Source organism: Pristiophorus japonicus, unplaced genomic scaffold (assembly GCF_044704955.1).
Source record: "Pristiophorus japonicus isolate sPriJap1 unplaced genomic scaffold, sPriJap1.hap1 HAP1_SCAFFOLD_496, whole genome shotgun sequence".
NCBI lineage: Eukaryota > Metazoa > Chordata > Chondrichthyes > Pristiophoridae > Pristiophorus > Pristiophorus japonicus.
In genome coordinates this window covers 1-140,825 of record NW_027254402.1, presented here as the reverse complement: position 1 = coordinate 140,825, position 140,825 = coordinate 1, and the positions used below count along the sequence as shown (strand labels likewise).

The following is a 140,825-nucleotide window of genomic DNA, read 5'->3' as shown; positions in this document are numbered from 1 at the left end:
CGACCCCTCGACCCCCCTCCCCCCCTCTCGACCCCCCTCCCCCTCTCGACCCCCTCTCGACCCCCCTCTCGACCCCCCCTCCCCCCTCTCGACCCCCCCTCCCCCCGTCTCGACCCCCCCTCCCCCCTCTCGACCCCCCCTCCCCCCTCTCGACCCCCCCTCCCCCCTCTCGACCCCCCTCCCCCCCTCTCGACCCCCCCTCCCCCTCCCCCTCTCGACCCCCCCTCCCCCCTCTCGACCCCCCCTCCCCCCCTCTCGACCCCCCTCCCCCCTCTCGACCCCCCTCCCCCCTCTCGACCCCCCCTCCCCCCTCTCGACCCCCCCTCCCCCCTCTCGACCCCCCCTCCCCCCTCTCGACCCCCCCTCCCCCCCTCTCGACCCCCCCTCCCCCCCTCTCGACGCCCCCTCCCCCCTCTCGACGCCCCCTCCCCCCCTCTCGACCCCCCCTCCCCCCCTCTCGACCCCCCCTCCCCCCTCTCGACCCCCCCTCCCCCCCTCTCGACCCCCCTCCCCCCCTCTCGACCCCCCCTCCCCCCCTCTCGACCCCCCTCCCCCCCTCTCGACCCCCCTCCCCCCCTCTCGACCCCCTCCCCTCCCCCCCCTCTCGACCCCCCTCCCCCCCCTCTCGACCCCCCCTCCCCCCCTCTCGACCCCCCTCCCCCCCTCTCGACCCCCCCTCCCCCCCCTCTCGACCCCCCTCCCCCCCTCTCGACCCCCCTCCCCCCCTCTCGACCCCCCCTCCCCCCCTCTCGACCCCCCCTCCCCCCCTCCCCCCTCTCGACCCCCCCTCCCCCCCTCTCGACCCCCCCTCCCCCCCTCTCGACCCCCCCTCCCCCCTCTCGACCCCCCCTCCCCCCTCTCGACCCCCCTCCCCCCCTCTCGACCCCCCCTCCCCCCTCTCGACCCCCCTCCCCCCCTCTCGACCCCCCCTCCCCCCCTCTCGACCCCCCCCTCCCCCCCTCTCGACCCCCCCTCCCCCCCTCTCGACCTCCCCTCCCCCCTCTCGACGCCCCCTCCCCCCTCTCGACGCCCCCTCCCCCCCTCTCGACGCCCCCTCCCCCCTCTCGACCCCCCTCCCCCCCTCTCGACCCCCCTCCCCCCCTCTCGACCCCCCTCCCCCCCTCTCGACCCCCCACCCCCCCTCTCGACCCCCCACCCCCCCTCTCGACCCCCCTCCCCCCCTCTCGACCCCCCTCCCCCCCTCTCGACCCCCCCTCCCCCCCTCTCGACCCCCCCTCCCCCCCTCTCGACCCCCCCTCCCCCCCTCTCGACCCCCCCTCCCCCCCTCTCGACCCCCCCTCCCCCCTCTCGACCCCCCCTCCCCCCTCTCGACCCCCCCTCCCCCCTCTCGACCCCCCCTCCCCCCCTCTCGACCCCCCCTCCCCCCCTCTCGACCCCCCCCCCCTCCCCCCCTCTCGACCCCCCCTCCCCCCCTCTCGACCCCCCCTCCCCCCCTCTCGACCCCCCCTCCCCCCCTCTCGATCCCCCCCTCTCGACCCCCCCTCCCCCCTCTCGACCCCCCCTCCCCCCCTCTCCCCCTCTCGACCTCTCGACCCCCCCCTCCCCCTCTCTCGACCCCCCCTCCCCCCTCTCGACCCCCCCTCCCCCCCTCTCGACCCCCCCTCCCCCCCTCTCGGCCCCCCTCCCCCCCTCTCGGCCCCCCCTCCCCCCCTCTCGACCCCCCCTCCCCCCTCTCGACCCCCCCTCCCCCCCTCTCGACCCCCCCTCCCCCCCTCTCGACCCCCCCTCCCCCCTCTCGACCCCCCCTCCCCCCTCTCGGCTCCCCCTCCCCCCTCTCGGCTCCCCCTCCCCCCTCTCGGCTCCCCCTCCCCCCTCTCGGCTCCCCCTCCCCCCTCTCGGCTCCCCCTCCCCCCCTCTCGGCTCCCCCTCCCCCCTCTCGGCTCCCCCTCCCCCCTCTCGGCTCCCCCTCCCCCCTCTCGGCTCCCCCCTCCCCCCTCTCGGCTCCCCCTCCCCCCTCGCGGCTCCCCCTCCCCCCTCGCGGCTCCCCCTCCCCCCTCCCGGCTCCCCCTCCCCCCTCCCGACTCCCCCTCCCCCCTCCCGACTCCCCCTCCCCCCTCCCGACTCCCCCTCCCCCCTCCCGACTCCCCCTCCCCCCTCCCGACTCCCCCTCCCCCCTCCCGACTCCCCCTCCCCCCTCCCGACTCCCCCCTCCCCCCTCCCGACTCCCCCTCCCCCCTCCCGACTCCCCCTCCCCCCTCCCGACTCCCCCTCCCCCCTCCCGACTCCCCCTCCCCCCTCCCGACTCCCCCTCCCCCCTCCCGACTCCCCCTCCCCCCTCCCGACTCCCCCTCCCCCCTCCCGACTCCCCCTCCCCCCTCCCGACTCCCCCTCCCCCCTCCCGACTCCCCCTCCCCCCTCCCGACTCCCCCTCCCCCCTCCCGACTCCCCCTCCCCCCTCCCGACTCCCCCTCCCCCCTCCCGACTCCCCCTCCCCCCTCCCGACTCCCCCTCCCCCCTCCCGACTCCCCCTCCCCCCTCCCGACTCCCCCTCCCCCCTCCGGACTCCCCCTCCCCCCTCCCGACTCCCCCTCCCCCCTCCCGACTCCCCCTCCCCCCTCTCGACTCCCCCTCCCCCCCTCCCGACTCCCCCTCCCCCCCTCTCGACTCCCCCTCCCCCCTCCCGACTCCCCCTCCCCCCTCTCGACCCTCCCGACTCCCCCTCCCCCCTCCCGACTCCCCCTCCCCCCTCCCGACTCCCCCTCCCCCCTCTCGACTCCCCCTCCCCCCTCTCGACTCCCCCTCCCCCCCTCTCGACTCCCCCTCCCCCCTCCCGACTCCCCCTCCCCCCTCCCGACTCCCCCTCCCCCCTCCCGACTCCCCCTCCCCCCTCCCGACTCCCCCTCCCCCCTCTCGACTCCCCCTCCCCCCTCTCGACTCCCCCTCCCCCCCTCCCGACTCCCCCTCCCCCCTCCCGACTCCCCCTCCCCCCTCCCGACTCCCCCTCCCCCCTCCCGACTCCCCCTCCCCCCTCCCGACTCCCCCTCCCCCCTCCCGACTCCCCCTCCCCCCTCCCGACTCCCCCTCCCCCCTCCCGACTCCCCCTCCCCCCTCCCGACTCCCCCTCCCCCCTCCCGACTCTCCCGACTCCCCCTCCCGACTCCCCCTCCCGACTCCCCCTCCCGACTCCCCCTCCCCCCTCCCGACTCCCCCTCCCCCTCTCGACTCCCCCTCCCCCCTCTCGACTCCCTCCCCCCCCTCTCGTCCCCCCCTCCCCCCCTCTCGACCCCCCCTCTCCCCCTCGCCCTCTCGCCCCCCCCCTCCCTCCCGACCCTCGCCCCCCCGCCCCTCGCCCACCGCTGTCGCCCCCCTCCCGCCCCTCCCCCTCCCACCCTTCGCCCCGCCCCTCCCCCCCCCTCCCGCCCCTCGCCCCCCCCCTGCCCCTCGCACTCACCAAATGTCACGTCTCACATTACTCTGCTACTGCAACACAAAATTTTATTTTCTGAAAGAAATCTCTGTGATACGCCTTTGATGAATGAATGGTTATGGAGTGATGAGAGGCACTGGTTTAACAAATATCACAGCGGTGTCACAGCAAGGAACACGAGTCAGTGTCCAAATGATCTGCTGGTTTCTGACGGTATTTAATTTATTGTAGCACCCAGAATTGGGAAGTGGTGAGAGGACCGGCTGAGCTGTGTGTCAGTGTCGCTCAGTGATGGACAATTCACCCTTGGCTGGAGAATGTGGTTTGTAGCCACACTGATCGCAGTCTCGCTGTCATGTCCGGGCTGCAGCCCTAACTTAGTTGGAAGCAGTTTTAATGTTTTGTGTTTTTATATAAATGTATTCCTCCTGACTGACTATTTTTCAGCCTCTTATCAATCCGAGACTGGCCGCACTGACATGGAGCTTCTATAAGCAATCCTTCCTCAAACAGATCCTGACAGAAGGTACGAATAGATTGGGGGCAGGTGTCATATGGCTTTAAAGCATCCATCTCCTGTAATAACACTGCAGATATGTTTTGTACTTGTGTCTCCATATTTGCATCATTGCTAACAATGCGGAGATGTGGCGGTATCCTTGGGTCCCCTGAACGCTGCTTGCTGGCTCTGTAATATCAGGCTTGTTTGTAAATGCCCAAAGCCCCTCACTCTGACAGAGAGTGTGTATGAGCTGAATCGGAATAGATTCACTAAAAGACCCAGAATAATCCTGGTGCCTGTGGCTGGATTTTAAGCTCCCCTTATCCTAAATAATGTTCTGTTTTTATTGCAGGTGAACGTTACGTCATGACTTTTCTAAACGTGTTAAATTTTGGAGATCAAGGTGAGTTCTTTATTTTCTTGGCATGTTCAGTTTGTCCCGTTGAATTTTGCATCTTTTGTTCTAAAGCTGAACTGTGTGATGATGCTGCACCGGTTTACTGAGGCTGTGCCCAATGTGGAGAGGGAACAGTCAGGTAATGTGTCTGTTTGGCTCACCGGTAGCACTCTCATCTCTGACTCAACGTTGAGAGCCGGGGGTTGTCAGGAGCGGAGCCTACATTCTCAGCTGGCACGCCAGTGCAGTACACAATGCACTGGTCACTAAGTCACTCTGGGTCGGAATGGGGAAAGGCTCACTCTGCGAGGAACTGCAAATCTCAACTGTTGAGACTGGCTAATTGACCAGGTTGTGTGCGGTGATTTTCAGACTGCTCCCTGGTGTATAACAGCAGCAGCAGCCTCATCGCTGACTGCACACAGCTGTAATGGTTATAGTTCTCATGAAACAGTGGTGGTGGGGAGAGAGAAACGTGTCAAAAAACACCTAACCAGCATTGGTCTACCCAAATTGTTCCTGTTCCTGTCACGCTGCAGACAACGCGTTTCCAGTTTGGTGGGCTGGCTGCTAATCCGCTGCTTTTTGGTACAGGTGTCTATGACATTGTGAATAACCTGGGGTCGCTGGTGGCCCGCTTCCTCTTCCTGCCCATCGAGGACAGCTTCTACATTTTCTTTGCCAAAGTGCTTGAGCGAGGGAAGAGCACTGGGCACCAGGAGCAGGTACAGTGTGTTGCTGCTGAGGGTACTGTACTAATCGTAGAATCATAGACATTTACGGCACAGAAGGAGGAACGAGCAGTCCAGCCTAATCACACTTTCCAGCTCACAGTCCATTGCCCTGCAGGTCACAGCACTTCAGGTGCACATCCAAGTACTTTTTAAATATGGTGAGGGTTTCTGCCTCTGCCACCCTTTCAGGCAGTGAGTTCCAGACCCGCACCACCCTCTGGGTGACAAAAGTTCTCCTCAACTCCCGTCTAATCCTTCTGATAAGGGAAATAGGTCCTTCCAATCCACTCTATCTTGGTCCCTCATAATTTTATACACCCCAATAAGGTCTTCCCTCCGCCTCATCTGTTCCAAAGAAAACAACCCCAGCCTATCCAATCTTTCCTCATAGCTAAAATTCTCCAGTCCTGGCAACATCCTCGTAAATCTCCTCTGTACCCTCTCTAGTGCAATCACATCTTTCCTGTAATGCGGTGACAGAACTGCACGCAGTACTCCAGCTGTGTCCTAACTAGTGTTTTATACTGTTCAAACATAGAACATAAGAACATAAGAATTAGGAACAGGAGTAGGCCGTCTAGCCCATCTAGCCCTTCGAGCCTGCTCCGCCATTCAACAAGATCATGGCCGATCTGGCCGTGGACTCAGTTCCACTTACCCGCCCGCTCCCCGTAACCCTTAATTTCCTTATCGATTAAAAATCTATCTATCTGTGATTTGAATACATTCAATGAGCTAGTCTCAACTGCTTCCTTGGGCAGAGAATTCCACAGATTCACCACCCTCTGGGAAAAGAAATTCCTTCTCAACTCGGTTTTAAATTGGCTCCCCCGTATTTTGAGGCTGTGCCCCCTAGTTCTAGTCTCCTCGACCAGCGGAAACAACCTCTCTGCCTCTATCCCTTTCATTATTTTAAATGTTTCGATAAGATCACTCCTCATTCTTCTGAACTCCAACAAGTAAAGACCCAGTCTACTCAATCTACCATCATAAGGTAACCCCCTCATCTCCGGAATCAGCCTAGTGAATCGTCTCTGTACCCCCTCCAAAGCTAGTATATCCTTCCTTAAGTAAGGTGACCAAAACTGCACGCAGTACTCCAGATGTGGCCTCACCAATACCCTGTACAGTTGCAGAAGGACCTCCCTGCTATTGTACTCCATCCCTCTCGCAATGAATTCCATTCGCCTTCCTGATTACCTGCTGCACCTGCAAACTAACTTTTTGGGATTCATGCACAAGGACTCCCAGGTCTCTCTGCACCGCAGCATGTTGTCATTTCTCTCCGTTCAAATAATATTCTCTTTTACTGTTTTTTTTCCCAAGGTGGATGACCTCACATTTTCCGACATTGTATTTCATCTGCCAAATCTTAGCCCATTCGCTTAACCTATCTAAATCTCTTTGCAGCCTCTCTGTGTCCTCTACACAACCCGCTTTCCCACTAATCTTTGTGTCATCTGCAAATTTTGTTACACTACACTCTGTCTCCTCTTCTAGGTCATCTGTGTATATTGTAAACAGTTGTGGTCCCAGCACCGATCCCTGTGGCACACCACTAACCACCGATTTCCAACCCGAAAAGGACCCATTTATCCCGACTCTCTGCTTTCTGTTAGCCAGCCAATTCTCTATCCATGCTAATACATTTCCTCTGACTCCACGTACCTTTATCTTCTGCAGTAACCTTTTGTGTGGCACCTTATCGAATGCCTTTTGGAAATCTAAATACACCACATCCATCGGTACACCTCTATCCACCATGCTCGTTATATCCTCAAAGAATTCCAGTAAATTAGTTAAACATGATTGCCCCTTCATGAATCCATGCTGCGTCTGCTTGATTGCACTATTCCTATCTAGATGACCCGCTATTTCTTCCTTAATGATAGCTTCAAGAATTTTCCCCACTACAGATGTTAAACTAACCGGCCTATAGTTGCCTGCCTTTTGTCTGCCCCCTTTTTTAAACAGAGGCGTTACATTAGCTGCTTTCCAATCCGCTGGTACCTCCCCCGAGTCCAGAGAATTTTGGTAGATTATAACGAATGCATCTGCTATAACTTCCGCCATCTCCTCTTTTAATACCCTGGGATGCATTTCATCAGGACCAGGGGACTTGTCTACCTTGAGTCCCATTAGCCTGTCCAGCACTACCCCCCTAGTGATGGTGATTGTCTCAAGGTCCTCCCTTCCCACATTCCCGTGACCAGCAATTTTTGGCATGGTTTTTGTGTCTTCCACTGTGAAGACCGAAGCAAAATAATTGTTTAAGGTCTCAGCCATTTCCACATTTCCCATTATTAAATCCCCCTTCTCATCTTCTAAGGGACCAACATTTACTTTAGTCACTCTTTTCCGTTTTATATATCGGTAAAAGCTTTTACTATCTGTTTTTATGTTTTGCGCAAGTTTACTTTCATAATCTATCTTTCCTTTCTTTATTGCTTTCTTAGTCATTCTTTGCTGTTGTTTAAAATTTTCCCAATCTTCTAGTTTCCCACTAACCTTGGCCACCTTATACGCATTGGTTTTTAATTTGATACTCTCCTTTATTTCCTTGGTTATCCACAGCTGGTTATCCCTTCTCTTACCGCCCTTCTTTTTCACTGGAATATATTTTTGTTGAGCACTATGAAAGAGCTCCTTAAAAGTCCTCAATTGTGCCACCGTTTAGTCTGTGTTTCCAGTCTACTTTAACCAACTCTGCCCTCATCCCACTGTAGTCCCCTTTGTTTAAGCATAGTACGCTCGTTTGAGACACTACTTCCTCACCCTCAATCTGTATTACAAATTCAACCATACTGTGATCATTCATTCCAAGAGAATCTTTTACTAGGAGATCGTTTATTATTCCTGTCTCATTACACAGGACCAGATCTAAGATAGCTTGCTCCCTTGTAGGTTGTGTAACATACTGTTCTAAGAAACAATCCTGTATGCATTCTATGAATTCCTCCTCAAGGCTACCCCATAAGAACATAAGAACATAAGAATTAGGAACAGGAGTAGGCCATCTAGCCCCTCGAGCCTGCTGCGCCATTCAATAAGATCATGGCTGATCTGGTCGTGGACTCAGCTCCACTTACCCGCCCTCTCCCCGTAACCCTTAATTCCCTTATTGCTTAAAAATCTATCTATCTTTGACTTGAAAACATTCAATGAGCCAGCCTCAACTGCTTCCTTGGGCAGAGAATTCCACAGATTCACAACCCTCTGGGAGAAGAAATTCTTTCTCAACTCGGTTTTAAATTGGCTCCTCCGTATTTTGAGGCTGTGCCCCCTAGTTCTCGTCTCCCCCACCAATGGAAACAACCTCTCTGCCTCTATCTTGTCTATCCCTTTCATGATTTTAAATGTTTCTATAAGATCACCGCTCATCCGTCTGAACTCCAACGAGTAAAGACCCAGTCTACTCAATCTATCATCATAAGGTAACCCCCTCATTTCTCGAATCAGCCTAGTGAATCGTCTCTGTACCCCTTCCAAAGCTAGTATATCCTTCCTTAAGTAAGGTGACCAAAACTGCACGCAGTACTCCAGGTGCGGCCTTACCAATACCTTATACAGTTGCAGCAACACCTCCCTGCTTTTGTACTCCATCCCTTTCGCAATGAAGGCCAACATTCCATTTGCCTTCCTGATCACCTGCTGCACTTGCAAACTAACCTTTTGGGATTCATGCACAAGGGCCCCCAGGTCCCTCTGCACCACAGCATGTTGTAATTTCTCCCCATTCAAATAATATTCCCATTTACTGTTTTTTTTCCCAAGGTGGATGACCTCACACTTTCCGACATTGTATTCCATCTGCCAAACCTTATCCCATTCACTTAACCTATCCAAATCTCCTTGCAGCCTCTCTGAGTCCTCTACACAACCCGCTTTCCCACTAATCTTAGTGTCATCTGCAAATTTTGTTGCACTACACTCTGTCCCCTCTTCTAGGTCATCTATGTATATTGTAAACAGTTGTGGTCCCAGTACTGATCCCTGTGGCACACCACTAACCACTGATTTCCAACCGGAAAAGGACCCATTTATCCCGACTCTCTGCTTTCTGTTCACCAGCCAATTCTCTATCCATGCTAATAAATTTACTCTGACTCCGCGTACCTTTATCTTCTGCAGTAACCTTTTGTGTGGCACCTTATCGAATGCCTTTTGGAAATCTAAATTCACCACATCCATCGGTACACCTCTATCCACCATGCTCGTTATATCCTCAAAGAATTCCAGTAAGTTAGTTAAACATGATTTCCCTTTCATGAATCCATGCTGCGTCTGCTTGATTGCACTATTCCTATCCAGATGTCCCGCTATTTCTTCCTTAATGATAGGTTCAAGCATTTTCCCCACTACAGATGTTAAACTAACCGGCCTATAGTTACCTGCCTTTTGCCTGCCCCCTTTTTTAAACAGAGGCATTATATTAGCTGCTCCAATCCGCTGGTACCTCCCCAGAGTCCAGAGAATTTTGGTAGATTATAACAAATGCATCTGCTATAACTTCCGCCATCTCTTTTAATACCCTGGGATTCATTTCATCAGGACCAGGGGACTTGTCTACCTTCAGTCCCATTAGTCTGTCCAGCACTACCTCCCTAGTGATAGTGATCATCTCAAGGTCCTCCCTTCCCACATTCCTGTGACCAGCAATTTTTGGCATGGTTTTTGTGTCTTCCACTGTGAAGACCGAAGCAAAATAATTGTTTAAGGTCTCAGCCATTTCCACATTTCCCATTATTAAATCCCCCTTCTCATCTTCTAAGGGACCAACATTTACTTTAGTCACTCTCTTCCGTTTTATATATCGGTAAAAGCTTTTACTATCTGTTTTTATGTTTTGCGCAAGTTTTCCTTCGTAATCTATCTTCCCTTTCTTTATTGCTTTTTTAGTCAGTTTTTTAGTCAAACCCCGTGCGATTTGATTTGACCAATCGATATGTAGGTTAAAATCCCCCATGATTACTGCCGTTCCTTTTTCACATGCCTCCATTATTTCCTTGATTATTGCCCACCCCACCGTGAAGTTATTATTTGGGGGGCCTATAAACTACGCCCACCAGTGACTTTTTCCCCTTACTATCTCTAAGCTCCACCAACAATGATTCAACATTTTGTTCATTAGAGCCAATATCGTCTCTCACAACTGCCCTGATATCATCCTTTATTAACAGAGCTACCCCACCTCCTTTCCCTTCTTGTCTATCTTTCCGAATTGTCAGGTACACCTGTATGTTTAATTCCCAGACTTGGCCACCCTGCAACCACATTTCTGTAATGGCCACCAAATCATACCCATTTGTAATGATTTGTGCCGTCAACTCATTTACTTTATTTCGAATGCTGCGTGCGTTTAGGTAGAGTGTTTTACTACTCGTTTTTAAACCATGATTTTTAGTTTTGACCCCTCCTGCAGCCCCTTTATATTCATACATATTGTCCCTTCCTATCACCTTGCGGTTTACACTTACCCCAGTGCTACTCTGCTCTGTTGCCTCCTGCCTTTTGCATTCTTTCTTGGGGTCCTGTTCATCTGAGCTCTCACCCACTCTAACTAGCTCAAAGCTCTCTCCTGGGTTCCGAATACTCCTTGCATTGAGGCACCGAGCTTTCATGCTTGCCTTTTTATTACACTTTGACCCTTTAGAATTTTGCTGTACAGTGGCCCTTTTTGTTTTTTGCCTTGGGTTTCTCTGCCCTCCACTTTTACTCACCTCCTTTCTGTCTTTTGCTTTTGTCTCCATTTTGTTTCCCTCTCTCTCCCTGCATTGGTTCCCATTCCCCTGACATATTAGTTTAACTCCTCCCCAACAGCACTAGCAAACACTCCCCCTAGGACATTGGTTCCGGTCCTGCCCAGGTGCAGACCGTCCGGTTTGTACTGGTCCCACCTCCCCCAGAACCGGTTCCAATGCCCCAGGAATTTGAATCCCTCCCTGCTGCACCACTGCTCAAGCCACGTATTCATCTGAGCTATCCTGCGATTCCTACTCTGACTAGCACGTGGCACTGGTAGCAATCCCGACATTACTACTTTTGAGGTCCTACGTTTTAATTCAGTTCCTAGTTCCTTAAATCCCTTTTTTTAACCTATATCGTTGGTACCAATGTGCACCACGACAACTGGCTGTTCACCCTCCCTTTTCAGAATGCCCTGCTCTCGTATTCTATGCCTCGACTAATAAAGGCAAGTATTCCGTATGCCTTCTTAACTACTTTATCTACCTTCAGGGATATGGACATGCACTCCAAGGTCCCTTTGTTCCTCTGCACTTCTCAGTGTCCTACCATTTATTGTATATTCACCTGCCTTGTTAGCCCTCCCCAAATGCATTACCTCACACTTCTCCAGATTGATTTCCATTTGCCACTGTGCTGCCCACTCGACCAGTTCATTGATATCTTCCTGCAGTCTACAGCTTTCTTCTTCATCAACCACCACTCGGCCAATGATCTGCAAACTTTTTAATCATGACCCCCCCCATTCAAATCTAAATCATTGCTAAATACCACAAAAAGCAAGGGACCTAGTACTGAGCCCTATGGAACCCCACTGGAAAAATCGTTTCAGTCACAAAAACACCCATCAACCATTACTCTTTGCTTCCTGCCTCTGTGCCAATTTTGGATCCAACTTGCCACTTTGACCTGGATCTCAATGGCTTTTACTTTTGCGACCTGTCTGCCATGTGTGACCTTATCAAAAGCCTTGCTAAAATCTGTTATATATGTAAACTTGTATTTACTCTCTACAGCCACCAGAGGGCTCATCCCTTGGAGTCCCAAGGGATCCCATAATCCCTTGGGAGCACAGGTATTTAAGGAGGCTTCACAGGTTGGAGAGGCACTCTGGAGACCTGCAATAAAAGACTAAGGTCACACTTTACTTTGAGCTCAGTGTTCAGTCTGACTCTTTTTCCATACATAACAAAATCCATATATACTACATCAAACGCATTGCCCTCATTGACCCTCCTTGTTACAAATCTATGCAGATTGTCCTTGATTAATCCGTGTCTTTCTAATTGAAGATTTATCCTGACCCTCAGAATTTTTTCCAATAATTCTCCCATCATGGAGTTTAAGCTGTAATTACTCGGCCTATCCCTTTCTCCCTTTTTAAACAATGGTTCAACATTAGCAGTCCTCCAGTCCTCTGGCACCACACCTGTAGCCAGAGAGGACTGGAAAATGATGGTAAGAGCCTCTGCTATTTCCTTTTTTGCTTCCCATAACAGCCTGGGATACATTTCATCCGAGCATGGGGATTTATCCACTTTCAAAGATGCTATACCCTTAATACTTCCTCTCTGACTATGTTTATTTCATCTAATATTTCACACAAATCACCTCCCTGATTGCAACATCTGCACAGCTCCTCACTTTTGTGAAAACAGACGCAAAGTGTTCATTTAGAACCATATCCACGTCTTCCGCCTCCACGCACAGATTTGCTCTATGGTCTCTAATAGGACCTACTCTTTAGTTATCCTCTTGGTCTTAATATAAGAACTAAAGAAATAGAAGCAGGAGTAACCATCGTCCCCTCCACCATTCAATAAGATTATGGCTGATCTGACCTTGGCCTCAACTCCACTTCTCTGCCCTCTCCCCATAATCCTTGACTCCCTTATCCTTCAAAAATCTATCTAGCTCCACCTTAAAATTATTCAATGACCCAGCCTCCACAGCTCTCCGGGGTAGAGAATTCCAAAGATTCACGACCCTTTGAGAGAAGAAATTCTCATTTTAAATGGGCAACCCCTTATTCTGAGACTATGCCCCCTAGTTCTAGAATCCCCCACGAGGGGAAATATCCTCTCGTCAAGCCCCCTCAGAATCTTATACGTTTCAATAAGATCACCTCTCATTCTTCTAAACTCCAATGAGTATAGACCCAACCTTTCTTCTTGACAACTCCTTCATCTCAGGAATCAACCTCGTGAACCTTCTCTCAACTGCCTCCAATGCAAGTATATCCCTCCTTTAAATAAGGAGACCAATTCTGTAAGCAGTACTCTGTGTGGTCTCACCAACGCCCTGTACAGTTGCAGCAGGACTTCTCTGCTTTTATACTCTATTCCCCTTGCAATAAAGGCCAACATTCCATTTGCCTTGCTGATTACTTGCTGTACCTGCCCACTTTTTGTATTTCATGTACAAGGACCCCCAGATCCTATGTACTGCAGCATTTTGTAATCATGGACTCAGATCCGCATCCCTTCCCGCTAATAACCCTATACTCCCTTATCGCTCAAAAATCTGTCTATCACCGCCTTAAATATATTCAATGACCCAGCCTCCAGAGCTCTCTGGGGCAGAGAATTCCATAGATTTACAAGTGAAGAAATTCCTCTTCATCTGTTTTAAATGGGCGGTCCCTTATTCTGAGACTATATACCCTAGTTTTAGTTTCCCCTATGAGTGGAAAAATTATTTTTGCCTCTTGTCAAGCCCCCTCATTATCTTTTATGTTTCAATAAGGTCACCTCTCATTTTTCTGAACTCCAATGTATATAGGTCCAACCTACTCAACCTATCTTCATAAGTCAACCCCCTTATCTCCGGAGTCAACCTAGTGTACCTTTTTTGAACCGCCTCCAATGCAAGTATATCCTTCAACCCTTCAGGATGTCGTTCAAGACCTGGAATATTAAGTCCTTAGTTGAAACATCTATGAACTCATCCCTTTTTGGCGTGGAAGCAAGTCATGCTCGTTTCGAGGGACTGCCTATGATGATGATGATCCTTCCTTAAGGACGGAGACCAAAACTACGCAGTACTCTAGGTGTGGCCTTACCAATGCCCTGTACAGTTGTAGCAGCACTTCTCTGCTTTTATACTCTATCCCCCATGCAATAAAAGCCAACATTCCATTTGCTTTCCTAATTACTTGCTGTACCTGCATACTAACTTTTTGTGTTTCATGCACAAGGACCCCCAAGTGTCTCTACTGCAGCACTTTGCAATTTTTCTCCATTTAAATTGTAATTAGCTTTTCTATTTTTTTTCTACCAAAGTCCATATATGAACTTTAGCAAGGCTTTTGATAAGGTCCGACATGGTAGACTGGTCATGAAGGTTAAAGCCCATGGGAGCCAGGGCAAAGTGGCAAGTTGGATCCAAAATTAGCTTGGAGGTAGGAAGCAAAGGGTAATGATTGATGGATGTTTTTGTGACTGGAAGGATGTTTCCAGTGGGGTTCTGCAGGGCTCAGTACTGGGTCCCTTGCTTTTTGTGGTATATATCAATGATTTAGATTTGAATATAGGGAGTATGATTAAAAAGTTTGCAGACGACACTAAAATTGGCTGTGTGGTTGATAATGAAGAGGAAAGTCGAGGGCTGCAGGAGGATATCAATCTACTGGTCAGGTGGGCAGAGCAATGGCAAATGGAATTTAATTCAGAGAAGTGTAAGGTGATGCACTTTGGGAGGGCTAATAAGGAAAGGGTGTACACATTAAGCGGTTGGCCACTTAATAGCGTAGATGAACAAAGGAACCTTGGAATGCTTGTCCACAAATCCCTGAATGTAGCAGGCTAGGTGGTTAAGAAGGCATACGGAATACTTGCCTTTATTGGCCGAGGCATAGAATATAAGAGCAGAGGGGTTATGCTTAAATTATGTAATACTTTGGTTAGGCCATAGCTTGGAGTACTACGTGCAGTTCTGGTCGCCATATTATAGGAAGGACGTGATTGCACTAGAGAGGGTGCAGAGTAAATTTACTAGGATGCTGCCTGGAATGGAGAATCTTAGTTATGAGGACCGATTGGATAGGCTGGGTTTGTTCTCATTGAAACGTTGAAACAGAGGAGGTTGAGAGGAGACCTCATTGAGGTGTACGAAATATTGAGGGGCCTAGACATAGTGGATGTAAGGATCTATTATGAGGGGGCATAGTTTTAAGGTGGTTGGAAGGTTTAGAGGGGATTTGAGGGGAAGCTTCTTTATGCAGAGGGTTGTGGGGATCTGGAACTCGCTGCCTGGAAGAGTGGTGAATGCAGAAACCATCACCACTTTTAAGAGATGGCTGGATGGGCACTTAAAGTGCAGTAACCTGCAGGGTTACGGACCTAGAGCTGGTAATTGGGATTAGACTGGATGACCTTTCGTTGGACGGCACAGATATAATGGTAAGTACTGCAGGGAATAGAATACGGCCAGCGTGATCTCCTGGACTAGTTTCGATCGCCTGGATGAGTCGGAGAGGAATTTTCCCAGATTTTTCTCCCAAAATTGGTCTGGGTTTTTATCTGGTTTTTGCCTCTCCCAGGAGATCACATGGCTCTGGTTGGGGTGGAGTGTAGATGTTTTCAATATAAGGGGTGTCGCAGTTGTGTGAGGCGGACTGGCTGGGCTGGGTGCTCTTTGCCTTTCCGTCATTGTTCATAGGTTTATATGTAACCTTTAGGGCTGCTGATCAAGGTCCATGCGGCTCTTTGTCGGCAGGCGTGGACACGATGGCCGAAATGGCCTCCTTCTGCGCTGTAAATTTCTATGTTTCTAAAGTGGATAACCTCACATTTTCCCACATTATACTCCATCTGCCAAATTTTTGCCCACTCACTTAGCCTGTCTATATCCCTTTGCAAATTTTTTGTGTCCTCCTCACAATTTGCTTTCCCATCAGCAAACTTAGCTACATTACACTCGGTCCTTTCATCCAAGTCATTAATATAGATTGTAAATAGTTGAGAACCCAGCACCGATCCCTGCAGCATCCCAGTAGTCGCTGTTTGCCAACCGGAAAATGTCCCATTTATCTGTTCGTTAGCCAATCCTCTATCCATGCTAATATATTGCCCCCAACCCTATGAACTTTTATCTTGTGCAGTAACCTTTTATGTCATCATCATCGTAGACAGTCCCTCGGAATCGACGAAGACTTGCTTCCACTCTTAACATGAGTTCTTAGGTGGCTGTACAGTTCAATAGGAGAACCACAGTGTCTGTCACAGGTAGGGCAGATGGTCGTTGAGGGAAGGGGTGGGTGGGGCTGGTTTGCCGCACGCTCTTTCCGCTGCCTGCGCTTGATTTCTGATCAGCGCCCTACCGGATGCGCTTCCTCCACTTAGGGTGGTCTTTAGTCAGGGTCTCCCAGGTGTTAGTGGGGATGTTGCGCTTTATCAGGGAGGCTTTGAGTGTGTCCTTGTAACGTTTCCGCTGCCCACCTTTGGCTCGTTTGCCGTGAAAGAGTTCTGAGTAGAGCGCTTGCTTTGGGATTCTTGTGTCTGGCATGCGAACTATGTGGCCTGCCCAGCGGAGCTGATCAAGTGTGGTCAGTGCTTCAATGCTGGGGATGTTGGCCTGGTCGAGGACGCTAATGTTGGTGTGTCTGTTCTCCCAGGGGATTTGTAGGATCTTGCGGAGGCATTGTTGGTGGTATTTCTCCAGCGACTTCAGGTGTCTACTGTACATGGTCCATGTTTCTGAGCCATGCAGGAGGGCGGGTATTACCATGAGCTTGGTGGCAGTTTTGAGGGCCTGATCTTCAAACACTCTTTTCCTCAGGCGGTCGAAGGCAGTGTTGGCACCTTTTATGTGGCACCTTATCGAATGCCTTCTGGAAATCCAAATACACCACATCCACTGGTTCCCCTTTATCCACCCGGCTCGTTACATCCTCAAAGAACTCCAGCAAATTTATCAAACATGATTTCCCCTTGATAACACCATACTGACTCTGCTTGATTGAATTTTGATTTTCCAAATATCCCACTACTGCTTCCTTAATAATGGATTCTAGCATTTTTCCAACGACAGATGTTCAGCTAACTGGTCTATAGTTTCTTGCTTTTTGTCTGCCTCCTTTTTACATAGGGCTGTTGAATTTGCGGTTTTCCAATCCGCTGGGACTGCCCCAGAATCCAGGGAATTTTGGTAGATTACAACCAATGCATCCACTATCTCTGCAGTCACTTCTCTTAAGACTCTAGGATGTAAGCCATCAGGTCCAGGGGATTTGTCCGCCTTTTGTCCCATTATTTTACCGAGTACTACTTCATTAGTGATTGTATTAAGTTCCTCCCTCCCTATAGCCCCTTGATTATCCACTATTGGGATGTTTTTAGTGTCTCCTTTTCCTTTCTGTCTGTCCTTCCGAATTGTCAAATACCCCTGAATATTTAATTCCCAGTCCTGGTCACCTTGCAACCACATCTCTATAATGGCTATCAGATCATACCCATTTATTTCTATTTGTGTCGTCAACTCATCTATCTTGTTACGAATGTTGCGTGCATTCAGATAAAGAGCTTTTAATTTTGTCTTTTTACCATTTTTCCCCACTCTGACCCCACTTTCTGATGCACTCTTGTGTGTATACGCTCTGTCCCTTCCTATCACACTCTGGTTATCATTACACCTACCGCTACCCTGCACTATTGCCTTCTCCTTTCTCTCTGACTTTTTAAATTTACGCTCATCGGATCCCTCCTTCCCTCCCCCCTACTAATTAGTTGAAAGTCCTATCTACAGCCCTAGTTATTCGATTCGCTTGGACACTGGTCTCAGCCTGGTTTAAATGAAGCTCGTCCCGACGGAACAGCTCCCTCTTACCCCAGTACTGGTACCAGTAACCCATGAATTGAAACCCATTTCTCCCACACCAATCTTTGAGCTACGCGTTCATCTCTCTGATCTTATTTACCCAATGTAAATGTGCTCGTGGCTCAAGTAGTAATCCAGAGATTATTACCTTTGTGGTTCTGCTTTTTAATTTAGCTCCAATTGCGTTTACTCCCTCAGCAGAACCTCTTTCTTTGTTCTACCTATGTCATTGGTACCCATGTGGCTCTTTCCCCTCCCACTCCAAGTTCCTCTCCAGCCCAGAGGAGATGTCCTTAATCCTGGCACCGGGCAGGCAACACAGCCTTCGGGACTTATAAGAACATAGGAAATAGGAGCAGGAGTGGCCATTTGGCCCCTCGAGCCTGCTCCTCCATTCAATAAGATCATGGCTGATCTGATCCTGGCCTCAATTCCATTTCCCCGCTCACTCCCCATAACCCTTGCGAGGAGTATTCGTAATAAGGTGGACAAAGTAAATGCGCAGGCAGCTATTAACGAATATGATATCATTGGGATTACGGAGACATGGCTCCAGGGTGACCAAGGCTGGGAACTCAACATCCGGGGTATTCAACATTCAGGAAGGATAGACAGAAAGGAAAAGGAGGTGGGGTAGCGTTGCTGGTTAAAGAGGAAATTAATGCAATAGTAAAGAAGGACATTAGCTTGGATGATGTGGAATCTCTATGGGTAGAGCTGCGGAATACCAAAGGGCAGAAAACGCTAGTGAGTGTTGTGTACAGACCACCAAACAGTAGTAGTGAGCACTGGAGACAGCATCAAATAAAAAATTAGGGATACATGCAATAAAGGTACAGCAGTTATCATGGGCGACTTTAAGTTAAATAGATTGGGCTAATCAAACTGATAGCAGTACGGTGGAGGAGGATTTCCTGGAGTGTATTAGGGATGGTTTTCTAGAGCAATATGTCGAGGAACCAACTAGCGAGCTGGCCATCCTAGACTGGGTGATGTGTAATGAGAAAGGACTAATTAGCAATCTTGTTGTGCGAGGCCCCTTGGGGAAGAGTGACCATAATATGGTAGAATTCTTCATTAAAATGGAGAGTGACACAGTTAATTCAGAGATTAGGGTCCTGAACTTAAGCAAAGGTAACTTCAATGGTATGAGACGTGAATTGGCTAGAATAGACTGGTGAATGATACTTTAAGGTTTGACGGTGGATAGGCAATGGCAAACATTTAAAGATCACATGGATGAACTTCAACAATTGTACATCGCTGTCTGGGGTAAAAATAAAACGGGGAAGGTGGCTCAACCGTGGCTAACAAGGGAAATTAAGGATAGTGTTAAATCCAAGGAAGAGGCATATAAATGGGCCAGAAAAAGCAGCAAACCTGAGGACTGGGAGAAATTTAGAATTCAGCAGAGGAGGACAAAGGGTTTCATTAGGAGGGGCAAAATAGAGTATGAGAGGAAGCTTGCTGGGAATATAAAAACTGACTGCAAAAGCTTCTATAGATATGTGAAGAGAAAAAGATTAGTGAAGACAAACGTAGGTCCCTTGCAGTCAGAATCAGGTGAATTTATAATGGGGAACAAAGAAATGGCAGACCCATTGAACAAATACTTTGGTTCTGTCGTCACAAAGGAAGACACAAATAACCTTCCGGAAATACTAGGGGACCGAGGGTCCAGCGAGAAGGAGGAACTGAAGGAAATCCTTATTAGTCAGGAAATTGTGTTAGGGAAATTGATGGGATTGAAAGCCAATAAATCCCCAGGGCCTGATAGTCTGCATCCCAGAGTACTTAAGGAAGTGGCCCTAGAAATAGTGGATGTATTGGTGATCATTTTCCAACAGTCTATTGACTCTGGATCAGTTTCTATGGACTGGAGGGTAGCTAATGTAATACCACTTTTTTAAAAAGGAGGGACAGAGAAAATGGGGAATTATAGACCGGTTAGCCTGACATCAGTAGTGGGGAAAATGTTGGAATCAATTATTAAAGATGAAATAGAAGCGCATTTGGAAAGCAGTAACAGGATCTGTCCAAGTCAGCATGGATTTATAAAAGGGAAATCATGCTTGACAGATCTTCTAGAATTTTTTGAGGATGTAACTAGTAGAGTGGACAAGGGAGAACCAGTGGATGTGGTGTATTTGGACTTTCAAAAGGCTTTTGAAAAGGTCCCACACAAGAGATTGGTGTGCAAAATTAAAGCACATGGTATTGGGGGGTAATATAGTAACGTTGATAGAGAACTGGTTGGCAGACAGGAAGCAGAGAGTCAGGATAAACGGATCCTTTTCAGAATGGCAGGCAGTGACTCGTGGGGTGCCGCAGGGCTCAGTGCTAGGACCCCAGCTATTTACAATATACATCAATGATTTAGATGAAGGAATTGAGTGTAATATCCCCAGGTTTGGAGATGACACTAAGCTGGGTGGCGGTGTGAGCTGTGAGGTGGATGCTAAGAGGCTGCAGGGTGACTTGGACAGGTTAGGTGAGTGGGCAAATGCACGGCAGATGAAGTATAATGTGGATAAATGTGAGGTTATCCACTTTGGTGGCAAAAACATGAAGGCAGAATATTATCTGAATGGCGGCAGATTAGGAAAAGGGGAGGTGCAACGAGACCTGGGTGTCATGGTACATCAGTCATTGAAAGTTGGCATGCAGGTACAGCAGGCGACGAAGAAGGCAAATGGCATGTTGACTTTCATAGCTAGGGGATTTGAATATAGGAGCAGGGAGGTCTTATTGCAGTTGTACAGGGCCTTGGTGAGGCCTCACCTGGAATATTGTGTTCAGTTTTGGTCTCCTAATCTGAGGAAGGACTTTCTTGCTATTGAGGGAGTGCAGCGAAGGTTCACCAGACTGATTCCGGGGATAGCTGGACTGACATATGAGGATAGACTGGATCGACTGGGCCTTTATTCACTGGAGTTTAGAAGGATGAGGGGGACCTCATAGAAACATATAAAATTCTGACGGGACTGGACAGGTTAGATGCAGGAAGAATGTTCCCGATGTTGGGGAAGTCCAGAACCAGGGGACACAGTCTAAGGATAAGGGATAAGCCATTTAGGACTGAGATGAGGAGAAACTTCTTCTCTTAGAGAGTTGTTACCCTGTGGAATTCCCTACCGCAGAGAGTTGTTGATGCCAGTTCATTGGATATATTCAAGAGAGAGTTAGATATGGCCCTTACGGCTAAAGGGATCAAGGGGTATGGAGAGAAAGCAGGAAAGGGGTCCTGAGGTGAATGATCAACCATGATCTTATTGAATGGTGGTGCAGGCTCGAAGGGCCGAATGGCCTATTCCTGCACCTATTTTCTATGTTTCTATGACTCCCTTTATCCATTCTGCTCATTACATCCTCAAAGAACTCCAGTGAGTCCATCAAACACTGGTGTCCACCAGCTCTCACATACTGCAGTAGTCCCATATCGCCTCCCCTGCCATCTCTAATGTATTTCATTTAATTAATGAAGTTTTGATGTTTTGAATGTTTTTAGTTTTTAATCCAGGCTCTTAATTTAAACCAGTGCCCAAGAAAAAGAGAGAATACTGACCAAGCAATCACTTCCCTGCTTTCCTGTGACATCACACCTTGATTTCTATTTATTTCTTGCCCTCCCAAGTCCGTTGGTGCTGCTCCGGGCTAGCTCTTTTAGAAGTCCCGCTGATCGGCTCTCTTTTATCTCCGCCCACTCTTCCCACTCTCCCCCCTTTTCCAAAGTCCTGCTGCTCGGCTCTCTCGCGCTGATTAAAGGTTTGCCGCTCCACCCGCTCTCGTGCCCTTTCCGACGGTCCAAGGTCCCTCTGTTCCTCGACACTTCTCAGTGTCCTACCATTTAATGTGTATTCCCTTGCCTTGTTAGCCCTCCCCAAATGCATTAACTCACACTTCACGGGATTGAATTCCATTTGCCACTGTTCTGCCCACCCGACCAGTCCGGTGATATATTCCTGCAGTCTGCATCTTTCTTCCTCACTGTCGAACGCACAGCCAATTTTCGTGTCATCTGCAAACTTCTTCATGCCCACTACATTTAAGTTTAAATCATTGATATATACCATGTAAAACAAGGGGCCTAGTACTGAGACCTGCCGAACCTTCCAGTCACACAAACACCCATCGACCATTACCCTTTGCTTCCTTCACTGAGGCAATTTTGGATCCAACTTGCCGCTTTGCCCTGGATCCCATGGGCTTTTACATTCGTGACCAGTCTGTCATGTGGGACCTTTTCAAAAGCCTTGCTAAAATCCATATACACAACATCGTACGCACTACCCTCATCGACCCTTCTTGTTACCTCCTCAGAAAATTCATCATCACAGGCAGTCGCTCGGAGTCGAGGATGACGTGCTTCCACTCTAAAAGTGAGTTCTCAGGTGACTGAGGAGTCCAATGCGGGACGTACAGTCCCTGTCACAGGTGGGGCAGACAGTGGTTGAAGGAAAGGGTGGTTGGGGAGCCTGGGTTGATCCACGTTCCTTCACTTGTCTACGCTTAGTTTCTGCTTGTTGTCGGCAATGAGACTCGAGGTGCTCAACGCCCTCCTGGATGTTCTTCCTTCACTTAGGGCGGTCTTTGGCCAGGACTCCCAGGAGTCGGTGGGGATGTTGCACTTTATCAGGGAGGCTTTGAGGGTGCCCTTGAAACATTTCCTCTGCCCACCTGGGCTCGCTTGCCATGTCGAAGCTCCACATAGAGTGCTTGCTTTGGGAGTCTCGTGTTGGGCACGCGAATGATGTGGCCCGTCCAGCGAAGCTGATCAAGCTTGGTCAATGCTTCGATGCTGGGGATGTTGGCCTGAGCGAGAACACTTATGTTGGTGCGTCTATCCTGCCAATGGATTTACAGGATCTTGTGGAGGCAACGCTGGTGCTATTTCTCCAGCGTTTTAAGATGTCTGCTGTATATAGTCCACGTCTCTGAGCCATATAGGAGGGCGGGTATCACTACTGCCCTGTAGACCATAAGATTGGTGCTAGATTTGAGATCCTGGTCTTCAAACACTCTCTTCCTCAGGCCACCGAAGGCTTCGCAGGCACACTGGAGGTGGTGTTGGACCTCGTTGTCAATGTCTGCCCTTGCTGATAGTAGGCTCCTGATGTATGGAAAATGATCCATGTTGTCCAAGGCTTCGTCGTGAATTTTGATAATCGGGGTGCATTGCTGTATGGTGGGGTCAGGTTGGTAGAGGACCTTTGTCTTACAGATGTTTAGTGTAAGGCCCATGCTCTCTCACGCCTCGGTGAAGGTGTTGACGATGGCTTGGAGTTCGGCCTCCAAGTGTGCGCAGACGGATGGGACGACCTTGGATCTGGCCTGGAGGTGGTGCAGTTTGAACAGATTCTCATCTGTTCTATAATTTAGCTCCACTCCAGCGGGGAGCTGGCTGTGAGATGGAGCATTGCAGCAAGGAAGATCGAAAAGAGCGTTGGTGCAATGACGCAGTCTTGCTTGACCCCGGTCCGGCCGTGGTTTGGGTCTGTGGTGGATCCATTGGTCAGGATCACGGCTTGCATGTCATCGTGAAGCAGATGGAGGATGGTGATAAACTTTTGAGGGCAGCCAAAACTGAGGAGGTCGCTCCATAATCCCTCAAGGTTGACGGTGTCAAAGGCCTTTGTAGGGCCAAAGAAGGCCATGTACAATGGTTGGTGCTGTTCTCTGCATTTCTCTCGTAGTTGTCGCGCGAAGATCATGTCTGTTGTACCCCTTAGTGGATGGAATCCGCACTGACTCTAACGAGCAGCTCTTCAGCCACAGGGAGAAGACAATTGCAGAGGATTCTTGCAATGATTTTCCCTGTGGCCGACAGCAGGGAGATTCCTCTGTAGTCACCACAGTCGAATTTATCCCATTTTTTGAAGATGGTCACAATTATGGCGTCCCTGGCATGCGCTTCTCCTTCCAGATAAGAGAAATGAGTTTATGTATTCATGTCAATTGTGCTTCAGGAGGATTCCATCTGCTCTGGAGGCCTTGTTGTTCTTCAACTGACGGATAGCCTTTTCTATCTCGTGCCGGGCTGGGGTTGTGCTGAGATGGTGGTGGGTAGCATGCAGCGGGATGGAATCGAGGACACTCGCGTCAAAGACAGATTCTCGGTTAAATGCTCCTTCCAACGGGCACTGACTGCCTCTCTGTCCTTGATGAGCACCTCACCATTCTTGACTAGCAGTAGGGTAGGACCTTGGGTGCTTGGACCATAGGTGGTCTTGACTGCGCTGAAGAATTCATGCACGTTGTGATTGTCGGCGAATTGCTGGATCTCCTGCGCTTTCTCCACCCACCATCTGTTCTTTAGGTCACAGGTTTTTTGTTGGACCTCAGCCTTCGGCCGTATGTAGAGGTGTTTTCTTGCTCTCGTGTTGGGTTGCTGTTTTAAATTCAGAAATGCCTTGTGCTTGTGGCTAATTAGTTCCTGGATCTTCTGGTCGTTCTCGTCAAACCAGTCTTGGTGTTTCCTAGTCGAGTGACTGAGTGTCTCTTCTCAGGTGCTGATTATGGAGGCTTCAAGGTCAGACTGTGGGCACTCTGCGTCTCTGGTTCATCGAGGGCTGCCAGGTTGGCAGTGAGGCGCTGGCTGAATAGGGCTTTCTTATTAGGGTCTTTGAGTGCCTCTGCGTTGATTTTCCTGCGACATTGTTTCTATTGCTGTCGCTATTTTGGGACCACATTGATGTTAATAATGGAGCGGATTAGGCAGTGGTCCGTCCAGCAGTCATTGGCTCTTGTCACGGCGCGGATGATGCGCACGTCGTTGCGGTTCCTCGCTCAGACGATGATATAGTCGAGCAAATGCCAGTGTTTGGAGCGAGGGTGTTGCCATGATGCCTTGCACGTGTCCCTCTGATGGAACAAGGTGTTGGTCATGACAAGATCGTGTTCTAGGCATTTTGCAGGAGCAGGATACCGCTGGAGTTGGTTTTCACTACCCCCTCTCTGCCAATCACACCTCCCCAGAGGTTTGTGTCCTTACTGACTCTGGCGTTGAAATCGCCGAGGAGGGTCAAAAAATTCAATCAAGTTAGTCAGGCACGACCTTCCCATAACAAATCCAAGCTAACTGTCCTTGATTAATCCTTGCCTTTCTAAATGAAGATTTATCCTGTCCATCAGAATTTGCCCACCATGAAGGTTAGGCTGACTGGCCTGTAATTACTCGGTCTATCCCTTTCTCCCTTTTTAAATAACGGTACAATGTTAGCAGTCCTCCTATCCTCCGTACCACACCTGTAGTCAGAGAGAATTGGAAAATGATGGTCAGATCCTCTGCTATTTCCTCCCTTGCTTCTCTTATCAGCCTGGGATACTAATGCAACTGGCAATTTATCTACTTTCAAAGATGCTAAACCTCTTAATATTTGCTGCTGTGGGTGTGGTGTGGTGTCCCAGGCCCCAGTTACTGCACTAGTATAAATGAGTACTTTGCATCTGTGTTCACTGTAGCAGTAAAGAAGCAGGCAATCGCGATATTGGACAGGATAAAAATATATAAAGAGGAGAGACTTAAAAGGTTGACTTGAAAGGTTCCCTGGTCCGATGGGATGCATCTTAGGTTACTGAGGGAAGTAAGGGTGGAAATTGCAGAGGCTTTAGCCACAATCTTCCAGTCCTCCTTGGATAAGGTGTTGGTGCCACAGGACTGGAGGATTGCAACGGTTACACCCCTGTTTAAAAAAGGGAGAGGGATAAACCCAGCAGCTACAGGCCAGTCAGTCTAACGTCAGTGGGGGAACTGTTAGAGACAATAATCCAGACAAAATTAATTGGTATTTGGAAAAGTATGGGCTAATAAATGAAAGTCAGCAGGGATTTGTTAAAGGCAAATTGTAGTTACATCTCTAACTTTTTTCAGTTCTGACGAAGGGTCATCGACCTGAAACGTTATCTGTTTCTCTCTCCACAGATGTTGCCTGACCTGCTGAGTATTTCCAGCATTTTCTGTTTTTATTTCATGTTGAACTAACTTGATTGAGTTCTTTGATCAGGGTAGTGCAGTTGATGTTGTGTATATGGACTTTCAAAAGGTATTTGACAAAGTGCCACATGACAGACTTGTTAGCAGAATTGAAGCCCCTGAGCTTAAGGGGACAGTAATACTGTGGATACAAACTTGGCTAACTGACTGAAAACAGAGAGTTGTGATGACCAGTTGTTTCTCAGACTGAGGGAGGTATACAGTGCTGTTCCCCAGGGGTCGGTATTGGGAACAATGTATTTTTTGATGTATGTTAATGACCCTGACTTGGGTATACTGGGCATAAAGTTTGCAGATGATACAAAACTCGGAAATATAATAAACAGTGAGGAGAATAGTAACGGACTTCAGGAGGACAGAGACAGACTGGTGAAATGGGCAGACACATGGCAGATGGAATTTCATGCAAAAAAAATGTTTAGTGATGCATTTTGGAAGGAAGAATGAGGAGAGGCAATATAAACTACACAGTACAATTTTAAAAGGGGTGCAGGAACAGAGGTTGTATATACACAAATCTTTGAAGGTTATTGAGGCATATGGGCTGCTTAGATTTCTAAGCACAGACACAAAGTATAAAACTAGGGAAGTTATCCTAAATCTTTTATAAAACACTGGTTAGGCCTCACCTGGAGTACTGTGTACAGTTTTGGTCTCCTTACCTAAAGAAGGATATACTCGTGGATTCTTCAGCTGGGTCATTGAATATATTTAAGGTGGAGATAGACCGATATTTGAACGATATGGGAGTCAAGGGCTATGGGGAGCGGGCAGAGAAGTGGAGTTGAGGCCAAGATCAGACCGGCCATGATACTGAATGGTGGAACAGGCTCGAGGGGCCGAAGGCCTACTCTGCTCCTATTTCTTTTGTTCTTGTGTTAACCAGAGTGCCACAGATTTAAGATAATAGGCAAAAAAACAAAAGTGAGAAGAATTTTTTTACACCGTGAGTTGTGATCTGGAATGCGCTGCCTGAAAGGTAGGTGGAAGCAGATTCAATAATAACTTTCAAAAGGGAATTAGATAAATATTTGAAAAGAAGAAAATGTGCAGGGCTGCGGTGAAAGAGCAGGGGAGAGGGTCTAATGGGATAGGCCTTTCACAGGCACGATGGGCTGAATGACCTCCTTGCATTCTATCAACCTATAACCTTCCTCAGAATGAGTTCTTGTACTGACAATTATGATGAATAAAATATTCACTAAACTTCCTGTTTGATTGCCAGGAGGATGTTTCCATGGCAGCAACTGTTCTGGAGATGCTTCTGAAGCTGGTGCTGCTGATCGGACTGACCATCACTGTGTTTGGCTATTCCTACTCCCAGCTGGCCCTGGATATCTATGGTGGATCAATGCTCAGCTCTGGCACAGGTATTGCTGACTGTGTGCAAGGTCTATCACTTCTGATCACATCCCAAGAGATGTCGTTTGTGCAACTTCATGAGAACAGCTTCTGTGATGGAGGGCTTGGGGGAGGGAGGCGCGAGAGGGATCTGTGGGGGAGGGAGGTGGGGGGTCTGTAGGGGAGGGAGTGTGGGTCCGTGGTGGAGAGAGGCGGGGGAGGGAGATAGGCATGGGGTCCGTGGGGGAGGGAGATAGGCGGGGGTCGGTGGGGGAGATAGGCGGGGAGTGCATGAGGCATGGAGGTGGGGGGGGGAGCGTCCGTGGGGGAGAGAGATGGGGGGTCTGTATGGGAGGGAGGCGGGGCGTCCATGAGGGAGGGAGGGAGGGAGGTAGGGGAGGGAGTGTGGGTCTGTGGGGGAGGGATATAGGCGGTGGGTTCGTGGGGGAGGGAGATGGGGGGTCCGTGGGGCATGGAGGCGGGGGTAGCATCCATGGGGGTGGGGGTGGGGGGTCCATGGGGGAGGGAGGTGTGTGGGGGAGGGGGAGTATGGGTCCATGGCGGAGGGCACGGGGGAGGGAGGAGCTGTCGAAGTAAGTTCATGTGTAGTATTCTTTGAGATCTTTCATGCTGCATGTGACGGTGTTGCGAAAGAAACCTCCAGCCCGTGTTTAGCATATTGATGATCTCTCGGCATCGTGGAATGCTATAGCTGTTGGAGCACGGGGAGACACGGAGGGGGTTTCGGGGGTGGGGGATCCGTGAGGGAGGGGGCGGCAGTGGGTCCGTGGAGGAGAGGGCGCAGGGGATCTGTGGAGGAAGGAACGGGGAGTCAGTGGGGGGTGGAGGGGGTGGACGTGGAGAGGCAGTGGGGGTTTCGGGGGGTGGGGAGAGGTGCAAAGGTGGGGGGCCAGTTGGTGGTCGAGGGATGGGATTGTGGTGGAGGTGAAGTTGGGGGAGGAGGGATGGCACAGTGACCGGGGGTGTATGAGGCAAGGTGGGATGTGGGGAGTTTGTGGGGGGGAGGTGTGGCGTGTGGGGGGAGAGTTGGCGAGGGTCTTGTGGGGGGGGCGGAGGTGGGTTGGGTGGACGGAGAGTGGCTAGGCGGGGGGACGGGCGGATGCCAGGCTGGGTGGACGGAGAGTGGAGAATCTTGAAGTTCCTGCTCAAAATGTTGCTGCTTTAAATATTAATTGCATTTTGGAATCTACATTATGCATGTGTTTTACACTGAAATGGATTTAAAATGCAGGATTCGACCATTGACTGTTCGCATTCGGTGCTGGGTGAAAATTCCTGGTATATTTTATTTATTGTTTTTGTATTAATTCGCTTTTAATCGCTCCACCATTGGTGGCCGTGCCTTCAGCTGCCTGGGCCCTAAACTCTGGGATTACCTCTCCTTTAAGACGCTCCTTAAAATGGACGTGTTAGTTTACAACAACTAAAGTTCTGGGTCCCCTTGATCAAAAGATCTGATTGCTGATTTGGTCCCCTTGGAGGATAAGGCTCACCCACCAGTTTCTCTGGAATGCGTAATTAGAACGGGCCTGTCTTTGTAATCAGTAACTTTGCAAAGTGCAACTCGAGCCATTCTGACTGCCGACTCCAGGCAGGAGAGAGCTCACTTGGAATAGATAGGGCTCACTCTCGCGTTAAGACTTAGTTCCCCCCCCCCACCCCCCACAAAACAAGTTCATTCCCCGACCTCCATCCGCCCTATCCTCCCCCCTCCTGCCCCTCCCCCACCCGGTTGCCCAGCCAAAGTGCCTGTCCTCCCGCTGCCCAAATTCTTGACGACCATCTGCTCGGATTCCTGACCACCTGCCACTGTCCAGGTTCCTCCCCCACAGATTCATAACCTTCTTTCCTCCACCCCCAACAAGTTCCTGACCGTAGCCATAGATGGGGCATTGTGTGTGGCTCCCGGATTGTTAACCGGTATATTGAGCTATGAAGTGAATAATGACAAGTGTCGTAACTTCTGGATTTTGTCCTATCCAATGATGTCTCCTGCCACACACGCACCGAGCTTTCCGAGAAATCAACCAGATGTAGGGGGAGGAGAGGGAGAATGTGGTGCAGGTATAAAGGGGTGGGTTGGAAGAATGTGATCCATCTTACCATCTGGATCGTGTTATCGCTCACAACCCCCCCCCCCCGACCCCCCCACACCTGAATCACGTACTTTCCCCATCCCACCATGCTTTCTGTGCTCTTTACCCCCCCTCACAGAGGTCCTGACCCCCTCTCCCCTGTTCCCACTTTTTGATGAGGTAACCAGGAGGGTCGATGAGGGCAGTGCTTACGATGTACTGTATATGAATTTTAGCAAGGCTTTTGATGAGGTCTCACATGGCAGACTGGTCACAAAAGTAAAAGCCCATGTGATCCAGGGCAAAGTGGCAAGTTGGATCCAAAATTGGCTCAGAGGCAGGAAGCAAAGGGTAATGGTTGATGGGTGTTTTTGTGACTGGAAGGCTGTTTCCAGTGGAGTTCCACAGGGCTCAGTGCTGGGTCCCTTGCTTTTTGTGGTATATATCAATGATTTAGACTTGAATGCAGGGCGTATGATTTAAGAAGTTTGCAGATGTTACTAAAATCGGCTGTGTGGTTGATAATGAAGAAGAAAGCTGTAGATTGCAGAAAGATATCAATGTACTGGTCAGGTGGGCAGAACAATGGTAAATGGAATTTAATCCTGAGAAGTGTGAGGTAATGCATTTGGGGAGGGCTTATAAGGCAAGGGAATACACATTAAATGGTAGAACAACTGAGAAGTGTAGAGGAACAAAGGGATCTTGGAGTGCAGGTCCACAGATCCCTGAAGGTAGCAGGCCAGGTAGCTAAGGTGGTTAAGAAGGCATATGGAATACTTGCCTTTATTAGTCGAGGCATAGAATACAAGAGCAAGGAGGTGATGCTTGAACTGTATAAAACACTGGTTAGGCCACAGCTGGAGTACTGCGTGCAGTCCTGGTCACCACTATACAGGAAAGATGTGATTGCACTCGAGGGGGTACAGAGGAGATTTATGAGAATATTGCCTGGACTGGAGAATTTTAGCTATGGATAGGCTGGGTTTGTTTTCTTTGGAACAGAGGAGGTTGAGGGGAGATCTTATTGAGGTATATAAAATGATGAGGGGCCTGGATAGAGTGGATAGGAAGGACTTATTTCCCTTAGCAGAGGCATCAACAACCAGGGGGCAGAGATTTAAAGTAATTGGGAGGAGATTTGAGGAGAAATTACTTCACCCAGAGGGTGGTTGGGGGTCTGGAACTCACTACCTGAAAGGGTGGCAGAGGCAGAAACCGTCACCACATTTAAAAAGTACTTGGATATGCACTTGGAAGTGCCATTACCTACAGGGCTACGGACCAAGAGCTGGAAAGTGGGATTAGGCTGGATAGCTCTTTGTCAGCTGGCGTGGACACAATGGGCCAAAGTGGCCTCCTTCCGTGCTGTAAATTTCTATGATTCTCTCTCTCTCTCTCTCTCTCTGTCCCCCCCGGTCTCTCCCGCTCCGTCCCCCGTTACCCCACCCCCCCGGTCTCTCCCGATCCGCCCGCCCCCCTCCCCCTCCGGTCTCTCCCGCTCCCTCCTGTTTGTATCTGTAAAGCATGCACTCCCATATTCCGCCACCAGAGAGCTCATCCCCTGAAGTCCCAAGGGATCCCAGCATCCCTTGGGAGCACTGTATATAAGCCGGCCCCTAAGGTCTGTTCCTCACTCTGGAGTGTCTTATTAAAGACTGAGGTCTTTAACCTCCCTGAGGTCTTTAACCTCCCTGTGTGCAGCCTCATCTGTGTTAGGAACACAATAACTGGCGACGAGAATACGAATCCAACGCAAAGATGCAGCAAACTCTGGACATCCTGGAGAAGTTCTCGGAGGGTGAGGACTGGGAAGCCTATGTCAAATGGCTTGACCAGTACTTTGTAGCCAACGAGCTGGATGGAGAAGGAAGCGCTGCAAAAAGGAGAGTGGTCCTCCTCACAGTCTGCGGGACACCGACCGACAGCCTCATGAAGAATCTTCTGGCTCCGGTGAAACCCACAGATAAGTCGTATGAGGAGCTGTGTACACTGGTTCAGGAGCATCTTAACCCAAGGGAGAGCGTGCTGATGGCGAGGTATCGGTTCTACACATGCCAGCGATCTGAAGGTCAGGAAGTGGCGAGCTACGTCGCCGAGCTAAGGCGACTTGCAGGACAATGTGAGTTTGATGGCTACCTGGAGCAAATGCTCAGAGACTTTTTTTGTACTGGGCATTGGCCACGAGACCATCCTACGAAAACTTTTGACTGCAGAGACACCGACCCTCAGTAAGGCATTGCGATAGCACAGGCGTTTATGTCCACCAGTGATAACACCAAACAAATCTCTCAGCATACAAGTGCTAGCAATGTTCATAAATTAACTGGAACTGTGTTTGCGAGCAGAAATGTACAGGGCAGAACCCACAAGTCTGCAACTGCCAGCAGGCCTCAGGTGATCCAGATGACTCAGTCCCCAACAAAGGATGAATGCAAGGCAATTCACACTTGTTGGCGTTGTGGAGGCTTCCATTCAGCCTATTCATGCTGCTTCAAAGGGTATGTTTACAAGAGCTGTGAAACAATGGGACACCTCCAACAAGCTTGCAAACAAGCTGCAAGCTCTACAAAACCTGCTAACCACCAAGTGGCAGAGGAAGATCGATCCATGGTGGATCAAAGCAATTTCAAGCCTCAGAGAGGAGGCAGATGCTGAAGTACAAGGGGTGCACACATTTTCGACGAAATGTCCACCTATAATGCTAAACGTAAAATTGAATGGCTTACCCGTAGCCATGGAACTGGATATTGGCGCTAGCCAATCCATCATGAGTAAAAAAATGTTTGAGAGACTGTGGTGCAACAAGGCATTCAGACCAGCCCTGAGCCCCATCCACATGAAACTGAGAACGTACACCAAAGAGCTTATCACTGTCCTCGGCAGCGCCATGGTCAAGGTCACCTACGAGTGCACGGTGCACGAACTGCCACTCTGGATTGTCCCGGGCAATGGCCCCACACTGCTTGGAAGGAAAATCCGCTGGAACTGGGATGACAGCCGAGTGCTATCACATGTCGATGAGGCCTCGTGTACCCAGGTTCTTAACAAATTTCCTTCCCTTTTTTAGCCAGGCATTGGAAACTTTTCCGGGCGAAGGTGCGGATCCACTTGGTCCCAGAGGCACAACCCATTCACCACAAGGCGCGAGCGGTACCTCACACGATGAGGGAGAGAGTGGAAATCGAGCTGTACAGGCATCATCTCCCCAGTGGAATTCAACGAGTGGGCCAGCCCGATCGTGCCATCACTTTTGAGTACTGGAACAGTCAGGATTTGCGGCGATTATAAAGTAACTATTAATCGTTTCTCGCTACAGGACCAATACCCGCTACCTAAGGCAGACAACCTATTTGCGACGCTGGCAGGAGGCAAGACGTTTACCAAGCTCGACCTGACTTCGGCCTACATGACGCAGGAGCTGGAGGAGCCTTCGAAGGACCTCACCTGGGACAAGGGACTGTTCATCGACAACAGATGCCCGTTTGGAATTCGGTCGGCTGCAGCGATCTTCCAGAGAAACATGGAGAGCCTACTCAGGTCGGTACCACACACGGTGGTCTTTCAGGACGACATATTGGTCACGGATCGGGACACCGCCGAGCACCTACAAAACCTGGAGGAGGTATTCCAGCGACTGGATCGCATAGGGCTGCGGCTGAAGAGGTCAAAATGCGTCTTCATGGCAACAGAAGTGAAGTTTTGGGGAGAAAGATCGTGGCGGATGGCATTTGGTCCACAGACGCCAAGACAGAGGCTATCAGGAACGTGCCCAGGTCACAGAACGTCACAGAGCTACGGTCGTTCCTGGGACTCCTCAACTATTTTGGTAACTTCCTACCGGGGTTAAGCACCCTTTTGGAGCCCCTACAAGTGTTATTGCACAAAGGTGAGAACTGGGTAAGGGGAAAAAAACCAAGTAATTGCTTTTGAGAGAGCCAGAAACATTTTATGCTCCCAACAAGTTGCTTGTATTGTATAACCCGTGTAAAAGACTTGTGCTAGCATGTGACGCGTCGTTGTACGGAGTCGGGTGTGTATTACAACAAGCTAATGTTGTGGGGAAGTTGCAACCTGTCGCCTATGCTTCCAGGAGCTTGTCTAAGGCCAAGAGGGCCTACAGCATGATTGAGAAAGAGGCATTAGCGTGTGTGTTCGGGGTAAAGAAAATGCATCAGTATCTGTTTGGCCTCAAATTTGAGTTGGAAACCAATCACGAGCTAGAAAGTGGGATTAAGCTGGGCGGCTCCTCGTTGGCCAGTGAGGACACAATGGGCCGAATGGTCTCTTTCTGTGCTGTAAATTTCCATGATTCTGAGGCCATTGGGCTTGGGGTAAGATCAGGTTCCATTGTGACAGCCGCCACAGTCACATTGCTCACTGCCTAGAGTTGACATGAAGAACCATCACTTGGGGGAAGCAGCAGAGGGTGACCGTTGCCCCTGACACAATTCACAGTATCAGTCTATAGAGTGTGAGGGGGGGTCGATGAACAGGCCTGAGATGTAACAGTTTGCTGTGTCTCACTAGGTCCGGCCCTCCTGCGTTGTTACTGTGTCTATGTGCTGCTCCTGGCTGTGAACGGAGTGACCGAATGTTTCACGTTTGCTGCGATGAGTAAGGAGGAGGTTGACCGGTGAGTGACTGAGGCTGTTGATGATGTTCGTTCTAGTTCTCAAAGTCAATAAGCTTCTGGAAACGTTGAGGTCAGGTATTTATAGATTTTTTGAGCGTACAGAACATGCAATAATACTTAAAATATAGAACTTACAAGCACACCTGATGGTTAGTGACTCAAGTGCATTGCAGTTCTGAGCTCATTATTCAGGCTGCTCAGACCCTCCGAATCCAACTGCTCATCACCGTCTGACACTTTGACACTTTTCTGACTACATTTCACACATCTCTACATTACAGGATTACACCAAAAGTTCAACTATATGTTCATAAAAGGAGAATCTAATTGGACTTATACTTCAACAATTTCTTTAGTTAATGAACTGGCTTCAGGCTCTTTTTCCATTGGGCTAACAAGTTCGATATAACTCCCTCTGTGTTATCTTCGCAATAATTCTCTCTCCGTTCTATGCAATTACTGTTCCACCCAGTGAAGTGTTTTTTTGGAGAATTTTGTGAGCACTGGGGATTGAATGCTTTCTATTTCAGACTTTCGCGAATCTGCCCTGCCATTTCCCCTCCCGCCTCCCAGTCCCGAGTCAGATCCCCCCCTGCCCCGGTCCCAAGTCTGATTGGGAGAGTTCGGGGTTTTCCATCACTGATTTCCTCGGGGTGCAGCTGTGAATATTCACAGGATAAACAGACCTATATTATAACAGTGACTCACTTTGCTAAGGTTACATTTAGCGGCGCCCTGGGGTCGTGAAAGTCTCTGTAATAAATGCAAGTCTTTTATGATACTTTGTTTAATATTTGATTGTTTTATTGAAGGTATAACTATATGATGCTGGCTCTGTCGCTTTCATTTCTTGGCCTCTCCTATTTCTTGACATGGTGGCAAGGGGCTGTAGGCTTTATTTTGGCAAACTGCCTGAATATGGGACTGCGGATTGCTCACAGCCTCCAATACATCAGCCGTTACTTCAGACTGACCCAGAGTCGGCCACTCGCAGGCCTCAAGCTCCCGGGACCTTTGCTACTGGTCTATCTCGGCAGTGCAATAGTGACTGCGCTTTCACAGGTAGGTGAGCGGCAACAACATCAGGGTCACCCCACAACATATCTGAGGGCAAGTTACCCACAACAGGCTGCCCCTGTCACATGGTGTCGCTCCATACCCCCACTCCCCGTGTCGCATGGTGTCGCTGCCCACTCCCTGTGTCGCTACCCACGCCCCGTGTCGCAGGGTGTGGCTGCCCACTCCCCGTGTTGCTGCCCACTCCCCGTGTCGCAGGGTGTGGCTGCCCACTCCCCGTGTTGCTGCCCACTCCCCGTGTCGCAGGGTGTGGCTGCCCACTCCCCGTGTTGCAGCCCACTCCCCGTGTCGCAGTGTGTCGCTGCCCACTCCCTGTGTCGCTGCCCACGCCCCGTGTCGCAGGGTGTGGCTGCCCACTCCCCGTGTTGCTGCCCACTCCCCGTGTCGCAGCCCACGCCCCGTGTCGCAGGGTGTGGCTGCCCACTCCCCGTGTTGCTGCCCACTCCCCGTGTCGCAGCCCACTCCCCGTGTCGCACGGTGTCGCTGCCCACTCCCCGTGTCGCTGCCCACTCCCCGTGTCGCTGCCCACTCCCCGTGTCGCACGGTGTCGCTGCCCACTCCCCGTGTCGCTGCCCACTCCCCGTGTCGCACGGTGTCGCTGCCCACTCCGTGTCGCTGCCCACTCCCCGTGTCGCACGGTGTCGCTGCCCACTCCCCGTGTCGCTGCCCACTCCCCGTGTCGCTGCCCACTCCCCGTGTCGCACGGTGTCGCTGCCCACTCCCCGTGTCGCACGGTGTCGCTGCCCACTCCCCGTGTCGCACGGTGTCGCTGCCCACTCCCCGTGTCGCTGCGTGTCGCTGCCCACTCCCCGTGTCGCACGGTGTCGCTGCCCACTCCCCGTGTCGCTGCCCACTCCCCGTGTCGCTGCCCACTCCCCGTGTCGCTGCCCACTCCCCGTGTCGCAGTGTGTCGCTGCCCACTCCCCGTGTCGCTGCCCACTCCCCGTGTCGCAGTGTGTCGCTGCCCACTCCCCGTGTCGCAGTGTGTCGCTGCCCACTCCCCGTGTCGCTGCCCACTCCCCGTGTCGCTGCCCACTCCCCGTGTCGCTGCCCACTCCCCGTGTCGCTGCCCACTCCCCGTGTCGCTGCCCACTCCCCGTGTCGCTGCCCACTCCCCGTGTCGCTGCCCACTCCCCGTGTCGCTGCCCACTCAGTGTGTCGCTGCCCACTCCCCGTGTCGCACGGTGTCGCTGCCCACTCCCCGTGTCGCAGCCCACTCCCCGTGTCGCACGGTGTCGCTGCCCACTCCCCGTGTCGCAGTGTGTCGCTGCCCACTCCCCGTGTCGCTGCCCACTCCCCGTGTCGCACGGTGTCGCTGCCCACTCCCCGTGTCGCAGTTTGTCGCTGCCCACTCCCCGTGTCGCAGCCCACTCCCCGTGTCGCAGTGTGTCGCTGCCCACTCCCCGTGTCGCACGGTGTCGCTGCCCACTCCGTGTTGCTGCCCACTCCCCGTGTCGCTGCCCACTTCCCGTGTCGCACGGTATCGCTGCCCCCCCTCTCTTCTCTTCCCTCCCCCCCCCCCCCCCATGTCACACGGTATCGCTGCCCCCCCTCTCTTCTCTTCCCTCCCCCCCCCCCCCCATGTCACACGGTGTCGCTGCCCCCCCCCTCTCTTTCTCCCCCCCCCCCCCCCCCCCCGGCTATGTGTCTCACTCTCTCACACTATGAGCTGCACTGTTTTGTTCCCAGGCCGCGCTGTGCTGTGAGCAGGGTTTGATGTTCCGAATCGTTCATGTCCTGCTCGGGGCTGTGTGTTTCATCGTTGTCCTCACCACAATCTTCCTCACCGAGCCCAAACTGGTTCAGTTTGTGAGAACTCAATTCTTTTCCCGGGACAAGAAAGAAGCGTCAAAATGGGAATGAAACTAGCGGAGTGACGATTACAGGACATGCGGAGACCGACACCAGCAGGCCTGGTCTGGGGTGAATCGTGCTGAAGGTTGTACCGGACGACAGTGGACTCCAATCCTGCACTTCAATCCTTATAAAATCACAGGAATTAAAAGCTGTCGTTGCGGAAATCTTCAGCCTGGCTCCCTGATGGGTGCGTTTCACCAGAGCTTGGTGCAGTTTGTTTGTCAATTGGAATATTTTATTGGGGGTGGGGATCGATACGAAGAGGACCCGAGATGGACTTATGGATCCCTGGCCATTCGGAGCATCCAGCTGAAATTATTGACAAGCCTGTTGTATACACACGTTTTATTGTGTACACTGCGTCAGAAATCTAACCATGTGTTTACAGACTCCTGTTTATACTCTGTACATGTACTGTAGAGGTGTAGGCTACTGGTGCCAGGTGGGAGTGTGCGGTGGGGTCGGGGGTGCCGGGAGTGGGGGTCGGGTGTGCCAGGAGTGGACGCCAGGGTCAGGTCGGGGGTGCCAAGAGTGGATGCCGTGGTCGGGTGTGCTGGGAGTGGACGTCGGGTCGGGGGTGCCGGGAGTGGACGTCGGGTCGGGTCAGGTGTGCCGGGAGTGGACGCCGGGGTCGGGTCGGGGGTGCCGAGAGTGGACGCCGGGGTCGGGTCGGGGGTGCCGAGAGTGGACGCCGGGGTCGGGTCGGGGGTGCCGAGAGTGGACGCCGGGGTCGGGTCGGGGGTGCCGGGAGTGTACGTCGGGTCGGGTCGGGGGTGCCGGGAGTGGACGCCGGGGTCGGGGGTGCCGGGAGTGGACGCCGGGGTCGGGGGTGCCGGGAGTGGACGCCGGGGTCGGGGGTGCCGGGAGTGGACGCCGGGGTCGGGTCGGGGGTGCCGAGAGTGGACGCCGGGGTCGGGTCGGGGGTGCCAGGAGTGGACGTCGGGTCGGGTCGGGGGTGCCGGGAGTGGACGCCGGGGTCGGGTGTGCCGGGAGTGGACGCCGGGGTCGGGTGTGCCCGGAGTGGACGCCGGGGTCGGGGGTGCCGGGAGTGGACGCCGGGGTCGGGGGTGCCGGGAGTGGACGCCGGGGTCGGGTCGGGGGTGCCGAGAGTGGATGCCGGGGTCGGGTGTGCCGAGAGTGGACGCCGGGGTCGGGGGTGCCGAAAGTGGATGCCGGGGTCGGGTCAGGGGTGCCGAGAGTGGACGCCGGGGTCGGGTCGGGGGTGCCGAGAGTGGACGCCGGGGTCGGGTCGGGGGTGCCGAGAGTGGACGCCGGGGTCGGGTCGGGGGTGCCGAGAGTGGACGCCGGGGTCGGGTCGGGGGTGCCGAGAGTGGACGCCGGGGTCGGGTCGGGGGTGCCGAGAGTGGAAGCCGGGGTCAGGTGTGCCGGGAGTGGACACCGGGATCAGGTCGGGGGTGCCGGAGTGGACGCCGGGGCCGGGAATGGACGCCGGGGTCGGGGGTGCCGGGCGTGGACGCCGGGGTCAGGTTGGGGGTGCTGGGAGTGGACGCCGGGGTCAGGTTGGGGGTGCTGGGAGTGGACGCCGGGGTCAGGTTGGGGGTGCCGGGGGTGGAGACCGGGGTCGGGGGTACCGGGAGTGGACGCAGGGGTCGGGGGTGCCGGGAGTGGCCGCCGGGGTCAGGTCGGGGGTGCCGGGCGTGGATGCCGGGGTCGGGTTGGGGGTGCCGGGAGTGGACGCCGGGGTCAGGTTGTGGGTGCTGGGGGTGGAGACCGGGGTCGGGGGTACCGGGAGTGGACGCAGGGGTCGGGGGTGCCGGGAGTGGCCGCCGGGGTCAGGTCGGGGGTGCCGGGAGTGGAGGCTGGGGCCGGACGCCGGGGTCTGGTGTGCAGGGAGTGGATGCCGGGGGTGGACGCCGGTCGTGAGTGCCGGGAGTGGACGCTGGGGTCGGGGGTCGAGCCAGGGGTGCCGGGGTGGACGCCGGGCCAGGGTGAGGTGGAGGAAGGTGTATCCTTGGCTGCCTGATACTTGATCAGCATTCCCCCTGCCACCAGCAACATCCGTTTGATTGTTTTAAACAACATGGGTCTACGTTGAAGACCTCAGAGCAAGTCCGGCATGTTGTAAACCGAGGTCCTTGAACAGGCAGCAACTTTATTTACATGTTTAAGGGGCCTGACATTTGTTTTCAGAGGTTGGCCGGGACATTGTGAATTTTACAGATTGGGTCTGCGTTTTCCCACCGCTAAACTGGTATGATTTCGAAACCATGGGGCAACATGAGCCAATTGTGGACCCACTATTAATATATGAGCGGAGCTTGCAGTTGATGAAAAGTCTCAAATCTCAAATGGTCGGTTTATTTAAAGAGATTTGATAATACAATCTTGTTTTCTAATTAGATGCTTTCTGATCCAGAAACTTTATAGATTAATAAATCACAACCACTCGCTCTGCGGGATGTGAAATCAGGAAGTAACTTTTATTTTATTTTTTGATTTTATTATATAAAAAATAGTAGGGATTTCTTCACAATCACAGTTCTGTTGTTCTCACTTTAGGGTCAAATATTTGGCAATTTCTGTAAATCATGTAATAAACTGGAACTATGTAAGTAGACGGTATAGTTTTGGGAGTGCTGGAGTGAGTTGCGTTAAGTGCTAGATTCTGGTTGTTACTGAGGGTCAAAGCCTCCTCGGTTCAAACTAGAATTTCCAAATCATCTCCAACCGGCCTCTGTCCTTCAAGTGGAGGCAAAGCTTTGCTCATTTACTGAAGACGCTCTTTGGTGGCTCTTCAGCGCTCTTGGTGAACACCGTCTCGTCTCCCGTTCTCACGGCGCTGAAGACCGAAGGAGCAACAACACCTTCCTGCTCTGTTGGTACAAACAACAAACAGTCACGCAACTCACTCACCATCGGGTACCGCACATAGGATCATTGGGCCCAGAGTGACCCCATCACGCCCCCCCCGCCCCCCCCCCCCCTGGAGTGACCCCATCAGGGAGGGGGAGAGCTCCCGAGACGCTGCATTCGAGGAGGCAGTCGTACCTCTTGGGTTAAATAATTCAAATTTGGTCCGTGGACAGGGGCAGGAGGGTGTGACTACAAGTGAGGCAGATATGGGGACCCAGGATGAAGTGATGGAGGAGCCTCAGCCCTTGCTCCCTGTGCGGACGCGAGTAGGGACTGCAGGGAGGATGAGCAAACTGACCACAGCACTATGGTACAAGGAGCCATTCAAGTTGGGGGGGTAAAAAGAAATGTGGTAGGGGACAGTATAGTTAGGAGGATAGATACTGTTCTCTGCAGCCGAGAGCGTGAGTCCTAAATGCTGCGTTGTCTGCCCGGTGCCAGGGTTAAGGACATCTCTGGGCTGGAGAGGAACTTGGAGTAGGAGGGGAAAGATCCAGTTGTCGTGGTCCACATGTGTATCAACGACATAGGTAGAACAAAGAAAGAGGTTCTGCTGAGAGAGTATGAGCAGCTAGGGGCCAAATTAAAAAGCAGAACCACAAAGCTAATAATCTCTGGATTACTACCTGAGCCACGAGCAAATTTGCATAGGGTCATTAAGATCCGAGAGATAATGCGTGGTTCAAAGATAGGTGTGGGAGAGATGGGTTTCGATTCATGGGGCACTTGCACCAGTAGTGGGATAAGAGGGAGCTGTTCCGTCTGGGCGGGCTTCACTTGAACGAGGCTGGGACCAGTGTCCTGGCGAATCAAATAATTAGGGCTTTAAACTAAATAGTGCGGGGAGGGATCAGGTGAGCGGAAATTTAAAATGTCAAAGAGAAAGGAGAATGCAATAGTGCAGGGTAGCGATAGGGATAATGACAACCACAGTGTGACAGGAAGGGGCAGAGCGTATAAATGTAAGAGTGTCTCAGAGTAGGAAAAAATGGTTAAAAAGACAAAATTAAAAGCTCTTAATCTGAATGCACATGGCATTCGTAACAAGATAGAAAAGTTGACGGCACAGATAGAAATAAATGGGTATACTCAGCCATTACAGAGACGTGGATGCAAGGTGACCAAGGCTGGGAACTGAATATTTGCAATTTCGGATGGATAGACAGAAAGGAAAAGAAGGTGGGGTAGCTCTGTAAATAAAGGATGAGATCAGTGCAGTACAGAGAAATGATATTGGCTCAGAAGATCAAGATGTAGAATCAGTTTGGGTGATAAGAAATATTAAGGGTGGGAAGTTACTGGTGCGAGTAGTCGATAGGCCCCTTAACAGTAGCTACACTGTAGGACAGAGTACAAATCAAGAAATAATGGAGGCTTGTAATAAAAGAACAGCAATAATCATGGGTGATTTTAATCTTCATATTGATTGGACATAGCAAATTGGCAAAGGTAGCCTTGAAGAAGAATTCAAAGAGTGTATTCAGGATGGTTTCTTAAAACAATATGTTCTGGAACAACTAGGGAGCAAACTATTCTCGATCTGGTAATGTGTAATGAGACAGGATTAATTAATGATCTCATGGTAAAGGATCCTCTTGGGTAGAGTGATCATAGCATGGTAAAATTTCAAATTCAGTTTGAGAGTGAGAAAGCTAGGTCTCAAACTAGTGCCCTGAACTTAAAGGAAATTACAAAGGTATGAAGGCAGAGTTGGCTAAAGTGGACTGGGAAAATAGATTAAAGCGTAAGACAGTAGATGAGTAGAGGCAAACATTTAAGGAGATATTTGATAACTCTCAGCAAAGATATATTCCAGTGAGAAAGACTAACCATCCGTGGCTAACTAAGGAAGTTAGGATGATATCAAACTGAATACAAAGGTGAAGAATAGTGGAAGGCCAGAAGATAGGGAAATTTTTAGAAACCAACAAAGTACGACTAAAAAAAAGATAGTTTGAGAGTAAATTAGCAAAAAATATTTTAAAAACAGACAGTACGAGCTTCTATAGGTATCTTAAAAGTAAGAGAGTAGCTAAAGTAAATGTTGGTCCCTTAGAGGATGAGACTGGGGAATTAATAATGGGAAATTGGGAAATGGCAGAGAAAACTTTGAACAAAAGTTTTGTTAAGGTCTTCATGGTAGACCACTTAATAGTGTAGATGAACAAAGGGATCTTGGAGTGCTTGTCCACAGATCCCTGAAAGTAGCAGGCCAGGTGGATAAGATGGTTAAGAAGGCATACGGAATGCTTGCTTTTATTGGCTGAGGCATAGAATACAAGCAAGCGCAAGGAGGTTATGCTTAAATTGTATAATACTTTGGTTAGGCCACAGCTGGAGTATTGCGTGCAGTTCTGGTCGATGTATTATTGGAAGGACGTGATTGCACTAGAGAGGGTGCAGAGGAGATTTACTAGGATGCTGCCTGGAATGGAAAATCTTAGTTATGAGGACACATTGGATAGTCTGGGTTTGTTCTCATTGGAACAGAGGAGAGGAGACCTCATTGAGGTGTACTAAATATTGAGGGGCCTGGACATAGTGTTTAGTAAGGATCTATTTCCATTGGTAGAGGGGTCTATTACGAGGGGGCATAGTTTTAAGGCGATTGGTGGAAAGTTTTGAGGGGGGGGGCTTTTTTACGCAGAGGGTTGTGGGGATCTGGAACTCGCTGCTTGGAAAAGTGGTGGATGCAGAAACCCTCACCACTTTTAAGAGATGGTTGGATGGGCACTTAAAGTGCAGTAACCTGCAGGACCTAGAGCTGGTAATTTGGATTAGACTGGATGACCTTTTGTTGGATGGCGCAGATATAATGATAAGTACTGCAGGGAATAGAATATGGCCAGGGTGATCTGGACTAGTGTCGATCGCCTGGATGGGTCGGAGAGGAATTTTCCCAGATTTTTTTCTCCCTAAATTGGCCTGGTTTTTAATCTGGATTTTGTCTCTCCCAGGAGATCACATGGCTCCGAGTGAGGTGGAGTGTAGAATGTTTCAGTATAAGGGGTGTCGCAGTTGTGTGAGGCGGACTGGTTGGGCTGGGTGCTCTTTGCCTTTCCGTCATTGTTCATAGGTTTATATGTAAGCTTTAGGGCTGCTGACCGAGGGCCATGCGGCTCTTTGTCGGCCGGCACGGACACGATGGGCCAAAATGGCCTCCTTCTGCACTGCAAATTTCTATGTTTAAGACACTAAAAGCATCCCAATAATTGATAAACAAGGGGCTTTTGGGAGGGAGGGAACTTAAAACTATCACTAGAGAAAAAGTACTAAGCAAACCAATGGGACTAAAGGTAGACAAGCTCCCTTGACCTGATGGCCTGCATGCTAGGGTCTTAAAGAAATGGCTGCAGAGGTAGTGAATGCATTGGTTGTAAATAACCAAAATTCCATAGACTCTGGAGAGGTCCCAGCGGATTGGAAAACCGTATATGTAACACCTCTATTTAAGAAAGGAGGGAGACAGAAAGCAGGAAACTATAGATCAGTTAGCCTAGCATCTGTTGCTAGGAAAATGGTGGAGTCCATTATTAAGGAACTAGTAGCAGGACATTTAGAAAATCATAATACAGTCAAGCAGAGTCAGCATGGTTTTATGAAAGGGAAATCATGGTTGAGAAATTTGCTGGAGTTCTTTGAGGATGCAATGAGCAGGGTGGATAAGGGGGAACCAGTGGATGTGGTGTATTTGGATTTCCAGAAGGCATTCGATAAGGTGCCAAATAAAAGGTTACTGCACAAGATAAAAGTTCACAGGATTGGGGGTAATATATTAGCATGGATTGGCTAACTAACAGAAAACAGAGAGTCGGGATAAATGGGTCATATTCAGGTTGGCAAACTGTAACTAGTGGGGTGCAACAGGATCGGTGCTGGGGCCTCAACTATTTACAATCTATATTAATGACTTGGATGAAGGGACTGAGTGTCATGTAGCTAAATTTGCTGATGAAACAAAGATGGGTGGGAAAGCAAATTGTGAGGCAGACGCAAAGAATTTGCAAAGGGATATAGACAGGCTAATGAGTGGGCAAAAATTTGGCAGATGGAGTATAATGTGGGAAAATGTGAGGTTATCCACTTTTGTAGGAAAAATAAAAAAACAAATTATTATTTAAATGGAAATAGATTACAAAATGCTGTGGTACAGAAGGATCTGGGTTTTCCTTGTACATGAAATACAAAGTTAGCTCGCATCCAGGTACAGCAAATAATTAGGAAGGCAAATGGCCTTTATTGCAAGGTGGAATGGATATAAAAGTAGAGAAGTCCTGATGCAGGGCTTTGGTGAGACTACACCTGGAGTACTGCGTACAGTTTTGGTCTCCATATTAAAGGAAGGATATACTTGCATTGGAGGCAGTTCAGAGAAGGTTCACTAGGTTGATTCCTGAGATGAAGAGGTTGTCTTATGAAGAAAGGTTGAGTAGGTTGGGTTTATATTCATTGGAGTTTAGAAGACTGAGAGGCGATCTTATTGAAACGTATAAGATTCTGAGGGGGCTTGATAGGGTAGATGCTGAGAGGATGTTTCCCCTCGTGGGGAAATCTAGAACTATAGGGGGCATAGTTTCAGAATAAGGGGTCCCCCATTTAAAATGGAAATGGGGAAGAATTTCTTCTCTGAGGGTCGTGAATCTTTGGCATTCTCTATCCCCAGAGAGCTGTGGAGGCTGGGTTATTAAACATTTTTAAGGTGGAGCTTGACAGATTTTTGAGTGATAAGGGAATAAAGGGTTATGGGGAGCAGGCCAGGAAGTGGCACTGAATCCATGATCAGATCAGGGTGTTGGTGAGATCTTATTGAATGGCGGAACAGGCATGAGGGGCCGAATGGACTACTCCTGCTCCTATTTCTTATGTTCTAACACCATCACACCCCCAGAATAATCCCATCACACTCCTGTGTAACCCCAGGATAACCCCATCGCACCACCAGAATAATCCCCTGATTTAAGGAGAACAACCCCAGCTTTTCCAGTTTCTCCACATGACTTAAGTCTCTCATCCCTGGAACCATTCTGGTAAATCTCCTCCGCACCCTCTCCAAGATCTTGACACCCTTCCTAAAGTGTGGTGCCCAGAACTGGACACAATATTCCAGTTGGGGCCTAACCCGGGATTTATAAAGGTTTAGCGTAATAGTGATGTGGTGGGGCTGTGATGATTGGCCTCTGATAATCATAACTATCTTCATTTTGGGTACCACTCCAGCCACAAGGGTTTTCCTGTTGAGCTCCAATGGTGTTGGGATTTCTCGGGCTCCTTGGCAGCTCATTTCCAGACTTGCGTGCAGCTCCCAGCTTGTTTTTCTGCACTCCTCCTTGGAATAGGGTGGGTTGCCTGGCCTAATGTGGAGGAATATACAGTACCGCGTGGGTGATAAATGTATTTATGCAGTCCACTGGAGAGAGAATTTTTAGACAACACACAAGACATCCCAGCAGCCACCATTCGTGGTGCTGACTATTTTCCCCAGCAATAGTGCAGGAAAGGTGCACTGCAATTGGACTGAACCCAAAGCACAACTCCAAAACTGGGCAGGAAGTTTGATCCGGGGCTGGAGATAGTTACATTTGTTAAAGGGTGTGTTTATCTGACCCGAGTTAACTCCTGGGTTTGGGGACTAGAGCGAGGGGAGAAAATGATTAGATGGGACAGTTTTTCAGTATATTATCCACACCGAGAGCCCAGAGCAGGAGAGATTCAGGAATAAAAACGAAATTACAAAAACTGCTGACATAAATTGACAGCTGACTTTACGATAACAATAAATCGGCGCGCACAATGCTGGCACAGGACGGAAGTCCCAAACGCCGCTGCACTCACCGCATTGCTGGAGAACCTGGTAAGTTTTCGACTGGATTTTCTGTTTCGTTCCCAGTTTATTTCGAGCTCCTTTAATATCTTCCTCCTTCATCGGCGGTCGTTTCTTCTTCACAACCTGCGCTTTCTAGCCGGCACATTTAGCAAGAAAACAGTTTTAAAAAGAATATTTACAGATCAGATGAAGAGACAGCGGGAAGCCGGACTTGGGAGACTTACCTGCGACATGGTTTCAGAGGCGCCTCACGGACTGAATACGCTCCCGGAGACTCGCACTGGGACCCGAGGCGGAGTTCAGTTCGCTCCCAGTTTTGATGCTGGGAATTTTCTAATTGTGGAGCGAGGGATGAGCTCAGAGTCCGTCACCGCGGGTTATTATTAGGCATTGATTCTTCTTTGTAGAATTTACTGAACCTGTTTGATGTTTACAGGCAGCTGCACAGACTCAAACTGAGAGGGAGCCGCAGTTTTATTGCACGCATTGAGTTTATAGTTCGGTCCCACAGGTGGTTATTCTCCACACCAGCTTCCTCCCACCCGATATTTCACCCCATCAGCAGTGAGGCTTACATGTTCTACCTCTGACCAAGTGTGTGTTTGTGGGGGGGCGGGGAAGGATTAAGCTCCGGGTTTATTGGGAGAACTACACAGAAAATCAGCCGCTTCTCAAACTTCACTTAAACTTCATTTGAGAATCTGATGTGCACAGTCCCAGGGCCACCCGCTGCTCGTGTCCCTGACTCAGCCCCTATCTCTGGCATTGACATTTACACACAATCTTTGAACCTAATTTCATTTCACGGTTAAAATATTCCGCATGTTTCTGATTGACAGAATCTCGTCATATTCTTCACTTTGGGTGGGTGATGATGAACATTCCCTGAGACAAGAGTCACAATCCAGGATTGCAGAACCCCGCAAACAACCATCTTAGGCCATCTGGCCAGGACGTGAGGTGAAACACTTCACTGGCGACACCCATCAGTCTCCCTCTCTTAAATTACATTACTGCAATATCTCTCCATTGAGGGTTTCACCAATGGTGGGTCCAACACCATGGGGTAATTTCACCATCTGATCTGTCCTCCCCTCGTGTACAGGAGTTCTACCTGATCTGATCTATTACAGCTTTTCTTTGCTTTCTAAGTTAGGGAAGGGATTTAAATTGTAACTTAACTTACTAGTACTTATTAAATTAATAACATAGAACAGATAAAATAATTAAACAATAAAATTAAAATATCGATTGAATTAAAGTTTTAATTAATAAATAAAACAAGGTTAGAGATGGCAGGACAGGTGGTGTGTGTTAACTGCAGCATGTGGGAGTTTGTGGAGAGCATCGCAATCTGCAGTAAGTGCCTGCAACTCGAGCAGAGTTGTTGAGTTGGAGTAAGAGCTGCAGACATTGCCATGCATCAGGGTGGGGGAGAGTTACCTGGACACTTTGATCCAGGAGGCAGTCGCACCCCTTAGGTTAGGTAGTGGTGCAGGTCTGGTTAGTGGTCAGGGACAGGAGGGTGTGACTGCAACTCAGGCAGGTAAGGGGTCTCCAGGTGCAGTGCTGAAGGAGCCTTGGCCTTTCCCCTTGTCCAACAGATATACGATTCTTGCTGCCGGTCTGGATGAGGGAAAAGTCTGCAGGATGGATGAGCAAACTGACCACGGTGCAGGAGACTAATCAAGTGGGGGAGTGAAAGGGAATGTAGTGATGGGACAGTATAGTTAGGGGGATAGATACTGTTCGCTGCAGCTGTGACCGGGAGTTTCAAAGGTTGTGTCGCCTGCCCGGTGCCAGGGTTAAAGATATCTCTTCATGGCTGGAGAAGAAGTGGGAGGGGGAGAATCCAGTTGTCGTGGTCCATGTAGGAACCAACGACACAGGTACAACTAGGAATGAGGTTCTGCTGAAAGAGCTTGAGGAGTTGAAGTCCAAATTAAAAGGCAGAACCTCAAAGGTAATAATCTCTGGATTGTTACCTGAGCCACACGCCAATTGATATAGGGATAAGCAAATTAGAATGTTAAATGCGTGGCTCAAAGAGTTGTGTGGGAGGCAGGGGTTTTGCTTCCTGGGGAACTGGCACCAGTACTGGGGAAAGAGGGAGCTGTTCCATTGGGACGGGCTCCACTTAAACTGGGCTGGAGCCAGTGTCCTGGCGAATTGAATAACTCGGGCAGTAGACAGGGTTTAAACTAATGAAGCAGGTGGGGGGGGGGGGGGAGGATTCAGCAAAGAGTGAATTTAAAAGCTGCAAGAGAAATGTCAACACTCTAGAGCAGAGCAGAGTTTTGGGTAAAAATAAGCAGAGTGGGTCAGGAAGAGACAGAGAGAGTAACAAAGGTCACAGGGCATCAGTGACTAAGGTGACATCAGGGAAAAGTAGAAAAAAGTCAAAGCCAAAGGCACTATATCTGAATGAGTGAAGTATTCGCAACAAAATAGATGATTTAATAGCGCAGATAGAAATGAATAGGTTTGATCTAATAGCCATTACGGAGACATGGTTGAGAACTAAATATTCCAGGATACTTAACTTTTAGAAGAGATGGGCAAAATGGAAAAGGAGGAGGGGTAACCCTGATAATAAAGGTTGGGATAAAGACAGTAGAGAGAAAGGATCTTAGCTCAGAAAATTAAGTGGAATCAGAGCTAAGAAATAGCAAGGAACTCCCAATATTGGGGGAGTTGTTTATAGTCCTCCAAACAGTAGTTGTAATGTAGCGCACAGTATAAATCAGGAAATTAGAGGCACATGTAACAAGGGCAATACAGTAATCATGGGGGACTTTAATCTACATATAGACTGGGCAAACCAAATATGCAGTACTAGTGTGGAGGACGAATTCATGGACTGTATACAAGATAGTTTTCTAGATCAGGACATTGAGGAACTAACTTGGGAACAGGCTAATTTAGATCTAGTATTGTGCAATGGAAAAGGGTTAATTAATAAGCTTGTAGTAAAGGGGTCTTTAGGGAAGAGTGACCATTATATGACAGAATTTTATATTGAGTTTGAAAGTGATTGAATTAAATCCGAAACTAGGGTCTTGAATCTAAACAAAGCAAACTACGTAGGTATGAGGGACGAGTTGGCTAAAGTAGATTGGGAAACTACAATAAAAGGTATGACGGTAGGCAAGCAATAGCCAGCATTTAAAGAATGAATACATAATTTACAATAAACATACATTCCTTATCTTATGTATGCAACCCTATGTAACCAGCATTCTACCGGCACCAGAGGGTGTTTCTGTTGGAGTCCCAAGGGATCCCAGCATCCCTTGGGAGCACTGTATATAAGCAGGCCTCCCATGCTGTACCAAGACACTGGAGTTAGAATAAAGAAACTAAGGTCACACTTACGTCTACAGTACTCAATCACATTACTTTATTCTGGACATAACAACTAGAGATGAGGATGGAATGCCTAAAAAGTCTCCTATGATGAAGCAGTGCATGAACTACCACTATGGATAGTACCAGGAGATGGTCCCACACTGTTCGGCAGAAGCTGGCTGGGAAAAATCCAATGGAACTGGGATGACATCCAAGCGCTTTCGTCCGTCAATGACGCCTCATGTGTCCAGGTTCTGAGCAAATTTCTGTCGTTGTTTGAGCCAGGCATCGGAAGTTTCTTGGGGGTGAAGGTGCAGATCCACTTGATTCCCAGTATACGACCCATCCACCACAAGGCACGGGCGGTGCCATATATGATGCGAGAGAAAGTGGAGATCGAGCTAGACAGGTTGCAACGAGAGGGCATCATCGCACTGGTGGAGTTCAACGAGTGGGCCAGTCCGATTGTTCTTGTTCTCAAGGGCGATGGCACGGTCAGAATTTGCAGGGAGTATAAAGTAACGATTAGCTGTATTTCGCTGCAGGATCAGTACCCGCTACCCAAGGCAGACGACCTATTTGCGACGTTGGCAGGAGGAAAGACGTCCACCAAGTTGGACCTGACCTCGGCCTACAAGACGCAGGAGCTGGTGGAATCTTCGAAAGGCCTCACCTGCATCAACACGCACAAAAGTCTGTTCATCTACAATAGATGCCCGTTTGGGATTCGATCGGCCACGGCTATTTTTCAAAGGAACATGGAGTCTGCTAAAGTCGGTTCCACGCATTGTGGTTTTCCAGGACGACATACTGGTCACAGGTCGGGATGCCATCGAACACTTGTAGAACCTGGAAGAGGTTCTAAGTCGGCAAGATCGTGTGCGACTCAGATTGAAACGCTCAAAGTGTGTTTTCCTGGCTCCAGAGGTCGAGTTCTTAGGGAGAAAAATCGCGTCAGACGACATCAGACCCACCGACGCCAAGACGGAGGCCATCAAGAACGCGCCGAGACCACAGAACGTGATGGACCTGCGGTCGTTCCTGGGACTCCTCAACTATTTTGGTAATTTCCTACCCGGTTAAGCACCTTGCTAGAATCTCTACACATGTTGCTACGCAAGGGAGTTGACTGGGTATGGGAGAAATCACAAGAGACAGCTTTTGAGGAAGCCCGAAATCTGTTATGTTCCAACAAACTGCTTGTCCTGTAATGATCCTTGTAAACATTTAGTGCTAGCTTGCAATGCATCTTGGTATGGGGTCGGGTGTGTGTTACAACAAGCAAACAAATCGGGGACATTGCAGCCGGTCCTTTATGTGTCCAGGAGCTTGTCCAATGCCAAAAGGGCCTACAGCATGATTGAAAAAGAAGCTCTGGCATGCGTTTACGGGGTAAAAAAAAATGCATCAGTATCTGTTTGGGCTTAAGTTCGAGTTAGAAACTGACCATAAGCCGCTCATATCGTTATTCTCAGAGAGCAAAGGTTTCAATACCAATGCCTCTGCTCGCATCCAAAGATAGGCGCTCACGCTGTGTGCATATAACTATGTAATTCGCCACAGGCCAGGCACAGAGAACTGCGCTGATTCCCTCAGTCGGCTACCATTACCCACCACCGGGGTGGAAATGGCACAGCCTGCAGACTTGCTCTTGGTGATGGATGCATTTGAAAACTAAAAGTCACCTGTTACGGCCCGCCAGATCAGGACCTGGACCAGCCAGGATCCTTTATTGTCCCTTGTAAAAAACTGTGTCCTCCATGGGAGCTGGTCCAGCATCCTAGCGGAGATGCATGAAGAGATCAAGCCGTTCCAGCGGCGTAAAGACGAAATGTCCATACAGGTGGAGTGATTTTGTGGAGTAATCGTGAGGTTTTGCCCAAGAAAGGCAGGGAAATGTTCATACGCGACCTACACAGCACCCACCCAGGCATAGTAATGATGAAAGCTATAGCCAGATCCCATGTGTGGTGGCCCGGCATCGACTCAGATTTGGAGTCTAGCAGTGCGCCAATGCAACACTTGCTCTCAACTGAGCAATGCACCCAGGGAAGCACCGCTAAGTTTGTGGTCATGGCCCTCCAAACCGTGGTCTAGGATCCACATTGACTTCACTGGCCCATTTCTAGGCAAAATGTTCTTGGCTGTTGTGGATGCGTATTCAAAGTGGATTGAGTGTGTAATAATGTCTGTAAGCACGTCCACTGCCAGCATCGAAAACCTACGAGCCATGTTTGCCATGCACGGCCTGCTGATGTCCTTGTCAGCGACAACGAGCCGTATTCATCAGTGCTGAATTCAAGGAATTCATGACCTGCAATGGGATCAAGCATATCACATCTGCCCGCATCTAACGGCCAGGCAGAACGGGCAGTCCAAACCATCAAGCCAAGCTTGAAACGCGTGTCGGAAGCCTCCCAGCAGACCTGCCTGTCCCGAGTCCTGCTCCGCTACCGCACCAGACCCCACTTGCTCACAGGGGTTCACCCAACCGAGCTGCTCATGAAAAGGGGGCTCAAAACAAGGCTCTCTCTCGTCCACCCTGATCTCCATGATCATGTCGAGGGCAGGTGGCATCAACAAAGCATGTACCATGATTGCTTAAATTTGTCACACGATATTGATGGGGACAGCATCAAACAAGAAATAACGGAAGTGTGCAATAAAGGTACAGCAGTAATCATGGGCGACTTTAATCTACATATTGATTGGGCTAACCAAACTGGTAGCAATACAGTGGAGGAGGATTTCCTGGAGTGTATTAGGGATGGTTTTCTAGACCAATATGTCGAGGAACCAACCAGAGAGCTAGCCATCCTAGACTGGGTGATATGTAATAAGAAGAGACTAATTAGCAATCTTGTTGTGCGAGGCTCCTTGGGGAAGAGTGACCACAATATGGTAGAATTCTTTATTAAGATGGAGAGTGACAAAGTTAATTCAGAAGTTAGGGTCCTGAACTTAAGGAAAGGTAACTTTGATGGTATGAGGCGCGAATTAGCTAGATTAGACTGGCAAATGATACGTAAAGGGTTGACGGTGGATAGGCAATGGCAAACCTTTAAAGGTCACATGGATGAACTTCAACAATTGTACATACCTGTCTGGAGTAAAAATAAAGCGGGGAGGTGGCTCAACCGTGGCTAACAAGGAAAATTAAGGATAGTGTTAAATCCAAGGAAGAGGCATACAAATTAGCCAGAAAAAGTAGCAAGCCGGAGGACTGGAAGAAATTTTGAATACAGCAGAGGAGGACAAGGGGTTTAATTAAGAGGGGAAAATAGAGTACGAGAGGAAGCTTGCTGGAAACATAAAAAATGACTGCAAAAGCTTCTATAGATATGTGAAGAGAAAAAGATTAGTGAAGACAAACGTAGGTCCCTTGCAGTCAAATTCGGGTGAATTTATAATGGGGAACAAAGAAATGGCAGACAAATTGAACAAATACTTTGGTTCTGTCTTCACAAAGGAAGACACAAATAACCTTCCAGATGTACTAGGGAACCGAAGGTCTAGTGAGAAGGAGGAACTGAAGGATATACTTATTAGGCGGGAAATTGTGTTAGGAAAATTGACAGGATTGAAGGTCGATAAATCCCCAGGGCCTGATAGTCTACATCCCAGAGTACTTAAGGAAGTGGCCCTATAAATAGTGGATGCATTGGTGATCATTTTCCAACAGTCTATCGACTCTGGATCAGTTCCTATGGACTGGAAGGTTGCTAATGTAACACCACTTTTTAAAAAAGGAGGGAGAGAGAAAACGGGGAATTATAGACCGGTTAGCCTGACATCAGTAGTGGGGAAAATGTTGGAATCAATCATTAAGGATAAAATAGCAGCGCATTTGGAAAGCAGTGATAGGATTGGTCCAAGTCAGCATGGATTTATGAAGGGGAAATCATGCTTGACAAATCTTCTGGAAATTTTTGAGGATGTAACTAGTAGAGTGGACAGGGTAGAACCAGTGGATGTGGTGTATTTGGACTTTCAAAAGGCTTTTGACAAGGTCCCACACAAGAGATTGGTGTGCAAAATCAAAGCACATAGTATTGGGGGTAATGTACTGACGTGGATAGCGAACTGGTTGGCAGACAGGAAGCAGAGAGTCGGGATTAACAGGTCCTTTCCAGAATGGCAGGCAGTGACTAGTGGAATACGGCAAGGCTCAGTGCTGGGACCCCAGCTCTTTACAATATATATTAATGATTTAGATGATGGAATTGAGTGTAATATCTCCAAGTTTGCAGATGACACTAAACTGGGTGGCGGTGTGAGCTATGAGGAGAACGCTAAGAGGCTGCAGGGTGATTTGGACAGGTTCGGCGAGTGGGCAAATACATGGCAGATGCAGTATAATGTGGATAAATGTGAGGTTATCCACTTTGGGGGCAAAAACACAAAGGCAGAATATTACTGAATGGCGGCAGATTAGGAAAAGGGGAGGTGCAGCGAGACCTGGGTGTCATGGTTCATCAGTCATTGAAGGTTGGCATGCAGGTACAGCAGGCGGTGAAGAAGGCAAATGGTATGTTGGCCTTCATAGCAAGGGGATTTGAGTATAGGAGCAGGGAAGTCTTACTGCAGTTGTACAGGGCCTTGGTGAGGCCCCACCTGGAATATTGTGTTCAGTTTTGGTCTCCTAATCTGAGGAAGGACATTCTTGCTATTGAGGGAGTGCAGCAAAGGTTCATCAGACTGATTCCCGGGATGGCAGGACTGACATATGAGAAGAGACTGGATCGACTGGGCCTGTATTCACTGGAGTTTAGAAGGATGACAGGGGATCTCATAGAAACATATAAAATTCTGACGGGACTGGACAGGTTAGATGCAGGAAGAATGTTCCCGATGTTAGAGAAGTCCAGAACCAGGGGACACAGTCTAAGGATAAGGGGTAAGCCATTTAGGACTGAGATGAGGAGGAACTTCTTCACTCAGAGTTGTTAACCTGTGGAATTCCCTACCGCAGAGAGTTGTTGATGCCAGTTCATTGGATATATTCAAGATGGAGTTAGATATGGCCCTTGCGGCTAAAGGGATCAAGGGGTGTGGAGAGAAAGCAGGAACGGGGTACTGAAGGAATGATCAGCCATGATCTTATTGAATGGTGGTGCAGGCTCGAAGGGGCGGATGGCCTATTCCTGCACCTATTTTCTATGTTTCTATGAAGTCAATGACCCTCTATTTGTACTCAACTATGGACATGGTTCCAAATGGTTTGCTGGTACTATCATAGCCAAAGAAGGGAGTAGGGTGTTTCAGGTCAAACGCACAAATGGCCTAACTTGCAGAAAGTAATTGGACCAAACCAAACTGCGATTCACGGACAGCCACGAGCAACCTAAAGAGGACACCACCAACTTCGACCCTCCGACACACACACACACACACACACGTGGCAACCGACATGGTTGACCACGAAGCTGAACTCATCATCCCCAGCAAGACCAGCTGCGCAGCAGCCCAGCGAAGGCCCAACCAACTCACCTGCACCTGCATTTAAACCGAGACGACCGACTAGGGAGCGAAAAGCCCCAGATCATCTCACCCTGTAAATAAGTGCACTATTGACTTCGAGAGGGAGTGATGTGTATGCAACCCTATATAACTAGCATTCTACCGGCACCAGAGGGTGTATCTGTTGGAGTCCCAAGGGAACCCAGCATCCCTTGGGAGCACTGTATATAAGCAGGCCTCCCATGCTGTACCAAGACTCTGGAGTTAGAATAAAGAGACTAAGGTCACACTTACGCACGTCTACAGTATTCAATCACATTACTTTATTCTGGACATAACACCTTTAAGGCACAATAATTAGGAAAAGTGGCCCTACTGTGGCTAACAAGAGAAGTTAAAGATATTATTAGATCAAAGGAAGAGACTTATAATGTTGCCAAAAAGAGCAAAGGACACCCAGGCCCCTCTAAAAACCAACAAATTCCAATCTCTCACCATTTAAAAAATACTCTGCTTTTCTATTTTTCCTACCAAAGTGGATAACTTCACATTTCTCCACATTATATTCTATTTGCCATGTTCCTGCCCACTCACTTAGCCTGTCTATATGTCCTTGAAGTCTCTTCGCAGCCTCCTCACAACTTACATTCTCACCTAGCTTTGTATTATCAGCAAACTTGGATATAATATATTTGGTCCCCTCATCCAAATTATTGATATAGATTGTGAATAGCTGAGGGCCAAGCACTGATCCTTGCGGCACCCCACTAGTTACAGCCTGCCAACCTGAAAATGACCCATTTATTCCTACTCTCTGTTTTCTGTCCGTTAACCATTCCTCAATCCATGCTAGTATATTACCCCAAATCCCATGATCAGCCTCAATTCGCTGGAGATATATCAAGTCGCTGGAGAAGATCCTGCAAATCCTCTGGGAGGACAGGCACACCAACATCAGTGTCCTCACCCAGGCTAACATCTCCAGCATTGAAGCACTGACCACACTCGATCAGCTTCGCTGGGCAGGCCACATAGTTCGCATGCCAGACACGAGACTCCCTAAGCAAATGCTCTAGGCAAAGCTCCTTCACGGCAAACGAGCCAAAGGTGGGTAGCGGAAACGTTACAAGGACACCCTCAAAGCCTCCCTGATAAAGAGCGACTTCACCACTGACACTTGGGAGACCCTGGCCGAAGACCGCCCTAGGTGGAGAAAGTGCATCCAGGAGGGCATTGAGCTCTTCGAATCTCAACACCGAAAGCGTGAAGAGGTCAAACGCAGGCAGCGGAAGGAGCATGAGGCAAACAGGTCCCACCCACCTCTTCTCTCGACAAATGTCTGTCCCACCTGTGACAGTCTGTGGTTCTCGTATTGGACTGTTCAGCCACCAAAGAACTCACTTCAGGAGTGGAAGCAAGTCTTCCTCAATTCCAAGGAACTGCTGCTGATGATGATGATGATGAATTTTGTTCAATAAATTCTTATGTGCCACCTTATTGAATGCATTCAGAAAATCCAAATACACTACATCCACTGGTTCCCCCTTAACATGCAGATACAGAACACAATTAAGAAAGCAATATTTGTTGGCCTTTATTTCAAGAGGATTTGAGTATAGAGTAAAGACATCTCTGCAATTATATAGAGCCCTGGTGAGACCCCGCCTGGAGTATTGTGTACAGTTTTGGTCTCCTTACCTAAGGAAGGATATAGTTGTCATCAATGAAGGTTCAGCAGACTGATTCCTGGGATGGGGAGTGGTGGGGGGATTGTCCTATGAGGAGAGATTGAGTAGAGTAGGCCTATATTCTCTAGAGTTTAGAAGAATGAGAGGTGATCTCATTGAAACATTCTTACAGAGCTTGATAGGGTAGATGCAGGGAGGATGTTTCCTCTGGCTGAGGAGTCTAGAACCAGGGGTCAGTCTCAGAATAAGGGATCAGCCATTTAAGACTGAGATGAGAAACTTCTTCACTCAGAGAGTGGTGAATCTTTGGAATTCTCTACCCCAGTGGACACTCCAGCCAGGGGGAAACAACCTCTCAGCATTAACCCTGTCAGTCCCCCTCAGCATCTTATGTTTCAATGAGATCACCTCTCATTCTTCTAAACTCCAGAGATTATAGGCCTAATCTCATAGGATAGCCCCTCTCATCCCAGGAATCAATCTAGTGAACCTTCACTGCACCACCTCCAAGGAGACCAAAACTGTGCACAAGGTGTGGTCTCACCAAGGCCCTGTACAATTTGTAAAAATATGTCCTCCCCTCCCCTCCTAGTTGTAGGGCCTCCCACTGCCTCAACCCTACTCTCAAACTCTTTCCCAAATCCCTTCCCCTTGGTAATGTTTCCAGTCTTTAAAAGCCTCCTCAAATCCTTGCTCTTAATTCTTCTATTACTGCTCAGCATCTGTTTTGTGAGATGTTTATTACATTAAAGATTAAATATAAATGAAAATGAAAAAGAGCAAACTCCTAGAAATTGTCTCAAAGCCCTGGTGAGCTCCAGCTATCAGGGGAGGTATGTGTCGGCCATTAATCTGAAGGCTGGTCTCCGATCCGAGCAAGGATCTTACACTGGGGCCGAGTGAGAATATGGGCTGCCACTCACCAGAGACTGAGCAAATGCCATAGATTTAGGGAGCTGCGAGGCAGGAGTAAAGTATAAAAGGCCAAGATTGGATGATTTGCCTCTGTAGGACTTAAAATACCAACACTTTCACTTACTTAGTTTATTGAATTTAATTTGCTTCATTTTTGCTGTTTAAACTTCATTCCTTAGTGCTAATTTAAGTATTGGGTTAATTAATCTCCTCAATCACTTTGCAGCCATTGATATGTTTGACCACGTCATCCTCCGCCAACACTTCGCCTCTGTTGTCCATGTCAGAGTGACTACCCTCATTTAGCTATGTATCAGATCATGGCCAGATTATCTCCAGCAATGGCTTCTCTTCCCTCCCTTGCACCACGACTTCTAGAGTCCCCCAATGATCTTGGCCTCCTCCTCCTCCTCCTCATCTACATGCTCCTCTTGCCGACGTCATCAGAAACATGGTGTCAAGTTCCACAGGTACACTGACGACACCCAGCTCTACCTCGCTCCACTTCTCTCGACCGCTTCACTGCCTCTGTGCTGTCAGAGTGCTTGTCTGATATCCAATCTTAGATGAGGCACAATTTCTCCTACCTAAACTTTGGTAAACCCAAAACTATCATATTTTACTCCGGCACAAAGTCCATACCCTTGCTATCAATTCCATTCCCATCACCAGCTACTGTCTCAGGATGAGCCAGACTGCTTACAACCTTGACCCCGAGTGGAGTTTCTGACCTCATGTCCTCTCCATCACAAAGACTGCCTACTTCCAGCTTTAACATCTGCTGCTGAAAGCCTCATTCTTACAAAACTTAGCCTATGCTGGCAATCTGTGGGCTTCCATTTTATCTCAACACAAACAGGCCTTTCCGTTAATCTACACTTCTAACATTTATACATACATAATCAATTTTAATCATTAATAAACACTTTTATTCTTAGACATTCATACTAAATAAACCAAGTATGAAAGCCACTGAGACACATCACAAAGGCAGCTCTCTGCTTGCTCCAATTTCCGTGGCTGCTTGTGATACACCTTCCAAGATTCCAGTGTCTGAACAGTCCAGTGTCAAACTCTCATCTTTATACCAAAAAAGCCTTTGAACTCTTATTTCTTCGCATAGTACATTTAGACAATTAACATGCAGACGATGTAGAATTGGTCCTGAAATCACGGCTAATTGCTTTCTGAATTACTATACACAAACCAGATCGTTTAACATACAGATGATATCAAATTATTATTCGCATAGTAACAAGGTACACTCAAATACAGACAATGTCATGAATTACTATTATTCACATAGTAACACTCAAATTACTCAACAGAGACAAATGACCAGCCACTTATTATCCTGAAGTCAAGTCCCACTGCCATAAATCGATTCCCACCATGGAGTGCTGTAGACACACAGGTGATCAGAATGTCACATTTGAATGGCTAAGTGGCTCTGATCATCTAGCAGCCTCTTTCGATCCAAACATCCTGTTTTTAATCCAAACTTCAATCTTCCATCTTTTAACCCTTTCGATCTCCAGAGCACGTCCACGTCTAGCACATCACCAAGAACACTTTTTTCACGTACACATTGTCCACATCTGCTCTTGCCTTTTCTCCTCTGCTGTGGAAACCCAAATCCTCGCTCTTGTCTCCGGACAGCTTCAACACTCTCCTTACCAGTCTGATTATTTGTTCTTGGGGTGTGGAAATGATGTCGAGAGAGAAAGGAGGACAGAGTGGATGACATATTTTAGGTACAGATGTGAAAGAACAGCTGTGTGTATCCTACATTTATTATTTATTAAAATGTGGCCAGTCCTTTCATCATGTGGGTTGTTTTAATCATGTGTATCTTCAGGAATTTAGACCTGTACAGAATCTGTATTGGGTCCTAATGGTCATTGTGACCTGAGAGTTTGTGCTGCTTTCCCAGGTGGTGTTTGACTAACTGGACAGCTGCATTGTGGAACGGAGGATCTTTCTAGTAATTGACTTTATTTCAAGCTCGACAAAGATCTCCGACTAAAATATGAAATTGCCCTTGTGTCAGTACGGTACAGGTGCAGAGTGATTTTCCAAGAGCACAACGCACCGCTGCCTTGGGTCAGTTGTTGACAGTGGGATGCAATAGATTATTCAAGGACAAAAATGTGGCTTAAAATTTGCTCATATTCCAAAAGATGGAGCTGGGGAATCTGCAGAAATTACTTCCAGGCCATGAATATCCTTATTCCCCTCTCCACCTTTAAGATGCTTCTTAAAACCTACCTCATATATCCGAATAGTTCATATGGCTTGGTGTCACATTTTGTTAATGGGACATTTTACTGCATTAAAGGCACTATATAAATGCAAGTTGTTATACGATGCTCCCCTGGTGACTGCCCGCACATGGTTCCAACTCAACCTGTCCACACGCAGTCAGTACATCTCCCGCAGTACACGGTGGTTTATGGAACAGAAGCCCCCAGCACAGAATAAATAGCTGAACAAGTTGCATTTATATTTCAGACAAATTTTTATAAATGGACTTTGAATCAAAGGAGAGATTAGGAGGCTTGGTCAGAGCTGGTCATTAAGGAGGGTCTCACAAGAGAGGCTTTGGGAAGGAATGCCACAGTGCAGAGTTTGGTGGGTGTGGGCAGCTGGAGGAAGTTGAACACCACTTGGAAGAAGCATTGAGAGTAGCAAGGGCATAGAATGTACTCTGGGTGAGGGACTTCAATGTCCATCACCGAGAGTGGCTCGGTAGCACTACTACTGACCAAGCTGGCTGAGACCTGAAGGACATAGCTGCCAGACTGAACCTGCAGCAGGTGGTGAGAGAACCAAGAGGGAAAAACCTACTTGACCTCGTCCTCACCAATCTACCTGTCGCAGATACATCTGTCTATGACAGCATTGGCAGCAGTGATCACCGTACAGTCATTGTGAGGGCGAAGTCCTGTCTTCACACTGAGGACATCCACCATCGTGTTGTGTGGCACTACCACCGTGCTAAATGGGATAGATTCAGAACAGATCGAGCAGCTCAAAACCGGGCATCCATGAGGCGCTGTGGGCGATCATCAGCAGCAGAATTGTATTCCACCACAGTCTGTAACCTCCTGGCCCAGCATATCCCTCACTCTACCATTACCATCAAGCTAGGGAACCAACCCTGGTTCAATGAGGAGTATAGAAGAGCATGCCAGGAGCAGCACCAGACATACCTAAAAATGAGGTGCCAACCTGAGGAAGCTGCAACACAGGACTACATGCACGCTAATCAGTGGAAGCAGCATGTTATATACAGGGCTAAGCAATCCCACAATCAACGGATCAGATCAAAGCTCTGCAGTCCTGCCACATCCCACCATGAATGGCAGTGGACCATTAAACAACTTAAACAACTGTTGTGCTCCAGAACTAGCCGCATCTCTAGCCAAGCTGTTCCAGTACAGCTACAAAACTCGCATCTATCCGACAATGTGAAAAACTGCCCAGGTATGTCCTGTCCACAAAAAGCAGGACAAATCCACTCTTTTCAATTACCAGGCCATCAGTCTACTCTCAATCATTAGCAAAGTGATGGAAGGTGTCATCAACAGTGCTATCAAGCAGCCCTTGCTCACCAATGCCCAAGTTTGGGTTCCACCAGGACCACTTGGCTTCAGACCTCATTAGAGCCTTGGTCCAAACATGGACAAATGAGCTGAATTCCAGAGGTGAGGTGAGAATGATTACCCTTGAAATCAAGGCAGCATTTGACCTAGTGTGGCATCAAGGAACTCTAGTAAAACTGAAGTTAATGGGAATCAAGGGGAAAACTCTCCACTGGCTGAAGTCATACCTAGCACAAAGGAAAATGATTGTAGTGGTTGGAGGTCATTCATCACAGCTCCAGGACATTGCTGCAGGAATTCCTCAGGGCAGTGTCCTGGCCCAACCATCTTCAGCTGCTTCATTAATGACCTTCCCTCCGTATTAAGTCAGAAGTGGGGATGTTCACTGATGACTGCACAGTGCTTGCATGCAGCAAAACCTGGACAACATTCAGGCTTGGACAGGCAACATTCATGCCACACAAGTGCCAGGCAATGACAATCTCCAACAAGTGAGATTGCCCCTTGACATTCAACAGCATTACCATCGCCAAATCCCCTACCATCAACATCTTGAGGGTCACCACTGACCAGAAACATAACTAGATTAGCCACATAAGAGCAGGTCAGAGGCTGTGTATTCTGTGGCGAATGTCTCACCTCCCGACTCCCCAAAGCCGTTCCACCATCTATAAGGCACAAGTCGGGAGTGTGATGGAATACTCTCTACTTGCCTGGATGAGTGCAGCTCCTACACTCAAGAAGCTCGACACCATCCAGGACAAAGCAGCCCGCTTGATTGGCACCTCATCCACCACCTTAAACATTCCCTCCCTCCACCACCGGTGCACCGTGGCTGCAGTGTGTACCATCTACAAGATGCACTGCAGCAATTCACCAAGGCTTCTTCAGCAGCACCTCCCAAACCAACGACCTCCGCCACCTAGAAGGACAAGGGCAGCAGGCGCATGGGAACACCATCACCTGCAAGTTCCCCTCCAAGTCACACACCACACCGACTTGGAAATATATCGCCGTTCCTTCATTGTCGCTGGATCAAAATCCTGGAACTCCCTCCCCAACAGCACTGTGGGACTACCTTCACCACACGGACTGCAGCGTTTCAAGAAAGCGGCTCACCACCACCTTCTCAAGGGCAATTAGGGATGGGCAATAAATGTTGGACTTGTCAGCGATGTCCACATTCCATGGACGACTAAAAATAGGACACGGAGGACGAAGCTGCCGATTTAACGTCTGAAGTGGTTGGGCAGATGTGGTGAGAGCCAATGTAGCTCAACACAGACATGGCCGATGGACAAAAGGGTTTTGGTGAAGGATGGTACACAGGCAGCAGTTATGAAGTGTGCAGAGGGTGGGAGGCTGGCCAGGAGACTATTTGAATAGTCGAGATTATTGACAAAAGCATTGATGAGGATTTCAGCAGTGGATGAGCTGAGGCAGGGGGAGTCAGGCAATGTTATGGCCGTCTCTGTGATGGAGTGGATCTGGGGTCGGATGCTCAGCTCCGGGTCAAATGACACCAAGGTTGCGAACAGTCTGGTTCAGCCGAAGGCAGCGACTGTAGAGAGGGATGGAATCAGTGATGAGAGAACAGAGTTTCGATAACTCCTGTTTTTGGATGAGATAGGATTTCCTGCAGTTAAACACTGATGTCAGACAAGCATTTCAAGAGACAGAGAAAAGCTCCTCTACACTGTCCCATCAAACACTCCAAGGGCAGGTACAGCACGGGTTAGATACAGATTAAAACTCCCTCTACACTGCCCATCAAACACTCCCAGGGCAGGTACAGAGTAAAGCTCCCTCTACACTGTCCCCATCAAACACGTCCAGGGCAGGTACAGCACAGGGTTAGATACAGTAAAGCTCCCTCTACACTGTCCCATCAAACACTCCCAGGACAGGTACAGCACGGGTTAGATACTGAGGAAAGTTCCCTCTACATCATCCCATTATGGCACCTTATATCACAGCCTCATTTGAGTGTCCCGTATTGTAGAATAAGAATGTTGCATTTCTCACACCAGCCATCTCATGTTGGAGTCTGATTGCTAGTTTAGTGCTGGTTACTGAGCGGAGAGCATAGAATGACACTTAGGAGTACAATATTACAGCTATTACTGAGACATGGCTGAAAGGGAAGGTATGGCAACTCAATATTCCTGGTTACAGGGTTTTCAGACTGGCTAGAGAGAGGGGTAAAAAAGGAGGGGGGGGGGGGGAGCCAGGAGTGGCACGGCATGGACCAGCAGCATTGTCGGGGCACAGGGGAAAGGTGCAGCACGGGCCAGCAGCTTGCATGCGTGTGTGCCAATCACCTTGGATCCCCTTCCGATGTGCAACGCCCGGGAAAGGCCAGCACAAGGAGCAAAGTGGTGGTTACACCTTTTTCTGGCTTCGCTATTAAAAAAAATGAGCTAGTTGGGTGTCTGAGACTCCCCTCGTGGAATAAACAAAAGCTTTATGACCACTGGGTTCACCCTAGCCCGGAACCAGTGTGCTACGGTCTTCAGTGCGTACACACTGGAAGCTACAGACGAGACCAAAGAGGAATTCTACTCCAGCCTCGAACAATCCCTGTCCTGAGTCCCAATGAGTGACAAGCTGATCCTCCTCGGCGACTTTAATGCCAAGTTGGAAAGGGCACAGACCTCTGGGGAGGTGTGATCGGCACAAAGTGGGTAGGGAAAACCAACTCCAACGGTACCCTCCACCTGACGAAATGCTTAGAACACGGCCCTGTCATAACCAACACCTTGTTCTGTCAGAGAGACAAGTAGAAGGCTTCATGGCAACACCCTCGCCCCAAGCATTGGCATATGCTCGACTACATCATCGTCCGAGGGACCGCAAGGACATCTGCATCACCCGCGCCATGACAGGAGCTGACAACTGCTGGACTGACCACTGCCTAATATGCTCTGTCATTTCCATCAATGTAGTCCCAAAACAGCGGCGGCAACAGAAACGCTGCTGCAGGAAAATCAACGCTGGAGCACTCAAAGACCCTGCTAAAAAAAAGCCCTATTCAGCCAGTGTCACAGAACCTACCTGGCGACTCCCAGTGATTCAGAGATGCAGAGTGTCCACAGCACCTGGTCTACCCTCAAGGACTCCATAATTAGCACCTGTGAAGAGATGCTTGGTCACTCGACCAGGAAGCACCAAGACTGGTTCGACGAGAATGACCAGGAGATCCAGGAGCTAATAAGCCGCAAGCGCAAGGCATTCTTGGACTGGAACCAGCAACTCAACTCGAGAGCAAGAAAGCAGTTCAATAGAGGTCTGAAGGCAAGGTCCAACAAAAAACTCGCGACCTAAAGAACAGATGGTGGGTGGAGAAAGTGCAGGAGATCCAGCAGCTAACCGACAATCACGACGTGCGTGGATTCTTTAGCGCAGTCAAGACCACCTTCCGCCCAAGCACCTAAGGTCCTACCCCACTGCGGGCCAAGAACTGAGAGGTGCTCATCAAGGGCAGAGAGGCAGTCAGTGCCCGCTGGAAGGAGTACTTCAAAGGTCTCCTTGACTGAGACTCTGTCTTTGATACGAGTGTCCTCGACTCCATCCCGCAACATGCCACTCGTCACCATCTCGGCACAATCTCAGCCCGGTAGGAGGTTGTAAAGGTCATCCGACAACTGAAGAACAAGGCATCAGGAGCAGATGGAATCCCTGCTGAAGCACTAAAGCATGGCGAAGAATCAAATCCATGAACTCATTTCTCTTATTTGGAAGGAGGACAGCGTGCCAGGGGATCTCAGAGATGCTGCAATCTAGACCATCTTCAAGAAAGGTGACAAGTCTGATTGTGGTAATTATAGAGGATTTCCCTGCTGTCTGCCACAGGGAAAGTCAGCACAAGAATCCTCCTCAATCGCCTTCTCACTATGGCTGAAGAGCTCCTCCTAGAGTCGCAATGCGGATTCCACCCACCACGGGGCACGATGTACTTGATCTTCACCGCGCGTCAAAGTCAACAAAAATGCAGGGAACAGCATCAACCGCTGTACATGGCCTTCTTTGACCTCAAAGGCCTTCGACACTGTCAACCGTGAAGAATTATGGAGTGTCCTCCTCAAATTCGACTGCCCTCAAAAGTTTGTCACCATCCTCTGCCTGCTTCATGATGACATGCAAGCCATGATCTGACCAATGGATCCACCACAGACCCAATTCACGTACAGACCGGGGTCAAGCAAGGCTGTGTCATCGCACCAACGCTCTTCTCGATCTTCCTTGCCACAGTGCTCCATCTCCCTTAGTAAGCTCCCCGCTGGAGTGGAGCTAATCTACAGAAACGGGAAACTGTTCAATCTCCATCACCTCCAGTCCAGATCCAAAGTCGTCCCATCCTGTCACTGAATTACAGTACGCAGACGATGCTTGCGTCTGCGCACACTCGGAGACTGAACTCCAAGCCATCGTCAACACCTTCACCGAAGCGTATGAGAGCATGTAATTACACTAAACATCCGTAAGACAAAGATCCTTCACCAACCTGACCCCACCACACAGCACTGCCCGGCGATTATCAGAATCCACGACGAGACCTTGAACAACGTCGACCATTTTCCAAACCTCGGGAGCCTACTGTCAATAAGGGCAGATGTCAATGACTAAGTCCAACACTGCCTTCAGTGTACCAGTGCAGCCTTTGGTCGCCTGAGGAAGAGAGTGTTTGAAGAACAGGACCTCAAACCTGGCACCTAGCTCATAGTCTACAGAGCAGTCGTGATACCTGCCCTCTTATATGCTTCAGAGACATGGACAATATACAGCAGGCAACTGAAAGCACGGGAGGTGTACCACCAACACTGGATCTGCAAGATCCTGCAAATCCATTGGCAGGATAGGCGCATCAATGTCAGTGTTCTCGCTCAGACCATCATCCCCAGCATCGAAGCATTGACCACACTCGATCAGCTCCGATGGACGGGCCACAACGTCCGCATGCCCGATACGAGACTCCCAAAACGAGCGCTCTACTAGGAGCTCCGACATGGCAAGCGAGTCACAAGTGGGCAGAGGAAACATTTCAAGGACACCCTCAAAGCCTCCTTAATAAAGTGCAACATCCCCACAGACACCTGGGAATCCCTGGCCCAAGACCGTTCAAAGTGGAGAAGCATCTGGGAGGGCGCTGAACACCTCGCATCTCTTCGTCGGGAGCAAGCTAAAGATAAGCGCAAACAGCGGAAGGAGCGCATGACAACCCAGGAACCCCACCCACCCACCCCTTCAACCACCGTCTGCCCCACCTGTGACATAGACTGTCGGTCCCTCATTGGACTTACTAGTCACCTAAGAACTAATTTTTAGTATGGAAGCAAGTCATCTTCGAATGTGAGGGACTGCCTAAGAAGATGGGTTGAATTGAAGAACAAAAAAGGGGCTCACACACTACTGGGAGTGTTCGATCGACTCCTGGAACAGTCAGAGATAGAAGAACAAATATGTGGGCAAATTGCTGCGAAGTGCAAAAACTATAGAGCTGTAATATTGGGAGATTTCAACTACCCTAATATTAACTGAGAAAAGGTAGTGTAAATGGTACAGAGGGTGCAGAATTCCTAAAATGCATTCAGGAGAACTTCTTTCGCCAGTATGTAAGAAGCCCAACAAAGGAGGGGGCGGTTCTGGACTTAGTTTTGGAGAATGGAGAGGGGCACGTGGAAGGGGTATCAGTGGGAGAGCATTTTGGTGCTAAGTGATCATAATTCTGTAAGATTTAGGGTAGTTATGGAAAAGGACAATGGTGGACCAGGAATAAAAGTTCTCAATTGGGGTAAAGCCAATTTTGCTGAGCTGAGATGGGATTTGGTCAAAATGGACTGGAAACGGCTACTTGATGGTAAATTAGTGTCAGAGCAGTGGGAAGCATTCAAGGAGAAGATCCGGAGGGTACAGGGCAAGTATGTTTCCTTAAAAAAAAGGGTGGGGCTAACAAATCTAGAGCCCTCCAGATGTCAAGGGACATACAGGGTAAGATAAAGAAAAAAAGGGAGGCTTATGTCAGATACCGAGAACTCAATACTGCAGAGACTCTAGAGGAGTATAAGTGCAGGGGTGCAATTAAAAATGATATCAGGAAAGCAAAGAGAGAGCGAGCATGAAAGAACGTTGGTAAGTAAAATCAGGGAAAACCCAAAGATGTTTTATAAATACATTAAGAGCAAGAGGATAACTAGAGAAAGATTGGGGCCTATTAAGCATTCACAAAGGAAATCTGTGTGCAGAGGCAGAAGATGTGGGTATGATTCTTAATGAATACTTTGCATCTGTTTTTACAAAAGAGAGGGGCAATGCAGGCTTTGCAATGAGGGAGGAGGTGTGTGAAATATTAGACGAGATAAACATTGAGAGAGGAAGTATTAAGGGGCAAAGCAGCTTTGAAAGTGGATAAATCCCCAGGCACGGAAGAAATGGATCCCAGGCTCTTAAGAGAAGCAAAAGAGGAAATAGCAGAGGCTCTGGCTATCATTTTCCAATCCTCTCTGGCTACAGGTGTGGTACCAGAGGACTGCTATTGTTATAACTTTGTTTAAAAAGGGATAGACTGAGTAATTACTGTCAGTCAGCCTAACCTCAGTGGTGGGAAAATTATTGGGAAAAATCCTGAAGGACAGGATAAATCTTCATTTGGAAAGACATGGATTAATCAAGGACAGTCAGCATGGATGTGTTAAGAGAAGGTCATGTCTGACTAACTTAATTGAATTTTCCAAGGAGGTAACCAGGAGGGTCGATGAGGGCAATGTGTACGATGTAGTGTATATGGATTTTAACAAAGCTTTTGGTAAGGTTTCACATGGTAGACGGGTCACGAAAGTAAAAGCCCATGGGATCAAGGGCAAAGTGGCAAGTTGGATCCAAAATTGGCTCAGAGGTAGGAAGCAATGGGTAATGGTTAATGGGTGTTTACGTGACTGGAAGGCTGTATCCAGTGGGGTTCCACAGGACTCAGTGCTGGGTCCCCTGCTTTTTGTGGTATATTAATGACCTGGACTTGAATGTTGGGGATATGATTAAGAAGTTTGCAAATGACACTGAAATACGCTGTGTGGTTGATAATGAAGAAGAAAGCTGCAGACTGCATGAAGATATCAATGTACTGGTCAGGTGGGCAGAACGGTGGCTAATGGAATTCAATCTGGATAAGTGTGAGGTAATGCACTTGGGGAGGCCCAGCAAGACAAGGAAATACACATTAAATGGTATGACACTAAAAGGTGTAGAGGAACAAAGGGACCTTGGAGTGCAGGTCCACAGATCCCTGAAAGTAGCAGGCCAGGTAGATAAGGTGGTTAAGAAGGCATATGGAATACTTGCCTTCATTAGTCGAGGCATGGAACACAAGAACAGGGAGGTTATGCTTGAACTGTATAAAACACGGATCAGGCCGCAGTTGGAGTACTGTGTGCAGTTCTGGTCACTACATTACAGTAAAGTTGTGATTGCACTGGAAAGGGTGCAGAGGAGATTTACAAGAATGTTGCCTGGATTGGAGAATTTTGGCTATGAGGAAAGACTGGAGATGCTGGATCTGTTTTCTTTGGAACCTAGGAGGCTGAAGGGAGACCTTATTGAGGTGTATAAAATTATGAGGGGCCTGGATAGAGTGGATAGGAAGGACCTGTTTCCCTTGGCAGAGGGGTCAACAATCAGGGGGCATAGATTTAAAGTGATTGAGGGGAGGTTTAGAGGAGAGAGGAGGGGAAATTTCTTCACCCAAGTATGGTGGGGGTCTGGAACTCACTGCCTGAAAGGGTAGTAGAGGCAGAAAGCCTCAACACATTTAAAAAATACTTGGATGTGCTCTTAAAGTGCTGTAACCTACAGGGTTACGAACCAAGAGCTGGAAAGTGGGATTAGCTGGATAGCTCTTGGATGGCCGAAATGGCCTCCTTCCGTGCTGTAAATTTCTATCATTCTGGTTAATTGGGGGCAGTTCTATGCACTGGAATTGCACTCACTACAAACTGGATTGAAATGGCCCAAAGACATTTTATGCCTCACAGTGAAGAGGGGAGATTCGGTCTGGAAACAAAACCATGTTTATGCTAAACTTGTATCGAACCTTTATTAGACCACACTTGTACTGCATACAATTCTGGTCGCCATATTGTAAAAAGGATAGAGGCAGTGAAGAGTGCGTAGATAAGATTTATAAGGATGATACCAGAAATTTGAGGTTATACCGATCAGAAAAGGGTCTCTTTTCTCTTGGAGAGGGGCTGAGGGGTGACCTAATAGAGGTCTTTAAAATCATGAAAGATTTTGATAAAGTGGAAACATTCTCTCTCTATCCACTCAGAGGAAGAGCATAACTAGAGGCCATCAATATAAGATAGTCACTAATAAACCCAACAGAGAATTCAGAAGAAACTTCTTTACCCAGAGAGTGGTGAGAATGTGGACCTTGCTACCACAGGGAGTGGTTGAAGCAAATAGTATAGATGCATTTAAGGGGCGGTAGATAAGTATGAATGGAATAGACGGTTATGTTGATAAATTTAGAAACAGAAATTTACAGCACAGAAGGAGGCCATTTCGGCCCATCATGTCCACACCGGCCGACAAAGCAGCCCTGAAGGTTACATATAAACTTATGAACAATGGCGGACAGGTGAAGAGCATCCGGCCCAACCAGCCCGCCTCCCACAACTGTGATACCCCATGTATCGCAACATTTTACACTCTACCCCACCCAGAGCCATGCAATCTCCTGGGAGAGGCAAAAAAAGATAAAAACCCAGGCCAATTGGGGGAAACTAAAATCTGGGAATATTCTTCTCCGACCCATCCAGGCGATGGAAACTAGTCCAGATCACTCTGGCCGTATTAGATTCCCTGAAATACTTACCATCGTGCCTGCGCCAACCAACCAACGAGGTTATCCAGTCTAATCCCACTTACCAGCTCGAGGTCCGCAACCCTTCAGGTTATGGAACTTCAAGTGCACATCCAAGCACCTTTTAAATGTGATGAGGGTTTCTGCATCCACCACCCTTCCAGGCGGTGAGTTCCAGACCCCCACAACCCTCCGCGTGAAGAAGCTTCCCCTCAAATCCTTCCACCAACCACCTCGTAATTGACCCCTCCAAGGGAAATAGGCCCTTGCTCTCCACTATATCTAGGCGCCTCTAAAATTTTATACACCTCAATGAGGCCTCCCCATAGCCTCTTCTGTTCCAAAGAAAACAAACCCAACCTATCCAATCTGTCCTCATAGTTAAGATTCTCCATTCCAGGTAGCATCCTCGTACATCTCTGCACCCTCTCCAGTGCAATCACGTCCTTCCTATAATAAGGCAACCAGAACTGCATGCAGTATTCCAGCTGTGGCCTAACCAGTGTATTATACAATTTAAGCATAAACTCCCTGCTCTTGTATTCTATGCCTTGGCCAATAAAGGCAAGCATATGCCTTCTTAACCACCTGGCCTGTTACTTTCAGGGATCTGTGGACAAGCAGTCCAAGGTCCCTTTGTCCATCTGCACTTCTAAGTGGCCTACTGTTTAATGTGCATACCCTTTCCTCATTAGCCCTCCCCAAGTGCATTACCTCACACTTCTTCGAATTAAATTCCATTTGCCCACCTGACCAGTAGAGTGATATCCTCCTGCAATCCATGATTTTCCTCTTCTTTATTAACCAGAGCCAATTTTAGTGTCATCTGCAAACTTCTTAATCATACCCCTTATATTCAAATCTACGTCATTGATGTATACCACAAAAAGTAAGGGACCCACTACTGAGCATGGCGGAACCCCACTGGAAACATCCTTCCAATCACAAAAACATCCATCGACTATTACCCTTTGCTTTCTATCTCTAAGCCAATTTCGGATCCAACTTGCCACTTTGCTCTGGATCCCATAGGCTTTTACCTTCGATCAGTCTGCCATGTGGGACCTTCTCAAAAGCTTTGCTAAAGTCCATGCACACTACATCGTACGTACTGCCCTCATCAACCCTCCTGGTTACCTCCTCGAAAAATTCAATCAGGTTAGTCAAACACGATCTTCCCTTAACAAATCTGTGCTGACTGTCCCTGATTAATCCTTGACTTTCTAAATGTAGAGTTATTCTGTCCTTCAGGACTTTTCCCAATAATTTTCCCACCACTGAGGTTAGGCTGACAGGCCTGTAATTACTCAGTCGATCCCTTTCTCCCTTCAACAAGGGTACCGCATTAGCAGTCCTCCAGCACCATGCCTGAATCCAAAGGGGATTGGAAAATGATGGTCAAAGCCTCTGCTATTTCCTCTTTTGTTTCGCCCAACAGCCTGGGATGCATTTCATCTGGACCTGGTGACGTATCCAATTTCAAAGCTGCTAAACCCCTTAATACCTCCTCTCTCACTATGTTTATTTCATCCAGAATTTCACACTCCTCCTCGATAGCAGTATCTGCATTGCCTCTTTCCTTTGTGAAAACAGACGCAAAGTATTCATTAAGAACCACATCCACATCTTCCGCCTCCACACACAGATTACCCTCATGGTCTCCAATAGGCGGCCCTACCCTTTCTTTAGTTATCCTCTTGCTCTTAATATATTTATAGAACATCTTTGGGTTTTTCTTGATTTTACTTGCCAAGAATTTTTCATGCTCTCTCTTAGTCGTCCTAATATCCTTTTTAATTTCACCTTTGAACTTCCTATACTCCTCCAGAGATTCTACAGTATTTAGCTGTCGGTATATGACATAAGTTTCTCTTTTTTTCTTTATCCTCCCATGTAAGTCCCTAGACATCCAGGGGGCTCTAAAATTGTTATTTCCACCTTTTTTCTTTGAGGACACGTTTGGCCTGAGCCCTCTGGATTTCCTCCTTGAATGCCTCCCACTGTTCCGACACTGATTTACCTTTAAGTAGCTGTTTCTAATCCACTCTGGCAAAATCACTTCTCAACTTAGCAAAGTTAGCTTTTCCCCAATTTTGGACTTTTATTCCTGGTCTATCCTTGTCCTCATCTATAACTACCTTGAATCTGACTGAATTATGGTTACTAGCACCCAAGTGCTCCCTCACTGCTACCCCTTCCATCTGCCCAGCTTCATTCCCCAAAACTAAATCCAGAACCGTCTCCTCCCATGTTGGGCTTATTTCCTATTGACTAAAAAAGTTCTCTTGAATGCATCTTAGGAAGTCCACACCCTCTATACCCGTTACACTATATTTATCTCAATCAATATTAGGATCGTTGAAATCCCCTATTACTGCCCTATGGTTTTTGGACTTCACAGAAATTTGCCTACATAATTGCTATCTCAATCCCAATGTTTGGGGGTCTATAATACACGCCCAGCAGTGTGATCGCCCCTTTTTTATTTTTCAGTTTGATCTACATGGCCTCATTTGATGATCCCTCTAACATATCATCCCTCCTCATAGCTGTAAGTTTCTTTAATCTATACTGCGACCCCCCCCCACCCTTTTTTACTCCCCCCTCTGTCCTGTCTAAAAATCCTATAACCAGAATATTGAGCTGCCAAACCTGCCCCTCTTTCAGCCATGTCTCTGTAATGGCTATAATGTTTTACTCTCAAGTGCCTGGCTGTGCTCTCAGCTTATCCGCCTTATTCGCTATACTCCTTGCAGTTAAGTATATACCATTTAGCACAGGAGGACCTCCTTGATTACTACTTACTAACCCTTGTTTCCTCGGTCTTACAAATTCACTTTCTACATTCCTGCTTTGAACTTTCAGCTTTACTTCTTTCCCTATTGAATTTGTTCTCGGGTTCCTATTCGCCTCCCCACACAGTTTAATTTCGATGAGGAAAGACAGGAAGAGGCTTGAGTGTGGCATAAATGCTGATGTGGATTGTTTGGGCCAAATGGCCTGTCTCGGTGCTATATATCCTATGCAATGTTTCAGGAGAGGCGAGCATTGATCTGACGGATCCCCACCTGGGCAATTTACAGGCAGACACCATGCGCTGTCAACAGATTTAAACTCCCTATAGTTCAGATTGTCAAAAATAGACATCAGGAATACCTGGTTAGTTTTGAAGTTTCCAATACTTTAATATAAAGCATTATACAAAGTATATACACATTATATACTCATCTCCTGTACACATTGCAACATGATAAGCCCGACCCGGTCCCAGTGCCACCTGGCCTGGCCCCAGTGCGGCCCGTTCCCAGAGCAGCGTTTTGGTGAATCTGCACGAGTCTTTTGTTGATTTGGTTGATGCAGGAGTTACTCTAACATTTGAATACACTAAAAGGAATGACAGAAGTAAAGACCCATTTCAATACATCGGTACGTAGTGAAACTCTGTTAAACACCCGAACTTAGTCACACTGTCATTTCTAGCCTCTGTGGCAGTTTGAACAGTTAGTAAGTAGTTAGACTAACATTTTTACAACATCTTGTTAAGTTGTTTCACGCAATCTGTTACAAAATGCGGCTCAAATTTGAGGCATATTTTATCAGAAACTATATGTGATACTACTTTATTGATTTCCTTCACCCAGTGAAATGGGAAACTAAATGCAGTGCTCTTTCACCATCGGCTCTTAGGCAAAACTCACCACTTCAATCAGTAGCCAATAGGAAGTGACTATACGGCTGTGAAAGGGCTCCAAATGTTTTCACATCACATTTCTGCACAAAATATTATTCATGAAAATGAAACAGTAATTGAGGCACGAACACACCTGGGAATAATCTGGATAAGCGGTGATCAGGCCAAGTGTCAAAGCTGAATCAAGCACTCAATCTCCCAGGCTGTACAATCACACCACTGCACTTAATTACCATGCAGCAAAGAAAGTTCCGCCGTACTGGGAGTGACTTAGAGCAACAGCATGTGACTATATTCCTAATCACGGTGACCCAACCTGCTCCAGCCTCTACCTCAGATTCACACACTCAAAACGCTAGGTGACTGCCTGAAAGCTGCTTCTCTCTGAACTGAGAGCAGACCCTCCCTCCCCACACACAGTTTAAATCAAGGTACCATTTCATTGCTGAGTGCTGACACCAACATCTGGGTGAACTGATTTAGGATATATTCACCGATCAGCCAACTGTTTACGACTCTGTTGGATATGCACTTGAAATGCTGTAACCTAAAAAGCTATGGATCAAAAGCTTGAAAGTGGGATTAGGCTGGATAGCTCTTTCAGCCGGCACAGACACGATCAGCCGAATGGTCTCCTTCTGTGCTGTAAAGTTCCATGTTTCTACCCAAACCACCAGGACCATAGAATACAAATAGAATGCTTCAGCACCAGAACAAATGGGACGGAGGTCCCAGAGCTCGGGAGCAGAGTTTGAATAATCTGGGATTTAAAAAATACCAATTTCAGAATGGTGATCCAGGACAGTGACACTAATACCAACTCTTTACTTTTCAGAACATGGTTCAGATAGAGGAGGGGTGGAAACATTCGGTCACCATTTTTAGACAGTAGTTTGAGAGTTGTGCAGCTTTAAAGAATCAAAACACACACTTGTAGTAAAGGACTCACATATAGAACTTTTTCTATTTTGCATTTTTGGCTGATTAAAATAATGTTATACACCTCAAATTCACTTTAAAAAGAGTTCTTATCTGAACATCAGTTTCTCAGAACCCGAGACTGGATTTGTAAAAGAGGCACTTTATCCAAAGCAGTGACTTACATTCAAATGAGAAATTTACTGCAAGCTCTAAACTCAGTTAAACTCGGTTGCATTAACCTCACTATAAATGTAGGTCAATACGCTACCTATTTTATATAAACATTACTACATGTATGGACTGTGAATAGGTATCCAAAAAAATTAAGTGTTTCAAATGTCCTATTATCCACTGTGAAATGTTAGGGCGAACACGAGCCCCAACTGTAAGGTTAAATGGTCTTCCTGTTAAACGCATTCGATTAAATGTGCTGCTTATTCACAAGTTTATTAAAAATAATATTAAGAACTGTGTAATAAATTCCTGCATCAATTTGAGTTCTCTAGCTTTCACTATTAAAACTGACTGGCCCGTAGCCTCCAATACACATTTAGCGATAGGGGATAAAGATAGAGTGTTGCCTCCTGCAGCCAATTTTACACAGATTAAAAAGAAAAAAATTATGGATTAAGATTGGAAAACCGATCAACTAAAAATTACAAAAAACAGCAGCAAGCCCAACATTGCCATAACCTCACACTCCACTCAATGTGCTGAAACCAGGTGGCATTTTACCAGTACAGGACAGTCTTTATTAGAGTCTTGAGCAACACTAGGACAAGAACGGAAGTTGAATTGTCTGAAATAAACTCAAATATCATATTTTAACAGCACTGACCTTTCATGCCTCTGAGACACACGCTTTAGTTTCAACTTCTTTTTCAACCAGTTTGTTTTACTCCAAGAAAACCAGATCTACTTTTGCAATTCATTCCCAAATTCATCTCCACCCTGAAACCCATTAAAGTTTGTTAAGGATTAATTTTTTCATTGAAGTGTAAAAAAAAATTTTAGCTTCTGAAGGTTAAATATTTCAAGGCTCGAATTGTTTGGGATATCCTAGAATTCTCCTTGCAGTAAAACCTGATTTACAGTTATAGATAGCCAGCATGTAATATATAAAAATTGCAGCGTCATTTACACTGCAATCCACAAACCGATAGTATTGAGTTCTAAAACTGCACAATTTGCAACAATCAACTACACAGCTATTAATTTGGACAGGATTACTTTTTAAACTACTCTAATGTCAAAACAATTACTCATTTGTCCCAATAACCAACTTATAGAAATGGCAAGATGATCATATAAGTTTATAAATAAATTAAGTGTGTGTTTAAGGCGAGTATGTCAGTACTGGAAATGTAACAATTTAGGTCCCCAGTAACAGCATCAAACATTCCCAGGGCAGGTACAGCACGAGTTAGATACAGAGTAAAGCTCCCTCTACACTGTCCCATCAAACACACCCAGGGCAGGTACAGCACAGGTTACAGAGTAAAGCTCCCTCTACACTGTCCCATCAAACACACCCAGGGCAGGTACAGCACAGGTTACAGAGTAAAGCGCCCTCTACACTGTCCCATCAAACACTCCCAGGGAGGTACAGCACGGGTTAGATACTCAGTAATGCCCGTTCTGCTCTAACAATGTGCATCAAAGCCAAGTCAAGATGTCTTGCTGCACTCGTGCAATACTTGTATTTCCCACACCAGACCATGCGGAGCGGGCTCGAGGGGCCAAATGGCCTACTCCTGCTTCTGTTCCTATTTCTTATGCTGAAAAGAGGACCGGTCAGCGCTTCAATGCTGGGGATGTTAGCCTGGACAAGGACGCTGATGTTGGTGCACCTGTGCTCCCAGGGGATTTGCAGGATCTTGCAGAGACATCGTTGGTGATATATCTCAATATATATGTAAGTCAGTGATTTGAGGTGTCTTCTGTACATCGTCCATGCCTCTGAGCCATACAGGAGAGTGGGTATTACTACAGCCCTGTAGACCATGAGCTTGGTGGGAGATTTGAGGGCCTGATCTTTGAACACTTTTCCTCAGGCAGCCGAAGGCTGCACTGGCGCACTGGAGGCAGTGTTGAATCTCCGCATCAATGTCTGCTTTTGTTGACAAGAGGCTCCCGAGGTATGGGAAGTGGTCTACGTTGTCGAGGGCCGCGCCGTGGATCTTGATGTCTGGGGGGCAGTGCTGTGCGGTGAGCTCAGGTTGGTGGAGGACCTTTGTCTTACGGATGTTTAGCGTAAGTCCCATGCTTTCATATGCCTCATTAAATACATCGACGATATCCTGGAGTTCAGCCTCAGAATGTGCGCAGACGCAGGCGCTGACCACACTCGATCAGCTTCGCTGGGCAGGCCACATAGTTCGCATGCCAGACACAAGACTCCCAAAGCAAGTGCTCTATGCGGAGCTTCTTCACGGCAAACGAGCCAAAGGTGGACAGCGGAAACGTTACAAGGACACCCTGATAAAGTGCGAAACCACCACTGACACCTGGGAGTCTCTGGGAGGGCGTTGAGCACTTAAGAGTCTCAACGCCGGGAGCGTGCAGAGGTCAAGCGTAGGCAGCGGAAGGAGCGTGCAGCAAACCAGTCCCACCTACCCCTTCCCTCAACGACTATCTGTCCCACCTGTGACAGAGTCTGTGGCTCTCGTATTGGACTGTTCAGCCACCAAAGAACTCACTTCAGGATGGAAGCAAGTCTTCCTCGATTCCGAGGGACTGCCTATGATGATGATGAGAAAGAGGACTGCTGCTGCCAAAGTCTTTTCAAATAGGTCCCTTACAGTCAGAACGCAATGCTAAACATGAAGCTTCAATAAACTTTACTGTCCCAAATTAATATTTGTTCTGTCCAAGCAGACATGGGTTAGAACCAAGGACACCATTATGAAATAATTTGGGGTGGTCAAGTGCTGTTGGACCGAAGTGACAGGTAACATACATCTTTACGCTCGGTTAGTGAACTTTGCAAAGCAAAGCCTGGGTACAAGAGGATCTGGATTAGAAATTGGGTGTCTTGTTGCTGAATTGGAACGTTGACCATCACATCCCATCGAGAAACTGTGCATCAAAGCGGCATGTTATTCAACCTACAGGGAACAACCATCTTGAATCAGTTAGTGAAACCCAGCTGGCACAAGGGTCCTACAAATCCTGGTAAATATATCAGAAATGAAGCAACACTGCTATCACGCCAGGGTCAGAGGGGACGGGGGGAGCCAGGGTCAGAGGGGACGGGGAGCCAGGGACAGAGGGAACGGGGGGGGGGGGGGGGGGGAGAGCCAGGGTCAGAGGGAATTAGTTTGCAAATGTCACCTGACCTATGTCTAGCGTGGATTTTCCCATTATAGCATTTTTCATTTGGTACTTGCGGAGTTCTAACGCACTCACTTGATCTCCAGCTTGTAACCACATTGTGCAATAAATACATGTTAACTGTGATCTTTGAGAGTTGAGGAATCACAGTTCTTGGGCAATATATAAAACATATGAACAGACTGAGCGACAGACGTAATAACTTAAACAAGGAATCAAAAACCTGATCGGTGCTTAAAGAAAAATGTTGTGCAGCACCCAACGAGCCTGTACTGCAAACAATGGACGACTTTGATCAGGGAATGTTTGGTATCAGTGCAAAGAGGAGAGTCGAGATCATAAACTCACAATCACCTCAGTCTCATCCTTATCATCTTTCCGGTCCTTGTACCACTCCACACCCATTATGCAGCCCATTTTCACATTGTGGTTTAGAGCAGGAAACAAGGTCACCCTGTGAGACCGTGACTCTTCCCGCTAACTCCGAGGGACAGGGCTGTGTGTCATACAGGGAGGCCCCCGAATCGCAGCTTCTTTTTAACAGGTTTTAAGTTCGTCAGTCTCCTAAGGTCCTCGTCGCCTTCAGATTCGTCCATCTCGTCATCTGCTGAAATGAGAATCTGTAAACCGCATTCAACAGTGAGAACTGGAAATTACAAGCAAAATCTGCAGACAGCACACATTACTAGAAATCATAAATCCAATCTAATCTCTTTTAGCTTCCTAAATCACAAATACATGCTCTATTTGTAGTTTACAGAGTTTGAGAAAGATTATTTGAAATAACTTCAAGACTAAGAATGGAAAGAAATCATGTAATGTAGCACGGTGACGGGCTTAAGACAAGTTCAACTCATGACTGCAGTCGGGGGACAAATAGCAGAATGGATAGCAAGTGGTCTACAAAACAGAATTTTTGCTATGAGGAAAGATTGGTTAGTTTGGGTTTGTTTTCTTCGGAGCATTTAAAAAGTACCTGGATGTGCACTTGAAGTTCCGTAACCGACAAGGCTACAGACCAAGAGCTGAAAAGTAGGATTAGACTGGCTAGCTCCTTTTCTGCCGGCGCAGACACGATGGGCTGAATGACCTCCTTCTGTGCCATAAATTTGTATGATTCTATGCCATCTGCCGCCACAAATAGATTTCCAGTTTGATCCATAATCGGCCCCACTGCTCCTCGGATCTCCTTTTTACTGTTAATATGGCTACAAAAGATCTTTGGATCCCCTTTCATGGTCGCCGTCAATCTATTCTCGCACAGTCTCTGCCCCTCATTTCCCTTTTCACTTCTATGTACTTTTAAAATATTCAGCCTGATTCTCCTTTGTATGATCAATCTGACTGCTGTCATACGCTCCCATTTTCTGCTGCATGCTACTCTCTAACTGCTTCGTCACCCAGGGCGCTTAGGCTTTGGTTTCCCTCCCTTGTGGAAATGAACCTGACTGTGAAGATACGTGAAGAGAAAAAGATTAGTGAAGACAAACGTAGGTCCCTTATAGTCAGAATCAGGTGAATTTATAAATGGGGAACAAAGAAATGGCTGACCAATTGAACAAATACTTTGGTTCCGTTTCACTAAGACACAAATAACCTTCCAGAAATACTAGGGAACCGAGGGTCTAGCGAGAAAGAGGAACTAAAGGAAATCCTTATTAGTCAGCAAATTGTGTTAGGGAAATTGATGGGATTGAAGGCAGAGAAATCCCGAGGGCCTGATAGTCTGCATCCCAGAGTACTTAAGGAAGTGGCCCTAGAAATAGTGGATGCATTGGTGGTCATTTTCCAACATTCTATAGACTCTGGATCAGTTCCTTTGGACTGGAGGTTAGCTAATGTAACCCCACTTTTTAAAAAAGGAGGGAGAGAGCAAACAGGGAATTATAGACTGGTCAGCCTGACATTGGTGGTGGGGAAAATGTTGGAATAAATTAAGATTAATAGCAGCGCATTTGGAAAGCAGTGACAGGATCGGTCCAATTCAGCATGGATTTATAAAAAAGGAAATCCTGCTTGACAAATCTTCTAGAATTTTTTGAGGATGTAACAAATAGAGTGGACAAAGGGGAGCCAGTGTATGTGGTGCATTTAGACTTTCAAACGGCTTTTGACAAGGTCCCACACGAGATTAGTGTGAAAAATTAAAGCACATGGTATTGCAGGTAATGTACTGACGTGGATAGAGAACTGGCTAGCAGACAGGAAGCAAAGAGTAGGAATAAATCAGGGCCTTTTCAGAATGGCAGGCAGTGGCTCGTGGGGTACCACAAGGTTCAGTGCTGGGACCCCAGATATTTACAATATACATTAATGATTTAAACAAAAGGAATTGAATGTATTATCTCCAAATTTGCATGTGACACTAAGCTGGGTGGTAGTGAGAGCTGTGAGGAGGATGCTAAGAGGCTGCAGGGTGACTTGGACAGGTTAAGTGAGTGGGCAAATACATGGCCGATGCGGTATAATGTAGATAAATGTGAGGTTATCCACTTTGGTGGTAAAAACAGGAAGGCAGATTATCTGAATGGTGACAGATCAGTAAAAGGGGAGGTGCAACAAGACCTGGGTGTTATGGTACATCAGTCATTGAAAGTTGGCATACAGGTACAGCTGGCAGTGAAGGCGGAAAATGGCATGTTGGTCTCCATAGCGAAAAGGATTCGAGTATAGGAGCAGGGAGGTCTTACTACAGTTGTACAGGGCCTTGGTGAGGCCACATCTTGAATATTGTGTACAGTTTTGGTCTCCTAATCTGAGGAAGGACAATCTTGCTTTTGAGGGAGTGCAGCGAAGGTTCACCAGACTGATTCCCAGGATGACAGGACTGACATATGAAGACTGGATCGACTAGGCTTATATTCAATGGAATTTAGAAGAATGAGAGGGGATCTCATAGAAACATAAAATTCTGACGGGATTGGACAGGTTAGATGCAGGAAGAATGTTCCCGATGTTGGGGAAGTCGAGAACCAGGGGTCACAGTCTAAGGATAAGGGGTAAGTCATTTAGGATCGAGATGAGGAGAAACTTCTTCACTCAAAAGTTGTGAGCATGTGGCATTTTCTATCACAAAGTTGTTGAGGCCAGTTCGTTAGATATATTCAAAAGGGAGTTAGATGTGGCCCTTACGTCTAAAGGAATCAAGAGGTATGGAGAGAAAGCAGGAATGGGGTATCGAGGTGCATGATCAGCCATGATCATATTGAATGGCAGTGCAGGCTCGAAGGGCCGAAAGTCCTATTCCTGCACCTATTTTCTATGTTTCTATCTCCTCTTTAAAGGCTCCATTACATTTCTGTCTGCCAGTCTCTGACTCTGACTTACTCAGACCAGATCCCTCCTCAATTAGCTGAAATTAGCCCTCTTTCAGTTAAATATTTTTATTCTGGATTGCTCAATATCCTTCTCCCTAAATATAAACGTTATGATCACTATTCCAGAGATGCTCCTCCACTTGTCCCACTTCATTCCCCAGGACTAGATCTAACAATACCACCTTCTTTGTTGGGCAGGAAACATACTGATCAAGAATATTCTCCTGAACATACTTCAGAAAATTTCTCCCCTTCTATGCCCTTCAACAATCACTGCCCCATTCAATACTGAGGTAGTTAAAGGCTCCCATTATCACTGATCGAAAGTTCATGCACCTCTCAGTAATTTCCTTGCAAATCTGCTCCTCGATCAACTTCCCACTATTTGGTGGCCTATAAAATATGGATGCATTTATTTGTACTAACTGAATTGCAGCAGTTTCACTGATTGGCTCTCCATTACCACATGACCTATTGCTGATAAGCCACACCCTGAAGTTTCTCTGGAATGTGTAAATGGAACCACCCAGCCTAACTTTGCACATTGTAACATGATCCATTTGCACATCAGAAGTCAGAAAGGACACATCCCTCCCCCCAGCCGAAGTCCCTCCTTACCCCAGTGCAAATGCATCCCTCCTTAACCCAGTGCAAGTGCATTCCTCCCCCAGCCTAAGTCCCTTACCCGAGTGCAAGTTCAAGTGCATGACCTTACCTGCCCCCCTGGGAATCCCCACCATAGATGGGGCATTGTGTGCGGATGTTAACAGGTTTATTGGGTGTGAAGTGTCAGTGTCGTGACTTCTGGATTTCATCCACTCCAGTGATGTCGGGTGTGGGTGTAAAGGGGGTTGGAAGAACGTGACTCGTCTTTCCTGAGTTCCCTTTCAACCCCCCCCCCCCCCCCCCCCCACACACCTCAACCAGGGTCTCTCTCTCTCTCTCTCTCTCTTTCCCTCCCCCCCGCCCCACCCCAACCAGGCTCTCTCCCACCACCCCAACCAGGGGGGAACAGAGTCGGAGACTATTTGTCCTAACTCGCTTCTGCGCATGCATCAGGAAACGCGAGTTAGGACAAATAGTCACTGCGATAAAATACACCAAATAGTGAGATAGTTCCTCTATTGTTTCTCGACTCCAACCAAATAAGATTCTTTCATCCTTCAAGGGCAGTTTCTCTTTCTAGCACTAATATTTTCCTTAATCAAAACTGCTATGTCTCCTTCCCATCTTTCTTGAATATTTTGTACCCAGGAATATTAAGCATCCATTCCTCCCCTTCTTTGAGCCAGCTCTTGCCACTACATCATATTCCCAAATGTCTATTTGTGCCTGCAGCTCACCAACCTTATTAACCACACTTTGTGCATTTACACGCATGCACTCCAAACCTAATTTAGACCTCTTTGTATTTTCTATGTCCCACCCAATTCTGTATTATTTCTAATTCTAACTATCTCTCCCAGTCCTCTATGCATCTTGTTTCTACTTTTTAATACTACAGCCTGGTGCCCAACTTCCTGCCGAATTATCTTAAACCCATTCCCACAGCGCTAGTCAACTTGCCCATAAGGATATTAGTCCCAGCTGTTCAGGTGCAACCCGTCCATCTTGAACTGGTGCCTCCTGCCCCAGAACTGGTCCCAATGTCCCAGGAATCTGAAGCTCTCCACACATTAACCTGCCATATCCTCCTCTTACAAGAATGTAGTACCTCGCTCCTTAAACTCTAACTGCCTCCCGTTGTCATTGGTTTCAACATGGACCACGATTTCTTTTGTTCCTCTCCTCTCCAGCCCCAGCCCGCCCGCCCCCCCACCCCCGCTCCGCAGAATGCTCTTCACCCTCTCTGTGGCACCAGGGAGGCAGCATACCATATGAGTCTCACGTAGACGGTAGCAGAACTGCCTGTCTGTCCCCTGACTATCGAATCCCCAATTACTATTGCATTCCTACACTTTGCTGTACTCTCTACGAGTATATTCAAGGCTGAGATAGATAGATTTTTGGACTCGAGGAGAATCAAGGGATATGGGGATCGGGCAGGAAAGTGGAGTTGAAGTCGAAGATCAGCCATGATCTTATTGAATGGCGGAGCAGGCTCGAGAGGCCGTTATGACCTACTCCTGCTCCGAATTCTTGTGTTACATAGAAACATAGAAAATAGGTGCAGGAGTAGGCCATTTGGCCCCTTGAGCCTGCACCGCCATTCAATAAGATCATGGCTGACCATTCCCTCAGTACCCCTTTTCCTGCTTTCTCTCCATACCCCTTGATCCACTTAGCCATAAGGGCCATATCTAACTCCCTCTTGAAAATATCCAATGAACTGGCATCAACAACTCTCTGCAGCAGGGAATTCCACAGGTTAACAACTTTCTGAGTGAAGAAGTTTCTCCTCATCTCAGTCCTAAATGGCCTATCCCTTATCCTAAGACTATGTCCCCTGGTTCTGGACTTGTGTGTTATGTTCTATCTAGTCCTTGCCTCACAGTGTCAGGCTAGGGACTGCACTCTTTCGACGTGCTGTCACCCTCACTGGTATTCAATGCTAAATATGGGTTTGAGAGTGCCACACTCCCGGAGGATTCCCACACTGCCTGCCTCTTCCTACCCTTCCGGATGGCCATCCACTTGCAATTCGGAACTCTATGTGGCTGCAGGGTGCCCACCTCCTGGAACCTGTGATCCAGGACACACTCAGCCACCTGTATGCCCTGAAGTGAATCCAGCTCGCCCACAAGCTCAGAAACCCTGTGCGTGAGTTCGAACAGCTGGAGGCACTTTCTGCACAGTGGGCCTCCGGGACACATGAAGCGTCTTGAAGTTCCCACATGGCGCAGCAATTGTAGATAATGGGTCATAGCTGTCCCTCCATTCTAATTAGAAACTTAAAATAAAACCTTTAGATACAAGGTGATTTATATAATTGCTGTTAACTAGGTTTAAACTACACTGCTATTTTTCTATTTACTCCTCAAAATTAACTAACCAAAGTTCAACAAGAACCACTGCAGTGGTCATCAAATACAAAGAACCTAAACATTAGATATCTAGATATTTAACCTAAATACTATCTTAGAATCCACTCCTTCTTTTGAGTTGGACGTGAGAAACCGCCTTCCCCCTCTCCACCGAATTCCTACCATCACCAAATTCTTGGCTCCCACTCCGATTGCGATTCACCCAGCTGTCACCAAACTCTTAAATTTCATCTGCCATGTGTTTGCCCATTTCACCAGTCTGTGTCCTTCTGATAAAAGGTCATCGACCTGAAACGTTAACTGTTTCTCTCTCCACTGATGCTGCCTGACCTGCTGAGTATTCCCAGAATTTTCTGTTTTTAATTCCTTCTGTAAATCCTGACTCACTCAGAAATTGCCTTTTAATGGTAAGCCTACAGAGAAAAGTTCGACTATTCCAATGGCCTGAGCAATGCAAGGATATCCCGACCCACACGAAGGTGTTATACACTGCTTGAAAGGGTGGTTGAAGCAGATTCAATAGTAAGTTTCAAAAAGGAATTGGATAAGTACTTCAAGGGAAACCATTTGCAAGGCTATGGGGAAAGAGTGGACTAACTGGATCACTCGTTCAAAGCGGCAGCACAGATACGATGGGCTGAATGGCTTCCTTCTGTGCTGTATCATTCTATGATTCTAAACATTCACTTACTTGCTCTCTCTGCGTGCAAGAGGAGGAAAGGGGAAGAAAACAGTGAATATGAAACCTACAAATTCCAGAGTCATGCAGAGAGATCTACTGAGCGACATTGATCAGTGCTTACCTCAGACTCTGACTCCTCATGTGAAGCTGCTCTTCTGTATCTGACCTTGTTGCTGCTTCTAGTGTCATCCTCCCCGCCTACTCCTTCCAATTTAGCTTTAGTTTTGCCTTTTCTCATTAGAAAATTATCTACCACCCAAAACATTAATGCCTGTGAGGAATGAGAAAGGAAAACAAGCAGCAGAGTTAAGGATTTATCGATCGAACACAGTCATGTCTGATTACAAACAGACTGCATGCGCCACAGTTCAAACATCACATCTATATCGTCAAATTACCCAACCACAAACAAGTTCTGTGAGCTGAAGTGATTAAATATAAAATCATTAGCAGAGTATTGTCCAGAAACCAAATGTTTCCACTTTCAAAATGTACGAACACTATATGATGCCAAATGGCCTCCTTCCGTGCCGTAAATGTCTGATTTTATGATCAAATCTACAGCTGCCCTCTACATCAGAACAGTCATTACCAGAATCTGTACAATCACTGCGTGGCTTAGTTCAGATTCAGTCTGTAAAGGCTACTTACATTAACAAAAAAAGGGACTATAAGCATCACAATTGCCAGCTCCAACTGCGGGTTCTGGATTGGATTAAGTAGGGCCACCTGTAAACAATCAGAAAAATCATTCAGAACGCAGCCAAGCAAGCCACCTTCTTCCACAGCCCATCACTGACTCCAGGGACAATCTCCTTCCACAGCCCATCACTAACTCCAGCCACAATCTCCTTCCACAGCCCATCACTGACTCCAGGGACAATCTCCTTCCACAGCCCATCACTAACTCCAGCCACAATCTCCTTCCACAGCCCACATACAATTGAATGCAACTTGCAAAAACTGGAATGCAAAGATAACCTCTGGCTTTTCTTCACTACAAACTATCTTCTTAAACCCCTCTCTGCCCCCTCCAACAAGTGTGAGGAGCTCATGGACTTCTTTGTCACTAAGATTAAGACTGCCCGAGCCCTGAATTAGATATTTAATTACAAAAGCAAAACTTCTCCTTTGACTCCACTCGCTTCCTCCAAATAAAAGGGGTCACTTTAATTCTCCACTCAAAGCTCCATGTAAGCTCGAGGAACAGCACCTCATCTTTCGATTAGGCATTTTACAACCTTCCTGACTTAACACTGAGTTCCATCATTTCAGACCATGACATCTGCCCCCATTTTCTCAAATGTTGGCTGTTGATTACCCTCATTTACACCTCCTCTAGACTCCAGACCCAGCTTTTATTTCTTTACTTGTCCTATTACCGTCTCCTTTTGCCTTGCACCATCATCCTTTCTGTCCTTTAAATCTGCTGCCTATTACATACCTTCCCATTTGTTCTTTTCTCTCCTCCCCCTTTCTCTGCCTCTGTACTTGCTTAAAACCTTTTTCCAGTTCTGACGAAAGGTCATCGAACTGAAACATTAACTCAGTTTCTCTCTCCACAAATGCTGCCTGACCTGCTGAGTATTTCCAGCACGTTTTTATTTTGGATTTGTTAACGGAAGGTCATTTCTGACTAACTTGAATGAATTTTTTGAGAAGGTAACAAGGAGGGGCTAGTAGGGTAGTGCGTTTGATGTGATCTATGTGGATTTTAGCAAGGCTTTTGACAAGGTCCCACATGGCAGACTGGTCAGAAAAGTAAAAGTCCATGGGATCCAAGGGAAAGTGGTAAGTTGGATCCAAAATTGGCTCAGTGGCAGGAAGCAAAGAGTAATGGTCGAGGGGTGTTTTTGTGACTGGAAGGCTGTATTCAGTGGGGTTCCACAGGACTCAGTGCTGGGTCCCTTGCTTTTTGTGGTATATATCAATGATTTAGACTTGAATGTCGAGGACATGATTAAGAAGTCTGCAGAGGATACAAAAATTGGCCATGTGGCTGAAGAAGAAGAAAGCTGTGGACTGCAGGAAGATATCAATGGACTGGTCAGATGGGCAGAAAAATGGCAAATGGAATTCAATCCAGAGAAATGTGAGCTAATGCATTTGGGAAGGGCTAACAAGGCAAGGGAAATACACAATAAATGGTCAGACACTGAGAAGTGTAGAGGAACAGAGGGACCTTGGCCTACATGTCCACAGATCCCTGAACGTAGCAGCAGTAGATAAGGTGGTTAAGAAGGCATACGGGATACTTGAGCAGGGAGGCTAGAACTGTATTGAACACTAGTTAGACCACAGTTAGAGTACTGCGTGCAGTTCTGGTCACCAAATTATAGGAAAGATTATGAGGGGCCTAGATAGAGTGGGTAGGAAGGATCTGTTCCCCTTATCAGAGAGGTCAATAACCAGGGGCATAGATTTAAAGTAATTGGTAGAAGGATTAGAGGAGATTTGAGGAGAAATGTTTTCACCCTAATGATGGTGGGGGTAAAGAACTCACTGGCTGAGAGTAGTAGAGGCAGAAACTATCCGCATTTAAAAAGTACTTGGATATGCCATAACCTACAGGGCTACGGACCAAGAGCTGGAAAGTGGGATTAGGCTGGATAGCTCTTTTTTGGCCAGCACAGACAACGGGCCAAATGGCCTCCTCCTATGTCGTAATTTTAAATTATTCTATGAGATTTGATTATCTCAGTCTGCACGGACCCCAGTAACCCTCCAGTCCCAGGTATTAATGCAGCAGTTCATCATCTCAGTGTCAGCAACAAGGCTTGGGAGAGTCAGTGAGAAAATCTAGCAGCAATGGTTGATTATCTAGGGGTCTTCAGACTTTTAAGGAGATCTCTCAGTCAGGACCATATAAAGATGCACACGAAACCGGAAAGGCTGAAGAAAGAAAACCCCAAATTACATGTGCAGATACCTTAGGCCAGCAAGACAAAAAGGGACACAGAAAATCCAGGACAGAAGTCAGATATATTCTTGATACAGGAAGCAATCACCAGCCAGATGAGGGTGCCAGAAATGGCAATCACAACTCGGTCTCAATAACTGGGTACTAGAAAGGGAAGACAATAGGATCGATATCTCAGAAGGACCAGATTAAATGGGTTGAAGGTCCGCTTTCACCCAAACCAATTGTGTGATAGGAACGGGCTCAGCTGGAAAGCTTTCTGTAGTTGAAAAATCTACTGATATTCACCAACTTGAAACATGGCCACTTTGGCTGCTAGAATCTAGAGAACATTTCCTGGCCATGGCCAATATATTCATGAGATGGGGAGAAAGCAGGAGGACAAAAAGAAAGGAAGAGCTTGTGTGGTTAGTGTAAGGTCGATAAAGGGGAAAACCAGTGGATGGAATATATTTGGTTTTCCAAAAGGCATTTGATAAGGTATCACTTAAAAGGTTGCTACGTAAGATAACAGCTCATGGGATTGGGGGTAACATATTAGCAGGATAGAGGATTACTTAATGGACATAAAACAGAGAGTAGGGATAAATGGTTCATTTGCTGGTTGGCAGGCTGTAACTAGTGGGGTACCACAAGAATCAGTACTCGGGGATCAGCTATTTACAATCTCTATTAATGACTTAGATGAAGGGACCAAGTGTAATGTATCCAAGTTTCCTGTCTATACAAAGCTAGAAGAGAAAGTAAGCTGTAAGGAGGACAGAGAGAGCCTGGAAAGAGATATAGGTAGGTTAGGTGAGTGGGCAATAAGGTGACAGATAGGAGTATAATATGGGGAAATGTGAGGTAATTCACTTTGGTAGGAAGAATAGGAAAACAGAATATTTTTAAAATGGTGAAAAACTATTAAATGTTGGTGTTCAGAGAGATTTAAGTATCCTAGTACAAAAAACACAGAATTAGCATACAGGTACAGAAAGAAATTAGGAAGGCAAATGGCACGTTGGCCTTTATTGCAAGGGGGTTGGAGTACAAGAGAAAGGAAGACTTACTACAATTGTACAGGGCTTTGGTTGGGACCACACCTGGAGTACTGTGCACAGTTTTGATCTCCTTATCTAAAGAAGGATATACTTGCCTTAGAAGCGGTGCAATGAAGGTTCACTCGATCCTGGAATGAGAGGGTTATCCTATGAGGAGAGATTGGGCCTATACTTTCTGGAGTTTAGATGAGAGGTGACATCATTGAAACATACAAGATACTGAGGGGATTGACAGGGTAGGTGCTGAGAGGTTGTTTCCCCTGGCTGGATAGTCTAGAACTAGGGAGCACAGTCTCAGGATAAGGATAAGACTGAGATGGAGGAGGAATTTCTTCACTCAGAGGGTTCTGAATCTTTGGAATTCTCTGTCTGGGTGCTCAGTTGTTGAGTATATTCAAGGCTGAGCTAGAGATTTTTGGACCCTAGGAGAATCAAAGGATATGGGGATCAAGCGGGAAAGTGGAGTTGAGGTCCAAGACCAGTTATGATCTTATTGAATGGCGGAGCAGGCACGAGAGACCAGATGGCCTAGTCCTGCTCCTAATTCTTATGTTCTTATTAAAGTTGGTGTAACATTTGAAATATAAAACAGTTAAATAAAGAGTTCAGAAACAAACGGTGAATTTGAGTCAGGTGAGGTCATGAAGAATACAAACCTTCTTCCACTGAGGTAAGAGTAGCATTATAATCACCACAGTCTTCTCCAACATCATAATCAGCAGGTAAAGTGCACACTGTCCAACCCAGGCGCTGCACTCTAGTGGGTCTCCTGCAATTAATGTTCAGTACATGGAATTACTGGTGTGGAAACCGCTCAACATTACAATATCTACAGATGTATAACTTTTATAACAAAGTGATTATCTGCACGAACATGTGTGTCCTTCTGTGCATGTGTGCGATTGGCTCAGCTCTCGATACCATCCACAACAAAGCAGCCGCTTGATTGGCACCCCATCCAGCACCTTGAACAGTCACTCTCTCTACCTACGTACTGTGGCTGCATGGTGTACCATCTACAAGATGCACTGCAGGGCTTCTTCGGCAGCATATCCCCAAACCCACGACCTGTACCACCTAGAAGGACAAAGGCAGCAGGCGCATGGGAACACCACCACCTGTAATTCACACACCATCCTGACTTGGAATCATCGTCACTGGGTCAAAATCCTGGAACACCCTCCTGAACAGCACTGTGGGAGAATCTTCGCCACGCGGACTGGAGCAGTTCAAGGTGGCGGCTCACCATCATCTTCCCAAGGGCAATAAATGCTGGCCTTGCCAGTGATGTCCACATCCCATGAATGAATTTAAAAAAAAATCTGCACAAAGGTCCCTCTGTTGCTCTACTCTACTTAATATTGTCTCATTTAAGGAAGACACAAATAATCTCCCGAAAATACTAGGTGACCGAGGGTCTAGCGAGAAAGAGGAACTGAGGGAAATCCTTATTAGTCAGGAAATGATGTCAGGGAAATTGATGCGATTGAAGGCCGATAAATCCCCAGGGCCTGATAGTCTGCATCCCAGAGTACTTCAGGAAGTGGCCCTAGAAATAGTAGATGCATTGGTGGTCATTTTCCAACATTCCATGGACTCTGGATCAGTTCCTATCGATTGGAGGGTAGCTACTGCAACCCCACTTTTTTAAAAAAGGGAGAGAGAAAACGGAATTATAGACCAGTTAACCTGACATCGGTAGTGGGGAAAATGTTGGAATCAATTATTAAAGGTGTAATAGCAGCGCATTTGGAAAGCAGTGAAAGGATAGGTCCAAGTCAGCATGGATTTATGAAAGGGAAATCATGCTTGACAAATCTTCTAGAATTTTTTGAGGATGTAACAAATAGAGTTGATAAGGGAGAACCAGTGGATGTGGTGCATTGGACTTTCAAAAGGCTTTTGACAAGGTCCCACACAAGAGATTAGTGTGCAAAATTAAGACACATGGGAGTGGAGGTAATGTATTGACGTGGATAGAGAACTGGTAGGCAGACAGAAAGCAAAGAGTGGGAATAAACGGGTCCTTTTCAGAATGGCAGGCAGTGACTAGTGGAGTATCGCAGGGTTCAGTGCTGGGATCCCAGGTATTTACAATATATATTAATGATTTAGACGAAGGAATTGAATGTAATATCTCCAAGTTTGCAGATGACACTAAACTGACACGAAGAGGCTGCAGGGTGACTTGGACAGGTTAGGTGAGTGGGCAAATGCGTGGCAGATGAAGTATAATGTGGATAAGCGTGAGGTTATCCACTTTGGTGACAAAAACAGGAAGACAGATTATCTGAATGGTGACAGATTAGTAAAATGGGAGGTGCAATGAGACCTGGGTGTCATGGTACATCAGTCATTGAAAGTAGACATGCAGGTGCAGCAGGCAATTAAGAAAGCAAATGGCATGTTGGCCTTCATAGCGAGAGGATTTGAGTATAGGAGCAGGGAGATCTTGCTGCAGTTGTACAGGGCCTTGGTGAGACCACACTTTGAGTATTGTGTGCAGTTTTGGTCTCCTAATCTGAGGAAGGACATTCTTGCTATTGAGGGAGTGCAGCGAAGATTCACCAGACTGATTCCCGGGATGGCAGGACTGACATATGAAGACTGGATCGACTAGGCTCATATTCACTGGAATTTGTTGGGGAAGTCCAGAACCAGGAGACACAGTATAAGGATAAAGGGATAAGTCATTTAGGACTGAGATAAGGAGAAACTTCTTCACTCAGAGTTGTTAACCTGTGGAATTCACTTAAATGGGCACTTATCATCACTTAAATGTTCAATTTCTTCTTCTAACGTTTTGGGGATTTGAGGGACGGGCAGGGGGTTGACAGGAGGGTGTTGTTCATTAGTTAATAAAAAAAATTATGTTTGTTAATAAAAAAAATGTATTCAACAACTTTTGTGCCTTCTCTCAGTTACATTAGTTTTCAAACGTACAGTTTTTCATGCATATGTTTTTGTTTATTCTGTTATACCAGTACTTTTACGTTGCCAGTACTTTAAACTTTACTTAAACTAATTCAGATGATAGGCTAGTGCAGGAAAGACAACAAGGAAACCACACGGAAATGAAACCTTTGATTAACCCTAACTGTAATTGAATATTTGAATATTCCCAATAATAGTTCATGCAAAGCGTTCATTAATGAACTGCTGACGCAAAAGCTTAGCGGCCGTGTAACTGCAATTGGCTACTGGTCTTCGGGAAAGATGTGGTGCTACTGGTGCTAGATCGCCAGGCCGATTAAGCTCCCCTATGTCCTCGCCCCACGTCCTCTCCCGCCTGTTCCTCCTCGCTGGCTGCCCTTCTGGAGGTGGACCTGCAGCATGATATGGCATTATTTGTCATCTCTTTATAGCTAGGTTATGCAGCATGCAACACACCACAATAAACTCTGCTACCTGATCAGGGTAGTACTGCAGGCTGCCTCCAGAATGATTCAGGCATCTGAAGCGCTGCTTTAGGACTCCAATTGTCTTTTCAAATGATGTTGCGAGTCGCTATGTGACTTTCATTATACCGTTTCTGTGCTTCAGTGACAGGATTACACAGAGGAGTCATCAGCCAACTGTCAAGTCCATATCCTTTATCCCCCAGCATCCAACCGTAACCTTCTGGCTGATTGACAAACAGGTCAGGGATAGCACTTTCACATAAGATGTGCGCATCATGGATGCTGCCAGGAAATGTAGCATTTACTGTCATGGTCGGTTGATTGTGGTCGACAACAAGCTGCACATTTAGTGAGTGGAACCCCTTTCTGTTACGAAACACCTCTGCGTTCTTTAAGGGTGATTTCAGGGCAATGTGCGTGCAGTCTATTGCTCCCTGCACCTTGGGGAAGTCTGCTATTCTCGAGAAACCCAAAGCCCTCTCGGTCTGTGCCTCCCTGGTTATTGGGAAGCTTATGAAGTCCATCCTGCGAGCGTAAAGGGCTTCAGTCACCTGTCGAATGCAGCAGTGTGTAGCGTGCTGAGAGATATGGCAGATGTTGCCAGCTGAAGCCTGAAAAGATCCCGATGCGTAAAAGGCTCGGGCAGCAGTAACCTTCACCTCAACGGACAGTGCGGTTCTGATGGTGCTGGAAGGCTGCAGATCATCCTTGACGAGTTGACATATCTCATCGATGACCTCCTTCCGGAATCGAAGCCTCCTAAGACAAGCATTTACAGACAAGTTCAGATGAGACTGCTTTTCCAAGTACCTTCGTTGGCTATACGGTCTCCTCCTCTGTCTTCGTCTCCATCTACACATTTCTCTGCCACCTCTTCGATTGATCCTTTTAGTAACCAGTGTGTGAGCAGTTGCAATTAAAAGCAGGGAAAGCATGGGCCCCATCAATATCAATAATTACTTTCACTAATCTCTCTACTCTATACTCTCTAATCACTGTACTCTCGACACTGTGTACCAGTCAGTTTGATAGGCCCCAACAATCAGTAAATAACTTCACTATGTAAATGCTATTTACAAAATAATTTCAATATATAAAAACTATTTACCAAAAATAAATTGATAATACCTTTATATTCTCTGTCCCAATATTCTGAGTACAATTATCTTCAATTTAACTCTCTAAATAACTCACAACTAATTCTTCACCGTTCCTCCGAAGTTCAAAATGGCATCCGTAGTGCCCGTTTCCTTCTCTTAGGTCCAAAAAAAGCAACTATTTTTCAGCACTCTTTTGGGTCTTGCATCGGCCCAGCGAAGTGCATGCTAGGTGCCGAAACTTGGGGTGGCCGATCAAAGTGGAAACTAAGGCACCTGTTTTTCCGGCGATATTTTGGGCCTAGTTTCCACTTTTTGCTCAAAATGGGCGATAGATGGGCGATGTGAAGTGGAAAGTCTAGCCCTATGTTTCTATGTCATTCACTTTGGATCCAAAAAAAACAAATGGAATATTTTCTTAATAGTGAGAGAAGAGGGACTGTGGAGGAGAACAAGGGTTTGGGTGTCTTTGTGTACACATTAAAAGCTCGTGCACATATACAGAAAGCAATTAAAATGGCGAATGGAATGTTGGTCTTTATCTCAAGGGGACTGGAATAGAAAGGGGAGGACGTTATGCTTCAGTTGTTCAGAGCTCTGGGCAGACTCCCTCTGGAGTACTGTGTTCAGATTTTGGGCTCCGTTCCTCAGGAAGAATACCTCGTAGGAGGTGCAATACAGATTCACCAGGGCTTAAAGGGTTAATTTACGAAGACAGGTTGCATAAACCTGGCTTGTGTTGTGTTGAGTTTAGAAAGTTAAATGGTGATCTAATTGAGGTAATTAAGATGCTTAAAGGAGCTGATAGGGTAGATACAAGGAAGTATTTCCTCTGGTGGGGGGGGGTTCAGAACAAGGAGGGCACAATTTTAAAATTAGAACTAGGCCGTTCAGGGGTGATGTCAAGAAGCACTTTTTCCACACAAAGGGCAATGGAAATCTGGAACTCGCTCCCCCAAAAGGCTGTGGATGTTGGGGGTCAAGTGAAATTTACAAGACGGAGATTGACAGATTTTTATTTGGTAAGGGTTTCAAGGGACATGGAGCAAAAGTGGATAAATGGTTTGAGACACAGATTAGTCATGATCTAAGGCAGCACTTCCCAAATCTGCAACCTTCTTCGGCAGCACCTTCCAAACCCACGACCTCTACCACCTAGAAGGACAAGGGTAGCAGACGCATGGGAACACAATCACCCGCAAGCTCCTCTCAAGTCACACACCATTCTGACTTGGAAATATATCGCCATTCCTTCATTGTTGCCGAGTCAGAATCCTGGAACTCCCTGCCCAACCGCGCTGTGGGAGCACCTTCACCACACGGACTGCAGCGGTTGAAGGCTGCTCACCACCACCTTCTCAAGGTAACAATTAATGCTGGCCTTACAGTGACGCCCACATTCCAGGAACACATTTTTAAAAAACTGATCTAATGATCTAAACAAGAATGATCTAAATGTTGCCTAGACTGGAGAATTTTGGCTATGAGGAAAGATTGGAGATGCTGGGTCTGTTTTCTTTGAAACAGAGGAGGCCGAGGGGAGACCTGATTGAGGTGTATAAAATTATGAGGGGCCTGGATAGAGTGGATAGGAAGGACCTGTTTCCCTTAGCAGAGTAATTGGGAGGGGGTGGGGGGTGGGGGATGTATAGAGGAGATACGAGGGGAAATTTCTTTACCCAGAGGGTGGTGTGGATATGAAACGCTCTGCCAGAAAGGGTGGTCAGCACAGAAACCCTCACCACATTTAAAAAGTACTTGGATATGCACTTAAAGTACCGTAACCTACAGGGCTACGGACCGTGAGCTGGAAAGTGGGATTAGGCTGGGTAGCTCTTGGTCAGCTGGCACGGGCACGATGGGCCGAAATAGCCTCCTTCCGTGCTGTAAATTTCTATGATTCTATAGAATAGCGGCCTATTCCTTTATCACTGTGTCCTGAGTTTCGGATGGAAAAGCACCCCTGAGCTTTGACGTACTGCAGTTAGTATCAACTGGTCCATGACAATTCAGAATGTGTAGGGCTGCTGTTAGAGCTGGGGTGCCAGTAATGGGCCAACTTCACTCAGGTCTCCATCCGATGATGTAGTTTTCATGAAGTAATGCTTTAATTAATATCTTATGATTACGATTACACAAAATAAGCGCTTCGAAGAGTTCATTATTCAAACTTGTATTGAGATCAGTTTCCCAGCTCACAGTTGTATTGCTTTTTTTACATAGGATAAACGGCACAGAAACAGGCCATTTATCCCAACCAGTCCATGCCAGCATTTACGCTCCACTCGAGCCTCCTCCCGTTTTTCCTCATATTCCTGTCTAGCCTCCCCTTAAATGCACCGTTAAATGCTTTGCTAGAACACTTCAATGAGGCGGAGTGTTCTGGATCTAGCTTGACTGGAGAAGGGGATAAGTGATTGGTGAGTAATTTTTCTTTTTCTTTTCCCTATCAGTAGGTAACCTTTATCATTGTTGTTGCCAAATTAAGTTAATCTAAGGGTTAAGTCATGGCAGGGGAGCTCAGACACAGGTCATGCTCCTCCTGTGCTATGTGGGAACTCGGGGACACTTCCAGTGTCCGACGACTACATGTGCGACGACTACATGTGCGGGAAGTGTACTCTGCTGCAGCTCCTGACAGACTGCATTGCGGCACTGGAGCTGCAAGTGGATTCACTCTGGAGCATGCGCGATGCTGAGGATGCCGTGAATAGCACGTTTAGTGAGTTGGTCTTACCGCAGGTAAAAGTTACAGACAGATAGGGAATGGATGACCAACAGGAAGAGCAGTGGAAGGAAGTTAGTGTAGAGGTCCCCTGCGGTCATCCCCCTCCAAAACAGAAACACCGCTTTGAGTATTGTTGGGGGGGGTGACTCATCAGGGCAGAGCAGCAGCAGCCAAGTCCATGGCACCGTGGGTGGCTCTGCTGCACAGGAGGGCAGGAAAAAGAGTGGGACAGCAATAGTGGTAGGGGATTCTATTGTAAGGGGAATAGATAGACGTTTCTGCGGCCGCAATCGAGACTCCAGGATGGTATGTTGCCTCCCTGGTGCAAGGATCAAAGATGTCTCGGAACGGTTGCAGGGCATTTTGAAGGGGGATGGTGAACAGCCAGTTGTCGTGGTGCATATAGGTACCAACGATATAGGTAAAAAACAGGATGAGGTCCTACAAGATGAATTTAGGGAACAAGGCGTTAAATTAAAAAGTAGGACCTCAAAAGGTAGTAATCTCAGGATTGCTACCTGTGCCACGTGCTCGTCAGAGTAGGAATCGCAGGATAGCTCAGATGAATACGTGGCTTGAGGAGTGGTGCAGAAGGGAGGGATTAAAATTACTGGGACATTGGAACCGGTTCCGGGGAAGGTGGGACCAGTACAAACCGGACAGTCTGCACCTGGGCAGGACCAGAACCAATGTCCTAGGGGGAGTGTTTGCTAGTGCTGTTGGGGAGGGGTTAAACTAATATAGCAGGAGGATGGGAACCTATGCAGGGAGATAGAGGAAAGTAGAATGGGGGCAGAAGCAAAAGTTAGAAAGAAGAAAAGTAAAAGTGGAGGGCAGAGAAACCCAAGCCAAAAATCAAAAAGGGCCACATTGCAGCAAAATTCTAAAAAGGCAAATTGTGTTAAAAAGACAAGCTGAAGGCTCTATGCCTCAATGCGAGGAGTATTCGTAATAAGGTGGATGAATTAACTGCACAGGCAGCAATTAATGAATAGGATATAATTGGCATCACGGAGACATGGCTCCAGGATGACCAAGGCTGGGAACTCAACATCCAGGGGTATTCAACATTCAGGGGTATTCAACATTCAGGAAGGAAAAGGAGGTGGAGTAGCGTTGCTGGTTAAAGAGGAAATTAACGCAATAGTAAGGAAGGACATTTAGCTTGAATGATGAGAAATCTGTATGGGTGGAGCTGCAGAATACCAAAGGGCAGAAAACGCTAGTGGGAGTTGTGTACAGATCACCAAACAGTAGTAGTGAGGTTGGGGACAGCATCAAACAAGAAATTAGGGATGCATGCAATAAAAGGTACAGCAGTCATCATGGGCGACTTTAATCTACACATGGATTGGGCTAACCAAACTGATAGCAATACGGTGGAGGAAGATTTCCTGGATTGTATTAGGGGTGGTTTTCTGGACCAATATGTCGAGGAACCAACTAGAGGGCTGGCCATCCTAGACTGGGTGAAGTGTAATGAGAAAGGACTAATTAGCAATCTTGTTGTGCGAGGCCCCTTGGGGGAAGAGTGACCATAATATGGTAGAATTCTTCATTAAGATGGAGAGTAACACAGTTAATTCAGAGACTAGAGTTTTGAACTTAAGGAAAGGTAACTTCGATGGTATGAGACGTGAATTGGCTAGAATAGACTGGCAAATGATACTTAAAGGGTTGACGGTGGATCGGCAATGGCAGACATTTAAAGATCACATGGATGAACTGTAACAATTGTACATCCCTGTCTGAAGTAAAAAATAAAACGGGGAAGGTAGCTCAACCGCAGCTAACAAGGGAAATTAAGAATAGTGTTAAATCCAAGGAAGAGGCATAAAAATTGGCCAGAAAAAGTAGCAAACCTGAGGACTGGCAGAAATTTAGAATACAGCAGAGGAGGACAAAGGGTTTCATTAGGAGGGGGAAAGTAGAGTATGAGGGGAAGCTTGCCAGGAACATAAAAACTGACTGCAAAAGCTTCTATAGATATGTGAAGAGAAAAAGATTAGTGAAGACAAACGTAGGTCCCTTGCAGTCAGATTCAGGTGAATTTATAATGGGGAACAAAGAAATGGCAGACCAGTTGAACAAATATTTTGGTTCTGTTGTAGGCATTAGAACCTGCTGAATATATCAAAACACTAGGCATTAGGCACCTGCTGAATATATCTAAACTCATATAAGTTTAAAGTGGCCACATATAAAATGGCTGCCCAAGCATGATGGGAACCCCGTTAGTCAAGTAATGAGCTGGGGCTGACTGAGCAATGACCCTGTAAGGCCCACTACCGGGAATGCCTTAGCTCACTCACTTGAGACAAGATAACTATAAACGAACCATTATAATACCTGATGTGGAATGTCCTTTGACTAAGCAGAGCCCGAGGAACAGAGATAAGGGGGGGGCCCACCTCACATAACGAGGTCATTAATCAGCCCGAGCTGACAAAAACCAAACATGCAGCCCCTGAGATATCAGGAGAATTCTATTGGGTTAAAGAAACCTATATGTAATCTATAATCGGTATGATTGGATTGTGTCCAGCCGAAGTGGGCTGAGTAACTGTAAAGAACTATTGTAAAGCATATAAATATCGATGAGTTTCTTTCTTTGTCGGAGAGAAGTGCCTGGATTCAGTCTTGAGGCTTCCTCCCCGCCGGAGAAAATAAAGGCCGCATTGGCGTTGGAACCGACTCTGAGTGTTGAGTGATTCTTCTGAGAAAACATTCATGCTAACAGGTTCTATCTTCACTAAGGAAGACACAAATAACCTTCCGGAAGTACTAAGGGTTCGAGGGTCTCGTGAGAAGGAGGAACTGAAGGAAATCCTTATTAGGTGGGAGATTGTGTTAGGGAAATTGATGGGATTGAAGGCCAACAAATCTCCGGGGCCTGATAGTCTGCATCACAGAGTACTTAAGGGAGTGGCTCTAGAAATAGTGGATGCATTGGTGATCATTTTCCAATAGTCTATCGACTCTGGATCAGTTCCTATGGACTGGAAAGTAGCTAATGTAACACCACTTTTTAAAAAAGGAGGGGGGAGAGAAAACAGGTACTGACATCAGTAGTGGGGAAAACGTTGGAATCAATTATTAAAGATGAAATAACAGCACATTTGGAAAGCAGTGACAGGATCGGTACAAGTCAACACGGATTTATGAAAGGGAAATCATGCTTGACAAATTTTCTGGAATTTTTTTAGGATTTAACTAGTAGAGTGGACAAGGGAGAACCAGTGGATGTGGTGTATTTGGACTTTCAAAAGGCTTTTGACAAGGTCCCACGCAAGAGATTGGTGTGTAAAATTAAAGCACATGGTATTGGGGGTAATGTACTGACGTGGATAAAGAACTGGTTGGCAGACAGGATGCAGAGTGTCAGGACAAACGGGTCTATAGAAAGCAATTTTCTGGCCTTAATGTTTCTGTTTGGTTTCCCCGATACTGCTCCTCAGCCTTCCTATTAGTGCATTGATACATTTTATATTTGCCCTGTTGGGACCAAATGATTCTTTTTTTTTAAATTTCAAAATCTGGTCCAATTTTTCTGCCCATCCACATGACCCCAGCATTCGATACGGTTCCCTTACTGAAAGGTAGGTCAATTGCATCCTTTCCATGTTCAAATATTTCCTATGGCTGATTTATGGCTTTAGAATCATATTGGCGATTTTTTTCTTTCAGTTAGTTTAGGCAAAGTTTCTTCTATCTCATTACAATTTTATTTTTTCCAGTCAAGTACTCTAATATTCATTTTATGTTTTCTATTCTTTCACTGAAATGACCCCAATTCTATTAATGCAGCTGTTTCCCCAACGTTCCCCTGTCTGTCCTTCCTCCTCTGCCAGAGCAGAGACACATTGGCCAAAGAAAGTCCAGAATACCCATCACTACAAAAGATTTTCTCCAACCCAGTCTATTTCAGAATCATTAAAATTTCCTATTACGAGTGTCAGCTGTGGCACAGTTGGTACGATCCTAGCCCGAGTCAGAAGGTCATGGGTTCAAGTCCCGCTCCTGAGACTTGAGCACAAAAATCTAGGTTGACACTCCAGTGCAGTACCGAGGGAGGGCCGCACTGTCGGAGGCGTTGTCTTTCGGATAAGACGTTGAACCGAGGCCCCAGCTGCTCTCAAATGGACGTAAAAGATCCCATGGCACTATTTCATAGAAAAGCTGGGGAGTTATCCCCGGTGTCCTGGACAATATTTATCCCTCAATCAACATTGCTAATACAGATTATCTGGTCATTGTGTCTCTTGGGAGCTTACTGTGTGCAAAACTGGCTGTCGCATTTCCTACATTCTTCAAAAAGTACTTCATTGGCTGTAAAGCGCTTTGAGACTTCCTGTGGTCGTGAAAGACGCTATATAAAAGCAAGTCTTTCTTTATTATAATTATTGTTAAAGCACACCTCTCACCTATCTACAAATTTCATGCTCATTTTCCTTGGCACTGTTTGGTTATCTATAATATACCTTGCAATTCCTTACCTTAGCCAAAAGGATTCTGCTTGGACCACTTTTCTAATTAAACACTCTAGTGCTAATATCTCCTATTAATGCCGCAACCCTCTTCCCATTCTTTCTTCAGTACCTCAAGGTTGTGTGACCAGGTATATTGGCAATCCTGACCCAGCTACAGATAATTTATTTTAAATTAATTCCCTAGTTATACTTGCTTCCCATGCATTAATATACCAATACTTCAGTGTGGATTCCCTTAGTCTGCTCATTTCCTTTTCTTCCATTGCGATTTAAAAAAAACCCATCCTAGCCTGTTCTATCCATCTTGTTCCTTATTCCTAAATCAGAGATTCAGACACAGAGCAAAGAAACATCTTTACCGTACACTGGTATAGCTAACCTCGCCGTGAAGATATCAATCCCAGCTTGGTTTAAATGCCTTTAGATTCTAAACATTGATGCAATCAAAAATAAAAAGGATGGTAATGTTGGAACGAGCATTTACCAATGGGAATTGGGGAATTATACGACGCCTGACTGCATTATAGTCATAATATTTCAAAGTAATTCATTATACACAAAGTGCTTTGAGACATATCAAAGACACAAGGAGCTATATAAATACATGCCTTGCTTTCAAACAAAGAGTCAAGACGACAAAACTCCCCAAACAATCTGCTTCATCTACAAACTTAGCTCTACTTTGTTATTAAAACTGTCACACACAAACCTTCCATCCCATTAACCAGTTATTTTTCAGCAACTTTTCAACTACATTAAGTCAATCCGACTTTTGTCACCATATATGGATACAATAGATTCTTCAGCACATCCATTCCAAGCCTCGCCTTCTCCACATAACTGGCAAGGAACGACTCAATTAAAAACAAAAAGGAGGATTGCAACATGTAATATTCACCTATCTCGGGAGTGTTGCACAATGCAATGTCCACCTGTCCAGTGCCGCACAGTGTAATGTCCACCTGTCCAGTACTGCAGTGTAATATTCACCCATCCAGTGCTGCAGTGTAATAGTGGTGGCTGGTGTGCAACGGCTACCACGTTAAAAAAATCCACGTGCAGGCATCTTCCACCTTTCAAGATTTAGTTCGGGACCTGGAATATTAGGTCCTTCATTTAAACACCAGTGAACATTTTGACGTGGAAGCAATTCATCCTTGATTCGAGGGACTGCTTATGATGATGGTGTAATATTCACCCGCCCAGTGCTGCACAGTGCGACGTCCACCTGTCCCAGGAGTGCAGTGGAGGGAGTGGATGTTTAAAGTGGTGTTTGGGCTGCTGACTGCTTTGCCCTTGATGGTGTCAAGCTTCTTGGATGCTGTTGTACCTTTCCAAGTGGAAAGTATTCCAACACACTGCTATTTTAATGATTCCCTCTGTATTGCAGCACCACTGCTGGTTTTGGAAATCAAGACAGAATGTGTTTAGCACTTTACTCCAAGCTCCATCACAAACTCTGGTAGATATATTAATCAGTTCTTTTTGGACCAATGACGTTTCATAGTGCCTGATACTTCGAACACAAGCAGAGCAATCACATTCTGTGGCAAGTAACTTATCGTCAAGCAAGAGGCAAAATGGCAGCTGCTTCCTATCCTGTTGCTTCGCACACAGCAACCAAAGTGCACCAATCCCCAAACTCTGCTCCTTCGTCATGGGGAAGGCAAAGGTTATGAAATAAAGAAGAAAACAAATGAAAGCTTTCTTACCATACTCGCCAAAGCGAAGCGACTCCCAGTGGCGCCACTCCACGAGAACACCCACTGTTCGCACTCCGGCATAGATCAGGAGCATTCCCAGCGTGGCATCCAGCAGGAAGTTAATCAGATACCTGAAGTGGGAACAGAAAAATATCAGTTGCCAGACACAAGGGCTCAACTCAAATCTCAGCAAAAAGATTCTTTAGTGAAATAATATATTAAAATGTATTTGTTCTTGGGAAGTGGGCGATTCAGTCATGGCTGCATTTATTGACCATCTCTGGAAGGCATTCAGAGTCAACACTTAATACAGGGAGATGCAGGCCACACGAAGCAAGGGTTCTTTCCCCTTAAGGACACTGGTGAATTTGGCAAATTTCATGGTCATTCTTTCCCTGCCGTCAGCCCACAAATGACAAGATTTATTACAGAATCAGAAATTTACGGCACAGGAAGCCGCCATTTGGCTCATCGTTTCTGTGCTGGCCAAAAGAGCTAGCCAGCCTTATCCCACTTTCCAGCTCTTGGTCCGCAGCTCTGTAGGTTATGGCACTTCAATTGCCTATCCAAGTACTTTGTAAATTCTCCTCGAACTCTCCTCTAATCCTGCTACCAATTACTTTAAATCTATGCCCCCTGGTTATTGACCTCTCTAAGGGAAATAGGTCCTTGCGATCCACTCTATCCAGGCCCCTCAATTTTATATATCTCAAATAAGTCTCCCTTCAGCCTCCTCTGTTCCAAAGAAAACAACCCCAGCCTGTCCAATCTTTCCTCATTGCTAAAATTCTCCAGTCCTGGCAACATCTTCGTAAATCTCCACTGTACCCTCTCTAGTACAATCACATCGTTCCAGCAATGTGATGACCAGAATTGCACACAGTACTCCAGCTGTGGCCTAACTAGTTCACACCCTACTTCACTAAGTCTGGATTATTAGCCCAGTACCACATCTACTATACTACTGCGCCCAAACTGCCTCAAGGCCAGGTTTAGGCCATTTGGCCCATTGTGCCAGTATCAGCTCTTTGAAAGAGCTCTCCAATTAATCCCACTCCCCCTGCTCTTAGCCCTGCAGATTTTTACCCTTCCAAGTATTTATACAATTCCCTTTTAAATGTTACTCTTGAATCTGCTCCCACCACCCTTTCAGGCAGCGCGTTCCAGAACACAACAACTCACTGCGTAAAAAAAATGTTTCCTTATCCCCCCTCTGCTTTTGTTTGCCCATTATCTTAAATCTGTGCCCTCTGCTTACCGACCCTCCTGCCAGTGAAACAATTTCTTCCTATCAAAACCCCTCAATTTTAAACACCCCTTAACCTATTCCGCTCTAATTTCATTTCAGGCAGTGCAATCCAGATCATCATAACTTGCTGTGTAAAATAACGTTTCCTCAGGTCACCTCTGGTTCTTTTGCAAAGCACCCAAAATTTGTGTCCTCTGGTTACAAACCCTTCCACCACCAAACAGTTTATCTCTATCTATTCTATCAAAACACTGCAGGATTTTGAACACTTGTATAAAATCTCTTCTCCTTCAAGCAGAGAAGGAGATCAATCCCAAATTATCCAGTCCCTCCTCTTAACTGAAGTCCCTCATCCCTGGTACCATTCTAGTAAATCTCCTCCACATCCTTCCTAAAGTGTGGTGCTCAGAACTGAAAATACTTCAGCTGAGATCTAAGTGATATATAAAGGCTTAGCATAATTCCCTTGCTTTTATACTCTATACCTGTTTATAAAGCCAAGGATGCTAAAAAACAGCCTTCTCAATTTGTCCTGCCACCTTCAAAGATTTGTCTACATATACCCCCAGATCTCTGTTCCTACATGCCCTTTAAAATTATGCCATTTAGTTTATATTGTCTCTCCTCATTCTTCCTTCCATAATGCATCACTTAACACTTCTCTGCATTAACTTTCATCTGCCTGGTGTCTGCCCATTTCACCAGTCTGTTGATGTCCTTCTGAAATCTGTTAATATCCAGTGATTCCCTGCCTCAGCCCATCAGCTGCTGAAACCATCATCCGTGTCCTTGTTACCTCTAGATTCGACTATTCCAATGCTCTCTTGACCAGCCTGCCATCTGCCACCCTCCATAAAACTACAACTCATCCAAAACTCTGCTGCCCATGTCCTAACTTGCACCAAGTCCCATTCGCCCATCACATTGGGCACCCGGTCCAGCATCGCTTCAATTTTAAAATTCTCATCCTTGTCAGAGGTGGCACTCTCGCCTCTGAGTCAGAAGGTTGTGGGTTCAAGTTCCACTCCAGAATCTTGAACACAAAAATCTAGGCTGCCACTCCGGTGCAGTGGTGAGGGAGCGCTGCACTGTCGGAGGTGCTGTCTTTCGGATGAGATGTTAAACGGAGGCCCCTGTCTGCTCCCTCAGGCGGACGTGAAAGATCCCACAGCACTATTTCGAAGAATAGCAGGGGAGTTATCCCCGGTGTACTGGCCAGTATTTATCCCCCAATCAACATCACTAAACAGATTATCTGTTTATGGGAGCTTGCTGTGCGCAAATTGGCTGCCGCGTTTCCTACATTACAACAGTGACTACACTCCAAAAAATACTTAATTGGCTGTAAAGTGCTTTAAGACGTCCAGTGCTCATGCAAGGCGCTATATAAATGCAAGTCTTTCTTTTCTTTTGTGTTCAAATCCTTCCATATCTTTAACCACCTCCAGGCCCAGAAGCTTCTAAGATCGCTGCGCTTCTCCAATTCTGGCCATGAGCATCCCCAATTAAAACACTGGTGGCCGTGCCTTTAGCTGCCAAGGCCCTAATCTCTGGAATTCCCTTCCGAAACCTTTCCACCTCAGTCCTCTTTTAAGACGCTCCTTAAAACCTACCTCTGACCGAGCTTTTGGTCACATGTCCCAATATATCATGTGGCTTGGTGCCAAATTATGTTTGGTTTACGCTCCTGTGAAGTGCCTATGGATGTTTTACAATGTTAACTGTATAAATGACAGTAAGTGACAGTGAGCAATGCTGACCAGTGAGCTATTGTGAGCAGCAGTGACCAACAGTGAGCAGCAAGGGGAAGCAGCAAGAGCCAGTGAACAGGGGCTGCTTGTACTCGAAAACAATGCCCCTACTTGTGAATTTTAAGTTATAGTAGACTCCAGTCAGCAGTACCTATGAGCAAATTTGAATCAAAAATATGGAAAACATGAATCTTAAGACTTTTGAAAAACAATAGCACTGCGAGCGTGGGAAAGACAAGCCGCATGCAAACACCATCACTCACAGTGAGCACGGGTCCTCTTCAGTCAGGTCAGACAAATAGACATTGGCAAAGTGGATAAACAGCATCCCGATAGCCTGCTTCGAGGTATCTAAAAACCTGCAAAACAAGTTCAACTATCATTTGAGAGAGATATTTGATCAGAGTTTAGAGAATAAACTGATGAGAATCATTGTAATTAAAAACACTGGGGTAGACTGCTATATTGAGGCAATAGTGACACTGAGCTAGTCAGGAACAGCAATAGTTAGAGACTATTGTTGCGATGTTTAATGCCAATTCTATTGATTTGGCGCAGCAAGGGGGCCCCCCGCCTAGAGAGAAAAACAGCACACATTTCACAGATAGATGCAGAGACAGTGACGGGGGATAGGAGAGATCCAATGGGAGGTGTGGTGAGAGACTGTTGTGGGAGGGGGGGTGCGGAAATCCAGTGGGAGATGGGTTGAGAATCTGTTTGGGGGGGGGGGGTTGTGAAGGAGAGATCCAGTGGGAGGTGGTATGAGAGCCTGTTGTTGGGGGGAGGGAGGAATGGATCCATTCGCTACTTTTAACTGCAAATTTTTGTAAACACTTCAGTTTTGTCCTTTAATCGTTGTGTCTCCTCGTCCTGTTAGCTCCCAGATGAATACCGCCATAGCTAGAACTGGCTGGGCTTTGTTCTGAGCAGTTGGTTATGGGGCCAATAGATCTGCCCATGATCTGCTTCAACCGTTGTTCTTCAAGATGGCTCCTGGGCTGGCCGCTCCTTTCTGACCTACTCTTCTCTTCAACTGTATCCTTGGCCATCCATTGCCCTTTCTTCCCCAAATTTCCTTTCTTCCCCAAATTTCCTTTCTTCCATTACTTAAGATACCCTGCCTCTGATTGTGAAGGCATTTGTCCAAACTCCAAGTTTAAAGCTATCCCTGCAGATCCCACTGCTCATAAGAACATAAGAAATAGGAGGAGTAGGCCATTTGGCCCCTCAAGCCTGCTCCGCCATTCAATATCATGGCTGGTCTGATCATGGGCTCAACTCCACTTCCCTGCCCGCTTCCCATAACCCTTTACTCCCTTATCGCTCAAAAATCTGTCTATCTCTGACTTAAATGTATTCAAGGTGGTGGCCTTTGTTCTCACCGAGCTCTTTCAACTGCTGGATCTGTGAAGAAACTCACGAACAGGACTTTGTTGCTCTACGGATTACATTGTTTTTTGACTCATCGTCTGTGGCTTTGCTCTGCTTTTAGTCGCTTCAAGTCTTTGCTGCTGAATTCTTGTGTAAAGGGAGGGGGTGGGGGGAGAGGGGAGAGGGGGAGAGGGTGGGGGTGGGGGAAACCTTTGACCGGGAGGGAGGAGACCACTCGGCCTGAGCTAGGGCTGGGGGGGGGGGGGGGGAAAAAAAGAGGACCGGAAGGCCACTCGGCCAGGGCTAGAGGCGGGCAGGAGAACTGACAGAACTCACGGCAGGAGGAGCACGAAGAGATCGCACCAGGAGACCACTCGGCCAGGGCTAGAGGCGGGCAGGAGAACTGACAGAACTCACGGCAGGAGAAGCACGAAGAGATCGCACCAGGAGACCACTCGGCCAGGGCTAGGGGCGGGCAGGAAATCTGACAGAACTCACCGGCAGGCAGGAGAACTCACAGGTTACCATGTCAGCCCGATCTTTTTGGCGCAGATCAAGGCTCCACCCCCCTCGGGTTAGGCCACGCCAAAATGGAGAGATACTAAGGGTAAACTTTTTTTTTTGACGTACTTGGGCCACAAACAAAAAAATTGGGCGTAACTCTTCAAGTACACCAAAAAAATGCTTTGGGGAAAATTGAGCCCTATGTCTCTCGTGAGTTTACTCTCTCATTCTACTTTCTCTTTCTTTATCAATTTCTTGCCCTCCTTTTCCTCCCAATCCTCAGGCTTACTACATTTTTGGCAACTTTTTAGCCTCTTCCTTTGATCCAATACTATTTTTAACTTTGCGTTAGCCATGGTTGGACCACATTTTGTGCAAGATGTTTGTGTCTTAAACAAATGTATATTTGAAGTAAATTATGTATTAATTCTTTAAATGCTAGCCATTGCTCATTTACCATCTTAATGTAGTTTCCCAATCTACTTTAGTCAACTCACCACTCATATCTACGTAGTTTGTTTTTAGATTTAAGACCAGAGTTTTGAATTTAACTAAATGATTTTCAAACTCAATATAAAATTCTATCATGTTATAGTCACTCTTCCCTAAAGGCCAATTTACTACAAGATTATTAATGAACCCTTTCTCATTACACAATACTAGATCTAAAAGAGCCTGTTCCCTAGTTGGTTCCTCAGCATACCGATCTAGAAAACCATCTTGTATATATTCCATGAATTCGTTCTCCACACTTATTGCAAATGTGGTTTGCCCAGTCTATATGTAGATTAAAGTCCCCCATGATTACTGTTATTACCCTTGTTACATCACCTTTAATTTCCTGATTTATACTGCGCCCTACATTACAACTACTGTTTGGAGGCCTATAAACAACTCCCACCAATGTTTTCTGCCCCTTGCTGTTTCTTAGCTCAACCTAAATTGATTCTACTTCTTGATTTTCGGAGCCAAGATCCCTTTTCGCTACTGACTATCATTTTCCATTTTACCTATCTCTTCTAAAAGTTACGTATCCTGGAATATTTAGTTCCCAACCGTGGCCACTTTGCAACTACGTCTCTGTAATGGTTATTCAAACAAATCTATTAATTTCTATCTGCGCTATGAGAAAGCGGTTAAAAAATGCACACGGAATCCTGGGCTTCATAAATAGAGGCATAGAGTACAAAAACAAGGAAGTTATGATAAACCTGTTTAAAACACTGGTTCGGCCTCAACTGGAGTACTGTGTCCAATTCTGGACACTGCACTTTAGGAAGAATGTGAATGCCTTAGAGAGGGCGCAGAAAAAATTGACGAGAATAATTCCAGGAATGAGGGATTTCAGTTACGTGGATAGACTAGAGAAGCTGGGGTTGTTCTCCTTAGAGTAGGAGATGGTTGAGAGGAGATTTGATAGGCATGACGACTCTAGACAGAGTAGATAGAGAGAAACTGTTCCCATCGGCAGAAGGGTCGAGAACCAGAGGACACAGATTTAAGGCGATTGGCAAAAAAACAAAGGCGACATGAGGAAAAACTTTTTTTTTCTAAATGCAGCGAGTGGTCAGGATCTGGAATGCATTGCCTGAAAGGGTGGTGGAGGCCGACTCAATCGTGGCTTTGAAAAGGAAATTGGAAAAGTATTTGAAGGAAAAAAATTTGCAGAGATACAGGGAAAGGTCAGGGGAGTGGGACTAGCTGACGTGCTCTTGCAGAGAGCTGGCATAGGCTTGACGGGCTTTCTTCTGTGCTGTAACCATTCTATGAATAGATGCAAAGTACTGATTAGTACCTCAGTCATGCCCTCTGCCTCCATGCATTGGTCTCCTTTTTGGCCCTTAATCGGTCCCACCCCTCCCCTTACTATCTGTTTATTATTCATATACCCATAGAAGACTATTGATTTCCCTTTTATGTTAGCTGTCAATGTATTCTCTCTTTGCCCCTCTTATTTCCTTTTTTCACTTCCCCTCTGAACTTTCTGTATTCAGCCTGGTTCTCACTTGTATTTTCACCCAGACATCTGTCATATGCCCCGATTCTCTGCTTCATCGTACTCTCTATTGCTTTCATCATCCATGGAACTCGAACTTTGGTTGCCCTGCCTTTCCCCCTTGTGGGAACGTACCTTGACTGTACCTGAACCATCTCCTCTTTAAAGACAGCCAATTGTTCAATTAAAATCTATGCTTGGTGCTGCCCTCTGCACTCCCAGGAACTGCATGGGTGATGGATGGGGTTCACATGCTGTCCTCCCAGCTTGATGATGGAGAGAAGTTACATATTGGTACACAAGGATGCTGATCACCCACAGCAGCCCAGCTTTGGGCTGCTAGACCTGCCCACTTTTGTCCATGAAGGGGTAGCCGGCGTGAAGAGACTGTTCGGTGACGTTGCTTCCAATGCTAGCATGATCAGATGGGTCTGCGATCCACGGATTTCCTCTGCATGACCTCACTTTCTATATCAGGTTATCTGAGCCCAGAAAGGGGCTCGGCAATGGACAGCACACTGAGACTGGGGAGCGAGGGGGGGAAATTGTTGTGTATTGTGCTGGTACATTAAATGTAGGATAAGCACAATGGTGCACCACAGAGGGCGCTGTGGTGGGAGACCTGAAAGTACCTGCACGAGGCAGTATAAAAGGCTGCCCACTACACATGTGGAGCACTCTGGAGCTGTTCAATAAAGGACTAAGATCACAGCAGTTAGATCAACACCAGTCCGTGTGGAGTCAGTGATTTGTGTGCTACATACACCACATTGGCGACGAGGAAGCGGACAAACTCCACGCAACCATGGCTACTCTGGGCTCGCTGAAGGATTTTACGGTGGGCAATGATTGGGAGGCCTTTACGGAAAGGCTCGAGTACTACTTCACAGCAAACGACCTGACGGAGGACACGAATGCACTGAGAGAGAAGCGTAAGGCGATATTGCTTTCCAGTTGTGGCGATGAGGTTTACGGTCTCGTCAGGGATTTGCTGACACCCGGGAGTGCCAGGGACAAGTCATATGAGGAGCTGGTCCCACTCATTCGTGACCAGTTGAAACCGAAGGAGAGCATCCTCACGGCCAGATACAAATTTTACCATCACTGCAGACCCGAGGGCCAGGATGTCACCAAATATGCTGCGGACCTCAGGAGACTCGCGGCACCGTGTGATTTTGGGGTACACCTTGACGAGGCACTGCGGGACGTTTTCGCCATGGGGATTGGCCATGAGGGCCTCCTTCACAAGCTGCTAGCCACGGAACCCACAGTCACCCTGACAAAGGCCATCACCATCAGCCGGGCATATATGACTTCGACATGCAGCACCAAGCAGATGATCCACACAGTCTCGAACCCGGTAGGCACTGTCCACAGAATAGCGCCCACCATGGACAAAACTGCAGAACGTGGCTCTGCCCGGGGCAGAGAGCACGAACCTCGGGGTCCTGAAGCTCAGAGTCGGCTGAGGGGGGGCCAATCATCAGCACCATGCTGCCGCTGCGCAGGTTTGCAGAGTATACGTGCAATATCTGCCACATTAAAGGCCACCTTCAGCGTATGTGTAAAAGCAATCGGACTCACCATGTGGCTGAGGAGATGGGGGATGATCCACTGTTCAATGAGGAGCAGGCAGAAGAAGCTGAGGTGTTGGGATTGTTTACGTGCACCGATGATTCGCCCCCAGTGATAATGGAAGTAAAAATTGACGGAGTCCTAGTGAATATGGCAGTGGATACGGGATCGGGTCCGTCGTTGATGAGTCAGAGAACTTTTGATAAACTATGGGGTAACCCGGCCGCATGATCCAAGCTGGTCCCGATCACGGAAAAGCTGCGTACCTACACCAAGTAACTGATACCTGTTCTTGGCAGAGCTGATGTGCAGGTATCTCACGGGGGCAAGACGCACGGTTTACCTTTATGGGTCATTGCAGGCGATGGGCCAACGCTCCTCGGCAGAAGATGGATGGGAAAGGTCCGTGGGAGCTGGGAAGACTTCTTCACTCCTCCAGACTGCTGCTCCCCGGGTTTCCAAAGAGCACCCCCAACCGAGCTGGAGCTGCAGCCTAAATCCCCACAGGCAACAGCAGCCCAGAACTCCTGGCCCCAAGCAATCCTGCAGCCTCAGCCTCCACAGACGAGCAGACCCTGGAAGAACAGGTTTGCAGGTCAGCCTCCACTCAAAGTTACAGGTGCGGGCCCATTGCTGGGGTGCGGGCCGGCGGGGCACTGCGGGCGAGAAGCGGGAGGTCCATCGATGGCCGGCGGACCCACGCAGCGGAATAGTCGGGCGGCGGCAGCAGCCACGATTGTGGCGGCTACAGGAGGGGCGGCCATGGCGGGAGCGGAGGCTGCGGCGGCAAGCAAACTGGCGGACGAGACGATGCTGCCGCTGATGTTTTTGTTCCTCTTTCTGTTAATGAAACGCCGCGCCGAGTTTGAGAGCGCCAGCATCGAGAGGCGGAACGACGCGCATAGGAGGCTGAGAATGAGACAGTATTTCCAGTAGCGCCAGAGGAAGATGATCTTGGACAAATGGAGAGAACTTTGTGCTACAGTTGGCTATACAACATGTTGACCTGGAATTAATTGGTTCTGGCATCGGGTGCCTGAAATGAAAAATGGTGAACCCGGATCGGAGAACGATCTCTTCGATTTCCTCTGCATTGTCAATGGCGTCGGGGGTGATCAGGGCCAGCATCCTCCCCACGTACACCTCTGCTGCACACTGTGCTTTCTCCATAACTCACTCACCTCCGCTGGAAAAACCGCACCTTTCCTAAAAACACTGCAAAATTCCCTTTCCCTCCTTCCTTGTTGTTTCTTCTTTCTAGGCCAGCAGAACACCTAAGATGGCAGCGCCCAATGGAAGCCTCGTGGGAGCCACAAGATGGTATCTTAAAAGGGAAATGCTCCCGGGAGTCTTAAAAGGGCCTCACACCACTGCGGTCCCCACAAAGACTTTTGGACTTTTGTAGGGCTAGAGCGAGTCTAAGTGTGCTATGTGAATGTAGGATGATGGATTCATGACAAGAAATAATATTTTAATGCTGGGTGGTCACTGTGTTTAAAATAATGGACATGAATTGCGAATTACGACAAGAGTTAATATTTCAATGCTGAATGGTCACTGTGTTTAAATTCAGGGACGTGGATCCGCGACCAACAATACCAATGGGCTAATGTGTTTTTCGATTTAGGGGATTCAAGCAACGGCTTTTTAAACTGGGGGGGGGGGGGGGGGGCAGTGATGTTGTGTATTGTGTTGGTACATTAAATGTAGAATAAGTACAATGGTGCACCACAGAGGGCGCTGTGGTGGGAGACCTGAAAGTACCTGCACGAGGCAGTATAAAAGGCTGCCCACCACACCTGTGGAGCACTCTCGAGCTGTCCACTCTGGAACTGTTCAATAAAGGACTAAGGTCATTGCAGTTAGATCAACACCAGACCGTGTGGAGTCAGTGATTTGTGTGCTACATACACCACAGAAATCATCCAGATTCCCACTCCTTATCACTATCCTGTGACCTCCAACAGGAACTGCATGGGTGATGGATAGGGTTCACATGCTGTGCCCGTTACTGAGGTCAGGATGGCGTTCACATGCTGTGCCCATTACTGAGGTCAGGATGGGGTTCACATGCTGTGCCCCGTTACTTTTCCACTCCAGCCTCCGATGAGTCGCAGGATGGCTGATGTGGGAACTTGATCATCACCAGTTCAGTGAGGAGTATTCTGAACTTGAAGTTAAGCAGACTAAATCCTGCATTTAGCTCATGCTAATCTTGGACTGAACAGTCCTTCAAACTCATTATTTGTATGTTTTCAAACTCTTCAGTGAAAGAAAATTTGGGATAAACAGCGACCGCCCCGACGCAGAAACCACTGATCTGATCAACATGGCTGCCGTTCAATACTTGCCATATCTTCCATGGGCGCCTTTCATACTTTGGTTCTCTGAAACGTTTCACTGCAAGAAACAAAGCAATGTATCATTTTAAAACTTGACTGATTATAAATTAATTTCTGTTAATTCAACAAAGGCTGATTGTTTTGCAAGTGAAAATTTAAGCTCGTTTGGGAAAGTCTACGTTTCAATCCGTGAGTAGCAGGATCTGTAAAGCAGCTGGATGGATGTGTTTCAGACTGGGACATGGTTTGCAGTGGTGTTCCCCAAGGGGTAGTTTTGGGTCCATTATTCTTTGTAATTTTTATAAACGACCTAGACTCTGGTATAGGAAGCAGCATTATAACATTTGCAGATGATACGAAACTTGTCAAAGTAGTAGATGATGAGGATAGTTATAGGCTTCAGGATGACCCACGGGATGGTGAAATGGGCAGAAGAGTGGCAGATACAGTTGAATGCAGAGAGGTGTGAAGTGATGCAGTTTGGGAGGACTAATATGGAAAGACAGTAAAATATAAATGGCACGATTCTGAAAAGTGATGAGCAGAGACCTTGGTGTCTGTATACACAAATCCTTAAAGGGGGCCGCACAAGTTGATAATGTGGTTTTAAAAAAGCATATGGGTTACTAGGGTTTATAAATCGAGGAATTATTATAAAAGCAAAGAAATCACGCTTTAACTTTATAAATCACTGGTTAGGCCTCAGCTGGAGTATTGGGGACAATTCTGGGCACCACACTTCAGGAAAGATTCACAGGATGTGGGCGTCGCTGGCAAGGCCGGCATTTATTGCCCATCCCTAAATACCCTTGAAAAGGTGGTGATGAGCCACCTTCTTGTAGCATCTGTGTTGAGGGTGCTCCCACAGTGCTGTTAGGGAGGGAGTTCCAGGATTTTGACCCAGCTACGATGATGGAACGGCGATATATTTCTAAGTCAGAATGGTGAGAGATTTTGGGGAACTTGAAGATGGTGGCGTTCCTATGTGTCTGCTGCCTTTGTTCTTCTAGGCAGTAGAGGTCAAAGGTTTGGGAGGTGCTGTCGAAGAGGCCATGGCGAGATGCTGCAGTGCACCTTGTAGATTGTACACTGCAGACAGGGTGCTTTTTAAGGCAGTGCATTCCAGATTGTAATCTCGCCGTGTAAAAAATAAAGTTTCCTCATGTATCCTCTGGTTCTTTTGCCAATCATCTTCAATCTGTAACCTCTGGTTACCAACCCTTTTCCTTATTTACTCTAACAAAACCCCTCATGATTTTGAACATCTCGATCAAATCTCTTAACCTTCTCTGTTCTAAGGAGAACAATCCCAACTCCTCCAGTCTCCACATAACTGAAGTCCCTCATAAGAACATAAGAAAAAGGAGCAGGAGTAGGCCACCTGGTCCCTTGAGGCTGTTCTGCCATTCATTAAGATCATGGCTGATCGGATCATGGAGTCAGCTCCACTCCCCTGCCCATAACCTTTTATTCCTTCATCACTCAAAATTCTGTCCATCTCCGCCTTAATAACCCAGCCTCTACAGCTCTCTGGGGCAGAGAATTCCATAGATTTACAACCCTCAGAAGAAATTCCTCCTCATCTCAGTTTTAAATGGGTGGCCCCTTGCTCTGAGACTATGTACCCTAGTTTTAAGTTTCCCCTACGAGTGGAAATATCCTCTCTGCATCCACATTGTCGAGCCCCCTCATTATCTTATGTTTCGATAAGATCACCTCTCATTCTTCTGAACTCCAATGAGTATAGGCCCAACCTATCCTCATAAGTCAACCCCCTCATCCCCGGAATCAACCTAGTGAACCTTCTCTGAACACCCTCCAATGCAAGTATATTCTTCCTTAAATACGGAGACCAAAACTGTACGCAGTACTCTAGGTGTGGCCTCACCAATACCCTGTACAGTTGTAGCAAGACTTCTCTGCTTTTATACTCTATTCCCCTTGCAATAAAGGACAACATTCCATTTGCCTTCCTGATTACTTGCTGTACCTGCATACTAATTTTTGGTGGTTCGTGCATAAGGACCCCCAGGTCCCTCTGTACTGCAGCACTTTGCAAGTTTTCTCCATTTAAATTATAATTTGCTTTTCTATTTTTTCTGCCAAAGTGGATAACCTCACATTTTCCCACATTATACTCCACCTGCCAAATTTTTGGCCACTCACTTAGCCTGTCTATATCCCTTTGCAGATTTTTTGTGACATCCTCACAATTTGCTTTCCCACCCATGTATCAGCAGCAAACTTGGCTACGGTCCCTTCATCCAAGTCATTAATATAGATTCGAGCCTGCTCCGCCATTCAATGATTTTATGGCTGATCTTCGACCTCAACTCCACCTTCCTACTCTATCCCCATATCCTTTGGATCTCTTAATATCCAAAAATCTATCGCTCTCTGTCTTGAATATACTCAACGACTGAGCCTCCACTGCCCTCTGAGGTAGAGAATTCCAAAGATTCACAACCCTTTGAGTGAAGAAATTTCTCCTCATCTCAAATCTTAAATGGCCGACCCCTTATTCTGACTGTGACCTCAGTTGTTCCAGACGTTCCAGCCAGGGGAAGCATTCTCCCAACATCTATCCTGTCAAGCCCCTTAAGAATTATATTTCAATGAGATCACCTCTCATTCTTCTAAATTCTCGTGAATATTGGCCTAGTCTACTCAATCCTTCCTCATAGGAGATTTCCCCCATCTCAGGAATCAGTCTAGTAAATCTCCTCTGCATCCTCTCTAAAGTTTGACATCCTTCCGAAAAAGAACACAATTCTCCACCTGGAGCCTAACCAGTTTTTTTAAAGGTTTAGGTTAACTTGTTTGCTTTTGTACACTGCCTCTATTTATAAAGTCCAGGGTCCTGTATGCCTTTGGAACAGCCTTCTCAACTTGTTCTGCCATCTTCAAAGATTTGTGTACATACACCCCCCCCGCCCCCTTCCCCGAGCTCTGTTCTTCAACCCCTTTAAAATTGGACCATTTAGTTTATGTTACCTCTCTTCATTCTGCCTACCAAAATTAATCATTTCACACTTTTCCGTGTTAAATTTCATCTGCCATGTGTCTGCCTATTTCACCAGTCTGTCTACATCCTCCTGAAGTCCATTACTATCCACCTCATTGTTTACTGTACGAGTTTCGTGTCATCTGCAAACTTTGAAATTATGCCCTTTGTACCGAAGTCAAGATCATTAATATATATCCAAATGAGCAGTGGTCCCAATACCGACCCCTAAGGGACACCATTGTATACCTCCCTCCAGTCTGAAAAACAACCGTTCACTACTCTCTCCTTTCTGACACGTAGCCAATTTTGTATCCACTCCCCCTTTAATTGCATTGGCTTCAATTTTGCTGACACGTCTATGTATTTTGCACTTTAACAAACGCCTTTTGAAAGTCCATTGGCAAAACAACCATGCTATTTTCATCAAAGAACTCGATCAAGTTAGTCAAACACGATTTGACTTTAACAAATCCATTCTGGCTTTCATTTATTAGTCCATACTTTTCCAAATATGAATTAATTTTGAACAAATTATTGTTTCAAAGTTCCCCCACCATCGGCCGGTTGCTGCCGGGTTTATCTCTCTCCCCTTTTTGAACAAGAGTGGAACATTTGCAATCCTCCAATCTTGCCCTGGCCAATATTTATCCCTCAATCAACATAACAAAAAAAAACAGATTATCTGATCATTATCACATTGCTGTTTGTGGGAGCCTGCTGTGCGCAAATTGGCTGTCATGTTTCCTACACGTTAAAAAAAAATCCACACACAGGCATCTTCCACCCTTCAACATGTAGTTCGGGACCTGGAATATTGGGTCCTTCATTGAAACACCTGTGAACTCATCCTTTTTGGCATGGAAGTAAAGTCATCCTTTATACGAGGGACCGCCTACGATGATGATGACTACAATAGTGACTTCACTCCAAAAGTACTTCATTAGCTGTAAAGCACTTTGAGACGTCCAGTGGTCATGACAGGAGCTACGTAAATGCAAGTCTTCCTTTCTTTCCCTCAGCAGCCCAGGATGGATCACGGGTGACCCAAGTACCTCCGCTTTATCCATTTTTAATCCTATCCAATGCATCTACTACCTCCTTTACTGTGACATTGGCAGCATTCTCTTCTTTAGTGAAGACAGATGCAAAGTACTTCTAAAGAGAGTGCATGAACAGAGACCTGGGGGTATATGTGCACAAATTGTTGAAGGTGGCAGGGCAGATTGAGAAAGCATTTTTAAAAAAGCATACGGGATCCTGGGCTTCATAAAGAGAGGCAGAGTACAAAAGTAAATTATGAAGAACCTGTATGAAACACTGGTTCGGCTTCAACTGGAGTATTGTGTCCAATTCTGGGCATCGCACTGAAGGCCTTAGAGAGGGTGCAGAAAAGATTTACAAGATTGGTTCCAGGGATGAAGGACTTCAGTTACGTGGATAGCCTGGAGAAGCGGAGATTGTTCTCCTTAGAGCAGAGAAGGTTGAAAGGAGATTTGATAGGGGTGTTTAAAATAATGAGGGTTCTAGACAGAGTAGATAGAGTGAAACTGTTCCCATTGGCAGAAGGGTCAAGAACCAGAGGACACAGATGTAAGGTGATTGGCAAAAGAACCAAAGGCGACACAAGGAAAACCTTTTTACACAGCGAGTGGTTAGGATCTGGAATTCAACTGCCCGAAAGGGTGATGGAGACAGATTCAATCGTGGTTTTCAAAAGGGAATGGGTTACGTACCTGAAGGAAAAAAATTTGCAGGGCTACGGGAAAGGGTGGGGTAGTGTGACTTGCTGGAGAGCTCTTGCAGAGAGCCAGCACCGTCTCAATGGGCCGAATGGCCTCTTTCTATGATAATCATTTAGTACCTCAGCTATGCTCTCTGCCTCCACAATGATCTCCTTTTTGACCCCTAATCGGCCTCACCCTTCTTTTCACTACCCTTTTACTCTTTATATGTTTATAAAAGACTTGTGTTCCCCTTTTTATGTTGCTTGCTAATCTTCTCATACTCTCTCTTTGCCCCTCATTTCCTTTTTCAGTTCTTCTTGGTACATTCTGTATTTTGCATGCTGCTCGACTGTATTATGAATCGGATATTGATCATAAGCCTCCCTTTTCTGTTCCATTTTAATCTCTATCTCTGGATGCCATTCCTTTCCCCCTCATGGTAATGTGTTCTTGTCCTTTTACATAACCACTCTAAAATATTATCACGTTTTCCCAAATGCTTCCTTTGTTGGGCTGACCCCCTTCCCTCCCACTTCTCCCCCACATGTACAGTTACCAACAGCAGGGAATGGAGTGTGTTCAGGAGCCTTGGGGAATTTCCCCATCCTCACCCAATGCCCCGATATATGTCCCACCCCCACCATCGGGCCAGATCTGCACATCCTGTGCTGCCTCAGAACAGAAGTGGGAAGCTGTACCCACACGTCTGTCACAGCTGCTCCTGGTTACAGCTGTCTGAGAGCAGCCTGGTCATGTTTGACTTGCAGTCACCCATCTTTTAAGTCCATGCCATTTATAGCAGCAGCCGGGAGCCAAATGATTATTTGTTTGGCTGCAAGAGTGCGTGATGTTATTTTCATGTTGCAAATGTGCAAGTCTCCTGTGTGCAGCGGCCCTGGTGTACATCATTCCCTTAATAAACTTACTGAAAATGTGACATCTTGCGTTACTCAGACATTTGGTGAAGTCTTGATCTGATTCCCAGTCCCTGTTGTTAGCCCTCACCCTCCCCACGACTCCTGGCTGGAGAGTGCATGAGCGGCACTGGGTTCCCAGGGCAGGTTGGGGCCCACAGGTAAAGATCCTGCCAGAGACCCAATCTGTTACAGTTGCCCTCTCCTCCCCAAGTCGATCTCCCTGCATCCCCCAATCTCCTCAGTGCTGACCGACATAACTTGAATAAATCCAGGAAACTTCCAGGTGAAAACATTGGTCTCCGATGCCCAAAGTAAACGAATGAAGCGGCTGGTTGTCAGTCAGTTGTGGACAGCAAATCCCATTGTAAACTTCCCAATTTTTCAAACAAAAGAGGAGATGCTATACGCAGGATTTGTAGAAGGAAGAATATCGATTACACAGTTGGACAGACAACATGCCAATGAAATCAAATGGTGATAAATGTGATGGATTTCACACTGAACAATTGTTTAGACTCAGACAGGTTGTGGGAGTGTCCACATCATGACGGGATAACGTTGTAAAGCAATGATTGGAATGCCGTGATACCCGGACAGAGGAGCCGGGATACCTGGGCAGGGGGGGTACTGCTGGGATACCGGGACAGAGTCTTGTTTAAGGAGATCTTCGAAGTGCTCCTTCCAGCGGGCACCGACTGCCTCTTTCCTTGAATACCTCTCCGTTCTTGGCCCATGGGCCGTAGGTGGTCTTGACTGCGCTAAAGAATCCACCCACCATCAGTTCTTTAGGTTGCGATATTTATGTTTGACCTCGGCCTTCAGACAGAGCTGCTTTCTTGCCCTCGAGTCATGTTGCCGCCTCTAGTCCAAGAATGCCTTGCGCTTGTGGCTTATTAGCTCCTGGATCTCCTGGTCATTCTCGTCGAGCCAGTCTTGCTGTTTCCTGGCGGAGTGACCAAGCATCTCTTCGCAGGTACTAATTATGGAGGTCTTAAGGGCAGACCAGGCGCAGTGGACAATCTGCGCCTCTGGGTGACGGAGTCGTCAGGTTGGCAGTGAGGCGCTGGCTGAATAGGGCTTTCTTAACAGGGTCTTTGAGGGCTCAGCGTTGATTTTCCTACAGCATCGTTTCTGTTGCCACCGCTATTTTGGGACTACATTGATGGAAATGACAGAGCGGATTAGGCAGTGGTCCATCCAGCAGGCGTCAGCCCCTATCATGGTGCAGGTGATGTGGACGTCGTTGCGGTCCCTCGCTTGGACGATGACGTAGTTGAGCGAAGGTGTTGTAATGAAGCCTTGTACTTGGTCCCTCTGACAGAACAAGGTGTTGGTTATGATAAGGCTGTGTTCTACGCATTTCGTCAGGAGGAGGGTACCATTGGAGTTGGATTTCCCTACCCCCTCTCTGCCAATCATACCTCCCCAGAGGTCTGTGTCCTTTCCAACTCTGGCGTTAAAAGTCGCCAAGGAGGATCAGCTTGTCGCCCCTTGGGACTCGGGACAGGGATTGTTCGAGGCTGGAGTAGAATGTGGGTGACAGTGTGAGCTGCGAGGATGCCAAGATGCTGCAGGGGGACTTGGGACAGGTTAGGTGAGTGGGCAAATGCATGGCAGATGCAGTATAATGTAGGTAATTGTGGGGTTATCCACTTTGGTGGCAAAAACAGGAAGGTAGATTATCTGAATGGCGACAGATTAGGAAAAGGGGAGGTGCAACGAGACCTGTGTCATGGTACATCAGTCATTGAAAGTTAGCATGCAGGTACAGCAGGCGGTGAAGGCGGCAAATGGCATGTTGGCCTTCATAGCTAGGGGATATGAGTATAAGAGCCGGGCAGCCTTGGTGAGGCCACACCTTGAATATTGTGTTCAGTTTTGGTCTCCTAATCTGAGGAAGGACATTCTTGCTATTGAGGGATTGCAGCGAAGGTTCACCAGACTGATTCACGGGATGGCAGGACTGACATATGACTGTATCGACTAGGCTTATATTCACTGGAATTTAGAAGAGAGGGGATCTTGTAGAAACATATAAAATTGACAGGATTGGATAGGTTAGATGCAGGAAGAATGTTCCCGATGTTGGGGAAGTCCAGAACCAGGGGTCACAGTCTAAGGATAAGGAGAAACTTCTTCACTCAGAATTGTGAACCTGTGGAATTCTCTACCACAGAAAGTTGCTGAGGCAAGTTCAAAAGGGAGTTAGGTGTGGCCCTTGCGGCTAAAGGGATCAAGGGGTATGGAGAGAATGCGGTACTGAAGTTGCATGATCAGCCATGAATGGTGGTACAGGCTCAAAGGGCCGAATGGCCTACTCCTGCACCTATTTTCTATGTTTCTATGTTTGGTCTTGTCTATAGCTTCCAGTGTTGGGGCGTATGCACTAAAGACCGTAGCGCACTGGTTCCGGGCTAGGGTGAGCCAAAGGGTCATGAGGCTTTCGTTTAATCCGCAAGAGGAGTCCGAGATGCCCAACAAGCTCATTTTTTATGGCGAAGCCTACCCCATGGAGGTGGCGTCCTTCTTCTGGTTTACTTTTCCAGAGAAAGGTGTAACCACCATCTTATTCCTTGAGCTGGCCTTCCCTTGTCCGCCGAGTCTTGCTTAGGGCGGCAATGTCTATGTCAAAACGTCCAAGTTCCCGGTGTTCCAGTCTGTCGCTGTTGGGGTTGTCCATGAGGGTCCTGACGTTCCAGGTCCTGAAATTAATTTTAAAGGGTGGACGATGCCTGTGCATGAATTCTTTTATTGTGGGGTAGCCGTTACACATCAGCTGCCACACGGGATGGAGCAAAGTCTTTGTCCACTGCATAGGCCTAGTACACACACTCCTACTGTCCTCCTCTCCTTCCAACACAGGTCCTCTCTCCCTGGGTTTCACAGGATACAGTGTAGGCCCCCCGACCTCGCTGTTGGCCCACTTTCCCTGGGCCCAGTCACCCCTGTACCCACTGACCTACATCGGCCCCCGCTTTACTCCGATTCAGTGCCAGGTGTGGTTACAAACCGACACCCAGGCCCCGGGGTGGGAGTGAACAATTGGGACTTGGGAGATTGGGAGGGAATTTGGGGGTTTGGAGAATAAGCACTCGGCCCGTTCCCGGCTGCCGTCCATCGAGCGCCGCCGCCGCGGTCCCAGGCCCGGATCCCAGCTCGGGGAATCGCCCGAAAAACATTCGCGATGGGGGTGAGATCCGATCCGGCCCCTCCCCGGGTATTCCCTGCCGTTCCGGCCCCTCTCTCCCTCCCCGCTCGCCGGGCCCGATACTCACGCATCAGGAGGCTGAAGGCCGCGACACCGAGCAGGCCCTGAATGAAGATGCCGAAGTTGCCCATGAGGGCGCCGGTCTGGCAGCCGCGGTCGGGGCCGGGTGCGGAGCCTGCGCCGGGGGCCGAGCCCGGGCCGCTCAGGTTGGCGGCGCTGGCCCCGGGCTCGAGCTCCAGCTCGCTGGTGGCCATTGCTGGGGCTCGGGCCGGCCCGCGGGGCACTCTGGGGGCTGTAGTTTATCAGACAGCTTCGGGTTCCGGTCCTTAGTGCGCAGCCGCAGCTTCAAAACTACAACTCCCACCGTGCTACGCGGCTACTGCCAGCCCGAGTTAAAGGGGCAGGTTCAGGTTCAATTGATGTAATGGGTGCAAGGATTAAAGTGATTAGTAGAAGGATTAGAGGAGAATTGAGGAGAACTTTTTCACCCCGAGAGCAGTGGGGAACCCCTCCCTCTCAGAACTATGACAGGGTTCCCCTTGTCCTCACTTTCATCCTACCAGGCTCCACATGCAACAGATCATCCTCCGCCATCTCCAGCGTGATCCCACCACCAATCACATCTTCCCCTCCCCATCTCTCTCAGCATTCCTCCATGAAAGAACCGCTCACTCCATGACACCCTGGTCCATTCTACAGTCGCCCCTTCTACCCACGGCACCTTCCCATGCAAGTGCAGAAGATGCAACATCTGCCCTTTTGCCTCCTCCCTTTCCATTATCCAGGGCCCCAAATACTCCTTCCAGGTGAACAACCGATTTACTTGTACTTCTTTCAATTTAGTATACTGTATTTGCTGCTCACGATGTTGTCTCCTCTACATTGGGGAGACCAAGCGCAGATTGGGTGACCGCTTTGCAGTGCACCACTGTTCAGTACGCAGATGTGACCCTGAGCTTCTGGTCGCCTGTCACTTTAATTCTCCACTCCATTCCCACTCTGACCTCTCTGTCCTTGGTTTCCTACACTGTTCCAACGAAGCTGAACACAAGCTCAAGGAACAGCACCTCATCTTTCGTTTAGGCACTTTACAGCCTTCTGAATTCAACATCAAGTTCAAAAATTTCAGAGCATAACTATTGCCAATCTTTGGCTCCCTTTCCACCCCCACCCCTCAGAGCCTGTTTCTTTTATTTTCCTTGTCTCTAATGGCAGTTGGTCATAATTCCACCATTCACACCCTATCTCGACTAATGTTTTTCTCACTCCTAGCATTACCATTTAAGTTTGGGCTATCATCCCTTTTGTCTCTCTAATCTCTCGTCTTCCAACCTATCACAGACCTTCCCTTTTGTTCTTTCTTCCCCTCCCCCTTTCAGTGCTTGTTAAGAATCTGTTCTTTTCGAACACTCCAGTTTGGACGAAGGGTCATCTTGAATCCAGACGAGTCTCTTCTACAGTTCTAGCACTCGCACAGATCTTGGTATCATCTGCAAATTTGCAAATTGTGCCGCCAACCCCTTAATCCAGAATATGAATAAAAATAGTAAAAAGCAACAGTCCCAACACTGATCCCTGTGGGGCACCACTGGTGACCGGTCTCCAAACAGATCCAAATCCATCTATAACTACTCTTTGCCTGCATCCTGCCAGCCAGTTCTGAATCCAGCTCAATATATTTCCACTAATACCAGAGGCTCCGATCTTATAGAAGCCTCTTATGCTGTACCCTGTCAAAAGCTTTTGGAAATCTAAGTAGACAATGTCTACTGGGCTTCCCTCATCCACCAGATTTGTGAGACATAACCTCTTTTTTATAAAGCCATGTTGGATGTCCCTAATATGTCCCTTCCTATCCAAGTATTCCTATTGCATCCCTTATGATTCTTTCAAGATCTTCCCTATTACTAATGTTAAACTGATGGGCCTATAGCTACCAGGGTCTGCCTTGTCACCTTTGTTAAAAATCTGCTGAGAGAAGCGGATATAAAGAGCGGGACATAGTGGACCTGGGCGGCGATTTAAAAAAAACAAGAAATGATGTCACAGGATAGCAGGTAGGTGATTGGTGGCCGAGTAGTAATTTTCTTTCTTTAAACTAAGAGCTGGGAAACTATACCTATTACATTATTAAATATCAACTTAACTAAATAAACTAAATAATTAATATAACTAGAAATAATCATTTGATTAAAAACTTTAATTTTAAAGCAAATAAAGTCAAGAGTTGGCAGGGCAGGCTGTGTGTCGGGACTGTAGTATGTGGGAGTTTGCGGACAGTGACACTGTCCTGGCTTCCCACATGTGCAGAAAATGTCTCTGCCTTCAGTCACTCCGGCTCAGCGTCATTGAACTGGAGTGCGAGTTGGAGACACTCCGAAACATAAGGGATGGGGAGGAATTTCTGGACAGTTTTTTTCCAGAATACAGTCAGACCCCAGAGGAAAGCACAGGTTCAGGAAGGGAAGGTGTGACTGTTAGGGAGCTGGGTAGTGGGGAATTAGGAAAGGTTGAGAAGGAGGTCCCGCAGACACTGGTCCTGATGAACAGGTATGATGCATTCACTATCTGCGAGGACAAGGATAAAGACTGCAGTGAGGACTTCCACAATGCAAACCAAGGCACCGTGACTCAGCAGGCTGTCGGAGGGGGGGAGGGGTGGGGGGAGAGCAGAATAGAAATGTGGCAGTGATAGGGGACTATAATTAGGGGGATAGATAGCATCCTCTGCAGCCAAGAACAAGAATCCCAAAGGGTGTGTTGCCTATTGGTGTCAGGGTAAGGGATAACTCAAGGCGGTTGGTGAGGAACTTAGAAAGGGAGGGGGTAAATCCAGTTGTCGTGGTCCATGCTGGAATAAATGACTTAGGTAAGAACAGGGAGGAGGTCCTGCTGAGGGAGTATCAGGAGTTAGGAGCTAAACTAAAAAGCAAGACCTCGAGGGAAATAATCTCTAGATTGTGAGTGTGTGTTGGGAGTGTGACTGGAGATGGCGAGTGTGTGTTGGTGTGACTGGAGATGGTGAGCGTGTGTTGGGGGTGTGACTGGAAATTATTGCCCAAGCCATGTGCAAATTGGCTTTGAAACAGTCATATCAGGAGAATTAACATGTGGCTAAAGGGCTGGTGTGGGAAAGAGGGGTTCCGTTTCATGGGACACTGGCACCAGTTCTGGGACAGGAAGGAGCTGTACCGATGGGACGGGCTCCACCTGAACCTGGATGGGAACCGTGTCCGAGCGGAAAGGGTAAATAGGGAGGTGGCAAAGGCTTTAAACTACTAAGACGGAGGGGGAGCTACAAGAAATGAAACCAGCCTAAATATAAACAAAACAGGAAGAGAGAGCATAGGATAGAGTAAAGTAAGGAAGGACATTGATGATTAGGGAATAAATAGAGTTATAGAACAGGAGTTTAAAAAGATGTTTAAAAATAAAGTGAGAAGAACTGCTATTAAAAATGAGTTAAACTGTCTGTACAGCAATGTCCGTAATTAAACAAGGGAGCTGGAGCCAATCATGCGTTGCAAGGAACCATAGACAGTAGGGATTACTGAGACATGGCTGCAGAATAATCAGGACTGGGAATTAAACATTGTCGGTATAACATATTTAGAAAAGTTAGAGAGGGGAAAGGGGAGGTGGAGTAGCTGTACTTATTAGGGATAAAATAATGGCAGTAGAAAAAAGTGACGCTGCTATCAGCAAGACAGAAATAGAATCCATATGGTTAGAGATAAAAGATAATAAAGCATCAATCATACTAATGGGTGTAGTGTACAGACCACCTAATAGTGGAAGGGAGGTGGAACAAGAAATATGAAAACAAATTAGGAAAATGAGTAAAAAACATAGAATAATAATCATGGAGGATTTCAACTACCCCGATATTAATTGGACAGAAGAGGTAGGTAAAGAGAATGCATTTCCTACAATGCGTACTGGACTCCTTTCTAACCCAATATGCAAAAAAGCCCAACAAGAGAGGATTCGCTATTGTATCCATTAATGGAGAATGAACCAGAGAAAATAAGAGAAAAGTAGAGGAACATTTAGCAATAGTGACCATAATATAATATATTGAGAAGGACATAAGTATGACAAAGAATAGCATAATAGATTGGAGAAAAGCTGATTTTGAGGGGCTGAATAACAGCACTTGGGAAAATAAAATGGACAACAATATTGGCAAACAATGATGTAGAACAGCAATGGGAAATATTTAACAGAGTCCAGGAAAAATATATTCCACTAATAAACAAAAACAAGCTAAAGACTAATGAGACTCCATGGATGAATAAAGCCATAAAGGAACAATTGAGGGGAAGGAAAGAGCATACATTAATTACATGATAGCAGGGGAGAGCATGACAAGGAAGAATATGAAGGGATTAGGAATTAAGTCAAAAAAACAATTAGGAAGGCAAAGAGGAACTGTGTAAATAAATGATCAAGGAACATATAACAAAATAGTAAAATATTTTACAGGCACATCAATCAAAAAGGAGGGTCGGGATGGGACTAGGATCATTAAGGGATAGCCAGGGTAATACCAGAGGTAACAAGAGAGAGATGGCAGAAATATTAAATAATTACTTTGCTTCAGTATTTACCAGGGAAATAGAACAGGTGGAGATGACATCAGATGATGAGATGATAATAATGTGTTAGCTGCATTTAAAATAAAATGAGAAGATATACTAAATAAACTAATGAAACTCAGGAGGATAAAACCCCTAGTCTAGACGGATTGCATCCGCGCATTTTAAAAGAATCTAGGGAAGAAATAGCAGAGGCATTACTACACATATTTAATAATTCGCTAGAAAAAGGTGTAGTGCCAGAAGACTGGTGGATAGCTAACATAATACCTATATGTTACATAAGAACATAAGAAATGGGAGCAGGAATAGACCATTTGGCCCCTCGAGCCTGCTCCACCATTCAATAAGATCATGGCTGATCTGAAGAAGGGAGATAGTACATGTCCAGGAAACTATAGGCCAGTCAGCTTAACATCGATGGGAGGAAAAATAATGGAATCCCTACTAAAGGAGAAAATAAAACATCTAGAAACCAAAAATATAGTAATGAATAGTCTGCATAGATTTCAAAAGGGAAAGTCTTGCTTGACCAAACTCAATTAATTTTTTGAAGAGGTAACAGGGAGAATAGACAAGGGTGATGCAGTAGATGTAATTTATCTAGATTTTCAAAAGACCTTCGCTAAGTTATCCCATAATAGATTGATGAACAAGGTCAGAGAATGCAGACTCAGGGGACAAGTAGAAAAATGGCTAGCTGGCTTCAAGACAGAAAGCAGAGTGTAGGGGTAAAAGGTAGTTATTCACAGTGGCAGAAGGTGGGTAGTGGTGTTTCACAAGGATCAGTGCTGGGACCACTGTTGTTCACAATATATATTAACGATTTAGACTTTGGAATCAAAAACACAATTTCTAAATTTGGGGATGACACCAAATTGGGGGATAGTCAATACTGAGGAGGACTGCAACAAATTATAGGAAGAAATTAATAAACTTGAAGAATGGGCATTTAATTGGAAAATGAAGTTTAACACAGATAAATGTGAGGTATTACATTTTGGTAGGAAGAATAGGGAGGTCACTTATTAATTGGTGGATGCTAATTTAGGTGGGGTAGAGGAACAAAGGGATCTCGGAGTACAAATACACAAATCACTAAAAGTTACGCCACAGGTTAGCAAGGCCGTAAAAAAAGCAAACCAGGCACTAGGTTTATTTCTAGTGGGATATAATTGAAAAGTAGGAAAGTTATACTAAACCTGTATCAAACCTTGGTTAGACCACACTTAAGAGTACTGCGTACAGTTCTGGTCACCATGTATTAAAAAGGATATAGAGGCACTGGAGCGGGTGCAGAGAAGATTTACAAGGATGATACCAGAAACGTGAGGGTACACTTATCAGGAAAGGATAAACAGGCTGGGTCTCTTTATTCTTGAAAAGAGAAGGCTGAGGGGTGACCTAATAGAGGTCTTTAAAATCATGAAAGGTTTTAATAGATACAGAGAGAGTGTTCCCACTTGTAGGGAGGAGCAAAACTAGAGGCTATCAATATAAGATAGTCACCAAGAAATCAAATAGGGAATTCAGGAAAAACCTCTTTGCCCAGAGAATGGTGAGAATGTGGAACTTGCTACCACAGGGAGTGGTGCAAGCGAATAGTATAGATGTATTTAAGGGGCGGTTAGATAAGTGTATGAGGGAGAAGGGAATCGAGGATTATGCTGATAGGGTTAGATGAGGAAAGACGCAAGGAGGCTCAAGTGGAGCATAAACACTGACATAGACTGGTTGGGCCGAATGGCCTGTTTCTGTGCTGTATATCCGATGTAATCCTGTGTAAGCTCAATGAGAACAGAAGTGATGGATGAGCAGGACAGGATACAAGCAGACTTTTAGACATGTTTATGGAAGACGGAGGCCAGTATGGTGACTGATAGGTTAGGGTATGGGCATCTGTAAAGTGCAATGGTAAAAAAAAAGTAATAAAGAAAATGAATGGAATGTTGGCTTTTATCTCAAGGGGATCGGAATGAAAAAGTGAGGAAGTGATGCTTCCGTTGTAGAGCTTTGGTCAGATGCCCTCTGGTAGCACTGCATTTGGTCCTGGGCACCACACCTCAGGAAGGATATATTGGCCTTGGAGAGATGCAGCGCAGGTTCACCAGAATGATACCAGGGATAAACGGGTTAATTTATGAGGACCGGTTGCAGAAACTAGGCTTGTATTCCCCCGAGTTTAGAAGATTGAGGGCTGATCGAGGTGTTAGGTACAGAGACGCTATTTCCTCTGATGGGAAACTCAAGAACGAGGGGGCATCATCTTAAAATTAGAGCTAAAGTGTTTAAGAGGAAAATGAGGAAGAACTTTTTCACACAAAAGTTAGTGAAAATCTGGAACTCTCTGCCCCAAAAGGCTGTGGATGTTGGAGGACAGTTGGAGATTTCCAGACTGAGACTGATAGATTTTGGTTAGGTAAGAATATCAAGGGATTATGGAGCAAAGGCGGGTGAAGAGAGTTGAGATACAGATCAGCCGTGATTTAATAGAACAGCAGACCAGACTCGAGGAACTAAATGGCCCTCCACCTGTTCCTATGTTCTTAGAACTTCCTCTCTCTCTCTCTAACCCCATCTTACATTATCCCAGACTGGACAAGAATTTCTCTATTGTGAGTTGCACCCACTAATGGTCTGAAGAGATAATTTAACGTGTTTCCTGGGTCAGCTCAGTAGAATATCGCTGGAATAGTGATTGGCACAAAACTTGTGCAATCTGCCGAGTGATTGGAAATAAAATTCCGGCTGATGGTTTCACCTGGGGAGCAGATCAGGAACGAATGGTCAGCTGACCGGTTGGATAGATCAATTCACTTGCCCGGATGTCTGATGACAGGTTATCACATGCAAACAAATAGGGAACCAGGGCAGGTCACAGAGGACAAGACGCCACAATTTCACATACTCTGACCAGCAAGCATCAGGAGGCAGACTGCTGGATGTCCATGGTATTAACATGCCAAAGATGTCATTTGAGCCACATAGAGCGCTGCAAATCAGTGTCGTAAGAAGTTAATTGACACAGCGTAAGAAGTTAATTGACACAGCCAGAGCAGGCAAGGTAACACAGCCACACTGTCTTTTCTTCCTTGGATTCCACGTGAGCAAACACCTCAGCCCATCATAGCTGTGCCAGCTCTTTGAAAAAGCATTTCAATTTGTCCCACTCATCCACTTTTTCTCCATTGCCCTGCAAATTTTTCCTTGGACATCTAAATCTCTTTGGTCCTCTACAGTTCCTCGCTGCTCACCATTACGAAAAAATTCCAATTTGTCTTTCTCCGATTCAAAGTGGGTGATCTCACACTTCCCCACATTGAACTCCATTTGTCACAGTTCTGCCCACTCACTGAATTTGTCTCTGTCCCTTTACAGCTTCCTTCCCCCATCTACACAACTTACTGTGCCTCCCAAATTAGTGTCATCAGTAAACTTCTCTCTACTCCTTCATCCAAGTCATTGATATACATGTTGAAAAGCTGTTGACCCAGTACAGATCCCAGGGGAATCCCTTCTCCCCACTCTCTGTCTTGTATTTCCCAACCAATTCCTGACCCACTTCTGGCATGGACAGCCTGTTTCCATGTTTAATTTCTATGTTCCATAATATTTTTGAATTCATTTCTGGCCAAGTTCTTTTCATTGATGGAGAACATTAGTATTCGACTGTGACCAGAGGTGGTGGTGAACAAAGATTTATTCGGCAGAGCCAGTGATCACCAGCACAAGGTAGAATCCGTGTTTAAGGTGAACTCACAACAATCATACTGAAATTCAATAAAATGAGCAGATGACGGAAAATAAAAATATACAATTCATTGAATTCTAATTTTTCAGGAACTGTGAAATTAAACCATTCAAAACTTCCGTATGACACTATCACCCGTAGCAACATGAAATGCCCATCATATCATCAGCGTAGCAACCAAGCAGTTTTCACACTCACCGTCCACATCTCTCTTTAATATAAATAGCTCAGGGTGAAGTACATTCACAAACTCAATCTTTACAGAACTCTACATTCTATTGAAAACTGATTTTAAAAATTATTACACAGATTTATGTACAATTCAAGCTATTGACCAGAGCATAAAAACGTTGGTGTCTAGCATATTTCTATCGATTCTCCTTTTCAAACTTTGCCTAACTTCAAATAAGCAGCATTAAGACTAGAGGATGCAGCGAAGTGCCGTGGTAGTGTCCACAGGGAGCAGAGTCAATAACTGCAACCCAATTAGGGCACAGTCAGCCTGTGCTCCTGAGTGTCCACACACAACTTACAAGCACAAACATTTATTGTGAGAGTCTTTAAACAAATGCCTCCCTTTGTAATATATCAGCAGTGTGCCAGACTCGGCCAAAGCAGCAAGACTGTGCAGCAAAGATTAAAGAACACACAACATGGCCCGCTCCAACACTGCAGCATCACACTCTCCAACACTGGAATACTGTGCTCTCCATTGCTCCAACACACCAACACCCAGCGCTTGCACACACCACCAGAGTCGAACATTCCTAGACAGACCTGTGCTTTTCGGCAGCCTCGGCCTCAGACTATTTGCCCTCCTGGCCTTTCCGGTTTCATTTTCTCACCAGCACTGCTGATTCTCGAGTCAGTCACCATCAGTGGTGAAATATCGTGCACGAAATCAACAGCCTCTCTCACCCCGATATTTTAAGGAGCTCCTGAACACAAAGCATCAGCCGGTACTGAGAGAGATCAGGCCAGTTACATCAGTTCATTTAGATTCTTTTACTCTTAATTTGTCTAAAACCAGCAGAAGCATTTTCACTAGAATTTTATTTCTTTAGCTGTGAAGAGTGGGAAATCTGATACTTATTTTGCTCACAGTGGAATGGAGACAGGAGTAATGCAGCTTGTGTTTCTGGGTCCAGTTAGGGTTGTGTAGATCCTCTCTACTGCTACACATACATTACCAATCTATTTAAACTCCTGGAAAGTTTTGTGCCTTTCACGATTTCACTCACAGAATATCTCACAAATGTGAAATTTAATTCAAACTAAACACTGACCTGCAAACAATAATGCAAGGAATTGCAGATTAATGGCCTCTGCAGCACAACACAGATCCAACTAACGTCAGTGGCAGCGCTCTGACCAATGAATTAGTAGCTCACGGGTTCACTCCCTCAGTATTGCACTGTATTATACCAGATTATGTGCTCAAGTCCTGGAGCAGGACTCGAACCCATGGCCCTTTGACTAAGAGGCGGGATCTGCTGACAAAGAGCAACGGTCATTCTCCCCTCCTCATCCTTCACCACTCATAAGAACATAATAGGAGCATGAGTCGGCCATTCCAACCCTCGAGCCTGCTCCACCATTCAATATCATGACAGATTTTCGACCTCAACTCCACCTTGCTGCACTATCCCCATATTCCTTGATTCCCATAATATCCAAAAATCTGTCTATCTCTGTCCTGAATATATTCAACAACTGAGTCTCCACAGATTTACAACCATTTAAATGAAGACTGTGACCCCTAGTTTTAGACTCCCCAAACAGGGAAACATCCTCTGAACATCTATCTTGTCAAGAATTTTCTAAGTTTCAATGAGATCACCTCTCATTCTTTTAAACTCTAGGGAATATAGTCCGAGTCTCCTCAATCGCCCCTCATAGGACAATTCCCTCATCGCAGGAATGAGTCTGGAGAACCTTTGTTGCACTCACTCTAAGACAAGTACATCCTTCCATAGGTAAGGAGACCAAAACTATACATAGTACTCCATTTGTGGTCTCATCAAGGCCCGAAATAATTGCAGTAAGACAGGCTCATGGCCCTTCTATATGGCTCAGAGACATGCACTATGTACAGTAGGCACCTCAAAGCACTAGAAAAGTACCACCAGGGCAGCCTCCACAAAATCTTGCAAATCCATTGGCAAGATAGGCGCACCAACGTCAGTGTTCTCGCTCAGGCCAACATCTCCAGCATCAAGGCATTGACCACGCCCGATCAGCTCCGATGGACGGGCCACATTGTCCCCATGCCTGATATAAGACACCCGAAACAAGCATTCTACTCTGAGCTCTCTCACAGCAAGTGAGTCCCAGGAGGGCAGAGAAAATGCTTCAAGAACACCCTCAAAGCCTTCTTGAAAAAATGTAACATCCCCACCGACTCTTGGGAATCCCTGGCCCAAGACCGCTCAAAGTGGAGGAGAAGCATTCGAGAAGGCGGCGAACACTTTGAGTCTCTTCATCGGGAGCAAGCAGAAGCCAAGTACAAACAGCGGAAGGAGCGTACGACAAACCAAGCACCCCACCCACCCGTCCCTTCAACCACCACCTGCCCCACCTGTGACAGAGTCTGTAGATCCCGCATAGGACTTATTGGTCACTTTAATGTGGAAGCAAGTCATCCTTGACTCCGGAGGACTGCCTAAGAAGATATAATTGCAGTAAGACTTCTTTACTCTTATACTCCAATCCTTTTGTAATAAAGGCCAATATACTATTTGCTTTCCTAATTGCCGGCTGTATCCACGTTAACTTTTTCTGATTCGTTTACAAGAACACCCAGGTCTCTCTGAATACCAACATATCCCAATCTATCACCATTTAAAAAATATTCTGCTCTTCTATTTTTCCCCCAAAGTGGATAACTTCATATTGCACCACATTATACTCCATCTGCCATGTTCTTACCCACTCACTGAGCCTGTTTATATCCCTTTGCAGCCTCTTTGCGTCCACCTCACAACCTAGCTTTGTATCGTCAGCAAACTTGGATGCATTATACTCGGTCCCCTCATCTAAGTCATTGATATAGATTGTGAATACCTGAAGCCCCAGCACTGATCCTTGTGGCACTCCGCTAGTTACAGCCTGCCCACCCAACAATGACATTTATGCCTACTCTCTGTTTTCTGTCTATTAACCAATCCTCAATCCATGCTAATGTATTACCCCCAATCCCATGAGCCGTAATTTTGTGTAATAACCTCTTGTGTGGCACTTTTTTGAAAATCCAAATACACTACACTCACTGGTTCCCCTTATCTACCCTGTTAGTTACAACTTCTAAAAACTCTATTCGATTTGTCGAACACCAATTCCCTTTCATAAAACCGTGTTGATCCTGCCTAAACATATTATGATTTTCTAAGTGCCCTGTTACCACATCCCTAATAATAGATTCTAGAATTTTCCCTACTACTGATATCAGGCTAGCTGGCCTACAGTTCCCTCCATTCTTGAATAGTGGGGTTGCATTTGTTACCTTCCAGTTCCTAATTATACAACAATTAAACATCCAGCATGAATAAAAATTAAATATTGAGCAGGAGACAGGAGAGATGTCCGTGCCGTAACAATGTCTCTCTGCAGTTATATATGAGACAGAGAGATGCATTCTTCAGCTGACAGATCAATGAAACAAATGGCCCATTTTAACAGGCACAGCCACGATGGATTGGGCGTTTTCTGTGCTGCATCATTCGATGATAATTGTAATTCGTCATCCACCAGTTTAACATAAACCAGAGGTAAAATGTATCAAGTTCTTTGTTATATCAGGCATTCTCAGTTCCATAGTCCTCACGCTGTTCTGTGCTCAGAGCGGGATTCTGCACGTGTCCTGAACTACAGTCACATTGCTTCTTCTAATGTGCAAAGTGCTGGTAAAAAGCAACCTTGAGCCTCTCAATGTGGTGGCAGAGTTTGATTGCAGGTCCCAGTTTGAGCTCCATGCATTCCTGAACAGTGGGGAGAGTGAGCAGGAGCAGAGCTTGCCCATCGATCTCCTGACAAAGGAAGAGCAGAATATTAAACCACATATTCATAAAGCCAAACTAAGCTGCATCCTGACCCCTGTGAGAGAGACGGTTAATGTTGGTAAAGATGGCAATGAGAAAATTTACACACTAAACTTTCCACTGAAGTATCCAACAGAGCCTCAGGAATCAGAGCCGGAATCTAACACAGTGAACCCTCACTGGGAACAGGAACAAGAGCTGGGTCTAACGCACGAACCCTCACTGGAAGCAGGAACCAGAGCCGGGTCTAACACCATTAAACCTCAGTGGTCAGAGGGAAATATTCAATATACAAATGAACTCTTTTCTGCACAAATATTTTAAATTTGCTTTAATCTTACTCAAGCTGATGACACACTGCAAGACCTTACATTAACTCGTTGAAATGCTGGCACTGCCATTTCCCACAGATGGGGTTTGAAACGTTTCCCCCTGCAGCCCACAAACAGCGATGGGTCATAGCCACTCCTCGTTTTGTTATATAAATGACTTTTGCATCAGACTAGAATGTCACTGAATTAAATCAGATTGGATACAAACACTCTCTAAATTGTTACTGTGTACTCTCGGAAAGTGGGCTGACTAATTCATCACTCCAAATACAGAATATTATGCTCCACATAATTACAAGCTGAGAGCTACAGATAGGCTCCCACTGCCTCTCTACATCTATCTATTTACTTTCCATATGCAGAATGAAAGAACAAGCTATCCTGTTCGGGGTTCGGGAGCAGACATTGTGCACTTTGTGCTAACTCTCCCGACATACACAGTGCCTGACTGATGCTAAAGATATTTCCGAGAACACAGCTACCTGATCCCGGAAGAGCCTGGACAGCGGAGCACAGTCGGTGGTCCTGATGAATCGCACCACTTCAGCGACGCTCCATTCCAACGGGTTTGTCTCAAGCTGCAGCCTCATCTCCTGTTCACAAAACAGTCAGGACTGAAAAATATCTGATATATGTGGAATCTTAAAAATAATAGGAAAGGCCATTCAGCCTGATCCAACCCCAGAATCACACACTCCGCCTCATCACAGACGCGAGAAATTTTAAATTCTCATCCTTATGTAAAATCCCTCCACGGCCTCGCGCCCCCCTCCCCCCCAAATAACTCTGTAATCTTCTCCAGCCAGACAACACTCCGAAATCTCTGCACTCCTCCAATTCTGACCTCTTGAGCATCCCCGATTTCCATCGCTCTATCATTGGCAGCCGTGCCTTCAGCTGCCTGGGCCCTAAGCTCTGGAATTCCCTCCTTAAACCTTGCCACCTCTGTCTCCTCCTTTAAGACACCCCTTAAAACCTACCTCTATCCTGTCCTTATGTGGCTAGGTGTCAAATTTTGTTTGATAACTGCTCCTGTGAAGCATTTTGACACGTTTTATTACGTTAAAGGCACTATGTAAATTCAAGATGTTGTGGGTTCTAACCATTTAATCTTCTAAAGCAAAGATCTGTATAAAGAGTCCCCAATTCTGAAGGAAGATTGATGGAAATTCCTCAGTTCATAAATATTTGTCGGCCATAGCTCAGTGGCCTCTTTTGAAAAGGTTGTGGGTCAGAGTCTTGAGTCCATATTGTAGGCTGTCACTCCCAGTGCAGTACTGAGGGAGAGCTGCACTGTTGGAGGGGGCAGTACTGAGGGAGCGCCGGACTGCAGAAGGGGCAGTACAGAGGGAGCGCTGCATCGTTGAGGAGAGGCAGTACTGAGGGAGCGCTGCACTGTCGGAGGGGCAGTACTGAGGGAGTGCCACACTGTCAGAGGTGCCATCATTCAGATGAGATGTTAAACCGAGGCCCCATCTGCTCTCTCAGGTGGATGTAAAAGATCCCACGACACTATTGAAAGAAGAGCAGGGGAGTTCTCCCTGGGTGTCCTGGCCAATATTTAACCTTTAATCAACATCACTAAAACAGATTATCTGGTCATTATCACATTGCTGCTTGTGGAATCTTCCTGTGCTTAAATTAGCTGCTGAGTTTTCCTACATTACAACAGTGACTACACTTCAAAAGTACTCCATTGGCTGTGAATTCTGAAAGGCACTGCATAAATACATGTTTTTCTTTCTAATTAAATGGCTCTGACATGAACCAAGGGTGTGTTTCGTACTGATTCAATCTTCAAACAAAGGTGTTCAAGAAGACTCAAAAAGAATCCTTACCTTTTGAGACGAGGGTTTAAGAAGCATAAACTTTTCATTTCCTGAGAGCAAGAAAGTGGGGACTGTTCTCAGCTGCTGGTCTCCAGTGGGAGCAGGCCGCGGCAGACTGACGCCTTGTTCCAGCCCTGGGCTGGGACGCACCTCAGCATCTTCCATTGATTCCTCCTGCTGCTCAGAACCAGAGTCCTCACTGCCTGAGTCATCATCTGCCTCGTCCTGATCCTCGTCCTCCTCACCTTCAATACTGCCCTGTGTGGGTAAAATAACACACGCTACATTCAGATTTTGCAAAGCAACAGGCACTAGTCTACAGAAAGTAAAGCAGACCGGAAGGGAGCCCTGATGAAGCAGTCTGCCTCCTTCTGGTTGGGGTTTGAATGGTTTCTGCTCTGAGAATACTCGCTGCTTTAGTCACACCACAGCAACCCATAATATAAACTCGTACCCAGCCAGACTGCTCCCTTCTGTTAGCATTTTAGGTTTACAGATATTCACACCACTATTGCATTGGAACGATCCTCACATGAAGAGCAGAGGAATTCAGCTAAAAGTACAAGTTTCTTAACGCCGAACCAGTGCAGCACTCCCTCAGTATTGCCCCTCCGACAGTGCAGCGCTCCCTCAGTACTGCCCCTCCGACAGTGCAGCGCTCCCTCAGTACTGCCCCTCCGACAGTGCAGTGCTCCCTCAGTACTGCACCTCCGACAGTGCAGCGCTCCCTCAGTACTGCCCCTCTGACAGTGCAGCGCTCCCTCAGTACTGCCCCTCCGACAATGCAGCGCTCTCTCAGTACTGCTCCCCCGACAGTGCAGCGCTCCCTCAGTACTGCCCCTCCGACAGTGCAGCGCTCCCTCAGTACTGCCCCTCCGACAGTGCAGCGCTCCCTCAGTACTGCCCCTCCGACAGTGCAGCACAGCTTCAGTACTGCCCTGAAGTGCTCAAGTCTTGCAGTACATTTGATGTCAGCCTGACTTTCACCTTGCAAAATTAAATCTAATCCTCCAGTGTTTGAATTCACTTCACATCCTTGCAGATGTGGAGCAGATAAGTTTGTGGTCTCTGAATGGCAATGGAAGTTGAGCAAGAAACTGCAGAATAAGCCATCCATCCAATCGCAGCAGGGAATAATTCAATGTTTTTAGTGCATTTCTAGGTACAATTACCCCTGTATCCCACATCCAACATCACAGCACCCCAGCCTGACCTCCGCACCCCCACCCTGACCTCCGTACCCTCACCCGGCCCGGTATCCCACACTCCCAAATTACCTGTGGGGATCCAGAGGGATTGTTCTCCACCGAAGTTGCTGAATGTTTCTTTTTCTGTATGAAGAAGCTCCGACGCCTTTTCTTCCTCTTTCCTGCCACTTTTACACCCCCCTCGAGGTTTGATGGGAGGGAGGGAGGGAGCCCGATACAAAGATGCTTCTGCTTTCCGTGAAAATGTGCTGGAAAGAATTAAAAACACCACAGACTGAATATCGGGGTGTAACCCCAGAAATTGGTAAACCCTCCCAATACTGGGAATTATTAAACCTTCCCGCTATCAGCGATTATTAAACTCTCCCCTTCCCAGTAATTGTGTTTCTTATTTTGATTTCTGCCTTTGTAAATATGGAAAAATCCTAAATCTTTTTCTAAAATTGCAGGATGACAGACCATCTTCACCTGAACCCAATAATAATTTGCATCTCTGGGGTTTCTCTTTCCCGAAAGCCCCAAACTCGCATTGGTTTAGGGTTGGGTCATTGTCGCCGCCCCCACTGCTCTCACATCTTCACTGAGCAATTGTTGCCAGGACTGGAGAATTTTAGTTATAAGAAAAGATTGGATCGGCTGGGGTTGCTTTCCTTAGAACAGAGGAGGCTGACGGGAGAACTTATTGAGGTGTATAAAATTAAGAGGGGCCTAGATAGAGTGGATAGGAAGGACCTATTTCCCTTAGCAGATGGGACAACAACCAGGGGGCAGAGATTTAAAGTAATTGGTAGGAGGTTTAGAGGGGATTTGAAGGGGAATTTTTTCACCCAGAAGGTGGTGAGAGTCTGGAACTCACTGCCTGAAAGGGTGGTAGAGGCAGAAACACTCACCACATTTAAAAAGTACTTGGATATGCACCTGAAGTGCCGTAACCTACAGGGCTACGGACCAAGAGCTGGAAAGTGGGATTAGGCTGGATAGCTCTTTGTCAGCCGGCACGGACACGATGGAACGAAATGGCCTCCTTCCATTCTGTACATTTCTATAATTCTATGATTAGCCAGTTAGTAAGAGTTTTATACAATTCAGGCTTTTCAAACACATCAGGCCTCGGATTCGTCAGTAAATCATCACAGGCAGTCCCTCGAAATCGAGGAAGGTGAGTTCTCAGGTGACTGTACAGTCCAATACAGGAATTACAGTCTTTGTCACAGGTGGGACAGACAGTGGTTAAAGAAAAGGGTGGGTGGGGAGTCTGATCTGTCGCACGCTCCTTCCGCTGTCTGCACTTGTTTTCTGCATGCTCTTGGCGACGAGACTCGAGGTGCTCAGTGCGCTCCCGGATGCTCTTCCTCCACTTAAGACGGTCTTGGGCTAGGAATTCCCAGGTGTCGGTGGGGATGTTGCACTTTATCAAGAAGGCTTTGAGGGTGTCCCTGAAACATGTCATCTTCCCACCTGGGGCTCGCTTATTGTGTAGGAGTTCCGAGTAGAGCGCTTGCTTTGGGAGTCTCGTGTCAGGCATGCGGACAATGTGGCCCGCCCAATGGAGCTGGTTGAGTGTGGTCAGTGCTTCAATGCTGGGGATGTTGGCCTGATTGAGAACACGGACGTTGGTGCGTCTGTCCTCCCAGGGGATTTACAGGATCGTGCGGAGACATCATTGGTGGTATTTCTCCAGCAATTTGAGGTGTCTACTGTATATGGTCCACATCTCTGAGCCAAACAGGCAGAGTCGCCACAGCCTTAGGCAGAATATTGTTTCAATCGAACTTGCTGTCCTGCATTAATGACCCGCTCCTGAGCTCTGCAGCCCAGCCTTTACCTTCAATACCCTGAAACCATGGTTGAGTCTCAGACCACACAAACAGCACCTCAACCCTCAACCCACAACTACACCACTGACTGAGCACCACAGGCAGCTTGCATTAGTCTCAACGCAGCTTGCTGCACGTTAAATGGTTCGGCTACACACCAATTTAATCAAGCCCAGCCACCCATCACTATCAATCTGAACACACTCCAAACTACAGGAACTATCCAACACCCACCTCCCTCACACCCATTGCACCCACACCCACCTCCCTCACACCCACCTCCCTCACACCCATTGCCCCCACCTTGCTCACACCCATTGCACCCACACAATCACCTCCCCCACACCCATTGCACCCACACCCACCTCCCTCACATCCATTGCACCCACACTCACCTCCCTCACATCCATTGCACCCACACAATCACCTCCCCCACACCCACATTCAGGCACAGCACCATGCGATCACACACAGACCACTCTCATTAGCCACATTCTAATAAGATTATCGTGGTTGATTATAGAACAGAGATGAGGCTTCTCAAGTTTGGCCAGACAGACATGGGCAGTAATGTGGAGCCTGTGCTCACCTTCCTCGGCTCGAGCCTGTCATGTTTGAAGGGGAGAGCGTGAAGATGGAGTACAGCTTTGTTTAATTTGTAAGGAGGCACCTGCATGATGAGGTACTCACTGAACTTGGTTTTGGTCATCATCGAGCAGTTCTCTGGACAATTCTCCAGCACCATCACTGGGCCAAACAAGTTTGGGCAACACTCCAGTTTAATGCAGGTTCTCCGGCAAAAATTGGCCACCTGGTCAACTGTTGTCACAACCTCGACTGTGGCACGATAACATCTCCCTTTATACCTGGGCAGAACAAAGTAGGCAACTCAGCACCTGGCATGAGGGGTTCGTCAGCAAGACTCGATGAGTGACAACTTTCAAATCCTTACTTTGCTTTAAGAGTCTCTCCGAATCCGTGTGGGCGATCGCCTCTGGTCCAATTGCAATTCTCGAAGGACACGACTTGGCTTATAAGCTGCGTTAGTTAACAGAGAGAGAACCTGCAGAAAGGAATCATGCAGACCAGTCTCAATATATGAGCAGAGAGGGGCAGGAGAGGAGGTAGGGAGAGAGGGGTGGGGGAGAGATAGGGAGAAAGAGAGAAGGAGGGAGGGAGGGAGGGGGAAGAGAGGGAGGGAGGGAGGGAGAAGAGAGGGAGGGAGGGAGGGGGAAGAGAGGGAGGGAGGGAGGGGGAAGAGAGGGAGGGAGGGAGGGAGGGAGGGGGAAGAGAGGAGGGAGGGGGAAGAGAGGGAGGGAGGGAGGGGGAAGAGAGGGAGGGAGGGAGGGGGGAGGGAGGGAGGGGGAAGAGAGGGAGGGAGGGAGGGGGAAGAGAGGGAGGGAGGGAGGGGGAAGAGAGGGAGGGAGGGAGGGGGAAGAGAGGGAGGGAGGGAGGGGGAAGAGAGGGAGGGAGGGAGGGGGAAGAGAGGGAGGGAGGGAGGGAGGGAGGGGGAAGAGAGGGAGGGAGGGAGGGGGAAGAGAGGGAGGGAGGGAGGGAGGGGGAAGAGAGGGAGGGAGGGAGGGGGAAGAGAGGGAGGGAGGGAGGGGGAAGAGAGGGAGGGAGGGAGGGGGAAGAGAGGGAGGGAGGGGGAAGAGAGGGAGGGAGGGAGGGAGGGGGAAGAGAGGGAGGGAGGGAGGGGGAAGAGAGGGAGGGAGGGAGGGGGAAGAGAGGGAGGGAGGGAGGGGAAGAGAGGGAGGGAGGGAGGGAGGGGGAAGAGAGGGAGGAGGGAGGGAGGGGGAAGAGAGGGAGGGAGGGAGGGGGAAGAGAGGGAGGGAGGGAGGGAGGGGGAAGAGAGGGAGGGAGGGAGGGAGGGGGATGAGAGGGAGGGAGGGAGGGGGAAGAGAGGGAGGGAGGGAGGGGGAAGAGAGGGAGGGAGGGAGGGGGAAGAGAGGGAGGGAGGGAGGGGAAGAGAGGGAGGGAGGGAGGGAGGGGGAAGAGAGGGAGGGAGGGAGGGGGAAGAGAGGGAGGGGGAAGAGAGGGAGGGAGGGAGGGAGGGGGAAGAGAGGGAGGGAGGGAGGGAGGGGGAAGAGAGGGAGGGAGGGGGAAGAGAGGGAGGGAGGGAGGGAGGGGGAAGAGAGGGAGGGAG

The 140,825-nt window shown here is 47.3% G+C and overlaps 4 protein-coding genes across 10 annotated transcripts in view; 1 reads left to right on the top strand and 3 right to left on the bottom strand.

The window, feature by feature from the left end:
• Positions 1–37,192, top strand: part of rft1 (RFT1 homolog) — a 42,335-nt gene extending 5,143 nt beyond the window's left edge. The window contains exons 2-9 of the mRNA XM_070873506.1: positions 3,620–3,638; positions 3,836–3,914; positions 4,243–4,293; positions 4,882–5,012; positions 26,801–26,945; positions 33,543–33,648; positions 34,461–34,710; positions 36,415–37,192. Of these exons, the coding sequence (XP_070729607.1) occupies positions 3,620–3,638; positions 3,836–3,914; positions 4,243–4,293; positions 4,882–5,012; positions 26,801–26,945; positions 33,543–33,648; positions 34,461–34,710; positions 36,415–36,588 (955 nt within the window). The 3' untranslated portion in view covers positions 36,589–37,192. The remainder of the gene's footprint in view (positions 1–3,619; positions 3,639–3,835; positions 3,915–4,242; positions 4,294–4,881; positions 5,013–26,800; positions 26,946–33,542; positions 33,649–34,460; positions 34,711–36,414) is intronic.
• Positions 37,193–38,997: 1,805 nt separating this feature from the next.
• Positions 38,998–45,614, bottom strand: mustn1b (musculoskeletal, embryonic nuclear protein 1b). The gene is made up of 3 exons (XM_070873504.1): positions 45,505–45,614; positions 45,289–45,412; positions 38,998–39,416 (listed from the first exon to the last, which is right to left on the bottom strand). Exons 1-3 carry the CDS (start codon positions 45,511–45,513, stop codon positions 39,307–39,309), a joined length of 243 nt encoding a protein of 80 aa, XP_070729605.1. The 5' UTR covers positions 45,514–45,614; the 3' UTR covers positions 38,998–39,306.
• A 12,646-nt stretch (positions 45,615–58,260) lies between these two features.
• On the bottom strand, positions 58,261–121,369 carry stimate (STIM activating enhance). 7 transcript variants are annotated; one of them, XR_011591968.1, is made up of 10 exons: positions 121,175–121,369; positions 112,261–112,309; positions 104,727–104,822; positions 101,473–101,594; positions 88,701–88,813; positions 84,733–84,810; positions 84,203–84,352; positions 77,453–77,718; positions 74,604–76,872; positions 58,261–58,385 (listed from the first exon to the last, which is right to left on the bottom strand). XR_011591968.1 is itself a non-coding variant. In XM_070873502.1 (8 exons), exons 1-8 carry the CDS (start codon positions 121,359–121,361, stop codon positions 77,602–77,604), a joined length of 912 nt encoding a protein of 303 aa, XP_070729603.1. In that variant the 5' UTR covers positions 121,362–121,369; the 3' UTR covers positions 76,882–77,601. The 7 variants fall into 7 exon arrangements, 1 of the variants encoding a protein (XP_070729603.1); XR_011591966.1 differs by lacking the exon at positions 58,261–58,385 and adding an exon at positions 72,323–72,537; XR_011591969.1 differs by lacking the exons at positions 58,261–58,385; positions 74,604–76,872 and adding an exon at positions 72,323–72,537 and having other exon boundaries at positions 77,447–77,718.
• Positions 121,370–132,011: 10,642 nt separating this feature from the next.
• On the bottom strand, positions 132,012–139,812 carry LOC139253667 (scm-like with four MBT domains protein 1). The gene is made up of 6 exons (XM_070873505.1): positions 139,632–139,812; positions 139,370–139,545; positions 136,932–137,110; positions 135,664–135,912; positions 134,308–134,418; positions 132,012–133,481 (listed from the first exon to the last, which is right to left on the bottom strand). Exons 2-6 carry the CDS (start codon positions 139,422–139,424, stop codon positions 133,341–133,343), a joined length of 735 nt encoding a protein of 244 aa, XP_070729606.1. The 5' UTR covers positions 139,425–139,545; positions 139,632–139,812; the 3' UTR covers positions 132,012–133,340.
• Between the last annotated feature and the right edge of the window lie 1,013 nt (positions 139,813–140,825).

Excerpts from the sequence above, each read along its gene's own strand:
- stimate (XM_070873502.1), bottom strand. The coding sequence starts at position 121,361 with ATGGCCACCAGCGAGCTGGAGCTCGAGCCCGGGGCCAGCGCCGCCAAC. Across the intron at positions 101,595-104,726 it reads GAAGAGGACCCGTGCTCACT|GTATCTGATTAACTTCCTGC; the intron begins GTGAGTGATGGT and ends TTCCCACTTCAG. Across the intron at positions 84,353-84,732 it reads TAGTCCCTTTTTTTGTTAAT|GCATTAATGTTTTGGGTGGT; the intron begins GTAAGTAGCCTT and ends CATTCCTCACAG.
- mustn1b (XM_070873504.1), bottom strand. Across the intron at positions 39,417-45,288 it reads CCAGGTTCTCCAGCAATGCG|AGCAGGAAGGTGTTGTTGCT; the intron begins GTGAGTGCAGCG and ends TTGTACCAACAG.
- LOC139253667 (XM_070873505.1), bottom strand. The coding sequence starts at position 139,424 with ATGGTGCTGGAGAATTGTCCAGAGAACTGCTCGATGATGACCAAAACC. Across the intron at positions 135,913-136,931 it reads ATCCCTCTGGATCCCCACAG|GGCAGTATTGAAGGTGAGGA; the intron begins GTAATTTGGGAG and ends TTACCCACACAG. Across the intron at positions 134,419-135,663 it reads TTAAACCCTCGTCTCAAAAG|GAGATGAGGCTGCAGCTTGA; the intron begins GTAAGGATTCTT and ends TTTTGTGAACAG.